A 139,960-nucleotide genomic window follows, 5' to 3' on the forward strand; every position below is an offset into this window, starting at 1 on the left:
GTCAGTCAGTAGGTAGTCTGTCAGTAGGTAGTCTGTCAGTAGGTAGTCTGTCAGTAGGTAGTCTGTCAGTAGGTAGTCTGTCAGTCAGTAGGTAGTCTGTCAGTAGGTAGTCTGTCAGTCAGTAGGTAGTCTGTCAGTCAGTAGGTAGTCTGTCAGTCAGTAGGTAGTCTGTCAGTAGGTAGTCTGTCAGTAGGTAGTCTGTCTGTCAGTAGGTAGTCTGTCAGTAGGTAGTCTGTCAGTAGGTAGTCTGTCAGTCAACTGTTACTTAAATCATTAAAAGTATGTAGATACTAACATTATAAAGTATTTGTCTACAGAACTCGATCTCTGTTCATTGTCTGATGATACGTTTATATACGTTGATAGGATTGTTCAATTCTTGTGACCCGAATGTTCACGAATTCTGAACAACAAGTGTTGGTGTGGTAGGTTCCGAATAGCTTGTGTTTGTCTTCTAAATGTTTCTGTAATTGATCAGACAGTTGTTGCGCTCCTCTCTCATTCTGGCCGAACTCAATGTTATTAATCTTTTATCATTATTTTATTATAACATCTGTATAATTTCGTGATACCTCCCGATACGGCGACATCCAGAGGCTGAAATTTAGCGTCAGTAATTTGTGTCTTAATTAGATCTGTCCTGCTGAGATACCTCGCCTCGAGCTGATTTACTGGATACTGTCGCCGAAATCACGAAACACGACATTGATCAGCATTGTATGCCTGTACGCAAGGACTGGTGATTACAATATCTTCTCTATACAATCACCATACAATTAACAGATACCGAGTATAAATAGATCTTTGTCGACTGTTTGTTTCACTCCCAATGTCACCACTATCCGGAAACTCGGTAATAACCGTGTTCTATTTTAGAAAAAACGATGTTTTCCTTACAGCCCAAATGATAATGATTCCTAATACAAAGCCGTTACCGTAAGATGGCGGAGAATAAAAAGTATCACTGTTAAAATCAGGAATGTAAACCAGCCCAAACTAAATCAATCAGAGTGGTATTGACAAAGCGAGTATTCAACAGACTTTAAAGAAATTGTATAACCATATTCAATCATCTCTCAGTTTAGTCTAAAACATGAAATGATTACCACTAATATTTGTATGTTTGTAATGTGTACCTTTGTATGTTTATAGTACCTTTGTATGTCTACATAATCATTATTTTAGAATAGATGGTGATAGGCTGACTGAGACCAACACTTGACCAGGGAGATCCACTGTTTTTTTTTTGTTTTTTTTTGTTTTGTATTTTCCCCAGTGACTCCCATTATATATCTCTTGCCGTTCCCAGACTCAGTAGAGTGGTTATATAGACTAAGAAAGCTTCGCTCCTAAATACGTTATGATTTTTCTCTTAGCACGTGAAAACCCAATTTGTCAAATTGTTTCCCGGAGAATACATTTTGTCATAAACACTCGACGTTTCGCATCAGATTCTGCCAAATTCTGTTGGTTTGTAAATTAACTTACCGCTATTATAACTATTTCTGTAGATATGGCCACGTTTTTCTTAAAACACAATAATAGAACTCGTATTGCCATAAAACTATGTGGTTTTGTCCTGGACTAATTTTCACGGAGACTCCGTGGACGCGTACGAGTTACTACAGAAAATACGTGTAATGTACTTAAGTCAGATCGAGTGAACCCAATCTCCGATGACCATTCTCACAACTAACGATGTAGATATCACTATACTGCCGTCTGAACAGTTAAACTGAAAATTTTACTGACAGTGTGTGGCCATTGTCATCTGAACCAACATGTTGTTATTATGTCAGAGTTTAAACGAGGCGTAATTAATGCCCAGAGAGGCGATATACGGAGGCTTTATAACTCGTGAAAAAAAATCAGAAACGGGAAGCGGAAATTTCTCTAAAGTCGGAAAAATACAGACAAAGCACGAGTAATTATACGCTTCTTAATTACTACTGTGCACTATGTGTTGACATTTGTTTTTTACAGTGACGTAAATAATTTGCATTACGTCAGATTCGTAAATACATGTACCCATTCATGTAAATATCAATATGTTAACTTGATTCCAAAACATTTTGTACCCGCCAAAGTGATCTCCAAAGGCAATTTAACATCAATGTGGACTTGGACGTGTTTGACGCGCATAAGTAAGACTGGTAGTTCCGAGGTTGTATATCCTATTCGCGGAACATTAAATTACTAACGCTTGAAGCAGAAGACGCTTTCTGTTCCGGAACACATGTCTTAATATTCTTGTACTATCTTATTGGCCTCCGTGTAACTTTCCCTTTTAATGTTTTTGTTTCTTTGAGTTTGATTTTTGATACAGGTTCTATTGATATGTCGATACTTTCTGAACTGTTTTAATGGTTTGTCTTATTGCGCAGGGAAGTAGACTATTTCCCTAAGGGGTGATTGCGAAGACTGTAAAACGTTCAAGTCAATGTTTGATATTTATACAGCTGTAAAAAGGTAATGAAATGAATCATTGAAACTTGATGATATTTTTCAAAAAAATGTATGAAGATACATTTATGTAGTATAAATGTGACCTTTTGAGATAGATTCGTGTATTTTTCCTGAAAACAAATTAATGCAATGACTGCGCAACATATTGGGAGCAATAGTTTGCCGATCAATCACTGCTAATTAGCAAAGTAGGTCCAGGCCCCACCATATGATTGAATGGCAAGACACTGAATATTGGCTGGAACACTTGAGCGTGACATCATCGGTCAGATTGGACGCTGTTGACTTATGTTGTTGGCTATTGGAAGGTGATGGGCTCAAACACAATTTTACATGTTATCGCGTCTGTGTAACCAAATTCATTAATTAAGGTCCTTCACATCACTGGCGAAACAGCTGTATGATGTAGCATCACTGAAAAGTTCTAGAAGGACGAAACAGCTGTGTGATGTAGCATCACTGAAGAGTTCTAGAAGGACGAAACAGCTGTATGATGTAACATCACTGACGTGTCCTAGAAGGACGAAACAGCTGTATGATGCAGCATCACTGACAAGTCAGGCAAATCTCATGTCTGTTAAAAGATGTATATATTTTGATGTCCATCAAGTGTCTAAATACAGAGAAAAACTTCATTTGATCTTTAAATAACGTAAGATACTAAGTTTGAAATGACCTGCAGTATAACAATGTATAGATTTTGATAAAAACATGTCTATTATGATATAAAACATATAAAAGACATTTTAGAGGCCATTAATACGTTATACAGAAAATACTGTTCAGACGTCTCTGACTTTTTGTGTTTTTTCTCTAATCAGGAGACTTAACAATCTACTTTAGCAGTCTATAAGTCTCATTTATCAGTAGTAACGTGCCAGCTTCCACCACTTTGATCATACCATGGATCACTTCCTGAAGATTAGATTTTTGAAGTAATTTCTTCAGATATAGTTGAAACCACGACATGTTATGCCATCGTGCAGGCTCTGGTTCACCTAAAATAAATCTTAAGTATGACGCTAGTCTTCCTAACACTTGGATTTGAAAATAAATATTGGCTTTCTTTACAAAACGCTATATATGGAAACAAACTCAATAAAGAATATAGCACCATGTCAATGGAATCTGGATTTAAACATTAATATAAAGGAAGATTTACACGGAGACCCGGAAAGGAACAAGGAGAATACGACCAAGTTTCCAGAAGAGTAAGAGTCTTCTACTGTTCGACACCACGTCCATTTTAGTCAAGTAATGTCACGTTCCTAAATGAGAAGAGAGGCACTACCAGGCATGTTTCTAGAGATTTCCTTTATGTCCTCTCTGTTCTTGTTTTTGTTCATATATTATATCTAATTTAATTAAGCGTGTTCGGTTTTATTTGTGCTACTGGAAATTAATAAATACAAACATTGAATGTAGCCCGCCGAGAAAGTCCTGTTTCCTTGAGATTCTCTACTGAATACTTGAAGAGGTACTTGTCACTTGTGTTTGCTGACGACGCTATGTGTCCAATTACAAGTGGACTTGTCTGTAATACAGAATACCCCGAACTGTAAATACGGGAAATTACTTGTCGCTATAATCAAATAATGTCATTATTCTGCTGGAGAATTCGGGACATGAACGGATTAATGGTAGGTTCTGACAATCATTGGCATATCCTTATAACTTAATAATACGCTTTACTGTAATGGCACTTATCTCCACGACCTATATACATATGTCTGTATCTGAAGTAGGACAGCACCGAGACCCTATATACATATCTCTGTATCTAAAGTGGGACAGCACCGAGGCCCTATATACATATGTCTGTATCTGAAGTAGGACAGCACCGAGGCCCTATATACATATGTCTGTATCTGAAGTAGGACAGCACCAAGGCCCTATATAGATATCTCTGTATCTAAAGTAGGACAGCACCGAGGCCCTATATACATATGTCTGTATCTGAAGTAGGACAGCACCAAGGCCCTATATAGATATGTCTGTATCTGGAGTAGGACAGCACCGAGACCCTATATACATATGTCTGTATCTGAAGTAGGACAGCACCAAGGCCCTATATAGATATGTCTGTATCTGGAGTAGGACAGCACCGAGACCCTATATACATATGTCTGTATCTGAAGAAGGACAGCACCGAGACCCTATATACATATGTCTGTATGTCTGTATCTGATGTAGGACAGCACCGAGGCCCTATATACATATCTCTGTATCTAAAGTAGGACAGCACCGAGGTCCTATATACATATCTCTGTATCTAAAGTAGGACAGCACCGAGGCCCTATATACATATCTCTGTATCTAAAGTAGGACAGCACCGAGGCCCTATATACATATGTCTGTATCTAAAGTAGGACAACTTTTCACACTTGTAGAGGTTTATTATACCTGTGTGTTGATGTAGGATTAGCACCGAGTCCCTATATGTGTGTTGTATCTAAAGTAGGACAGAGGCCCTATTATACCTGTGTGTCTGATGTAGAGGTTTATATACCTGTGTTTATTATACCTGTGTGTGTTGATGTAGAGGTTTATTATACCTGTGTGTTGATGTAGAGGTTTATTATACCTGTGTGTACTGATGTAGAGGTTTATTATACCTGTGTGTGTTGATGTAGAGGTTTATTATACCTGTGTGTGTTGATGTAGAGGTTTATTATACCTGTGTGTACTGATGTAGAGGTTTATTATACCTGTGTGTGTTGATGTAGAGGTTTATTATACCTGTGTGTGTTGATGTAGAGGTTTATTATACCTGTGTGTGTTGATGTAGAGGTTTATTATACCTGTGTGTGTTGATGTAGAGGTTTATTATAGATGTGTGTTTTGATGTAGAGGTTTATTATACCTGTGTGTGTTGATGTAGAGGTTTATTATACCTGTGTGTGTTGATGTAGAGGTTTATTATACCTGTGTGTGTTGATGTAGAGGTTTATTATACCTGTGTGTGTTGATGTAGAGGTTTATTATACCTGTGTGTGTTGATGTAGAGGTTTATTATACCTGTGTGTTGATGTAGAGGTTTATTATACCTGTGTGTGTTGATGTAGAGGTTTATTATATCTGTGTGTGTTGATGTAGAGGTTTATTATACCTGTGTGTGTTGATGTAGAGGTTGATTATACCTGTGTGTACTGATGTAGAGGTTTATTATACCTGTGTGTACTGATGTAGAGGTTTATTATACCTGTGTACTGATGTAGAGGTTTATTATACCTGTGTGTGTTGATGTAGAGGTTTATTATACCTGTGTGTGTTGATGTAGAGGTTTATTATACCTGTGTGTTGATGTAGAGGTTTATTATACCTGTGTGTGTTGATGTAGAGGTTGATTATACCTGTGTGTTGATGTAGAGGTTTATTATACCTGTGTGTGTTGATGTAGAGGTTTATTATACCTGTGTGTGTTGATGTAGAGGTTTATTATACCTGTGTGTGTTGATGTAGAGGTTTATTATACCTGTGTGTGTTGATGTAGAGGTTTATTATACCTGTGTGTGTTGATGTAGAGGTTTATTATACCTGTGTGTTGATGTAGAGGTTTATTATACCTGTGTGTTGATGTAGAGGTTTATTATACCTGTGTGTGTTGATGTAGAGGTTTATTATACCTGTGTGTGTTGATGTAGAGGTTTATTATACCTGTGTGTGTTGATGTAGAGGTTTATTATACCTGTGTGTGTTGATGTAGAGGTTTATTATACCTGTGTGTTGATGTAGAGGTTTATTATACCTGTGTGTGTTGATGTAGAGGTTTATTATACCTGTGTGTTGATGTAGAGGTTTATTATACCTGTGTGTGTTGATGTAGAGGTTTATTATACCTGTTTATTATACCTGTGTGTTGTGTAGAGGTTTATTATACCTGTGTGTGTTGATGTAGAGGTTTATTATACCTGTGTGTGTTGATGTAGAGGTTGATTATACCTGTGTGTGTTGATGTAGAGGTTTATTATACCTGTGTCTGTTGATGTAGAGGTTTATTATACCTGTGGGTGTTGATGTAGAGGTTTATTATACCTGTGTGTGTTGATGTAGAGGTTTATTATATCTGTGTGTGTTGATGTAGAGGTTTATTATACCTGTGTGTGTTGATGTAGAGGTTTATTATACCTGTGTGTGTTGATGTAGAGGTTTATTATACCTGTGTGTGTTGATGTAGATGTTTATTATACCTGTGTGTGTTGATGTAGAGGTTTATTATACCTGTGTGTGTTGATGTAGAGGTTTATTATACCTGTGTGTTGATGTAGAGGTTTATTATACCTGTGTGTGTTGATGTAGAGGTTTATTATACCTGTGTGTTGATGTAGAGGTTTATTATACCTGTGTGTGTTGATGTAGAGGTGTGTGTTGATGTAGAGGTTTATTATACCTGTGTGTGTTGATGTAGAGGTTTATTATACCTGTGTGTTGATGTAGAGGTTTATTATACCTGTGTGTTGATGTAGAGGTTTATTATACCTGTGTGTTGATGTAGAGGTTTATTATACCTGTGTTGATGTAGAGGTTTATTATACCTGTGTGTGTTGATGTAGAGGTTTATTATACCTGTGTGTGTTGATGTAGAGGTTTATTATATCTGTGTGTGTTGATGTAGAGGTTTATTATACCTGTGTGTGTTGATGTACCTGTGTGTGTTGATGTAGAGGTTTATTATACCTGTGTGTGTTGATGTGTTTATTATACCTGTGTGTGTTGATGTAGAGGAGGTTTATTATACCTGTGTGTGTTGATGTAGAGGTTTATTATACCTGTGTGTGTTGATGTAGAGGTTTATTATACCTGTGTGTGTTGATGTAGAGGTTTATTATACCTGTGTGTTGATGTAGAGGTTTATTATACCTGTGTGTGTTGATGTAGAGGTTTATTATACCTGTGTGTACTGATGTAGAGGTTTATTATACCTGTGTGTGTTGATGTAGAGGTTTATTATACCTGTGTGTGTTGATGTAGAGGTTTATTATACCTGTGTGTTGATGTAGAGGTTTATTATACCTGTGTGTGTTGATGTAGAGGTTTATTATACCTGTGTGTGTACTGATGTAGAGGTTTATTATACCTGTGTGTGTTGATGTAGAGGTTTATTATACCTGTGTGTTGATGTAGAGGTTTATTATACCTGTGTGTGTTGATGTAGAGGTTTATTATACCTGTGTGTGTTGATGTAGAGGTTTATTATACCTGTGTGTTTTGATGTAGAGGTTTATTATACCTGTGTGTCTTGATGTAGAGGTTTATTATACCTGTGTGTGTTGATGTAGAGGTTTATTATACCTGTGTGTGTTGATGTAGAGGTTTATTATACCTGTGTGTACTGATGTAGAGGTTTATTATACCTGTGTGTGTTGATGTAGAGGTTTATTATACCTGTGTGTGTTGATGTAGAGGTTTATTATACCTGTGTGTTGATGTAGAGGTTTATTATACCTGTGTGTTGATGTAGAGGTTTATTATACCTGTGTGTGTTGATGTAGAGGTTTATTATACCTGTGTGTTGATGTAGAGGTTTATTATACCTGTGTGTTGATGTAGAGGTTTATTATACCTGTGTGTACTGATGTAGAGGTTTATTATACCTGTGTGTTGATGTAGAGGTTTATTATACCTGTGTGTGTTGATGTAGAGGTTTATTATACCTGTGTGTGTTGATGTAGAGGTTTATTATACCTGTGTGTGTTGATGTAGAGGTTTATTATACCTGTGTGTTGATGTAGAGGTTTATTATACCTGTGTGTTGATGTAGAGGTTTATTATACCTGTGTGTTGATGTAGAGGTTTATTATACCTGTGTGTGTTGATGTAGAGGTTTATTATACCTGTGTGTGTTGATGTAGAGGTTTATTATACCTGTGTGTGTTGATGTAGAGGTTTATTATACCTGTGTGTTGATGTAGAGGTTTATTATACCTGTGTGTTGATGTAGAGGTTTATTATACCTGTGTGTGTTGATGTAGAGGTTTATTATACCTGTGTGTACTGATGTAGAGGTTTATTATACCTGTGTGTGTTGATGTAGAGGTTTATTATACCTGTTTGTGTTGATGTAGAGGTTGATTATACCTGTATGTTGATGTAGAGGTTTATTATACCTGTGTGTGTTGATGTAGAGGTTTATTATACCTGTGTGTGTTGATGTAGAGGTTTATTATACCTGTGTGTGTTGATGTAGAGGTTTATTATACCTGTGTGTGTTGATGTAGAGGTTTATTATACCTGTGTGTTGATGTAGAGGTTTATTATACCTGTGTGTTGATGTAGAGGTTTATTTGATGTAGAGGTTTATTATACCTGTGTGTGTTGATGTAGAGGTTTATTATACCTGTGTGTGTTGATGTAGAGGTTTATTATACCTGTGTGTTGATGTAGAGGTTTATTATACCTGATGTAGAGGTTTATTATACCTGTGTGTTGATGTAGAGGTTTATTATACCTGTGTGTGTTGATGTAGAGGTTTATTATACCTGTGTGTACTGATGTAGAGGTTTATTATACCTGTGTGTGTTGATGTAGAGGTTTATTATACCTGTGTGTTGATGTAGAGGTTTATTATACCTGTGTGTTGATGTAGAGGTTTATTATACCTGTGTGTTGATGTAGAGGTTTATTATACCTGTGTGTTGATGTAGAGGTGTGTGTTGATGTAGAGGTTTATTATACCTGTGTGTACTGATGTAGAGGTTTATTATACCTGTGTGTTGATGTAGAGGTTTATTATACCTGTGTGTTGATGTAGAGGTTTATTATACCTGTGTGTACTGATGTAGAGGTTTATTATACCTGTGTGTTGATGTAGAGGTTTATTATACCTGTGTGTGTTGATGTAGAGGTTTATTATACCTGTGTGTTGATGTAGAGGTTTATTATACCTGTGTGTTGATGTAGAGGTTTATTATACCTGTGTGTTGATGTAGAGGTTTATTATACCTGTGTGTGTTGATGTAGAGGTTTATTATACCAGTGTGTGTTGATGTAGAGGTTTATTATACCTGTGTGTTGATGTAGAGGTTTATTATACCTGTGTGTTGATGCAGAGGTTTATTATACCTGTGTGTTGATGTAGAGGTTTATTATACCTGTGTGTTGATGTAGAGGTTTATTATACCTGTGTGTTGATGTAGAGGTTTATTATACCTGTGTGTTGATGTAGAGGTTTATTATACCTGTGTGTTGATGTAGAGGTTTATTATACCTGTGTGTTGATGTAGAGGTTTATTATACCTGTGTGTTGATGTAGAGGTTTATTATACCTGTGTGTTGATGTAGAGGTTTATTATACCTGTGTGTTGATGTAGAGGTTTATTATACCTGTGTGTTGATGTAGAGGTTTATTATACCTGTGTGTTGATGTAGAGGTTTATTATACCTGTGTGTACTGATGTAGAGGTTTATTATACCTGTGTGTACTGATGTAGAGGTTTATTATACCTGTGTGTACTGATGTAGAGGTTTATTATACCTGTGTGTGTTGATGTAGAGGTTTATTATACCTGTGTGTGTTGATGTAGAGGTTTATTATACCTGTGTGTTGATGTAGAGGTTTATTATACCTGTGTGTGTTGATGTAGAGGTTTATTATACCTGTGTGTTGATGTAGAGGTTTATTATACCTGTGTGTGTTGATGTAGAGGTTTATTATACCTGTATACTGATGTAGAGGTTTATTATACCTGTGTGTTGATGTAGAGGTTTATTATACCTGTGTGTGTTGATGTAGAGGTTTATTATACCTGTGTGTACTGATGTAGAGGTTTATTATACCTGTGTGTGTACTGATGTAGAGGTTTATTATACCTGTGTGTTGATGTAGAGGTTTATTATACCTGTGTGTACTGATGTAGAGGTTTATTATACCTGTGTGTTGATGTAGAGGTTTATTATACCTGTGTGTTGATGTAGAGGTTTATTATACCTGTGTGTGTTGATGTAGAGGTTTATTATACCTGTGTGTGTTGATGTAGAGGTTTATTATACCTGTGTGTACTGATGTAGAGGTTTATTATACCTGTGTGTTGATGTAGAGGTTTATTATACCTGTGTGTACTGATGTAGAGGTTTATTATACCTGTGTGTGTTGATGTAGAGGTTTATTATACCTGTGTGTTGATGTAGAGGTTTATTATACCTGTGTGTTGATGTAGAGGTTTATTATACCTGTGTGTTGATGTAGAGGTTTATTATACCTGTGTGTTGATGTAGAGGTTTATTATACCTGTGTGTTGATGTAGAGGTTTATTATACCTGTGTGTTGATGTAGAGGTTTATTATACCTGTGTGTGGTGATGTAGAGGTTTATTATACCTGTGTGTTGATGTAGAGGTTTATTATACCTGTGTGTTGATGTAGAGGTTTATTATACCTGTGTGTTGATGTAGAGGTTTATTATACCTGTGTGTTGATGTAGAGGTTTATTATACCTGTGTGTGTTGATGTAAAGGTTTATTATACCTGTGTGTACTGATGTAGAGGTTTATTATACCTGTGTGTTGATGTAGAGGTTTATTATACCTGTGTGTTGATGTAGAGGTTGATTATACCTGTGTGTTGATGTAGAGGTTTATTATACCTGTGTGTAGAGGTTGATTATACCTGTGTGTACTGATGTAGAGGTTTATTATACCTGTGTGTACTGATGTAGAGGTTTATTATACCTGTGTGTGTTGATGTAGAGGTATATTATACCTATGTGTGTTGATGTAGAGGTTTATTATACCTGTGTGTGTTGATGTAGAGGTTTATTATACCTGTGTGTGTTGATGTAGAGGTTTATTATACCTGTGTGTGTTGATGTAGAGGTTTATTATACCTGTGTGTGTTGATGTAGAGGTTTATTATACCTGTGTGTTGATGTAGAGGTTTATTATACCTGTGTGTTGATGTAGATGTTGATTATACCTGTGTGTACTGATGTAGAGGTTTATTATACCTGTGTGTACTGATGTAGAGGTTTATTATACCTGTGTGTGTTGATGTAGAGGTTTATTATACCTCTGTACTGATGTAGAGGTTTATTATACCTGTGTGTGTTAATGTAGAGGTTTATTATACCTCTGTACTGATGTAGAGGTTTATTATACCTGTGTATGTTGATGTAGAGGTTTATTATACATGTGTGTACTGATTTAGAGGTTTATTATACCTGTGTGTGTTGATGTAGAGGTTTATTATACCTGTGTGTGTGTCCCACTTCAGTATGTTTTTTCTCTAAGTCAGTAATGTAACACATTTTACCTTTAGCATACGTGCCTCATGTGGTGACTGTTACAGCATAGTATCCAAAAGGCTAGTGACATACCAGATCGCAGAGGTCAGGCAATCCTGTATAACAGAAAAAATAAAGGAAATTATATTTCTAGTCCGAGACTCATTTCCATGTCATTTTATTCTGCTTTTTATTGAGCAATCGTTTCTCTTTGACATTCCTGTTGGAGAAAACGCGCTACATTTTCTGTAAGTGCGGCCTATATCATACTCTATTCACCACCAAAGCACCTAGTACGCATGTACCAAGCTGATCTAGGTCACCCCCTGCTAGGTAATTGATAGTTATGTCAGTCATTTGACATATTCAGGATAAATGAATATTTCTTAAAATAATCAGATCAGGGTTGAAAATATTTTAATGCTATAACGAGAAGTGATTTTTGTTTTCAGAAACAAAAACCAGTTTCCATTGTATGCTGTGTGTTTTCCCGTTGTTTCCATTTTCGTCGTCTTTGGTCCTGTATGTTAAGGGCTATGGTTTATTCTCCTACGTGACGAACAGTTCCTGTTTAGTGTGTGGTGTCACATCGTCTATAGATTTGTTCTCCATCATTACTGTGTCAAGCGTGATGTTTTCCCGTCCTTACAAGAAAACCTCGATTCCGTCATTGAACACAAATTAACTATTCAGACTCCAATCTCCGACTAGTATTGCCCTCCTTCATTGTCCCGGAGAACTCGTTTTCCCATCCATGTTGATCTAATGTGCGCCATTTTCATCTTCTATGATCATCATTACACTTAATCTACTATCACAGTCAGCAGTTTTTACTTACACAATTTAATACAAGTACCCGTTGTTGCTCGGAAGCAATCCATTACCTGTTTTGGTACATGTGTTATAGTTTTTTGACAATTACTAAACATAAGAGCGCTGGAGCAGCTCAGTGTATTTCATCAGAAGATAAATTCTTTGTATTATATTACATTTTCTGTGTATTATGTAATACTATCTATGTATGATGTAACACTGTCTTTGTATGATGTAACACTGTCTTTGTATGATGTAACACTGTCTATGTATGATGTAACACTGTCTATGTATGATGTAACACTGTCTATGTATGATGTAACACTGTCTATGTATGATGTAACACTGTCTATGTATGATGTAACACTGTCTTTGTATGATGTAATCCTGTCTATGTATAATGTAACACTGTCTTTGTATGATGTAACACTGTCTTTGTATGATGTAATCCTGTCTATGTATGATGTAACACTGTCTTTGTATGATGTAACACTGTCTATGTATGATGTAACACTGTCTATGTATGATGTAACACTGTCTATGTATGATGTAACACTGTCTTTGTATGATGTAACACTGTCTTTGTATGATGTAACGCTGTCTTTGTATGATGTAACGCTGTCTTTGTATGATGTAACACTGTCTTTGTATGATGTAACACTGTCTTTGTATGATGTAACACTGTCTTTGTATAATGTAACACTGTCTTTGTATGATGTAATCCTGTCTATGTATAATGTAACACTGTCTTTGTATGATGTAACACTGTCTATGTATGATGTAACACTGTCTATATATGATGTAACACTGTCTTTGTATAATGTAACACTGTCTATGTATGATGTGATACTGTCTTTGTATAATGTAACACTGTCTATGTATAATGTAACACTGTCTATGTATGATGTAACACTGTCTTTGTATGATGTAACACTGTCTTTGTATGATGTAACACTGTCTTTGTATGATGTAACACTGTCAATGTATGATTTAACACTGTCTTTGTATGATGTAATACTGTCTTTGTATGATTTAACACTGTCTTTGTATGATGTAACACTGTCTTTGTATGATGTAACACTGTCTATGTATGATGTAACACTGTCTTTGTATGATGTAACACTGTCTCTGTATGATGTAATCCTGTCTATGTATGATGTAACACTGTCTTTGTATGATGTAACACTGTCTATGTATGATGTAACACTGTCTCTGTATGATGTAATCCTGTCTATGTATGATGTAACACTGTCTTTGTATGATGTAACACTGTCTATGTATGATGTAACACTGTCTTTGTATGATGTAACACTGTCTTTGTATGATGTAACACTGTCTTTGTATGATGTAACACTGTCTTTGTATGATGTAACACTGTCTTTGTATGATGTAACACTGTCTTTGTATGATGTAACACTGTCTATGTATGATGTAACACTGTCTTTGTATGATGTAACACTGTCTATGTATGATGTAACACTGTCTTTGTATGATGTAACACTGTCTTTGTATGATGTAACACTGTCTCTGTATGATGTAACACTGTCTATGTATGATGTAACACTGTCTTTGTATGATGTAACACTGTCTTTGTATGATGTAACACTGTCTTTGTATGATGTAACACTGTCTTTGTATGATGTAACACTGTCTTTGTATGATGTAACACTGTCTATGTATGATGTAACACTGTCTTTGTATGATGTAACACTGTCTATGTATGATGTAACACTGTCTATGTATGATGTAACACTGTCTATGTATGATGTAACACTGTCTTTGTATGATGTAACACTGTCTCTGTATGATGTAACACTGTCTATGTATGATGTAACACTGTCTTTGTATGATGTAACACTGTCTTTGTATAATGTAACACTGTCTTTGTATGATGTAACACTGTCTTTGTATGATGTAACACTGTCTATGTATGATGTAACACTGTCTTTGTATGATGTAACACTGTCTATGTATGATGTAACACTGACTTTGTATGATGTAATCCTGTCTATGTATGATGTAATACTGTCTTTGTATGATGTAACACTGTCTATGTATAATGTAACACTGTCTTTGTATGATGTAACACTGTCTTTGTATGATGTAACACTGTCTCTGTATGATGTAACACTGTCTATGTATGATGTAACACTGTCTTTGTATGATGTAACACTGTCTTTGTATAATGTAACACTGTCTTTGTATGATGTAACACTGTCTTTGTATGATGTAACACTGTCTATGTATGATGTAACACTGTCTTTGTATGATGTAACACTGTCTATGTATGACGTAACACGGTCTTTGTATTCGTTATTTTAGTAACTTGCTGTAAATAACCCGTTATTGATGGAATATTCGAGTGGAATTACTGTCCTTTAACTTCAAATTCAACATATATTTTTATCAAATCCTACCTCTTTTAACTAATATTGTTTGATCTATTGTATACTGTCATCTACGGAAGTTTTTTGAAGTTATATTTTATCTCATAATTACGATTTAACAAGCAATTACGACTTATTTACGAGATAACGAAGTCTGAATTACGACTTATTTACGAGATAACGAAGTCTGAATTACGACATGAAATCTCGTAATTACGAGATGAGAAGAATTCGAGTAGCACTAATTAAAACTGCTTGCTTACTTTTATCACAAGTTTGCTAATGCGTGTAAATATCGTAGAAAATGGACATTTCTACGTCAGACATGTAGTAATGTCGGCACGATATCTATATTGGTTTAAACAATATTTCATTCAGTATTCATCATTATAACATAAACATATAATACGCATGGGATGGGAAAACAACCCCAGAGCTTAAATTAATTCCTTTCCCGAAACTGTACATTGTATCTAGTATTACGTCACAATGCCCTGTGTGTGTGACGTCATTTCATTAAAAAAGTCTGACGTAACAATTATTGATATTTCATCTGTCAAATACCACAAAATATAACATGTTTCTCATCACAGACACACAAGGCAATGTCATGGTAAAATGATTTGATGAAAAGTATTGAACTCGTTTCACAAACTTCATGGACGCTTGTCCTGTAATCATCTATTAATGTGTTATTTGTTGGATATGTTGTTCTACGTTGATGACGTAATTGTGTATTACTTGTGCTGTGACACTGTTCTATCTTACAAACATACAGACAGCTCATTCCAACTGTTATTACTTAGTAGAATTACAGCCTTATCTTCTGTACGGTTTGTCTTCTTTGAGGCTGAAGATCCGTCAAATGCAACTTGATAAATGTTTGATAAACCAATGTCACGTTTATCGTATGTTTTGTTGCCTGAAGCCCAGCAGATAATGTCTAAAACGTTGTTATATAGCCTCGGAGATGTTCTCTGTAACTGTCTTCTTCGTCGTCAACAATCAGATTAAAAGTGAGACAGACAATAGTATTGTCTTTTAGAGGATTTTAACACCAGTGACGTTTCTTGAGATAAGGGAAGAGAAAGTTGTCTGACTGACGAATAAAATCTAACAGGATACTGAGAGATTGGCAGTAACTGTTGTGTAGACAATCTCTTAACTCATGCAATCGAGCGGATTGAGTTTAAATATGATCCTCACAAAGATAACACGTACCGACCATTTTGTAACATATTAACTCCGTGAAATTTATTATTTTTGTTGACGGTTCCGTTAGGGCGTCTGTCTAGAGGGGTACGGACGGGAAACAAAACAGAGGATTGAAGAGTTATCGAGAAAAAGTATCCTGTGTACTAGTAGATTCAGGAAGTCAGCTAAGTATCTTTAAGATAAGATGTCCACGTGATCATGTTCAAAGCGCGTGAAATCGTACCTCATCGGTAGCGCCCCGTGATGCTGACGTCACTGTCATTGTTCCTATGAAACGTTCTCAATATATCGATTTTTCATCCACATATTCAATGTACCAGTGAAACGATTCGTCTTTCTAGGACTCGTCACTGATGTTACATCATACAACTGTTTCGTCCTTTTAGGATTGGTCAGTGATACTACAGCATACCGCTGTTTCGTCCTTCTAGGACTCGTCATAGATGTTACATCACACAGCTGTTTCGTTCTTCTATGATATGTCAGTGATGGTACATCATACAGCTGTTTCGTCCTTCTAGGACTCATAAGTTATGTTACATGACACAGCTGGTTCGTCCCTCTAGGACTCGTCATTGATGTTACATCATACAGCTGTTTCGTTCTTCTAGGACTCTTCAGTGATGCTACATCATACAGCTGTTTTGTCCTTCTAGGACACGTCATTGATGTTACATCATACAGCTGTTTCGTTCTTCTAGGACTCTTCAGTGATGCTACATCATACAGTTGTTTCGTCCTTCTAGGACTTGTCAGTTATGCTACATCATACAGTTGTTTCGTCCTTCTAGGACTTGTCAGTGATGCTACATCATACAGTTGTTTCGTCCTTCTAGGACTTGTCAGTGATGCTACATCATACAGTTGTTTCGTCCTTCTAGGACTTGTCAGTGATGCTACATCATACAGTTGTTTCGTCCTTCTAGGACTTGTCAGTGATGCTACATCATACAGTTGTTTCGTCTTTCTATGACTCAAAGCAGAATGTTTTCTTCCTACTCCTTATTGTTGTGATGATATTGACAACCATTTCGATATTTCTTCGTGTTTGTATAACGAAAATATCAAACTAATTATCATTTTATTGACCTTTTCTTTGCAGGTTGGGATGTAGAGAATGGAAACCCGGAGGGACTCCAGCCGGAGTTTCTTATATCACTCACGGCGCCTAAACTGTGTGCTAAGTTGTTTAAGGGAAAATATCATTACCTTGGAGGTCGCTTCGTGCCCAAGACCCTAGAGAAAAACTACGGTTTGTGTTTACCCGCATATCCTGGGACAGAATGTGTGGTGGAGCTCAAAACTCAAACACCACATGAGCAAAAAGCAGATGAAAAGGACAAAGATAAAGAGAATCATCAAGCCTAAGAAGCTGACGTCAGTGAAGACGTCATGAGGACGTTTTTCGTGCTTGAATGACCTACTGTGTATAAATGAACATAGGCTTCCATCAATTCGGTTTATATGGCTAATGTAAACCGGAACGTCTGTCCGCTTCACGTCCAGATCCTGGCCTCCTATCACTACTACGTAATCATGACGTCATAATTATATAATTATGTGAAAAGTGTGATATCAAACAGTGTTGATATTTAAAATGTCAGAAATTGCTAATGAAGGAGAGGTTCTACACTGGTTTTAATGAGAACCTGGACGCTGATAGCCATTACCTACTTATACACAGACTACACTGATTACAATAATCTCCTATTCATGACGTACATATATTCTTTCACTGATGTTGAAGACGTATTAATATATATATATATATATCACAGTGACTTACAGATGCACTGAGTTTGATGACGTAACTATACATATATTACGATGACGTATTGAGGCACTTATTTTGATGACATAATCATACATATATTACAATGACGTATTGAGGCACTTATTTTGATGACATAATCATACATATATTACAATGACGTATTGAGGCACTTATTTTGATGACGTAACTATACATATATTACAATGACGTATTGAGGCACTTATTTTGATGACGTAACAATTCATATATTACAATGACGTATTGAGGCACTTATTTTGATGACGTAACTATACATATATTACAATGACGTATTGAGGCACTTATTTTGATGACGTAACTATACATATATTACAATGACGTATTGAGGCACTTATTTTGATGACGTAACTATACATATATTACAATGACGTATTGAGGCACTTATTTTGATGACGTAATCATACATATATTACAATGACGTATTGAGGCACTTATTTTGATGACGTAATCATACATATATAAGAGTGACGTATTGAGGCACTTATTTTGATGACGTAACTATACATATGTTACAATGACGTATGGAGGCACTTATTTTGGTGACGTAATCATACATATATTACAATGACGTATTGAGGCACTTATTTTGATGACGTAATCATACATATATTACAGTGACGTATTGAGGCACTTATTTTGATGACCTAACTATACATATATTACAATGACGTATTGAGGCACTTATTTTGATGACGTAACTATACATATATTACAATGACGTATTGAGGCACTTATTTTGATGACGTAACTATACATATATTACAATGACGTATTGAGACACTTATTTTGATGACGTAATCATACATATATTACAATGACGTATTGAGGCACTTATTTTGATGACGTAATCATACATATATTACAATGACGTATTGAGGCACTTATTTTGATGACGTATCCACTTAATGATTGTAACTCACTTTGTACATCTTGGTTTATATGTTATTACACCATGTTACCTTGGGTTGTCTAGGGGACGATATTTTACATTTAATGTACCACCATCATCAGACAGGTCACTGGTCCGTCATCAGATAGGTCAGAGGTCCGTCATCAGATAGGTCAGAGGTCCGTCATCAGATAGGTCAGAGGTCCGACATCAGATAGGTCACTGGTCCGACATCAGATAGGTCAGAGGTCCGTCATCAGATAGGTCAGAGGTCCGTCATCAGATAGGTCAGAGGTCCGTCATCAGATAGGTCAGAGGTCCGACATCAGATAGGTCACTGGTCCGACATCAGATAGGTCAGAGGTCCGTCATCAGACAGGTCAGAGGTCCGACATCAGATAGGTCACTGGTCCGTCATCAGATAGGTCAGAGGTCCGTCATCAGATAGGTCAGAGGTCCGTCATCAGATAGGTCAGAGGTCCGTCATCAGACAGGTCACTGGTCCGTCATCAGATAGGTCAGAGGTCCGTCATCAGATAGGTCAGAGGTCCGTCATCAGATAGGTCACTGGTCCGACATCAGATAGGTCAGAGGTCCGTCATCAGACAGGTCAGAGGTCCGGTTGGCATTGCTATCTCCTGAGAATAGTTGGTAAGGTGTTTTCCAATTTTCAAATGTAGTTTATGATTACGTCCTAGTTGTGCCCCTTTGATTTTTTTTTTTTTTTTTTCAGAAACGAAAAATAGCTAACAGGCAGTTATCTTGTTACCTGAATATGAAATTGGTTATCAGTTTATCTTGAGGACAAGACAATGATGGGCGCCCGGATCATTCTGGAATTTTTTGTTAACATGATCGGTGAATAATTATCAGTTAATTAGTTAAACAAATGTTTTTGATAAAGCGATGAATAATGATAGAAAATACCTTTATACCTTGCGTTTACGTGGATACTAGAAAACTAGAAATTAAAACCTACCCGGAAAGTATTGGGTTTTTTAAAGACACATTACGAAGACTACACGACATATTTAAGTGGTTTAACATTGCTGTATACAAGTTGACAATCCCAGAAACGCTAAATAAATCTAACACAGTTACACGTGAACAATGCTCGTCTTTTTCTTTTCGTTGGAGTGGCTTTTTATTTTATTTGTCTGTATATATATTGATCGTAAATAGATATCAATGTTGAATTATTCCCAGGTGGGACGGTCCGTTTCTAAGACGGTATAAATAAGTTACCCAGTCTCACTAAACTGACTATTATAATGGGTTTTTAATGTCTCATGTTCGTGGTATACGGAAATAAGTAGACTTTAAATCGATATGATGATCTGTATGTTTTGTGTTGAGTCTATTTTGTCAGTAACTACTGTCCTGCGCCAAAGTTGTGTAACGTAGACAGGGGAGAACACGGACTAATTGTAATGTTTTGTGTTGAGTCTATTTTGTCAGTAACTACTGTCCTGCGCCAAAGTTGTGTAACGTAGACAGGGGAGAACACGGACTAATTGTAATTATCGCGTCTGTTTTAAGGCAACTTGCTTGGTTATGTAATACAGAAGGAATTAATTTGATGACATGTTTTGTCAGGATATTCAATATTGTTTACAGAGAACATTGTTGATGTTAACGAAAAGTGCCAATGTGTAGAGCGGGAAAAAAAAACATCGAAATTGGATACAGGTATTACTCTGAAAACAAGTTTTTTTTCTTTGAAATAAGTCCCTTAAGTTTTACCAAAATCTTCAGCAAAAACAAGTGTTTTCGATAACGTCATTAAACAGAATATGGAGCATTTCGTTTTCAAAGTGTGTGTGTTTTTCTATCAGTTTTATTCCACGCTATAAAATGTTGGAATAGCTGAAACTAATCCTGACAGTACATGGCAGATATTTATGGTTGATGACTTAAAGGTGTCGCCACTGACCTACTCTTGTATAACGGAACTTTTCGACCATTTCTAGTGTAAATATCATTGTGGCAAAGGCGTCTTGATCGAATACTGCTTTATACAGCGGAATCTTGTGCCGTTAGCTTTCCACGAAATCGATTTAATTTTTTTTAAAAAAAAAATAGCTAACAGGCAGTTATCTTGTTACCTGAATATGAAATTGGTTATCAGTTTATCTTGAGGACAAGACAATGATGGGCGCCCGGATCATTCTGGAAATTTTTGTTAACATGATCGGTGAATAATTATCAGTTAATTAGTTAAACAAATGTTTTTGATAAAGCGATGAATAATGATAGAAAATACCTTTATACCTTGCGTTTAATTCAACTGAAAACTAGAAATTAAAACCTACCCGGAAAGTATTGGGTTTTTTAAAGACACATTACGAAGACTACACGACATATTTAAGTGGTTTAACATTGCTGTATACAAGTTGACAATCCCAGAAACGCTAAATAAATCTAACACAGTTACACGTGAACAATGCTCGTCTTTTTCTTTTCGTTGGAGTGGCTTTTTATTTTATTTGTCTGTATATATATTGATCGTAAATGGATATCAATGTTGAATTATTGCCAGGTGGGACGGTCCGTTTCTAAGACGGTATAAATAAGTTACCCAGTCTCACTAAACTGACTATTATAATGGGTTTTTAATGTCTCATGTTCGTGGTATACGGAAATAAGTAGACTTTAAATCGATATGATGATCTGTATGTTTTGTGTTGAGTCTATTTTGTCAGTAACTACTGTCCTGCGCCAAAGTTGTGTAACGTAGACAGGGGAGAACACGGACTAATTGTAATGTTTTGTGTTGAGTCTATTTTGTCAGTAACTACTGTCCTGCGCCAAAGTTGTGTAACGTAGACAGGGGAGAACAGACTAATTGTAATTATCGCGTCTGTTTTAAGGCAACTTGCTTGGTTATGTAATACAGAAGGAATTAATTTGATGACATGTTTTGTCAGGATATTCAATATTGTTTACAGAGAACATTGTTGATGTTAACGAAAAGTGCCAATGTGTAGAGCGGGAAAAAACATCGAAATTGGATACAGGTATTACTCTGAAAACAAGTTTTTTTTTCTTTGAAATAAGTCCCTTAAGTTTTACCAAAATCTTCAGCAAAAACAAGTGTTTTCGATAACGTCATTAAACAGAATATGGAGCATTTCGTTTTCAAAGTGTGTGTGTTTTTCTATCAGTTTTATTCCACGCTATAAAATGTTGGAATAGCTGAAACTAATCCTGACAGTACATGGCAGATATTTATGGTTGATGACTTAAAGACTCGCCACTGACCTACTCTTGTATAACGGAACTTCTCTAAGGCGACCATTTCTAGTGTAAATATCATTGTGGCAAAGGCGTCTTCCTCGAATACTGCTTTATACAGCGGAATCTCTCTAGTCTGGATTCGTTAGCTTTCCACGAAATCGATTCCGATAATTACAATTTTTTAAAAAAAAAATTCTAAACTTTATTCATTTTACAACAATTGCGAGGGGTGTTATTGTGGGAGGAAACTGGAGTACCCGGTTCGTTACCACTGCGCCACCCGACCACCCAATTTATTTGAGAAGTCCGTAAGGTGATAAATAAATTACTTTTATTGGTAATTCAACTGCAAGGGCTTCCTTTAGAAGATTTAAAAGGCACACAAGTGAATAATAGCAACTGTTCATAATTTAGAGTAAGATACAGCAGAGCCAAACTGTGAATTAAACTACATCATACAGCTGTTTGGTCTTTCTCGGGCTTGTCATTGATGCTAAGGGCCTAAATTTATGAAGCCAAGGAGGCGGAAAAAACAAAATTGATCAAAAGTAGATTTAAAATCTAGACGTGAGGTTGCAGAAGCCCCATAGTTAAGTAAATAGACTTATACTGGATAGTACTGGGTAATTTTATTACGTCAGAATATTGGGGACTAGCCTTTCCGGATTAACGAGATTCCGCCATTTGGGCACGTTATGTCCGCACACTGTGGATATGTAGTAGATATTCAGCTTCTGTCGGTTGACATCAAAATAAAATCAGTCTCAATAAAAACGTGTGTTCTATTGTCTGTTTAAATCTGTTCACAGAAACAAACTCCGGTCATCGTCATGCGCATGCGTAGTGTGATACTGAGTAACTAGCTATTAGCTTCATTTTACAACAGTTACTCAAAACGTTACTCAAAACGTTACTCAAACGTACCATTAGTCCACAGAGTAGAGCGTGAGAGGTCTGACTGTTGGAGAAAGCTGGAGGACCATGGGAAAACACACTTCGTCAGGCAGACAGCCCCATATCTTTTCATATCCGTTCGTGAGTTCGAACCCCTGTCGCCTAGTTGAAAGCAAAGGCGTTACCATTGCGATAAATGACCATCCTAGGAATGACGAAAGAAAAAGACACAACATTTTCTTCATCCGTTTATTTAATTATGATTCTGGGAATTTTCTTTCTGTGTTTTTTAAACTGAACTCTAAGTCAGAGGACCACTGATAACCGATACAAGCCAGTCACCATAACACGCGAGCGGTATAAGTCAGGGGCCGCAACTCATGTTGTACACGCTATATGTAACACTATTATACACACCATTATTCCTGGAGTATTTTACAGTTCTCGTGTCCTGATACAGAAGGCATTTTGTTTTCCTAAGGAGACACTAGCCAATGGTATTCGAACAAGATATATGTGTCTGATTTTTTTTCCTTTTAAATCGTCTTTAATCGGTGAGGACCTCTGGATCATTCTTCAATCACGGAACCTGATAGGATTCCGGTCTAGTATTTAGTTTGAAATTTAGGACTGGCGCTAGACACCTCTATAATGATCGGGGTTTGGTTACGTTCGGTCAAAACAAATTAGCATATCTATATCTTGTACTTGTACAAAGGGCAGGAAATACATAAACATCTACGGGTTTTTATTATAAAACGCACGTAGTTTATGACAGACATACACGACATACAATTGTTAATATAAATTCAGAGTCAGACATAGTGCACTCGAGGACCCCTTTTCTGTCTCCTTAGACACCTAACTCGGCTGCAATGAATCCTTCGATGTCCATTTAAAGAGTTCTAGATCTCGGAATAAAGGATAAATATTACAATAATAATCAACAATGATATTTGTTATGTTAGCTTGTGTTTCATCTTTTGTGCGCTCTATCGGTAGCGTTTCCCTTAACTATGCTTCAGAATAGTTCACGACCGTTACATATCAATTTGTGTCGTACATCGCCTTCTCTAGTCATGTAAATACTGACATGTCATAAAAATATTTATTAAAAAAAAAAAAAAAAAAACAATCCAACGAGAGCAAAATTTAAACTAACGTAAAATTAGCATATGCTTTGAAATTACAACAAAAATACCACGAAAGAGATAGGAAATCTTATTACCACATCACACTTGTCATACAGTTCGTGCAGGCGGGGCATAATATTCAATTAGTTCGCCAGTTCGACAGAATTTCCTGATGATTCCTCCAAGCTGTAGGACAAGAGTGATGATTCCTCCAAGCTGTAGGACAAGAGTGGTGATTCCTCCAAGCTGTAGGACAAGAGTGATGATTCCTCCAAGCTGTAGGACAAGAGTGATGATTCCTCCAAGCTGTAGGACAATAGTGATGATTCCTCCAAGCTGTAGGACAAGGGTGATGATTCCTCCAAGCTGTAGGACAAGAGTGATGATTCCTCCAAGCTGTAGGACAAGAGTGATGATTCCTCCAAGCTGTAGGACAAGAGTGATGATTCCTCCAAGCTGTAGGACAAGAGTGATGTATGATTCCTCAAAGTTGGACAAGAGTGATGATTCCTCCAAGCTGTAGGACAATTCCTCCAAGTGATGATTCCTCCAAGCTGTAGGACAAGAGTGATGATTCCTCCAAGCTGTAGAACAAGAGTGATGATTCCTCCAAGCTGTAGGACAAGAGTGATGATTCCTCCAAGCTGTAGGACAAGGGTGATGATTCCTCCAAGCTGTAGGACAAGAGTGATGATTCCTCCAAGCTGTAGGACAAGAGTGATGATTCCTCCAAGCTGTAGGACAAGGGTGATGATTCCTCCAAGCTGTAGGACAAGAGTGATGATTCCTCCAAGCTGTAGGACAAGAGTGATGATTCCTCCAAGCTGTAGGAAAATGGTGATTATTCCAAGCTGTAGAACAATAGTGATGATTCCTCCAAGCTGTAGGACAAGGGTGATGATTCCTCAAAGTTGTAGAACAAGAGTGATGATTCCTCCAAGCTGTAGAACAAGAGTGATGATTCCTCCAAGCTGTAGGACAATAGTGATGATTCCTCCAAGCTGTAGGACAAGAGTGATGATTCCTCCAAGCTGTAGGACAAGGGTGATGATTCCTCCAAGCTGTAGGACAATAGTGATGATTCCTCCAAGCTGTAGGACAAGAGTGATGATTCCTCCAAGCTGTAGGACAAGGGTGATGATTCCTCCAAGCTGTATGACAAGAGTGATGATTCCTCCAAGCTGTAGGACAAGGGTGAAGATTCCTCCAAGCTGTATGACAAAGGTGATGATTCCTCCAAGCTGTAGGACAAGAGTGATGATTCCTCCAAGCTGTATGACAAGGGTGATGATTCCTCCAAGCTGTAGGCCAAGAGTGATGATTCCTCCAAGCTGTAGAACAAGAGTGATGATTCCTCCAAGCTGTAGGACAAGAGTGATGATTCCTCCAAGCTGTAGGACAAGAGTGATGATTCCTCCAAGCTGTAGGACAAGAGTGATGATTCCTCCAAGCTGTAGAACAAGAGTGATGATTCCTCCAAGCTGTAGGACAAGAGTGATGATTCCTCCAAGCTGTAGGACAAGAGTGATGATTCCTCCAAGCTATAGGACAATAGTGATGATTCCTCCAAGCTGTAGGACAAGAGTGATGATTCCTCCAAGCTGTAGGACAAGAGTGGTGATTCCTCCAAGCTGTAGGACAATAGTGATGATTCCTCCAAGCTGTAGGACAAGAGTGATGATTCCTCCAAGCTGTAGAACAAGGGTGATGATTCCTCCAAGCTGTAGGACAAGAGTGATGATTCCTCCAAGCTGTAGGACAAGAGTGATGATTCCTCCAAGCTGTAGGACAAGAGTGATGATTCCTCCAAGCTGTAGGACAAGAGTGATGATTCCTCCAAGCTGTAGGACAAGAGTGATGATTCCTCCAAGCTGTATGACAAGGGTGATGATTCCTCCAAGCTGTAGGACAAGGGTGATGATTCCTCAAAGTTGTAGGACAAGAGTGATGATTCCTCCAAGCTGTAGGAAAATTATGATTATTCCAAGCTGTAGGACAAGGGTGATTATTCCAAGCGGTAGGACAGGAATGATGGTTCCGCCAAGCTGTAGGACAAGGGTGATTATTCCAAGCTGTAGGACAGGAATGATGGTTCCGCCAAGCTGTAGGACAAGGGTGATTATTCCAAGCTTTAGGACAAGAATGATGATCAAACCCATGTTAGATTTCCATCTATGGATATAAATATCTCTCTTTCCCAACACTATGTTGTCTACATGCCGCACTTCATTCAAGAGCTTGTTTACCAATAGCGCGGTTTCCGTACGTTGACCGCTGACAGATTCCCAACACAGGTTTGGTGGGATACAGGCTGATAAAGGTAGGCATAGCGTCGTCAGACTAATCTCGGGAACACAGGTTTGGTGGGATACAGGCTGATAAAGGTAGGCATAGCGTCGTCAGACTAATCTCGGGAACACAGGTTTGGTGGGATACAGGCTGATAAAGGTAGGCATAACGTCGTCAGACTAATCTCGGGAACACAGGTTTGGTGGGATACATGCTGATAAAGGTAGCCGTCGTCAGACTAATCTCGGGAACACAGGTTTGGTGGGATACAGGCTGATAAAGGTAGCCGTCGTCAGACTAATCTCGGGAACACAGGTTTGGTGGGATACATGCTGATAAAGGTAGCCGTCGTCAGACTAATCTCGGGAACACAGGTTTGGTGGGATACAGGCTGATAAAGGTAGCCGTCGTCAGACTAATCTCGGGAACACAGGTTTGGTGGGATACAGGCTGATAAAGGTAGCCGTCGTCAGACTAATCTCGGGAACACAGGTTTGGTGGAATACAGGCTGATAAAGGTAGCCGTCGTCAGACTAATCTCGGGAACACAGGTTTGGCGGGATACATGCTGATAAAGGTAGCCGTCGTCAGACTAATCTCGGGAACACAGGTTTGGTGGAATACAGACTGATAAAGGTAGCCGTCGTCAGACTAATCTCGGGAACACAGGTTTGGTGGGATACATGCTGATAAAGGTAGCCGTCGTCAGACTAATCTCGGGAACACAGGTTTGGTGTTATACAGAATGATAAAGGTAGCCGTCGTCAGACTAATCTCGGGAACACAGGTTTGGTGGAATACAGGCTGATAAAGGTAGCCGTCGTCAGACTAATCTCGGGAACACAGGTTTGGTGGGATACAGGCTGATAAAGGTAGCCGTCGTCAGACTTATCTCGGGAACACAGGTTTGGTGGGATACAGACTGATAAATGTAGCCGTCGTCAGACTTATCTCGGGAACACAGGTTTGGTGGGATACAGGCTGATAAAGGTAGGCATAGCGTCGTCAGACTAATCTCGGGAACACAGGTTTGGTGGAATACAGGCTGATAAAGGTAGCCGTCGTCAGACTTATCTCGGGAACACAGGTTTGGTGGGATACAGACTGATAAAGGTAGGCATAGCGTCGTCAGACTAATCTCGGGAACACAGGTTTGGTGGAATACAGGCTGATAAAGGTAGCTGTCGTCAGACTTATCTCGGGAACACAGGTTTGGTGGAATACAGACTGATAAAGGTAGCCGTCGTCAGACTAATCTCGGGAACACAGGTTTGGTGGGATACAGGCTGATAAAGGTAGCCGTCGTCAGACTAATCTCGGGAACACAGGTTTGGTGGGATACAGGCTGATAAAGGTAGCCGTCGTCAGACTAATCTCGGGAACACAGGTTTGGTGGAATACAGGCTGATAAAGGTAGCTGTCGTCAGACTTATCTCGGGAACACAGGTTTGGTGGAATACAGACTGATAAAGGTAGCTGTCGTCAGACTAATCTCGGGAACACAGGTTTGGTGGGATACAGGCTGATAAAGGTAGCCGTCGTCAGACTTTTCTTGTCTTTGTTTTCATATCAAGATCTCGTCTGTTTGCAATAAGGGAGAGCAGATAGTGAAAAAGTCGCGTTCGGACTGCGAAATATTAATAAACAATGCTCATGGTAAGTACAACACCATATTTTCTTGAAGTACACGCTGTTTACAAGTGACAACCAAATCTGGGCAAATTTGTCTCACCTGTAATGGGGATGCCACAAGCATAAGCCGTGCATGTCAACAGACACAAATATTGTGCCAGTTTGTCTAATCAACCTACAGGCGTAGTAGCCAACAGATAGCCGCCATGCCTAGATTGTTCTTTCATGTTTTTTTCTAGACCGGAAGTTACTGATATTAATGAAAAATATAAGAAAAATACAAGTTTCCATATCATAGTGAGTTAGAACCATATTTGTGAGCCATCATAGTGGGACGATGGCCGGAGAGTGGGCATTAGGATACAGAATTCAACTGCAAGGATCCCGCTCACTCACTCCCTAAAACAAAACAATCCACCCCAGCCTCAGTAGCAATACCAGGCAAATACTCCCAATAAGACAGCAGTTAAGTTTCATCGGTCAAAGGAAACTCCACTGATCTTCTGGATATTATTTTTATTTATAGTAACAATGATTCCGATCTTTGATCTTTAGACCCTGAAAACAATCCCAAACATGAGATTAGCAGTGTGTAGAGTTTGATCAATCCAAGAGACATACGTTATTGTCCGGAAATTGTGATACGCAATGATGGACGGGGATTTACAATATTCCGTGGTGATAACTGAAATAACAAGATATAAACGGCCTGTGTTATAGACATACAGCTCCCAATCTCCCTCTTCTTTAACCCCCCGACCCACATCCTCATCTTTCTATACTTCCTTTGTCTAAGGATCACTAGAGATAAAATAATTTTTCATGGTTTTTTTCGTTGGTAAAAGCGAAGAGAATGCATTATCTACAGAAGCCATGAAACGGACTACATGTATACAAATATTTTCTCCAGCAACCTGCATCTTAATTTACTTTCTCGAAATAGTGGAAAATAGAACACCTCATCCCAACCATACCCCCTTCCAAAACAACACACGTATCTTAAGAAAAACACAGATCAACTTAAAAAATAGAAAAAAAACAAGAACAGGTCAGTCTGGTCGGAGTAACGGTGGTTGTGGACGGTAGACTGACCAATCAGATTCGTCCATAGGAGGATTAGTACTAGAACAGGTCAGTCTGGTCGGAGTAACGGTGGTTGTGGACGGTAGACTGACCAATCAGATTCGTCCATAGGAGGATTAGTACTAGAACAGGTCAGTCTGGTCGGAGTAACGGTGGTTGTGGACGGTAAACTGACCAATCAGATTCGTCCATAGGAGGATTAGTACTAGAACAGGACAGTCTGGTCGGAGTAACGGTGGTTGTGGACGGTAAACTGACCAATCAAATTCGTCCATAGGAGGATTAGTACTAGAACAGGTCAGTCTGGTCGGAGTAACAGTGGTTTTGGACGGTAGACTGACCACGTAATTCGTCTATAGGGGGATAAGTACTAGACCAGGTCAGTCTGGTCGGAGTAACAGTGGTTTTGGACGGTAGACTGACCACGTAATTCGTCTATAGGGGGATTAGTACTTTCCGTGTTGATAAATGAATTAAAACAATTAGCTTAATTTCGTTCATTTCTCACCCGAAACTCTGATTGGAAAATCGTATGAAGTATATGCACGGTGCTGTAATGTAATTGCTTCTATTAATTCAATAGGCATATCTCATCAAGGGATATCTACTTCACTTGTTTATTATCGTGCGCGTGCTTCTGTGACATGCGTATAGGATCACCTTTACGCGTGTCACAGAAGCACGCGCACGATAAATAGACATTTGATTATTAAATATTGTATGTAGGTTTCTCGTTTACCTACATCATGTTTAAAGATTGTGTAAAATCTATTGATATTTATCTCGTGTGAAAATACAAAAATAGTGAAAAAGACGGAAAAATGACAGAGTCGTTTACGTCACAAACGATTTTTTTCTTCGTCTATTTTCTTTTCGTAAACATCTTATTAGAAAAAAAAACAAACAAACAAACAAACAAAACAAAATAAAAAAAGAATTATTGTCAGTCCTCTAATCTCTAAATCTGACCAACAGATAACCGGTTTATGATTATACATAAAATGTTCATTTCATCGGGACATGATTATTAAGACAAACCACTTAAGTTGGTTTAATTGTTTAATTTAATTTAATACACAAACACAGTAGTTTATTGATAAATCGCTTGGTTTTAAATTCGTGTATTTCAATCAAACATTCATTCTCTGTACAATGTATTCTGACCCATTATCAACAAGCAGACCGGATATTGAAAAGCTTGTGGACTTTTAATGGGTCTCATGTTAGTATTTCTATAGAATCAAATATATCAAAATACAGCATTCAGGCTGTTAAATGTACCCATTTATTAAATGAAGATAGAAATTAATTTAAACAAATGACTGCAAATAATGTTTGCTCGCTGTTTAGATGAGATTTGTATGTATACCGTATAATTCCTTTGTGTATAGATTAATTGATTTGTTTTGTTTTGTGATTCCCCGCGGTGTAGTTGTTTCAATATATTCTCACCTACTGTACTGACACTATATATTCGTTATACAGAAATTGTTGGTTATATTCTCATTTACTGTCAACGACAGCGTGGGAAATTCAGTTCAATAAAAACGAAAATGAATAGATACTACACAATAAATAAAAAAAAACATGATAAAATAGATAAACAAAACAGAAATAAGAAGTCGAATACCATAATAATGAATATCTATAAGCATTGAACTTGTTTGCATTCATGGGTTTGAGTATGACAACTTGAATCAGACAAATTCACCATAAAGCGTCCGTTTCATGGAATTTGCTTTTGTCCCGTACCCTTGAAATAAAAGAATCAGAATAGGTTATGTATTCCATATATTGTATATATATTGTATATATATTGTATATATATATATTGTATATATATTGTATATATATATGTATATATATATTGTATATATATATATGGTGTATATATTGTATACATATTATATATATATATATATTGTATATATATATATATGTGTATATATATATATTGTATATATATTGTATATATATATATTGTATATATATATATATTGTATATATATTGTATATATATTGTATATATATATATATTGTATATATTGTATATATATATTGTATATATTGTATATATATATTGTATATATATGTATATATATTGTATATATATATATATATATATATATATTGTATATATTGTGTATATATTGTATATATATATTGTATATATATTGTATATGATATATATTATATTGTATATATATTGTATATATATTGTATATATATATTGTATATATTGTATATATATATATATTGTATATATTGTATATATATTGTATATATTGTATATATTGTATATATATATATATGGTATATATTTATATATATTGTATATATATTGTATATATATATATATTGTATATATTGTATATATATATATATATATATTGTATATATATATTGTATATATATATATATATATATATATTGTGTATATATTATATATATATTGTGTATATTGTATATATATTTCAGTCATTGATATCAATGTCGGATTTTACATAAACAACTTAATGTTATACTCTATATAAATTTTGATTCTATTTCTGTTGGACACGGACACAAGTCTAAAAGCTAATTCAACAATGCTCTGAATAAAATTTGAAGTTGTCAGTTTCAATTAGACATTGACCTGTTCTCCGTCAAATGAAATCAAAGTTGGAACCTTGTTGGATCCAAACATTTCGATATAGTCTGTTACAGTTATATACTCACTATATACTACTGCTATACTGTTTACGGGATAAGTTACACATTTATAATAATAATATGAACATTTTTCTGACATCATAAATATACTCATTCCTTGTTTTCGTACGTCAATATTCACAATTTTATCAAATATTCAGCATAAATCTTTTAACTGACACCTTTTTCAACACAATATTCTATCTAGGAAGTAGTAGGAAAATATGGGTCCGCGGAGACTCCAACTTGTTAACTTCCGATCTCCAGCCGGACACACTGCATAGCTTCATTTAAGGTAAAATAGTGGAGTCTTGTAACCTGTTTTTCACATACGATACCAGGAAAAACAGTAACGTAATAGATTGTATATACGTAATTATCCATTGTATGTGTACACAATGTAACATTATATGGCACTAGTCTTTGGTCCGCATCCATATGTATTGGAAAATAAGGTTTGAAAACTAATCCTATTACTTAGACATGATAAAATCAACATGTCTCGGGGATAATGCATTATGTCATACCTTTGTATATGTGCCGGTTATTCCCGAGGGGCTCCGATTTGTCGCCTTCTCTACCAAAGTGATAGAACACATTCGTCAGCCGTGATATTAAGCGGAGCATGGTTGTACTATATGTCACTATTATCCGTAAATAATGGCTGCGGGATTGTATAACTTGTACTTTAGTCCGCGAGCTAGACTAGGCGTCTATTTCACGTACAACAGAATCTACCTGTTTGTGGTTTCGACATTTCCTTACCAATATACATTTGATTACAATGATTTTTGTTCTCTGTCGTGGCCGGAATATCAATTACAAATTACACAACCAGTATGTTTACTTCATTCAAAGCCAATGGTAGACAGATGTTTGGTACATAAATTACTGCTGACACTTATCAAATACAATATTTTACAAAAAATAATTCCCTTCCATCGAAATCTTTTACGTTATCGGATATTTGAAATACTGGAGTGATAAGCATGCTTATTTTCAACGGAAGTTCTGATAAGGGCGATAACTCTCACTCATTATTTGTCATGTCATAATTGTTAAGTGAAATACTCATATCCTATACTAGTTTGGTTTCCTTTTATATCGCCAACACTGACAATATATAACTAACCAGAAAGAAACAGCGTTAAAGTGTACCCTGAGAGGTCAGCTATGTTGACCTTAAAAATAGTTCTGCACATAAAATACACATTGCCGAAAACGCGAATGCCGTAGAATGTTCCGTTACTGAAAAATTGTGACTTTTCTGAAAAACACACCATTGGCTGAGAGGCGTTGACCTCGTTTTCGGGCATTCAAACCTGTGATGTCATAAGTTCAACGCTTTTGCTGATGCAGCCATATTGGCATTACTGTGCTACATGTGATTGTGATCTATTTTGGGATTTTCCCGGGTAATTTCTTTGTTTATTTACGTGAAAGTACTTCACATCTTCGCAATATTTAAGGTTGTGAACGAGGGGTTGGTGAATTAGCGCTTAAATCCGCTAAAATGGCTTCCTATCGAGGAGGGAAGCGGTGTGCAGCGTGCGGTTGTCCTAACGGTCCCGGGAATTTTCGCACCGAAGAAAATCCGTCACGGGTATTTTCGTCCTGAGAATTTTCGAACTACTATTATACAGTAGTACTATATAATAGGTTATGTGTAGAGATGTCATCTAAACAGTGTGTTCCCATTTCGCCTTAGTTACATATTTTGGTATAAAACAGGTGGAAATGTGCTAAGGCGAAATGGGAATTGGGCTAAGGCAAAGTGGGAATTTAGGAAAAGTGTGGAAAGATAAACAAACCAATTATCTGCAGCAGTTGTTGATTTTACAATAACTCATACTACAGTTAAATCTTAATCATGATTGACCAAAGGCCTCATAGATTTAAGATATATATAATATATAAAATATATATGAAGAAATAAAAATAACTACATGTTGTATTGGAACTTGTACATTTTAATACTAAATCAATTAAATATATTTAAATAAATATTGGTTTTATTTCTCTTTTTTTTATAATTCAAAGAAGGAACAAATCTTATTTTAAAAACCTAGTTTTTCATTGAAACGTATGTTTATAAGCAACTGATATTTTCACTTATAGTTTTAGATAGTTTTTCTTGGGGATATATGCATACAAAAATATTCATAGTAGATTTTTACAGACTGAATGATCTGTTCACCCTAGAAGTAACAGCATGGACTAACTCCTCATCTCAGCTTACGTATAAGAATCCTGTTCACCCTAGCAGTAACAGCATGGACTAACTCCTCATCTCAGCTTACGTATAAGAATCCTGTTCACCCTAGCAGTAACAGCATGGACTAACTCCTCATCTCAGCTTACGTATAGTAACAGCATGGACTAAATCCTGTTCACCCTAGCAGTAACAGCATGGAATAACTCAGCATCACTCTCAGCTTTAAGAATCCTGTTCACCCTAGCAGTAACAGCATGGACTAACTCCTCATCTCAGCTTACGTATAAGAATCCTGTTCACCCTAGCAGTAACAGCATGGATCCTGTTCACCCTAGCAGTAACAGCATGGACTAACTCCTCATCTCAGCTTACGTATAAGAATCCTGTTCACCCTAGCAGTAACAGCATGGACTAACTCCTCATCTCAGCTTACGTATAAGAATCCTGTTCACCCTAAGTAACAGCATGGACTAACTCCTCATCTCAGCTTACGTATAAGAATCCTGTTCACCCTAGCAGTAACAGCATGGACTAACTCCTCATCTCAGCTTACGTATAAGAATCCTGTTCACCCTAGCAGTAACAGCATGGACTAACTCCTCATCTCAGCTTACGTATAAGAATACCCTAGCAGTAACATATAACAGCATGGACTAACTCCTCATCTCACCCTTAACACATGGACTAACTCCTCATCTCAGCTTAGTAATCCTGTTCACCCTAGCAGTAACAGCATGGACTTACTCCTCATCTCAGCTTACGTATAAGAATCCTGTTCACCCTAGCAGTAACAGCATGGACTAACTCCTCATCTCAGCTTACGTAAAAGAATCCTGTTCACCCTAGCAGTAACAGCATGGACTAACTCCTCATCTCAGCTTACGTATAAGAATCCTGTTCACCCTAGCAGTAACAGCATGGACTAACTCCTCATCTCAGCTTACGTATAAGAATCCTGTTCACCCCTAGCAGTAACAGCATGGAGCTAACTCCTCATCTCAGCTTACGTATAAGAATCCTGTTCACCCTAGCAGTAACAGCATGGACTAACTCCTCATCTCAGCTTACGTATAAGAATCCTGTTCACCCTAGCAGTAACAGCATGGCTTCATATCAGCTTACCCTACAGTAACAATGGAATCATCTGTTAATCTAACTCCTCATCTCAGCTTACGTATAAGAATCCTGTTCACCCTAGCAGTAACAGCATGGACTAACTCCTCATCTCAGCTTACGTATAAGAATCCTGTTCACCCTAGCAGTAACAGCATGGACTAACTCCTCATCTCAGCTTACGTATAAGAATCCTGTTCACCCTAGCAGTAACAGCTTGGAATAACACTAGACTTACAGAGATTCAGCTTGGAATTACTCCTCATCTCAGCTTACATGTTATCTATAAAAGACCTTTAACAGTATGCTAAAGTATCAGTTTCACAATCAACATGGCAGGAGTTATGCTACATGTAGACTTTTTAGAGACTAACAGGGGTGGTAGACATCTTGTATGGAATGGCTTTATATATCGCCATAACAACAAGAGGGACACATGGATATCATGGAAGTGTACCGAGAAAAACTGCAAAGCTACATTATGCACTCGAGATGACATACCCACAAAGATAGGCCAGGTTCACAATAATCTTCCAGACCGAGCAGCAGTAGGATGCAAGAAGATTATGAACAACGTACGAACGAGAATTAAAACCGAACTTCATCCACTACCAGCCTATGATGAAGAAATATCCAAACTCCGAACTACGCCATGGGATGCTCAGAGTATAGAGATTGCCTCTAAACTTCCAACGTTTGATGCCAAGAAGTCGTCATTCTATGGTAGCAGAAAGAAGACACTACCGCCAATTCCGAACACCAGACCAGAGGTACAACTTGAAGGTAAATTTACCTAGACCACCAGTGGAGAACAGGTTCTACAAGCAAATGATGGAAACAACGACAAAATACTGACGAGAACCTAGTACATCTATGCTCTGCCGAGATCGTCTACTGCGATGGAACCTTTTATACAGCCCCAGTATCTTCAACTTCTTCTTTTGGTCGTTACGGGGCGGTATGTTTGTATTTCTGAGCGGAATATGCGTTCAGTAGTTCAATAGTTTACTAAAAGATTGAGTATGCGAGAGAAACATCTCGCATGCCTAAGATCTACGAGTGTTTGTGGAGAAGGAAAACATTTCGAAAAAAAATCCCATTGTAATTTATCGCTTGTCTCGTAACAATATCTGCTGTCGTGAACACCCAGTGATAGTATTAATCTATGAACTGTGATCTTTTCTCTTCAATTGACAAACCATTAATTCTCAAACACCCTCTCTAAAATGCCAACACCCAACTGACAGCTAGCAGTTACTCCTATTACGCTGAGGAAAAATTATCACAATGTGTTATCTGTAGCGGTAAAAATAATATTAACCTAAAAAAAATTAAAAAGCAACCAATTTTTGAAGGAGTTTAATTTTCTTAAATAAGAGATATGAGATGATCGGATTATTATCATACAGCTGGCTGGCTCGGATTCCAAATTTAGGAGATCGATAGTAATCCTAGAAATTAGGTGTCATGCGTGATTTTTCTGGACAAGCAAAAACGATTTCTTAATAGCATTTTAATTCTATTTTATTGTTTTATCCAGTGTAGAAGAATTATATTGGCGAATCCATCAACATGGCTCTATCAGGGTCACGTGATGTAGCCTGTCTGCAGTCTAAACCACACCACAACGAGGCTATGGTGTTGTCAACGTAAGACTGAAACTGAACTTAGCCACAATATGATAACAAAATAACGAATCTACACGAAAATACTTTGTTTAAAATATATTTTTGTATAATTTATACCGTTGATGTACAAAGATACTATTTTTTTTGTATAGATTACAAAATTTAAAAAAAAAATACAACAACTGCGAGACAAGCTATCAGCTTATATTAATCACTCTTGTTGTCTCGGTTACAAGTGCGCGAGGGTCTTACTGGGGGAGGAAAGTACAGTACTCAGAGAAAACGTGGTCGGGCAGGTGAGCACATTCCTTCCATGTCCGTTTCGGGAATCGAACCCCGGGCGCCCACAATAAAACACACCACTAGTGGTTAGAACTAGTGATACATGAAGTCAGTTCTGTATTCGATAAACCTAGAAAATATTTTTAATGCCAATGCAGATATCTTCCTTGTTTTCATGTCCCATCTACCATTCTTAATAAGATGCATAAGTCTCACGTCTGTGTTGGTATTGGTTCAAACGACAACTAAGGATGCAACACGGATAATGGAGAAGTCATAGTCTTCCGGATGTAAACGACATCTTCGGAACTCTTCATAATCTACCTATAAAACTGATCGACAACTATATTTTCAACCTTTTTACGAGCTTCAAGTCGTGGAAATTTTCTGCAAAACAATGTTTACGCACGAACAAATGACAATGGACAAACATCGACAAAATGCACAAAGTTATTTTTGAAACGTCGTATCAAATTCACATCACCCCGGACACAGAACAACGTTTCAGCAGATCTGTTTCCTTTCTTAGTGACAACTCTAGATTTATTTCCAGTTACCGCTGTGAAAAAGACTTTCTTGAAACATTGAATGTTAGAATGATGTCGACATATATTGATTTATTCTCTTAAAATGTTATCAAACGTTTCTTCCATTTTAAGTTTCGTCGAAAGATAGCATTTTAAAAATTTGTTGACTTTTTCTGACAAACGTTATCTATAAAAACACAATGACTCGATATATATTTTTTAAAAGCATGTACTTCAACGTGGCGTTGCTGATAGCGAATACATAACGAAAAAACATTAGTTCAGATTTCTGGTGCAGAATGGAAAGTTTCCTATACAAGGCTCCAGACATCCATGGATGTAAGATTATATACTACTGAATGTTTGTTCTCAAGATTTATTGGTTTGAAAACAATTCACACTTTCCCCGTATATCATCTCCTCAGGGAGACTGTTCCGCGTGTGTTCGCTGTCTTTAATCTGGAAGCTTTTTTCTCGGCCAAATTCTTGTCTGTTCATTCTCGGATGTCCGCTACCGCTTTGTCTTCCCTTCTTTTCGCTACGGTAGCAGTTGATATGTCATAGGTTTTATGTGGGACATTAAACATGTCAATGTTATCTCAACTAATTCTTCAGTATGGAATCCCAATAGTTAGGACAGGAGAAGTCTTGGGTTGGTTGTTCTCTGTTGTCCACTCTCTATTTGTTAAAGAGGTCTTACTTTCGATTGACTTCAAACTTGACAGGCAAATTCTAATAAAACACGAAGTGGAGTTTGATAATACAATGGACAAACGACTTTTCGTCTAATTAACGGAATGATCAACGGACCGTGACGTAAAAATAAAACGTACCCTTTTTTATGTGATTGCTGATTGTAATAACCTGGATAAATTGTTTTTGTTGACAAGGAGTGTTTACCACGCATGTTGTAGTCTCACTATTCACGGACTGTTTTCCCTTGTGAATGTGTTGAAATATGAATATAAAAGTATCGTTATTACTGTTTGTATCAGATCAATTTTTATACAAATTGGATATCTGGATTACTAGGGGGTACGCCATGTTTTCATTAAAAAATCCCTTTCCCTGGTGTATCTGATTTTAAAAATCTTCTTCATTTGTATGGATCAGACGAGATGACCACTCGGACAACTGTAAAACCGGATCTATACAAGAAATTAACAACGATTTTTGTACGTTTAATATGCTTTAAAGTATTCAATCTTTGTTTCACTAATGAAATCATTTCTGGAATTAAAATTCATCTGAAGGTTTTCTGTAAATAGTAACCGTGAACTACACGTCGAGTGCACGAGCTCTTAATGTAATAGGAAACTGGGGTACCCGAGGAAAACCCACGTGGTCGGGAAAGTGACTCATAACCGTTTCACGTCCGCTCGGGGAATTGAACCCTGGATGTCTAGGTACACGCCGAGTGTGTTACCACTGCATCACCGCTCATAAAGCATCGATAAATAGTATTGTAGACAGACCAGTACAGGTTTAAGTGGGGAAGCGTAGATAGAGTGGTGGCAGCACCTGTATTCCCTCAGGGGGAGGCTGTAGTGTGGATAACTGGACGTATAGCATGTGATCCCCGTAAGAACTTAGGAGACGGTAGTATATGTTATTTATTTGTTTAGTATATTTTCTCGTGAGTTAAGTACAGTGTTGCGATAGACACGTGACAGGATAACCAATCATCGTTTAATTAATTACCTGTCTAAAAAATTATAAACTCTTTTTGGCTACCAGCTTGATATTTTGAATTATTTCCAATTCTCTACCCTACACATGTATCTTTTGAGATTATCATGAAAGATTCCATTGAAATAATGCCAATATAATTGATTGATTACAGTGTCCAGTAAATTGTTTATATTTTTGTTTTGTAGAGTTGTTATCACATTTTTTGTTTGTTTTTCTATAAAAATGGGAGGAAAACAGAACATTTGACGTTTTTGGTAGTGCAATAAATTTCCAAAAGAGGTCGAAGGGAGATAACTCCATTTTCTTTTAACCACTTTTTCTACGTATCGTTAAAATTGTACACAGTTTTCATATGAGAGACAAAAATCCATTTATCTTTTATTTTTATCAAATAAAAACATTAACATTATAACAATTGACAGATTACAATTAAAACCTCACGGGTCTGCAAATTGCTGTGATTTTAAACAGCAGGAACTTACCGACATGCCAACAGAATCTTATCCAAAGTGAAATTCAATAAAATTTTGGCCGGAATAAAATAAAAGAAAGTACAATGAGTATCAGACTAGGTGTTCCGGAAGAGTACGCGTCTTCTACTTCATCGACGACACCCATCATATACAATGAAAAAAAAAGTCCATTCAAGTAAACAACGCCATGTTCCAAAATGTAAGGAAGGTAAACAACACCGGAGCCACCATGTACAGGTTATTTCAGCGCTAAAAAGGCACTATCCACTATAAATTGTTATCAATCGAGAGAAAAACCACATCAAATCACAATGAATACAGTTTTTTATACATTAAAATAATGATACAACAGATACAAGTGAATGAGGGAATGTCACATTAATTAAACTTTTGGCTGGGTGTTATGTACCTTAACATATTTCTAAAACCTATGACGAGTGCGTCTGCTGATAGTATGTAGTTCTTAGGAGCAATTAGTTTATATCGATAACAAAATCCAGATTTAAGTCGGTAATATTGAAAATAGTGTACATGTTTCTATATTATAATGAGGACATATATAGAAAAGAGTCGTAAACATTTTCACAAAGATTTCCGAAATTCATTCTCGAATTATCAGTCATATTATCAATAAAAGATTGTATGAACTATATTTAGTTTCCACCTCCCAAAGCTGTAAAACCTATTGTTGATTCGCCAGTTTTGTTTATTCCAGGTGGACCGTTAAAAACAACCATAGGTAGTGAGAGATCGGAAATAGGAAGTATTAATTGTTTTCCTCGTCAGTAACAAATGTACTTTTCTCTTCTTCTTATGTCTGATAACTTTTCTAACCATGATTCAATGTGTTGTCCTCGGGAAAAAATCCGACCCTCGCAGGCTCTTTAATAAAATTGATTTTCTAGCCTTATGGTTAAGTCGACCTTCAGCAGCCCTATGATTAAGCTGGCCTTTCCTGCTTTTTGATAAAGTTGACCTATCAAGCTATTTGATAAAACTAACTTTCCAGGCCCCACTCGTATAAAACATCTCATTTTGAGATTTCTTCAAGTCGAGATTTTCCTCAGCTGATATCTCCTCAAAAACGGCTTGTATAACATTTTCTCAAGGAACAGGAGGAAGGCATCGGCTAGGATGTCCTGAAATTCCTTGAGGAATTTTCATACAAGATATTTTCAAGGAGATATTAGCTGAGGAAAATGTGGGCTTGCGGAAATCTCAAGTTGACATGTTTTATACAAGTGGGGCCAGTTCCTAGATAAATTCGGCCTTTCCAGCCCCATGATAAAGTTGACTTTTCCTGCCCTATGATAGAGTTGACTTTCCCTGCCCTATGATAGAGATGACCTTCTCAGTCCTGTGATAAACCCGACCTTGCCAGCTATGCAATAAAGCTGATAAAGTTTACCTTAGCTCTGTGGTAAGTGCGGTTTTATGTACATGTATCGTTTTTTATGATTTATATATACCATTACGACTATAGGACAAACCTTCACGTCAAACCGTACGTAGGCAAGACATAGATCTAGTACAGGACATGGATTAACTTCTCTCACCAGCTCTAGATAACTTAATAGGACAACTACATTTAACAAAAACACGACAATAATTTAATTTAATAAACAAAACCGATTTTTGTCTGTTGTTTGTTTACTTCTATATTTTATATTACACTGCGGAAAGGATAAAACACACCAGTTCACGTAAACAGTAAACAACTGGTAGAACACACGTAAACAACATTGTGTTTTCGTGACGGATGGTTAATAGGTTACTGCATATTTCGTGTCAAGACTTTGTAAGCCTTATGTACGACCCTTAAAACATTCTACAGGAAAACTTGAACAACCATGTGGCTGAATCTCTACAGGCCACACACGGGTTCTTATAACAATAATACGCTAAACTTTGAAGTGGTCTGTGATATGAATGGGACGCTTAAAGTGGAAAGATTGTACAAAAGACACACAAGATAATAACACATTTTAATACACATTTTGTAGAGTTTAATACAGTAGAGACAAACACTGAATTAGAATGACAAACACAGAGATAGAACAGAAACGAAAGAAAGGACAAATCTGACAGAAACAATCACAATGTATGAGATAGAGAGAACACATAGCCGGTGCCTTATGATATAAACTGTATTTTGGCGAGGGCGAAGATAGACAAAAGTGGCGAGTCCCTGACCATTTTTGTCTTTCTGTCCTGATCCCGGAGCTTACATTTTCAGACACTGACAATACAGCAATATACAATATGTAGAAGCTAGAGTGATGGTAAATAATTATCTATATATAACAAATTCTAGTCAGAATATCCCTGACAGAACTGATAAAAATAACATGTTGATTAAAGCCGCATATTTATTGATAAGAACGTGAGCTGAGCATGCTTTCAAAATGACAGAATTCCACAGATAAGACATCTACATGGCTGTTAATGTTCTGAATGACGTCTCCAAAATCATTTTGAAACATTTATGTAATATTTCTACTCCTAGCTGTCCAGGTTACTGGCGAGGTTATCACGTACAGTTTAGGATTGTCGCAAAGTCTTGGTCACCATGACAATGAAAATGACGTCCTCGGCAATCCCCTCAGGCTAGTTCAGGGCTACATCACAGACGTGTTGTTTAGAGTGCAATTATGGAACCTTAACATTTTTAATTTCTGTTCTTGATATTAAATCTTATATTATGCAGATCAAAACAGCCGAAGTTCCAATTGTAGGAAGTCACGTTCTTTAGTTATTTGTTAATATCAGACTATTCAAACTTGTTGTATATTTCTAACAATATCACATGCACATTACACACAGCAATAAAATCTCTTAATTTTGGAAAAACATCTTAGAGGTATTTAAATTATTTTTAAATACACAGTGTAACTATTAAGTCTTATAATCACTGAATGACTAGATGTTCTGTTTGGTTTCTCGTCAGAACTCGACACACGTTTCGGAAATTTTTATAAAGGCTTCTAGACTGCTTAGTAAACTGGAGGATAACAAAACGAGGGGACTAGCTCGTCTATAATTCTTCTTATCATATCCAAGTTTTAGTTCTATCCGCTGGTTTTTCTTTAACCAAGTTTGACTGGTATAGAAGAAATTGGTAAGTACCTGGGCACGTGGGAGTGTATATCGTGAAAGTGAGTGTGTTTAACCTTATTGTCAAGTTTACAACCAGCAAAACCTACCCCCTCATATACCAAGACGCTAAATCATACAAGTTTAGAAATTTCTCCCGAATTTATACATAAATTTTTTAAAATGAAGAAATTGTTTCTGATTTTAAATACGCTCTACTATAAAAATACTAGAGAGAAATATGGACATGACATATTCTCCCTTGAGGCAGTACGGATATAGAAATATCTCCCTAACACATTTGCTGAAGTGTGAATAGATCCCAGCATTTCATAAACTGGCATGGACCTATAGGGTTTTGTTCTAATTGTGTTAAAATGAAGGAATAAACTTATTTAGCCGACTGCTAATCAAACAGAGGAAGAAACAAATTGAAGTATAAAAAAAATCCGTAGGTTTCTGGAAAAGGGTTAAGTTTGGAATTGATTTGATTAAGTAGATATATGAAGAAAGAATAATGTTCAGTAGAATGGTTTTTTTTCCCACGACTTGTCATTATCCGTTCCCTAAATATATTGATATTTTTCATTCTTACTAGGAATTCTTCTAGTTGGCTATAGAATATATCTGACAATCTTAAAACAATCACTAAACACGGGTTATCGTCCTATCAGCCTTAGAACATAACTGGGGCCAGATGGGTATTACAATTACAATTAAGATTGAATTCCTTCAGTACTTCCGTCCCTACACGTATATCTTGACGATGATAAGTTTGGACAGAGCCCTCACTACATTTGGACATTATGTTTTGTGCCTAAACTGCGATGTTCGGACGTGGACAGGTCAATTTATCACATTCCTATTGTTTCTGTTGACAGTTACGCGTTGTAGCCCACAGGGTTGTCTTTGTATAGGAATAAACACGTCAGAGGTATGCCACAGGGTTCACTAATATCTCCCCAATTATTTCAGTATACCATGCCACTGTTAAAGTTACACATTAAGACGTAAACGTTTCTATCGTCACGAGAATATAAACACGGTCCGTCACCATGGTTACTATGGCAAAGTACAATAAATGAGATAAAACTAGTACTGAAATATGAAGGCAGATATTGCCATTTTATGGAAATTATTTCTCAGAAATACAACTTTCCTTTTTCAGTGAATGTAAACTCGTCATACATTCTAAAAAAAGTATTTACTGAATACTTTATATATGCGATTTATTGCAAATGCTGGGAGAAAAATAGAATAGAATAATATATAGATAAATAAACATATAAAAACAAAAACAAAAAATGTCAATTTTTACTTATTATTTTCAATTCAAATATAATATTTGTTCTTATTCTCATTATCATAGCTTGATATTGGTTATAGATGTAAAAATAATACAAACATGATATTTTCTATTTCTCCCAGACGTTCACACTGGAAGATGCTAGATATTTGAATGTTTTGTCGATGAAGAACTGCATCGGTAAATTGTGCGTTACGCATGAACTGTGTGACGCAACTGATGACGTTATTGTATTATGTCATAGTAATGGTCACTCCGCGTAAAGTGATGACGCAATTCCATTGTTCGATAGTGACGTTTGCAGAATAGAAGTGCAAGGTAGCTGCTTCTTTCTAGTCGCAGCCGAAAGAAACAAATAACTTACCTCTGACTAAACGGAATAAGCCGGTTAATCGTAAAGAAAATGTCACGTGATAACGATCACTGTCGTCACCCACAGCAGGACGTAATGGCCACAATCCGGCTACGATAGATTTCGTTTTCAATAAAAGAACAAAATAATAAATAGAATCTAGTTCACGTGATACCTTACAAAAGTAAACAATACTTAGTTAACATATCAACATCTGGTTTCTATTTCTACCGGGATTTATTAATAAGATCGTGACGTCGCTGAAGACAGGATTACGGGACGTAAATAAATAAATAAAATAGTTAAATAAATAAATAAATAGACGTTGTTAGCTTCAGAGTAGATTTGTCACGAGAAAAATCTGATGACAGACATTTCCTCCAAATTTCCTGTGATAACATCTGATTCGTTATAGTGTATTACAATCACGCCAGAATTAAATAGTTTATTCAAACTTGTTTAATTCCAAACATTAAACAAGTATTTTTAGTACTGATATCAATCCGTGTCATTTGAAAGCTTGATTTATAAATGTACAAATTGAGTCGCATGTAAAAGCTTAGTCTTCAATGTTATAATAACCGTCAACTAATATGAATGTATACATATCGTTAGTGGGGAGATTAGTAGACTGCAGTTATCAGGACATGAATGCAATGAAGAGGGTGCTTTTATATATCATATCACCTGCTCGAAACGAATCATTTTTTGTCATGAATATATCACCAGCGCATAAAATAGTAACATCGGGGTTATATATGGAGCTGTTAGATCGTGTTTTATATACTACTAGAGCTGTGGAAACAGTAAGTAGACATTTAATGTCTACCACGGCATATAACATCACCTTATTAAATGATTTGATGTATAACGTGATGTAAATATATACTGTGATGTAAATATATATTGTGACGTAAATATATACTGTGACGTAAATATATACTGTGATGTAAATATATATTGTGACGTAAATATATATTGTGATGTAAATATATACTATGACGTAAATATATATTGTGACGTAAATATATGTGATGTAAATATATATGACGTAAATATATATTGTGACGTAAATATATACTGTGATGTAAATATATATTGTGACGTATACTGTGATGTATATATAATATATATTGTGACGTAAATATAATACGTAAATATATACTATGACGTAAATATATATTGTAAATATATACTGTGATGTAAATATATGACGTAAATATATATATAGACTGTGATGTAAATATATATTGTGATGTAAATATATATTGTGACGTAAACATATATTGTGATGTAAATATATACTATGACGTAAATATATACTGTGATGTAAATGTATACTGTGATGTAAATGTATACTGTGATGTAAATGTATACTGTGATGTAAATATATATTGTGACGTAAATATATACTGTGATGTAAATGTATACTGTGATGTAAATGTATACTGTGATGTAAATATATATTGTGACGTAAATATATACTGTGATGTAAATGTATATTGTGACGTAAATATATACTGTGATGTAAATATATATTGTGACGTAAATATATACTGTGATGTAAATGTATACTGTGATGTAAATGTATACTGTGATGTAAATATATATTGTGACGTAAATATATACTGTGATGTAAATATATATTGTGACGTAAATATATACTGTGATGTAAATGTATACTGTGATGTAAATGTATACTGTGATGTAAATATATATTGTGACGTAAAGATATACTATGACGTAAATGTATACTGTGATTGTTTTTGTGTCAACTTCATGACATGAAAAAGAACTTCACGAGGACACAATGATCGACAAAAATCAAATAAAATCAAATAGTTTATTTGAATTTCGCCGTCAGTAAAACAATTATAAAACATCAGAAATAATTAGAGGTTACTTTAAACAAATCATCAGGACGCTAGACGGAGCCACAATCGATAGCAGTGATGCTCAGTCTACAAACAAATTCCACTACTCCTTTTCAACTGTATTGCTTAAATCATTTGGTTCCATAATGTAAATTCCATTATTTTAAGAATTTTTTCGAGTCCCATTTAAATAGTTTGAGTGCAGGACTCGGGAGTTGCATGTAGATTTGTCACTACACATTACAAATTATCACCGTTTAAGAGCCGGTTAGACAGCGCTGCGGTCGCCACAGTTTGTCTCCTGGGTCACGTGGCTAATTAATTATGTAAATATCTCCTCCGAGGTACTCCTATCCATTAACAGGTGTGAATGAAGTTAACGACATCGAGTTAACACACACGTAATGTCCTTCATGTTATTAATATCCCGGTGGGATGTGGTTGAAGCAAAGCCACATATGAATAATGTAATACAAAGAATGTACGGTCTATATGTTTAATCCTTGTTCCACCATGTAATCTTTGAATACCTGAGTAAAAACTCAGATCTGATATAAGTCTTCTTTGCGCACGCTCAACTTCAGCAATGGAAGATTGTACAAAAGACACATTAGTGAATAACACATTTCATATCAAATTTAGTATAAGATACACTAAGACTAAATGATAGATTAAATCGCATCATACAACTGTTTTGTCCTTCTAAGAATCGTCAGCGATGTTACATCATACAGCTGTTTCGTCCTTCTAGGACTCGTCAGCGATGTTACATCATAGAACTGTTTTGTCCTTATAGGACTCGTTCGTGAAGATAGAAAATTATTTGTTGCTGGAAAATTTCGCTCCTTCTATCTTTTTTTCACAAAAGTAATACATTTGGGATTATGTAAGAGCGGGCAGACCTTTGTTTCAGTGATAATAGGATGATATATGCGTGAGTGAAAGACAGTGACCTCCATTGTAGATATCGTGAAGTAAACTCGCCGGCAGGTCATGCCATGTTCTATTAAAAAACGTAATATATTTGAGAACTGATATATTTTATATTTCATTTTGGGTTAAAACTTTAATCATTTGCACATGCGACTTTTTCTGTTTTGAGTATCAGTAAAGATAATTAGATATAAAAGTTGTTTCAGAAGCTGTCCTCAGAAATGGTCACTTTTCTGAAATAACTTTCACAAGAAATCAAACGGTTGTGTAGACAATGTAAGGTTTGTACTGAAATCGAAAGTGATATCTCTTGTAGTATTCCTCGTAGGTAACGTAAATGACAATGATAATGTCAAACTAACGACATATAATATCTTTTCTTAAAAAACGTAACAAAAACTGGGTTTGACAACAGCGCAAGTATTACCTTCTAACTAACTACATGTAATACACAGGACTGACGGACTCGATTATCCGAAATATGTGTAGTTAGCCTTGCTGCCCCTGCCTTGGGCCCCGTTTGGCTGTGCCTACTGAACGAGAGACACTGACCATAAGGAATCAGAGACTGGGCTGGCCCCGAAGTGTGAGCATTAACTGGCGCTGGCAGCCAAGAACTTTATTGTGTCGTGGAATAATTCGGCCATTTTGTACCATCAGAAACAATTAATGTTAACATAACCATGATGAGGATTTTAATACTAGTTACAACAGGTAAATATTTTCCCTAGATTTTGTTCTATTTTTACACATTATTTTTGTAATTTATTGATTTATACATTTTTTTTTTTCAGAAAACATTTTTATAATTTAATTCGTCTCACACTTTATGCATTTTTCTCTATCTCTGTTTTGTATATTTCTACCCCCACTATTTTATCCATTGTTTTCCCCCAGTGTCTACCTTTCTCCGACATCACTGTCTACTTGTCTCAGATATTTACTGTCATCATCTTACATTTATCCGATTGTAAACTCCCGTAAACAATTCCCGTAAGGCTGGTTTGATTACTTTTTCTTTACATAAATATTTATCAAAGAGCTAGACCGCGCACGAATGATGTAATAAATACCATAGTAATTTTAGTTTTTGTTACATTTTGTTTATTTTCACGATTCATTGTTTCTGAGATCTATTCTATTTGAATAACGGAATGTTTCTCTATTTTTTAAAAACCTTTCGTTATGTCTCTCATGAGTTTTTATTTGATATGCGAAATCCCTTTTTGTGAAGGGTCTGTACTTTTGTTACGAAGATACTGTCATGCGTACAACATCAAAATCTGGTCGTTTGAGAGCATGTGCGATGTGTTTTAGACTTCCTCACTGTCCCGATCACATTCCTACCTAACGTTCTGCTTGCTGTCGTAATTCAAATAACGATGTTTTTATAAAAAAAAAAGTAGCCTTCAAATCCATTACACACTAAGGTAATGGTTTCCGATATTAATATCACGACCCGCGTGACGTCATCGCGAACAAAATATTTCAACGACAGGTAAATTATGGGATATAACATAAAAGCACTCTGCCCCACTTTCTGTTTTTGTACAAGGAAGAGAATTTAACACAAACCTGTCATATTTTTATAAGCCCTATAAAGGTAACATAACTAAATCTGTTTTTCACCATGTTGTCTCTAAGCTTCTTTCAATAGATGGGTTGATTAATGTTTCCACGTTTAGTTCAAATTATGTTTACGTGAGATATCCACCATTTCTTTACTGCGAGCTTTTGGTAAATCCACGAAAATTTAAGTCACCAAAAAAGCCTTGACAGTATATACAAAAACGACCGTGACGTTTATACATTAGAATAAATTGATGGTTTTGATTAAAGGTATTGACCGCTGGCATTTAAGGAAGGTTTGAACTAAGTTAGAGAGGGTGATGAAACTACAGATTTCGTTGCTGATAAAAACTGTTTTCTTCTATGTAGAGTCAGTAGGGTTTCAGAGAATATTTAGTTTAAGTTGGTTATCTTCAGGACACAATTCTGATGTCGATACAGTATACTCTCACTTTAAGCAACAAACAACGATGATAGTTGTTAGTAATCCATATATATATATACATCCTGATGTTTCAATTCTATTTTGACCTCCTCAATGATGAGTAGTTGACAAATATCTACATTTTTTGTTTTTTGTTTTTTTTTTGTTTTTTTTTTCTTGTTTTTGTTTGTTTTTTTTCATATCTACATTTAAATTGTCACTTCCGGTTTGCCTATGTTGATTTCCGGTATATGTTTGTATCATCACTGCAGTTATTTTATTCTACGTTTGATGTAATCTTTCGTCTTATATCATTGCTTTGTTTCGCTTTATTCCTTGTATTCTCTTAATACGTATTGGACTTGACAGTGTGAGATGTCTTGGATCCTTAGACTAAGGCGACAATACATTTTCTATATACCTAACCTTAATTATTCTCATTTCAAAACTCTTCTCTTAGATTTCGGTTAAAGTTATAAACAATGTGTGAACAGTATTATCATTTTCATCACGAAAAAACCTAAATCAAGAAAAAATTAACGATCGTCTGACAGTCTATGTACTGATGTGAAATCTCATATGTATGGATAAAAACAGGTACTGCAAAAATTATATTTTCGAGGATTCAATTTTCGTGGTTTCACAAAAAATCAGTATTTGGTGTACATTATATTTCGTGGATAAATATACTGTAAATCATTTAGATTGCGTAAATACTTTATTTCGCAAACTTTCCTCTTCAAAAATATTGGCGAATACTTGATTTTCGATAGGTGATCTAAAGATGTCTTTATATTCGCGAATGATGTGTTATTAGATGTATTGACTCTGACATCGGTAACCCTATCAGTAGAGATGGCATCAACAATTATTTGTGTATAAACAATAGCGAGGCATTTGAATTCACCATTGACTCCAATCGCTTATTAACGCAAAAACGAATCCCACGTGAAATGTAAGTGATGTACAGAAGCTCAATAAATGTCTTAAAGCTATCGGTTCGTGGACATATAAATTCGTGGAAGAAGATTATCCATGACATCAATGAAAATAATTCCTCGACAAAAATGAATGACTTCACAGTATGTCAGTTTATTTACGATATTAGATGATATTCTTTGTCTGATATAGAATGATTTCGTTAATCTTTATTATTTAAGTAGATTTGTTTATTAATACTTTCTTTTTTATTTTTTCCACAGTGCTGTGTGTTCACTATGGTAAGTACAAATACGGTTTTAATAACGAAGCTGTTTATCCACATGTATTGATGACGTGCACATATTCATTACACCTGTATTGATGACGTGTATATATTCATTACACATGTATTGATGACGTGTACATATTCAGTACACATGTATTGATAACGTGACTATCTAATACACATACATGTTATAATGACATTTTTCACAATAATAGCAAACTACTAACAGAAGTTAATATATGCATGTTGATATAAAATATGTTTGACGTCACATTTACGTAATACGGACAAAGGTCTGTGACGTTATTTGAATCTAAAGAAGATACTTTACATACAAACAGGGGATTGCTCTACATGTAGCTAAGGCTAAAAATATGTTAGTTTCGGGATAGAAATCATGGGAAGAGACTTTGCCTTTTGTCCCACGTCAGCTCACGTGACCTGTCAGTGAGGACATACCCATTATACTTGGTGATATAGACGGACTGTCGACATGGAACCGTGCCGCGGGGTAGCAATTTGTACATACATCACCACAGACGGAAAGTCACTTCAACAAGTCAAAACAGTCATTTTGGCCTGCATATAATATATTATCACAGACGACGAACTATCAAAGTAGAAAACCGGACCAATTTGGTTGACCACTTACTACACGATATGTCCAGTTTGGACATGTGTCGTTGGGACAGATTTGTTGTACTGCACTATAAATAGAGAAGACCATGTACAGGTCATTTTACTCCGAACATTTAGCATGTTAACACTTAAGTGTCTGATGAGTAGTAATGGTAACAGACATACTACTGACTTTGTCCCATTGTATACAGAAGGAAGTCTGTAAAACTGGTATCAAATGCTTTATACTTTATATCCAGGATGAATACATGTTAAACACTAGAAAGCCCATTCTTTGTGTAACATGACGGAGAGGATGGCATACTACTATACCATGATAGTTCAGTGTGATGACACTATAAAAACACCATTGAGTGACGTCATTGACTTTGGAAATTGTAATCAACCAAAATTGTAATCATGACGTCATCACTGTTTGGTTATGCATTCATACCAGGTTGTTTCTTCACTGAATCCCAGTTTTCTTTTAGAAGAACTTCATTTCTTTAATTTAACCTAGATTTCCTATTCAGACTTTACCAATAAAACAATTTCAGGGCTCGACGATTCAGTGTTGGAAATGTTGCCAGTTTGCCAATATTACATTGATATTAAGCGGGATTATATCTGATATAATAAACCGCTTGTAATTTTGAACTACCCCTCGTTATCCATGACAGTTGCCCTAGATACGCCCTGTAAATAATAGTTTGAACCTATGTTGCCCTGATGCTATCAAGTTAGGATGATAATTTTGTTTACGTGTTGCTATCCTGTCTTAGTTTTTGTTTGTTTTTGCTTCACCGACATTATTAATGAGTTGGTGGGCGAAACATGATGGATCAATGTAAAACAAATATATCCCAATAGTTATTATACCTAAACAATAACGAAACAGTCTATACCAATGTAGGTGTTGTTAGAGGCACATCGGATATATACTAAACAGATTTCTAGCTTGGTTGGTTGGGTTGTTAGTTAATAGGTTTTTCGTCTCCTTGACTCCTTCCTGTTCGGGTATCGTCTCACCGACGAACGTCAGTGTTCTTGCGACGTGACGGGGCGACCTGTATCCCCCTCATTGGGATGGAACTGTCTGTAGCTGTGATCATTTGATTATACTAGTGTTAGAAAATGACTCCAGGGCCTAATATTTCTTTATCCTAACTCTAGATTTATAGCAAGATGAAAAGATTTATATCTTTATATGGAAAACCAATCAGATATACTATAACATGAATATCTAAACCAACCGCACACACTGTTTAGGTAAATTTATATTTAACCATTCAGAAACAATGTAACATGAACGTTTTAAACCAACCACACACACTGTTTATGTAAATTTATATTTAACCATTCAGAAACAATGTAACATGAACGTTTTAAACCAACCGCACACACTGTTTATGTAAATTTATATTTAACCACTCAGAAACAATGTAACATGAACGTTTTAAACCAACCGCACACACTGTTTATGTAAATTTATATTTAACCATTCAGAAACAATGTAACATGAACGTTTTAAACCAACCGCACACACTGTTTATGTAAATTTATATTTAACCACTCAGAAACAATGTAACATGAACGTTTTAAACCAACCGCACACACTGTTTATGTAAATTTATATTTAACCACTCAGAAACAATGTAACATGAACGTTTTAAACCAACCGCACACAATGTTTATGTAAATTTATATTTAACCACTCAGAAACAATGTAACATGAACGTTTTAAACCAACCGCACACACTGTTTATGTAAATTTATATTTAACCATTCAGAAACAATGTAACATGAACGTTTTAAACCAACCGCACACACTGTTTAGGTAAATTTATATTTAACCATTCAGAAACAATGTAACATGAACGTTTTAAACCAACCGCACACACTGTTTATGTAAATTTATATTTAACCACTCAGAAACAATGTAACATGAACGTTTTAAACCAACCGCACACACTGTTTATGTAAAATTATATCTAACCATTCAGAAACAATGTAACATGAACGTTTTAAACCAACCGCACACACTGTTTATGTAAATTTATATTTAACCATTCAGAAACAATGTAACATGAACGTTTTAAACCAACCGCACACACTGTTTAATCAATTTTTAAACCAATCAGAAGCAATGTTTTACAAATTATAATACATTAGATATTTGTAACACGTAAACATGGTATAAAGTTATGTTGGCTGGTATGATTAGCATCTTCATTTTATATCTACATATTACGATATTTTATCTTTTAAACAGAGATTTTTAATGATCAATCCAATTTTAAAGAAGCACCAATGTGAAACAAACTGAAAAGTAAAAGACAAAATAAATCCAGAATTTTATTGTTTGACCATTTCTTACGACGATCCAAGAAAAATTAGACCAGGTGTACTGAATGAGAAGCGACTTCAATTAAGTTTAAATATTTGTTTATATACTTTAAGAGACATAGGGTAAACCAGTTACGTATGTTCCTTATTGTAAAAATAGAATTTTTAATCCCCGATTATGAGGCAAAATAAAAGAGAAATTTATGGTGTTTTCTGTTTTCATGATAAGGAAGTTGAGAAAGGAAATGAATGTACAACAGATTTGCTGTCAGTTTACGTGGGGGTATTCAATATTTGTTAAGCATAATTCAGTGGGTTTGAGTACTAAAAGTTATTTATAGTATAATTAATGGGGTTCATAACTGTTCCGTTTGACCTCCTAATGAGTCAACAATACAACTGGTGTTTACAACAGATAGAGTAGATTCATGACATATTGAGTAATATCCGATGTAGCCTATCTGACCGTAACACGCTCCCGGCCCTCACGTTTTCTCCAGATAGATGTCTTTGTCAGCTACAAGTCTTGTCCAGGATGTCCCCTCTTTGTGACGGAAGATATTTTTTATGTCTTTGACGAGTCATGGGTGCTTAAAAACATCACGTCAAGTTATGAATGATGTGGTAACCATAACGATGAGACGTTAACATTGTCAGGACTAAATACTTGGCATTTTGTTTGACAATATAAAGCAGAACAATTTGGTACGCCACGTTCGGCAGTTACAAAATATCTATATCATTCTTCACAATCTTGCAAAATATATGTATAACCCTTTATGAAATATCTGTATAAAACATAATGAAATATCTGTACAATGCTTTATAAAATATCTATATAATCTTTTATAAATTATTTATATAGTTCTTGATAAATCTATATAATATTTTATAAAATATTTATATAAGTCTGTATAGAACACGTGTATTTATAGAATGCTTTATAAATTGTCACCAAACCCTAACGTCAGTTCAACTCGCTTTCTCTGTATTATTTACGTTATTCAAACCCGTTTGAAAGTTAGGATACTTCAATAAGAGATTTCACCATTAAACGTAAAGAAAAATAGTCAAAATATGACACGTTCATCGCCAGTTCACCTATACGCTAATACATTACATTATATCCTCGTACTTTTTCCCATTTTCCTGATATCTAATTCTTAAGAAACGACTCAGTGTAATATTGGGCGAATAAAAATGCTCTGTAATGGATAAAACACTATTAAATAATGGCATAACATTTGGTCAAAATAATCGTTCTAGCTACGAATTTGTTTATTAAACATGAATATATTTGTTAATTTAGAAACACATAAATGAAACATTTTTGAGTTTCGCTTACTGAGTAAATGTACGAGCGACAAAGTCGAAAGATGGGAAACAAGAAATGAAAGCTGATCTGGGTTAATGACTGTCATTCCTCATGTCAGAACGACAGCCCGTCATAATTAGTGTGAGTCGAGCATTCATTATTTTAATTGTTTACAGTATAAATACACAAGCTTAATGTAGCGTTATTTGTCCGCGTTTAATTAGTTGTGCTTATTATGATGATGACGTCATTAAGTTGAGAATCGTAGTTTTTATAATCTCGTTATTTGATGACAGATGAAATGTCCTTATACATTATGATATTGTGCATATTGTCCCCAAAAGTAAGGAACATCACACATTCAAACAAACCCTACATTTGTCTGTTCATGACTTACTCATGTGGTGAAGAGAAAAAAAACAGAAAAAGTTTGAACTGACCGCCATCTTGATTTGGCAAAGTGAAACGGAGCTGCAAATTGCTTTGAAACATAGCATATGAATAATACTTTTTGTTGTTTTTTTTTAAACATATTAATTGATATATACTAAGTGTCAATATACCTCCATTTTATAGAATGCGAAAAATGACTTAAGTATAAAAATAAAATAAAAAACCCATCAAGACAAAATTGTTTTGCAAATAAATTGAAATAAAAAATCTCTGCCAAAATATCAATAACCGATACGGTATATATCTATCCCACGGTTTTTCTCTGTTTTAGGGGAAGGTATTGCTTTTTGATTCCAGGAGTGACTAGAATCACAACGACATCACACTCTTTTTTGTTTACTGAACAAAAGTAACAAAACTGATGATTAAGTGAAAGAGGATTTATAGTAACTGTGATTACAGGTTACAGAAATTTATCAATTCACTTAGTCGAATGAGTATTTGTTACAGTTGCTGATAACATTGAACTAGTAGGTAACTGATGTTCGGATATGAGGGAGAACATGTAGACAGTCATAACAATCTATATATTGTTTTCAATAGATAAAGTTAACACTCTTGATATAAAAATGAAACCGAAAATTCCGAGTCTCTGATTTCTTAAAATTTGCTAAACCAATGACCACAATATATGATAAAATCCGTCTTTAAGGTTGGGTTGTTCTATCGAGACCTTAGATCCACACCTTAAACAGCTAACTTGTCATACTCTGTGTTATCAATCAATTCTACGTCACATGACAGTAGAGCAGTGCATGTCGGGACATTGTACGACAGAGTGTCACATATCTGTCACTTACATCAATAATTTGGCATTTTTCTCCACACCTCTGACCAGTGATTTGTAGTCCGGTGTAGGCTGCGAGGATTCGGGCTGACCATTTAGCGATATCATCCCTTTGGGGATACATAACCGGAACCGAAACATGATTTCTAAAAATAGTCCATCTTAGTGTCGACGACTCCTTAACCTATAACACAATGATAACGTAAAAAATGCTTGATTTTTGTCAACAGTTGTTCAGCTGATGAGATCGTATCATTAAAATACATTTCCGTTAAACTCTATAGTTTCTGTTGTTCGATATTTCGTTGAAAAAATGTTAATTCATTTTTGTCTTCGTGTTTGGTAATACATCCGTTTCAATTACGAAACTCGTGTTAGAAATCAGTATAATTTTCGCATATGTATTGTTGTCAACATTTGCACCTTTAACGTTACTGAGTTCGACCAATAAAACATAAGTCGTCGATCAATTCTGCAAACTACTTAAAAACAAGGAAGATTGAACACATTATCACATTTCACGATGTGAGTGCAATAACAACTACACACATCAATTATAATTGTTTGAAACAATATACAGAAGTGACAATCAGCGCATTTATATTTTCGCGCAATGCTTTCAGCGCGAAAAACTCTCAAATAAGGTAGCCGCTAAATGCAACAGATATGACGTCATCGCCTGGAACAGATTGATAAACCTTTGTTGTCAGTATATCTGTAGTTTGTTTGTATCATGTGTGTGAATACCTATATACCTACTTTTATTACATAATGTCAGTATATCTGTGGTTTTTTTGTATCATCTGTGTGAATACCTATATACCTACTTTTCTCACATAATGTCCTTTGGTATATCTGTAGTTTTTTTTTGTATCATCTGTGTGAACACCTATGTATTTTATAACATAATGTCAGTATATTTCGTTTTAAAACGACACAGTCTGATTTGTTTAACTCTTTTTAATTAAGAATTTTTCGGACAATTTAGCAACAGTTTGTAGACAATAGTTAAAAACAATGGATTGGACATATGCAATTTATAAACCCCTGAGTGGTGAGTAGAATTCATCGCCAGATGACAGGACGTTGATCATCTGACTGAAAAAAAAACATCGTGTACGACACTGCTATAGTGGACACATGTCTCATTCGTCCGCCTGGTACGACCACTGACCGTTAAAATTGGCGGTGACCAATAACAGCCACTGACCACGAAACTGACCGCACCTTAATTATTAACGGCCCCACTACTTACACAACTTCTATATAACACCACCGTAAGAGAATCGTGGTGTTGTATATGGTTACTTTGTTCATACTGTCAGTCTCATTAATATCTGTAACCCTCGGTGACAAGTATTTGAGTTCTCCCCACGTGACAGAAGTGACATCACAATGGCTTTGTCGTATACGGAAGTTATATTTCACACATCAAAACTGATGGTTCCTTTCATGGTCTGAACGTCTCCGTGTCTTCTGTTTTTTTGTGTAAATTTCGGTAAATTTGTCACTTTGTGATGATATAATGCGTTAACATCGTGTCGTGAATATTGGTATCACAATATCATTGTTTCATTCATTCTATCTGAGGTTAACGATGTATCCAGCTTTCACGCCATGCTACATCATACATCCAGCCGGTGACGCCAAGGGCGAGACAGTTGTAAAATATAGCATCTTTCACGCCATGCTACATCATACAGTTGTTTCGTTCTTCTAGGACCCGCCGGTGACGCCAAGGGCGAGACAGCTGTAAAATATAGCATCACTGACGAGTCCTAGAAGGACGAAACAGCTGTATGGTGTAGCATCACTGACGAGTCCTAGAAGGACGAAACAGCTGTATGATGCAGCATCACTGACGAGTCCTAGAAGGACGAAACAGTTGCATGATGCAGCATCACTGACGAGTCCTAGAAGGACGAAACAGCTGTATGATGTAGCATCACTGACGAGTCCTAAAAGGACGAAACAGCTGTATGATGTAGCATCACTGACGAGTCCTAGAAGGACGAAACAGTTGTATGATGTAGCATCACTGACGAGTCCTAGAAGGACGAAACAGTTGCATGATGCAGTTTTATTCAATGTTTGGCTCTGATGTATATAAATTTATATCAAAAAGTGTTGTTCACTTGTATCACGGCTCATTTCATCATTTAGATAAAGACATATGAAATTATAATTCATTGTCAGTCAAATTCGGATTCATCGTTAATGGAATTTTGACCTGGTTGTCCGTTTATGTGGATTTCTGGACAGATTCCAAGACATAAGATCCACTGATAATGTATATAACTTTCCAGAACTGTCTCCGAGGATAGGGAGTCGCTATGAGACTGATAGCTATATCAGGATGGAAATCTGAAGCCTCGGCCAACACGTTTGATTTACGACACAAAAAGTCCTAGCAGGACAAACATTCATCAGATGTGTTAGATGTATGACTTTATTGACAAAATAACGACCCCAATCACTACAAGGTTGTCGTAATTATCTCTCAGCTTAACCCATACACCGAGAGGTGAATACTTCGATGTGCATACCGTCAAATGTCTCATAAAAATCACCTTATGCGTCTGTATTTTCAAACTGTGAAGAAAAATATGCCTTCTTTTGATATGATAAATACTTCTTAAAGCCGAACACACATTGTTCAGCCTTACACACACTCTGTTCAGCCTTACACACACTCTGTACTGCCTTACACACACTCTGTTCAGCCTTACACACACTCTGTTCAGCCTTACACACGCTAAGTTTGTTTTTGTATTTATTTCTCGAAATAATCCAGTTTGTAAAAACCCGTTTCGTTCTTAAAACATCTTATTCCTACCTAGATATCCTATCGGAAGTGAAATATCTCCCATCAAACAATATGCTTACCCACACTTCCCTCTAAACCTGCCTTTATACTTACCATTTCCTTCTACCCACGTGATCGGGACCAACTTAACCACAGTAATATACTTGACCGTTGTTAATACAGTAATTGTTCACATAAACGTTGTCTATATAATGAAGAGGTTTTATTTTCCACTTTTCGTTATGTTCGAGGATGGAACAAAAAATTATGAAGAAGAAAGTTATGTCCGATTTTACGACATCCTAGGAAAACAACATTAATATATCATAAAGCTTGTTTGTAAAATGTCAGAAAATCATATTACCAAAATAGCTTTACAATACTGGGCTTAAACCGTTAACAGGATGAACGGAGCATACATAACATTACACGATTATTATAAGTAAAATTCCTTATCTTCGTCTTCTTAAACTTCAAAACATAGAAAGTTCATTAAAAGAACTTCATTATCTCGAAAAATGAATACATTTTGATCATATGATCTTCGTCAATTTCACAAAACTGGAAAAAAGTTGGCATAGGATGTCAAGTATTTATATATATAATGACTATTAATCAACATTCATTGTGTATGACAAATTCTTCGTACAGCCAATCATACCGACATTAATCTCAGAATGTCGATGAGACGATACAATTCTTTTATTCTTCGTGTTCCATTTCGGGAGTCTCCTTGTAAATCGTTCTTTTGTTCATATCCTGCCAAAGTTTTGTTCAAACTGAGTTAGGATTATGATTATGTTGGTATGTTGCTATTTTCTTGTTGTTTTTTTTTCAGCACATAATCGATTGTTTTTTTATAAATCAAGTATCTATGTATATTGTGGACAGGTAAACTGTTCATAATTTTTTCTTTCCTAAAATTCAGTCTTTATATTTACATCCTGTCTGGTTGTGGTTAACAACATGTTTTATATCACTGTAGGTGTTGGTGTACTTCAAACATCACATAAATGTAAACAATTTGTCTCACTTTAAATATATTTACAATTACAGTACGTTCACAGGAATCGACAGGAACAACGAAGTCTAAGGTAGCATGGTCAGCTAGTCTCCAAAACATTGGACCAGGTACGTAATCACCCCTTCAATCGAGACCTCGTCCTTGATAGGGTTACATGACAAAGTCGACATACCATTAAAGTTAATTGTGTAAGGGTAAAATAGAACTTACACTATACTGTCACACACACCTCGACGTTCTACCATTTAACAATGTGAGGATAACAAGAGTGAATTTAACGTTTTATTACATTTATTGTCTATTATTTACAATGTTTCTTAATTCTGTTTTTATCACATTGATTGAATTTTGTTTTCTTTTTAATCTCAGCAGATTTTGTTTTTTTTTATTAATGTAACTTTTAATACGTTTCTAATATTTCAGCAAATCACTAATACACACCGCTCATTCAGCGTCTAGTCGTTTGAATGTGTGAAAATACTGTTCCTTCTTCTTATCAAATTAATACATTTGTAGTGAAGACATACGCCACTGAGTGTCTAGTGTTAAAGACATTGAGAGGAAATCGATTACCATTATATTGAGTATATACAATGCGAATGATCGAAATGGACATTCAATATAGTTTTCGATTCACATATTATGTAATCGTGAACGAATTCGAAAAAAAATGAGCATACCATTTAAATAACTGTATGTATCAATACCATTTGAAAGGAATTAGTATCCATGTCACCAGTACAATATATGCATCAGTGCTCGTTAAAATCGCCCTCAATATATTAAAAAGAAATGAACGACAATATGTAACAAGTGACGTTATCAAGCTTGACGTCATTTTGAATATTACGTCACATGTTACAGGTGTTCCTATTCAACACTGGGGTAATTCAGTGTCGTCACCTGGTAAGACATATATTAGCGGAGGTTATATGTAGCAGATGCAGTGGAAAGCTTAAATATATAGCGAGCATCTTTCACAAGTTTCCATCTGATATAAGTTTAATGAAACACACGTATTAATTCGTCATTTTACCGATCATATTGGCTGGTTAAATGAAAAAATCGTGAATAATTTCATTAATATCTTATAAATGTGAATCGAATGTATGATATTCTTTATCATAGATTTAGAGGTTGTCGCTGGTTTTCTAGAAACGAGTTTTTTATAAGACTGATATAGAATCAATGTAATGTTGAAAATAACAGTTGAGTGCTAAACTGTCTTCTACCACAATACGGTGTTTTATTCCATACTAAGACCGTGGTGTGAACGTGCTGCAGAAATGTATGACACGTGTATATCCTACTAGTGGTACATGACCTTCCGGTCTTTGGATTGGTCAAGGAGTTGAATGTCGGCCAAAAGGTTACTTCACGACCTCACATAAATCTAAACGTGCGGATTGTTATTGTGATAATCTGATTTCTTAGCAATATTTCCTACAAATTAACAGCTTTTAACATGACCTCCTCTTTTATTATGTGTTATGATCTGTATTGAATTACAATATTTCCATGTTATTCTGAAATTGTCAGTTTTGGATATTTATTAGCGACATTTGTCAACCACGCATCGAATCTTCACCGTAAGATGCGAACCCATACTTATTGTGGTAGAAACAGATCACTCAAACTCGTGATTGTTGTCGATGGTATTCATCTCACTCTCCGTTTGTTTTTGTTCCGAAATATACAAAAACCGTCGCTACACATTGGTTAGTTTGTAACTTTTGAAAAACTAAAAAAAAGCTCGAGTGAAAGAAATACAATAGACAACAATCAGCCATTGTTTAACCTCTATCTACATAATTATTTTGAAATCAAATTTATGATAAGTTGGAGTCAATCAGTTCAGATGTTTATATATCAATTTGCGCTTCCCCAAATGATATTAGCTTTAAGCAGATAAGTACAGGGATTATCATATCCACGTGTTGTTATTTCAGCATGTTTATATATAGACAAGTGCGTTAGAAAAAAATTGTTTACTCGGAATTATTTATTTATCAAGCATGGAATGGATGTGCACGTGTTTGTACTCGTTATAGTCTTTATCTACTTGTAAAACAAACATTATCTCCACATTACATTTAAGGAGTAAAAACTATTTGTTATGAATTATTTACTTACTTTCGGACAGCAAAGAGATTTCAGTAAAACAAAAACCTTACAAATCGTATGTATTTTGGTACTTAATAATGCACGTACTATTTTTTTCAGATTTTAAAAGTTAATCTTGATACTTTGATTTTTACTTTCACCTTCTTTTGAAAACTTAACAAAAGTTCATTATGAATGCACGACAATAGTCTAGTGACCTCTATCGCTCCATGGAACTGAATATATCACGTGACCTGTAATATCGTTTATACTGTGAAAACGTATCACGTTATCAGATTTCAAGGTTTTGATATTTCTGTATATAAAAGTGATAAATACAATGACATATATTTCTAACAGAAAGACAATCCTAAGTCTGTTTAATTCAAGATTAAGTTTTAATGATAGTACTATGCTCATTGTTACTGATAATCACAAGTTCATAATTTATGAAAAGTCTTTTCTAAATAAACTAATACTAATTATACATTTCTCCACATTTCGCTTTCTGTATCAACATATTGTATGCTATCTGTTTTTACCACTTTGCTCCTTAGTGGCTCCAAAAGAAGGAATCTTGTTATTGTTAAATACTGCATGCTGATGCTTTACAATTTCATTGCTTACATCTAACTCCCAAGTGCTAAAATATATCATATACGGGTACGTTAGGAAATCAGTCAAAGACAGTGTCGTCGGACGGAAAAACCCTCCCTGTTATAGTTCCGGCTACCGATTTACCTGGCAAAAAAATGGCAGACACTACAGGAGCAGCAGTGACAACTATATCACCCCTCCAAAGGGCCATCTATCAGTTACTGAAGGCAGCAAGGAAGGAGAAAATGTTGCCTTCTCAAAATAGTACTCTGAAGGCCGCAACATCAACCGGAAATGACATCACAAACACAGCGACTTCTAAACAACAAATTGAATCTGAAAAAGTTTCCGGACTGAATCTTCCAGGTAGGATTGAGTTAAATATGTCATGCTTTACAACTTATTTCACAAAGAAATACAAGCGAACAACGTATAAGATGAATGAAGTGTTTGTCGAAAACAAAGCATTTTTAGTGGCGGCCATGTTTTATATTATTAGTCAGTATCATTAAGTAGTTAAACAGTGAGAGTGTAAGTCTATTTTAATCAGCATACTTGTAAAATCAAGTGAATATCCACAATAAATAAGATTTTTATTGTTAGAACAACATTTTTCGTGACATAAGTAGATTTAAAACAGATGTTATTTTGAAGTAATAGCCACTATTACCTTTCATCTAAAGTATATATACAGCAGTATGCCTCGTGTAGGCAGCCACAGATATCAAAGTTTATTTACAAGGCATACGAGGAAGGAAAGAACATAAAATGACCTTAATAAGTAAGAAATGGAGAGAGAGAGAGAGAGAGAGAGAGAGAGAGAGAGAGAGAGAGAGAGAGAGAGAGAGAGAGAGAGAGAGAGAGAGAGAGAGAGAGATCAATACGCAATGTTTTCACTCACTGGCGAATCCAGTAGTAAGAGGGGATATTTAGGAAATGCCACTCGGTAACGGAAAGAAGTTACGTTAAATATATCAAGATGTAATTAAAATACGTTTAAGTTAATATAGACCTCCTGGATTCGCCTCTGCTGATGTGGATATATATAGGTATATAGTTTATATAGGTATATAGTTTATATAGGTATATATAGTTTATATAGGTATATATCTAGTTTATATAGGTATATAGTTTATATAGGTATATATAGGTATATAGTTTATATAGGTGTATAGTTTATATAGGTGTATAGTTTATATAGGTATATAGCTTATATAGGTATATAGTTGATATAGGTATATAGTTTATATAGGTATATATCTAGTTAGGTATATATATAGGTATATATATAGTTTATATATATATAGTTTATATAGGTATATAGTTTATATAGGTATATAGTTTATATAGGTATATAGTTTATATAGGTATATATCTAGTTTATATAGGTATATAGTTTATATAGATATATATATAGTTTATATAGGTATATATATGTATATAGTTTATATAGGTATATAGTTTATATAGGTATATATAGTTTATATAGGTATGTATATAGTTTATATAGGTATATAGTTTATATAGGTATATATCTAGTTTATATAGGTATATAGTTTATATAGGTATATAGTTTATATAGGTATATAGTTTATATAGGTATATAGTTTATATAGGTATATAGTTTATATAGGTATATAGTTTATATAGGTATATATAGTTTATATAGGTATATAGTATATATATAGGTATATAGTTTATATAGGTATATATCTAGTTTATATAGGTATATAGTTTATATAGGTATATAGTTTATATAGGTATATAGTTTATATAGGTATGTATCTAGTTTATAAAGGTATATAGTTTATATAGGTATATATCTAGTTTATATAGGTATATAGTTTATATAGGTATATAGTTTATATAGGTATATAGTTTATATAGGTATATATCTAGTTTATATAGGTATATAGTTTATATAGGTATATAGTTTATATAGGTATATAGTTTATAAAGGTATATAGTTTATATAGGTATATAGTTTATATAGATATATATCTAGTTTATATAGGTTTATATGTATCTAGTTTATATAGGTATATAGTTTATATAGGTATATAGTTTATATATAGGTATATAGTATTATATAGGTATATAGTTTATATAGGTATATAGGTATATAGGTATATATCTAGTTTATATAGGTATATAGTTTATATAGGTATCTAGTTTATATAGGTATATAGTTGATAAAGGTATATATCTAGTTTATATAGGTATGTATCTAGTTTATATAGGTATATAGTTTATATAAGTATATAGTTATACATAGGTATATAGTTTATATAAGTATATAGTTTACATAGGTATATAGTTTATATAGGTATATAGTTTATATAGGTATCTAGTTTATATAGGTATATAGTTTATATAGGTATATAGTTTATATAGGTTTATATGTTTATATAGTTTATATAGGGTTTATATATATATAGTTTATATAGGTATATAGTTTATATAGGTATATAGTTTATATAGGTATATAGTTTATATAGGTATATAGTTTATATATAGTATATATATAGTTTATATAGGTATATAGTTTATATAGGTATATAGTTTACATAGGTATATATATATAGTTTACATAGGTATATTATATAGGTATATAGTTTATATAGGTATATATCTAGTTTATATAGGTATATAGTTTATATAGGTATATAGTTTATATAGGTATATATCTAGTTTATATAGGTATATAGTTTATATAGGTATATAGTTTATATAGGTATATAGTTATAGGTATATAGGTTTATATATATATAGTTTATATAGGTATATAGTTATATACTAGTTTATATAGGTATATAGTTTATATAGGTATATAGTTTATATAGTATATAGTTTATATAGGTATATAGTTTATATAGGTATATAGTTTATATAGGTATATAGTTTATATAGGTATATAGTTTATATAGGTATATAGTTTATATAGATATATATCTAGTTTATATAGGTATGTATCTAGTTTATATAGGTATATATATAGTTTATATAGGTTTATATATATAGTTTATATAGTTTATATAGGTATTAGTTTATATAGGTATAGTTTATATAGGTATATAGTTTATATATATATAGTTTATATAGGTATATAGTTTATATAGGTATATATAGTTTATATAGGTATATAGTATATAGTTTACATATATAGGTATTTAGTTTATATATATAGTTTATATAGGTATATAGTTTATATAGTTATATAGTTTATATAGGTGTATAGTTTATATAGGTATATAGTTTATATAGGTATATAGTTTATATAGGTATATATATATAGGTATATATCTAGTTTATATAGGTATGTATCTAGTTTATATAGTTATATAGTTTATATAGGTTTATAGTTTATATTGGTATGTATATAGTTTATATAGGTATATAGTTTATACAGGTATATATCTAGTTTATATAGGTATATAGTTTATATAGGTGTATAGTTTATATTGGTATATAGTTTATATAGGTATCTAGTTTATATAGTATATAGTTTATATAGGTATCTAGTTTATATAGGTATATATCTAGTTTATATAGGTATATAGTTTATATAAGTATATAGTTTATATAGGTATATAGTTTATATAGGTATATATCTAGTTGATATAGGTATATATGTAGCAGTGTATATAGGTATGAAGCTGAATCTATTGTCTATATATATACGAACAGGTGTGTTTATACCAAAACTACCAGAGCCAAGGAAAAGACAATTTGAAAATCTCCTCGGATCAAGACGTCGAACGATCACTGCTCAAGAAGGTGTGAACGTAGAAATGATTTACTAAAATAGTCTCCATATTAGAACAATAATGATTGATCCCATCACTTCTCTATCCGTAAACAGCAGCTTTACAGTAAACCATACACCTTTCTATTTTACTATTATGATGGCGGATTTAACTGTCGTTTAGTTGTCTTTGTTGGAGTGAACAGAACAGAAGTCCTGCTATTACATATATTATATAAGATCTGATGGCCTGCTTCTTAAAGTTAATAAATCGGTCCTGTAATAATGTTTATTTTTCCAAACAATTAAAAATTCTGTATTGAAAAAAAAAACAACAAAACAAATCTATTACCACTGTTCACATTATAGGAAAATTAATACTACCGTCGAATCATTGGCTGTTAATGATCAATATCCATCTATGAATATATGATTCCATCCACAGCCAGTATATTCCGAAATAACAGAAAAGGTACTACATTCCTCACACAACGTACCACCAAGGCCACGCCCCCTTATATTCCCCGCATTCAAACTTCTCGTACACTTCCTCCTCCCCCTCCATTCAAGTTATCTGAGCAACAAACAACAGAGTTTGTCGGAGGTAAGACAATCAGACCTAAAAGTAGAGTGTAGGACTGCACACGTTTAGAGGTAGTTCACTCATCAATGTGATTTAGATGTAGTTAACAATTTATTAATTCATAATAAATTACATTCTGAATGAATAGAAAAATGTCACTAGTAGTTGATACACTGTTTAGATAGTTCTTGTGTTTAAGTCGTCGATCATTCAGTTTAAACATCACCTGTCTTTGAACTTTAAATCATTAAGTTTAAGAGGTACCTGTCTTTGAACTTTAACTCATTAAGTTTAGGAGGTACCTGTCTTTGAACCCTAATACATTAAGTTTAGGAGGTACCTGTCTTTGAACTCTAATACATTAAGTTTAAGAGGTACCTGTCTTTGAACTCTAACTTAGCGAGTTTAGGAGGTACCTGTCTTTGAACTCTAACTCATAAGGTTAAAGCAGTGCCATTCTTAAAGTCCCAATTCATTAAGTTTAGGCAGTACCTGTCTTTGATACCTTACTCATTAAGTTTAGACAGTCCTTGTCATTGAGCTCTAACTTATCAACGTTAGACCGTACCTGTCATCAAGCTCTCACTCATTAAGTTTAGGCAGTACCTGCCATTTCGGCTCTAGCTCAGTCATTTTCGGTATCCCTCAATTTTTTCCGTGGACAATAATAATCGATATATGACCTTGAATAATCTAATATGTTATTCTGTAATGATTGTAGGCCATCGGTTGTATGTTCTCCCTTCCTTTCGTCATTCCACAATGTATCCATCACCAAGATAATTTACACCCTGTCCTCTTTTTTGTTTTTTTGGCATTTCAGTCTCGCCCTCGTTCTGATTCTGTCGGTAGCCCGGGATTCTCACTTTTACTTTAGTGAGTTTATCTGTCTATTTCCGAGTCTTACATAAAACTGTTGTACTACCCTGATAGTGTTACAGAAGGTAACTAAGTCTCTGTCGTGATTATCCCGTTAAATGCTATTGTTGTCGACGCAATCTTACTAGGTGATCCGACTGATTCAGATAGAGATAAAAGCTTTATTGTGATCTCATCTGAAAAAATCCTATTTCTTTTTTGTAGTACGAAGTTTAAATGTTTGTGGTATAGTAATGGCATTATAATCAATGATTTTATTTCTAGATCTTCTGTTTTTTCTTTGCACACGATACTGAGAGACTGTTTTGAAAAACTGTCTAGCGATTCTCTCTTCATATCCTTCTCGTTATTGCTGTAAAGCGAGACAGACCTAATACGTACACTGTAGCATTGTGATTTATATATATATATATATATAATGTACAGGTATAATAATATTCTTTTATTCTTAGCCACAGTAAAACATTAGATCATAACAACTAACCAATTAGAGTAGACAATTAACACCAATCAGCATGTCATTATCAACACTTTATTCTTTATAGATCTTTATCTCGATTCAGCCCAAAATGTATAAGTATGATTTTAGATAATAACATAACAAAAAAATTAACAAAAATAATTTTATTTCCTATTTGCCTTCAATGAATATGTGAAATTTAGACGTAGTATTTATCTGTGGAGGTTGTTAAATAAAGCATACACCTGCGGTCAGTAATAAATGTTTACAATCATACATATAAACACAACGAAGTGGTCCACACGTAGAGGTAAAATGATATATTTCAAGTGTTTAAAATAAGTAATTATATAAAAAGTTTGTGTGTTTAAGAAGCGGGCTAATGTAGAACTAGACTGTGAAATTCAAGTTGTACAGTAAGCAGAGGTGTTGATTTGTGGTGTCTTCTGCCCATCCTACGTAATTGATAAAATTCGACAATTTGGTTTTACATAAATGATAGTTTTCAAACTGAGATTTGTTGACTCACATTAATGTATTGCTTGGTTCGTCCTAAGGTCTGAGTCAGTTAGACATGTTTCTGGGAGTCGATCCTGGTGCCTACTTCCCTCCTCGTAAAACAAGTTACTCGAAATTAGGCAATGAAACACCTCAACAGCCACAACAGACAAACGCAACACCATTCAGTAAAGGTAAAAAATACCATTTAGCGAGTTAACAAGCTTATTCGGCTTTCTGTAATAAGTCTGAGCGCAATGCTTACACAGATACCACACTGGGAGGAATTTATCTGAACGTTAGAAACTTTCTAGTGCGCGCAATATGTTGAAAGGTAAAATAAATAAAAATTGTTTAGCATTACGTTTTATAAAGAGTGCCTAAGGCAGACATGTTTCTGTCTACGCCACAAAAACGATTATTTAATTTCCTATCACAATGTCAGGGCGCTAATTTTTATGATCACCTGAATACATTTTTATAAAAAAGACCATAAACACGATAGCATTATCCTGTTGTGGTGAGGTTTCCAGATAAAATGATGTACCAAGTTTGTGAAAGCGTGTGTTCATCTTTACGTAAAACATTTAAAGCGCGTCAGAACATTATAAATATGAAAATACTATACCAGATTTCATCAGTAACGCATATTGCAATGTAATTGATTGAAAATACGGTAAAGTTCGGGATTTCTATTTATAGAAATCGTACGATGTTATAAACCTAAATCGAAAGGTGCCATTCGTGACATAAATGTCACCAAAAATAACATTGTCTTTGGTTAGTGAGCTCGTTTTGGAAATTAAATGATTTTCGTTTGTACACTTCCGACAATGCCTTAAATTTCATGATAATCCTCCCAGTTTGGTCATGCTTTTTAATTTATGCAAAAGCTTAAAGCTCTTTCGTAATGACGTAAAGACACGTGTATTAATATTACTAAGAGTCAGATTTATCTGTTCTACAGTCTGTACACACTTATACACAATATAACAGACTATTAAATGTTTCCTTACATAAATCGCACACATCCGTATGAATTTTAATATAAACATCCTTAAAACAAGGATTTGTGGGCTTTTTATTGCCAAAATGAAACAGCACAGGCAGGCTTGTTTCCATCCAAATGATAAAATATAGCTTCATTATACACAAAGTTTGGCCCTAATTACCTTCTATGTGTTGACGGGCCGTTCAGACTGTAATAATAATAATAATAATAATAAACAGATTTGGTAAACAGAAACATTCCTGTATCATCGCTACAAGATTATAAATATCAAAACAAAATTCCATTTATACATGTTTCAATGACTGTGACACAGATATGTTTACATATATTTACATTTCAAAGTAAATTAAAAAAAAAAAAAAAAACACCAACCATATCATTAAACACCAATATGATATCCATATCGATATCCCAGCTATGTAAAAACTCTGATAATATGATAAACACACACCAACCAGTTTAAAAACGATATTATCGATTTCATTTATCACCAATTTATAGATTATATCAATCTATGTTTAGATACATTGATAAAAAAACGGACAATATCGACCCTTACCCACCGTTCTGTTTTATTTAAAATTTGTATTGTCTTAGTAAAGGCATTGCAGATATCACAGATCGTGTTGCTGATCTTGAATAACGATGTCTTTTTATTACCATTAATATTGAAGTGCTTCATTGCCTCATGCATTTGCTTAAGGTGGGCAGTTATTAGGTGTACATACCTGAACACAGTTATAACAATATACCAATGTATTTGATTTTTCATATATCGAATGAATTAGAAAGTGCCATGCGTGTTACAATAAAAGGAAAAATGTAGCGTTATGTAAATGATGATGTTATACATACTGTCCGATGAGGCAATAAGATTAGGAATTGTCATCAACTGTGTTCTATGTGCTTGTTTATACCTCAACATTGTTCATGCATTTAACTTGCATAATTTGAAAACGGAAAATTTTATGAAAATTTGTCATATATATTGTGATGGGTATCGCGGCAAACCTTATTTTCTTTGATAAGATGGCATGCTATTTAGACCGATGACTATCAGAGACATATGTAGCGATCTGGTTTAGATAGACGACTTACAATAGACGCATGCGCACACGTGTATATATAGGACAATGTTAATTAAGTATCTGTAATCTTTATATTGATATCGATTCATTTTTTAAAGATGTGTTCACTACTTGTTTTAGAATAATTGTAAGAGGTTGTAATATTGAACATCAGAATTATTATGTCAGGTTGTTACATTGGACATAAGAATTAGTACATCAGGTTGTTACATTGGACATAAGAATTAGTACATCAGGTTGTTACATTGGACATAAGAATTAGTACATCAGGTTGTTACATTGAATATAAGAATTATTATGTCAGGTTGTTACATTGAATATAGGAATTAGTACATCAGGTTGGTATATTGGACATAAGAAGTATAATAACCGGTTGTGATTTTTTGATGTTGTTAATTTTGTTTCTATTTTGACTACAACAGCAGCGCGTTGGTTTTACCAACATTATAATAACTCACTTAATAACTATCTTTTCTATACAAACAGTGTGTTCGGCCGTATCAACATACTTTATCTTTTTATATCACTGCGTGAGGAAAACATGAAAAATGACACATTTTAGAAAATGATTAAAATCAAAATGTTTATTTAACGTAACAAAATCTACCATACCCGAATGGCTCGAATCACCGATGTGTCGCGATTAAATTTGTATCACCAAATTTGGAGTAGCTACAACGTTTTTGTACTTATCAATATGTCAGTGTCATCCGTTTTCAGGGAGATCTTCAGTTTCACAGAAAAGTACACCAACAGAAAAACCCCGTTCAGCGGCTGAGGTGAAAGCTACCACCACCACTACTACTACCACTACTACCACACCGAAACCGACAACCACCACCACCCGCGGTATGTACATCAAACTTGTTAAACAATTTATAAACCTCCTACATCATTAGTCTATTATACCTTTCTGTATAGCATGGTATGTTTATTGTACGTTGCGACATAATTGCAATATAAAATGGTATCACAGACTTATTTACACGTTTTCTTGTCAAAGCAGAAGAATACAAAATACTTGTTCTGACATTTGGACAACACACAAAGTAGAGAGTAAATGTTCTAAAATGTTTGTTTTATAATTGATATTATTATGATCGTTTTTTACAAATCAAATGTGTTGTAATGCTTCCTTCCCATAATTGCTGAACACGTTGTGCTTGCTAAAAATGTGATATCAAAGTTAAGCATGCATTTTATATAAATGTCAATATATATTCTTGTATCAGTATATTGTATAATAGTTCAATATTGTATTTATACTTTTGTATTTCATTATTATATCTATTATTAGATTTATCTTATAGTATCTTATAATCACAGTATACCGAAAAGCTTTCTCCCGAAATCAAGTCAAACCTTAATCCCTCTTCTAGGGTAAACATTCACATACCAAAAACCACCATAGACGGCAACAGTGTCTCGTCAACACATGGTTTCAAAACATTAAAAGGTGGGTCAGTAGCCAGATCTTATAATAACAGTATGTTTCACATTCCTGACACGTTCATGTGATGTTTCGTTACCTAGCTACGACAACAACTACCAGGCCAACAACAACAACAACTGCAACTACAACAACGACACCAGGTACGAGTCGCCATTGGTAACCTAGACGATCACGTGGTCATTTTTTTAAACCTGGAAACATCAATCCGGAAAAATGTTACAGTGAAATAAATGAATTCACATATACTTCGCATAACGTTATTGTCAGCATTTTGATATCTCTTAATAATGTTTACACTACAGGCTAGTATCATAAGACTTGACTCGGACTGGAAACATGTGGCTTACAAATAATTTGAAATATTCTAAAACCATTTTTGATATTTGCGACATTTTCATTGAAAACAAGAGAGTTTTGGTATAAGTCTTTCTGTAGGATTAGGAAGTTTTAGAGTATGGAGTATATGTGTATTCATACTTAAACCAACTGTATCAGACATTCCACCCTATTACAAGGTTTTCCAATCCACCCCTTCAAGTACCCCACTGGGTTTGCATGGGATACTGAGATCACCTGTGGTTCTAATTACATGTGTGCCCTTTAAACCACCCTTAGAAACAACATGTTATTTTCAGTCATGAATATGGCATTGGAAAAAGGGCGATAACTCAGCCAGACCACTACAATTATCTTAACCTGATTGTACTTGTATTAATGATTTTAGTCCCAGTTAGTATTATATCTTTCCCACTCTAATTTTAACATTTTGTGGTAGCAGTCTTCTTGTCCTGATCTAAACTCATTGCTTAACTGACACCAACTCGCTGATCATGTCCACTGTACTAACGAGAAAAGAATATGATAAGTAGTATGTTTTCAAATGGATTCATGTGTCACTGTTGGACTGAATTATTTGAAGTCTGAGCTTAAATAGAATATATTTATTCCCACTTATAGCGAGCGTAGCTCGTGCGGTCCAGCAGGGTCGCATGAGAATCAGTTATGAAGTTGTAATACGGAAGTTGAATCCGCAGTATTACTTTGCGCCAATGGCGGATAACACAATGTGGCATATATCAGCATTAAGTCTCGTTTACCAACATACTTGATCACATTATGTGTGTAGACAACAAGTGTCTGGCTAAATGTAACTTGTTTCATACCCAGCAAACCAATAGATTGTAGAGATTGTCCGAAAAGATAAACTAGGAAAGACAAAATATAAGGAACTAGTTAGGAACACAATAAATACATTACTCAAGTTCCTTAAACGTTATGTTAAATAATTATTGTTGCCAAATATTTTGTCATTTTTTTATGAAATACATGAGTGATAATAGAATGCTCACTTTAAATGACTTTACAGTAATTTATATTACATAACAAAATATGGAATCATGTCTTCAATTCAGGTTTTAATTTTAGCCAGTTTTTATGATATAACGTTGATTCCTAAATGTAATGACAATAAGACCTTTATATGATTCAACACATCTTACTAAGTTAGTGTCGATGCTGTAAGTGATTTCTGTATTTGTTTTTGTCCACCAGCTATCAAAGCTGTTGTTTTTATTTTACAATGAACATGCCTTGTATCTCCACTGTTTCTAAACATACCACATTCCAGAACTTGCTTTAACAAGAAACTATTAATGGTGTGAAAACATCTTTACCATGATTTTATCAACGCTTTCTGGCAGTATTTGTCTTATACGTTAAGAAATAAAGTTGTAGCTAAAACACTTCTGTAGAATTAATACTGTGTCGATGTCTGATACGTTGTGAATGGTATATTCAGCATTTCCTGTTTTGCATGACCTAAATAATCATGGGTAGTTTTAACACATTAGATGGAGATTGGTAAGTTTGAACCAATCCGTTGTTTAATTGTAAACTAACATGTTTTATTGGTTCTAATTTCTGATTTACAGACGTTTGGTTGTGAAGTATTTTGAAATATTAACTCCAATAATAGTGTTTTTGTCATAATGCTATTATATACATTGGTATTCTGATGGTGTAGATGGCAGTAGGTCATCTCTAATATCTATCAAACTGTAGTGATACTCTTTGTAGCCAAAACCCTCACCTTTTAATACTTTGACATCAGTCCATTGTTACAAAATAACTGTCACCGATCGTTTATAAATGTCTGCTAAACTACGGTATCGTGAAACAGTTTTTTTCGGATTTTGTTTTTTTGTCCCGATGGAAGTTTACAATGTCACCGCGTCATTTTGTTGACAGCTTTGCTGTGAGACGTCAGTAGTATCTAGTACCTGTAACTGACCTTTGTTTTTGCGCAATAATGAATTCAGCAAGATTTGTCTGATTGTCATTCACTGGAACAAGAAAAAGAACAATACATTAACTGATATGGTATGAAAAATACCATGACGTCTTGAACCTTTCCTCACTTGAAAATGAAATTCATACGACGATAAATCCTGTTCAGAAAAAAACCACAACAAGCGGACTTAAAGTACAAATATTTCATATATATCTGATATTTTTTTTATTTATATAGGGAAATCGATTTTCGAGTTTTTGTTATCATAACTTCTATTCCATTTTCTTTATTTTATTTTTCAGTATACTTCATCTGTTATGAATTATAATGTAGAGTTTTTACTTCTTTCCAGCTCCCGAGCCATTAGCCATGGTACACTCTTCATTGTCTGTGCCACAAACTCTCCTGGATCGACTGCGGTCACAAGGCGCCGCCTTAATCGGTGTGTCCTGTAAACACGTGTGAATTACGTAGTGTTTAGAATGATTTGAAAACAATGACAACAAATGCCACTGAAGAGGACATTAATGATACATCATTGTTAGATAAGGCAGTCTGAATTTGCAGTGATGGAACGTAATGTTATTCGATGTTAAATGTTTGTCGCGCTGCTCGTGCCAGCAAAGCAATACGATTGTCGTTAAATATCCGCATCGTCGTATATGTATTCTTAATACAATTCATATAAATATCTAAAAACTGGTATAGGGTGTTACATCACAGATTTTATCGATTATATCAAATGTCGTGTAAAGGTCTCCGTAGTGACTATATAACAGTTTAAGGACATTTTCTTTGGTACACTTAATCAATTTGTGTGCCACAAAGCGTAGGGAATAGGCGGGATATTGAGTTCCGCTATAGTGATTCCAAATCTTAATTCCTGACCAGGTCTAAAGATGATATTCTATGTAGGTTTCATCGTCACAAAATCGCGCGCACGCGAAAAAATCATTTTACCATTTCAACGCCAAGACGGAATGTGGACTTCTAACTGATTAACATGGTCACATTAAAAATGCCGCTTTCCCTAACAGTTCTGGGTTGCATGAATGTAAGTATTTTGGCTTACCAGGCTTTTAAGTATTTAACCAGAAAAGCATAGATGCCTATTAATATACTCTTAACACTTAGAATTTAACAACTCTTTTCTCAGTAGATACTAATGCAATCCAAGATATTTAAACTTTCCAAGTTATATTTTTTTCTTCCTATTATTTTTTCAAAGACGTCACATTCTCAAAAAAAAAAAAAAAAAAAAAACCAAACATATTTATCATTCGCTTCAATATTTCTGAACATTTCGTAAATATTTCAGATTCAAAACCGACTTCGACGTCTACAACGAAAGATGTTCAACAAGACAACACCCTGTCCACAAGTAAGTCTTCCTACTCAGTTTTTCTAATGATAAGCACAAAAGAGACTTTAGTTCCTCGTGTTCTTCCAGGAATTACGGTAATACACAGTAACAGGACACCTTAGCTCTTTTAGAGATTAAGACTTAAAAATAGGATTTCAGTCCTTTTACTAAACACTACCAGTATATCTTCATTAGATAATAAGCACAATTTTTTGAACCCATGTCCAGAAATACAACACCAGCTGATGTTTACTGTTTGTCTTTCCTTCACTGTGTTTGGTTACGCCTTCTACTTCTTAAGGTGATGTGTTTAAGTTAGATGTGTTGATAAAAAATCAACTTTATAAAGCCACTTTTATACTTTTAAGATGTTGGTTATATGCATCATAAATATTTCTGTACAGAAACATGTGGTTTGTAATGGTATAATGTCACATAATTCACGATCAGCCGCAAATGTACATATTTTGCTTTATTTTACATATATATTGTATGATGCCGATTTGGGTGAGACAAAAAAGACTGTGTAAAGAGGAAATGTTTGTCAAAATATTTAAACCATATATGATATACATAGATTAGTTCGTGCTCCTTAATTGGCACTACCTGTATTTTGTGTTACATAAGATTCATGGTTTGGACATGTAAGACCAAGTTGATTTGGAATAATGTTATTTTATAGGCATAACACTACGTCAAACTGAAGGCTCCCGTCAGTGACCACAAACAAACTATTGAAAACTACCGTGTCTTTTGAATTATTGGTAGAATTAAGATTTTTGAGTTTTTAAAGCAAATTTATAGAAGTCGCTTATTCAGTTCATATGAACATCTTCTAAGATATGTTTAAGATTTTTAATCAATTAAAAAACACAAACAATAATTCTTTGGTTCAAGGGCATTCGTATAACATATCTGAATGAAGATGTGAATACCAAGATATTTCCCTATAACATTGATGTACATAGTTCTATCTATCTGTATTTAGTATGGGTAAATAAGATACCTCGTTCTATTTATTTTTGATTAATAGATATTCCTCTCATTGTGATTTTTTCCACTCTAATAAGGCGTCCTTTCCGATATATATTACAGCTATTGAATTAAAATCCTTTTAACAATTCCAGGTGCTGCTTCGGAAAGCAAAACAACCAGTTTTATGACAAAACAAAAGTCGACCCTGTCGCCTCAATGGCCGCCAGTTACCATGCAGAGCGAGTGGCCGACACTTGCACCGATTTTGGATCATCCGGATGGGGCGGCTTTAAACCAAGCAGGCGCCCGGGACAGCTGGATGAACATATTACAGTCAAGGCCAACACAAGCGGGCATGCTAGCACCGTCCCCAACAAGGGAGACATTCGGATCTCTTTTTGATCCTTCGGGAACAATGCCACCAATAGTGGATAATTCCAATATGTTCCCTTCAATGATAGGAAGACCGACTCAAAGTTTCTTCGATCAATTGATCAATAGTCCGACGGCATATCCTGTAGGTAATGTACTCGGGTCATCATTTGACCCCACTATCCAACCAAGACTTGGAACGACAACAGTTAACCCTGGTCAGACCGGATCTACCATCACACGTAGAGCTATTAAATCTACAAAGCCATCACCGACCAAAGCATCCCCTTCTACGCTTGGGGAACAACATAAAGCTAGAATACAGAAAGCCACTTCACAAAGAGTTACGAAGATGCCTGAGGTTACAAAAAATATGCCTGGTATCCCTGTCAGGTTAACGTCAATGGATCGGATGTCTACTGTAGAAACAAACGAAATGTTTCCTTCGTCAGCGTTTACATCGAGTCCTGGTGTAAACACGCTGTTCCGGGCTGCAACAAGTCCTGAACCGTCTGTTGCAGCTGATACATCGATGACCTTTCAATCAACTAGAGGGTTCGGAATCAGTAAGGTTATGCCAACAGTCGCCTCGACTGTGTCCTCAGATATGCAGGAAAGATCGTACTTTCCTACTAACATGTCGGGGTCTACTGCCCACGTGAGCATGGCTCCCACTTTCTCTACAACAATAGACAGGAGACATCTACAGGAACAGAAAGAGGCTATGGAAGAATTAGAGAAGCGACAAACGATGGCAGCAAACAATCTCAAAACTCAGCAAGAAATGTTGCGGCAGATTAAGGAGATGCTAGCCGCACTTACCACCTTTTTTGAAAGAGGAATTGTTAATCGAATCATGGCGGTTGCAAAATCTACTTCTATTGCTCCACAACCACCATCAACACTGGGTGAATCGCAAGGACCAACATCATCTCCACATGTAACTATTTCTGGTAGACAAACACGTAGGGATACACGTCAGCCTGATGTTACGAATCCAGTAGAGATACATGTAACATCAACACCAGCTGTAGTTACAACAACACGGCCGACAACTACAACACAGGCTCCCACTACTTCAACAACTACTCCTACTACAACTACCACAACCCCTACTACTACTACCGAAACCACCACTACACCGAACCCTACCACCACATCTACAGTTGCGCCACCTACACCACAAGACTTCCCGATGGACGCAGTTATACAGGGTTCTGGCAGTCTCTTCCAGCAGTTACAAGGCATAACACAGGGACAGAACTACTCTGTCGTAATGGACCAACCGCAAAGTCTTAACTCCAATGCTCCGTCGCTTACAGAGCTCGCCTTGGGAGACACAATTATGAGAATTAACAGCCAAGTTGAGAATAATCAGGGATCTAGATCTCAACCATCACTGTCAACTACAGATACTTTAACCCCGCAAAGTCTGGAATATAAACCTATGTCTCCTCAGATGGGTACGTTTCCTATGACACTAATCGGCTTAGAATAATGACGACATAACTCTATTGTTAAGTATCAAGCCCGGTATACGCCGAGCTAGTATCGGTCCCCTACGGACAGATGTTAATCATATCTCTGAAAGATATATTATACAAATATAATGCTATGATAACAGTATTACAATAGCATTCAATAATTCAGATACGTATATGTAAGTTTCATTTTCGCCTGAAATGCTTTATGTTTAATTCTGATACATCACTGATTTGATATCCGTTTAAGTTTGACACAAACCTAATTAACAGTCCTGATCAATGCATTATATTTTCATTAGTAAGACTATTCAAAACGACAGAATTAATACGGCTTTAGTTCATGATTTCAGCAAATTACACACTAGAAGTCGTATATACCGCGTATCTATACATTCCTACAATATACATATGTGATGAACACGCATTCTCCGTGTCTGTTTGGCGGTTGAGTGGATTCATTCTCCGTGTCTGTTTGGCGGTTGAGTGGATTCATTCTCCATGTCTGTTTGGCGGTTGAGTGGATTCATTCTCCGTGTCTGTTTGGCGGTTGAGTGGATTCATTCTCCGTGTCTGTTTGGCGGTTGAGTGGATTCATTCTCCGTGTCTGTTTGGCGGTTGAGTGGATTCATTCTCCGTGTCTGTTTGGCGGTTGAGTGGATTCATTCTCCGTGTCTGTTTGGCGGTTGAGTGGATTCATTCTCCGTGTCTGTTTGATACCCGGCAATATATATACATACCCTGTATCAACTTGAATCTTGTCGTCGTAGGTGAACCAATATGCTCATCTTTCTGTACCGCAGATGCATGCGATAATGCCTTGGGTCAGTAGATCAGGCCATGTTAACAACAACAATTGGAACAGAATTGGAATGTTATCGTCCCTTCGTTTAAGAATTCATTTTACTGTTTTCTCATTTGTCATCGATGAAACTTTTCATTTTATATTTCCACTTATGAACCTTGTCATATTTGATATTTTTTATCGACTGAACTATGTATGTGAAAACTCGTCACATCTAAATTGCCACTTTTCTGGAGTGCAGCAATATATGCGGCATTGCGATAATGCGAGGGATTTTACTTGGTAACTTTGACATAGAAAAGATTTGACCAGGTTCTAATTTCTCGGATAGGTCTCATGTATGCAACAATTGAAGAGTACTTGTCAGATAGTCATATACATAACCATTATGATGTTATAACATCTCATAATAAAATATGTAAAACAGCTATCAAATACTTTCTATTAAACTATAACTTCTCTTTAATCCAGAATATAACTAGTCTTAAGAATCTTAAGCTAATTTGCTTCGTCATTCCACTTAACAAAATCTCACTATTTCCCTCCCGAAATGGAAACTTTTTATGATAGAAAAGAAATATAATATGTGAATCGATATTCAATGTAAGAACACAAAAAGAAATCGGATGATCTTCAAAGATTCCAGACAACAGAAAGTAAGCTTTTCTGAATTTGCTTCCAAAGGAGAATTTTTCAGTACACGCTAATAGAAACTGAAAACTAAGTTAAGTATAATTCAAACCAGGAAATTCGACTTCAAACATTTAAACAGGGATATATATATCTATACATATATATATAATGAATATAAAAAAACAAAATCTATCTGATGTCAGCATTTTCATAACACGAACGGAAATTCTTTTAACAGAACAAAATTCACAAAATGGCAATCAACAAGGAACCACAGCTTCTCTTAGGGCACAACATCAACGTCTTTCTGCATTACTTACAAAACTGGGTTTGTCAACAAATACCCAAACCTCCTCACATGGGAAGAGTAACGGCTCTTCCGCGCAAGCTGATTCTGCGAAATTTCTAGCACTGCGTATGTATAAAACTTGTGTCCTATATGGACGGGTTGTGTTGTTTTTGTACTCTGTGCGTTTAGACAAATAAAATATGTATACAACGTGTTTGTTTTTGTAAAAGTGTACATTTCTTTTTTTTGTTACGATAATAATGAAACCATGAAAGAGTGCGCGTACAATTAATGTGATAAATTTTGCCTTTACAGCTAGCGGAGTACCCGATATATTTTTTAAAAGAAATTCTTATTAAAATTTGAATATGCCAATCTTAAATGACCTTTTTAACCAGATATCCATACCTTAATGCGACATTTTCTAGATTTCGAATCAATAATCATCATATACAGGTAAGTTAACAAATATATAGAAAAAAGCGTTGAAAGGTAGCGTTGCCGTCTAAATATGCATTTGAAATTTTTTATCTATATATATCTTTATGATTGAGTAAAGATGACAGTACTCCAATGTACAACCGTTAGTATTCAATGTGTGTTGGTTCTCATAAAATGTGTGTTTAATGCTTACTGTGATATGATTGTGTTTTAAACGACAGTTCAGCATTCTTATAATAATTCCTCGTTCTTAAAGTTTACGGATATCTATAACTATACATTTCATAAACCTTACTTCCAACTGCAAATTCATGACTGCCTTTCTTTTATTCTATTTGTTTGTCAAACATTATAGCAAAATGCCGCGCACGGTAGCGACGCGCCCCATGTAAAACAAAACCGATAAGATATCTAAAAAATATAACCAAAGTTAAGTTGACCACTTCCTATTTAAGTGTGTTTTTGTTTTAGAAACATTAGGATTGTAAAATTCGTCTGGGATGATTTCACAATTTTATTGTGAAAGGAATGACTCCTAATGAGTTAAATATTCAAAATGTCAATTTTCTACAAGACAACTTAAGAGAAACAAATCCTTAATTGTTTAGAATAATCTTTAAACAGTGGATAAATCATCAACACTTCGTCATTAACAATTCACTTAGTTTTCGACCTTTGCTTCAGTCAAATACACCTATATATGTGTTCACACCGTAACATTTGTACTTATTTTATTTAAACAGTAGCTGCGCCCCAACAAGCAACAGTAAACCAGGCACCACAAGTGCAAGATAGAGGTATGTGAAATCGTCTACTTTGACATCAATGCCGATGTTTTATTAACGTATACACCTTGTACAACTGCAATATTTAACACACGTATTTCCGCCTGTATCAAAGGATATCTATGCCAGTCTCTCTTTTGTTCATATTTTGCCCCGTTTCAGTTGTTTGCAGTCTTAATGAATGTTGTACGAAATTTTTATACGAAATATACAAAATCGGTATTTTCGTGTTGTATATTTTGGTCTGGTAGATGTAATAGTAGATTTTTGCCAACATTAAACCACATTTTATCGTTAGCAGATGATAAATAATTGTCTAAAATACTGTGTTATAAAGGTACTGATACAAGTGCTATGGCCAAATTAGAGAAAATTATGACAGGTTTACCCAATGGTAAGTGGTTTTACAAAGGAGACATGAGAGTTATGCCAATCATCTGCCTTTTATAGGTGCGCGTGCTTCAGTGATATATGTAGTACACATGATAACATCCATTGTGTTTATCACATGACACTTACTTGAATACTATTACCGGAGTGAAATGCGTTCACGTCGCATGGCTTCTTTTTTCATTCACTGTAACGAATGAATCTATTCCCACCTTAAGTATGCTTAATGTCTACAGAAGGTAAAAATGATGACATTTCCAAATTAGTATGTATTATGCTACACAGAGAGATATGTTACACAGAGAAATATGTTTCACAAAGATGTGTTACACACAGAGATATGTCATGCAGAGGGATATGTTACACAGAGAAAGGTGTTATACAGAGAGATATGCTACACGGGAAATATGTTACACAGAGAGGTATCTAACACATTGAAATAAGTTACACACAGATAGATATGTTACACACAGAAATATGTAACCCACAGAGATATGCTTAACAAGGATATACATTTGTATATTACACATGGAGATATGTTAAATTGGGAGATATATTACAAACAGATATATGTTTCGCAGGAGAAATGTTACACAGAGAGAAATGAACTTTTATAATATAAAGTCATACATATACATTACTCGATCTACAATCACACAAAATACATAATTCGACAAATGTTGACGTATTAGCTTTCAATGTGTGTATTTATCATATACATGATCATGATTAGTTTTGATATAGTGAGCATTTTATCTAACATTTCTTGTACTTTTATCATTGTTCGTAAATTGTTACATACGACAAACAAAACACAAAAAAATCTCCCGGTTTCTTAACAGATTATGAATCTATTATTATATAGATTATAACATTTCTTTCGTCTAATTAATTAACACTTTTATCGTGAATGTTTATATCAAACGGTACGTAAACAAATGATAAGCGTTCTTGTTACACGGATTTTTTTATCGCTTGTATGTTACGGCATAAATTTCCACAGCAAACATTTATGTTAATGTTGTGTAACATTGTATGAGTAAATATGATATTTAACATGGGACATTAAAACATCTCAATAATGAAGCATGTTATTGACATGCATAACCTAGCAACTTTATTGCATGAATATTTAAAGATGATCACCTGAGAAATAAAACTATGAAAAATGATATAATTATGATTAAACCTTTCAAATGCTCTCTCTGTGTACTGAAAGTGTACATTCCTAGTTGCCTATATGTCTTGTCTATATTATTCTATCTTTTTCCTATTCTATATCTTTCTCTCTTGCTTTATGTTATGGTTGAGGTTATGCTGAGATGCTCTATTGATATTCGGAGGTCTGCAAATTCAGTTATTATTTTGGGCATTACTCTGGACTATACTTTATTTGTGAACATAGCCAGTATTTTTGTTCACAGTTATTCTATGTGTATTGATATACACCAAGAACAATGAATTGTGTTTCTGAGATTTTACAAATTATTTGTGTTTATTTTCACTGTTAAATGTGCCTATTTTGTACCTGACGTTGTGATTTTTCCAATTCTTATTTTTGATCTGATGACGTTATGTAATAATGTATTGATGGTAATTCAATACCAAGTGATTCTGTATTAAGCTGTCACTGTTAATCCTCTGTTAACTCGTGGTAAATGTTTATACAGCGGGATCACTATCATCTTTCGGTAACAACGCTCAAATACCCATGGTTCCCCCAACAAGGCCGACAACCCCACCAACACAGCAACAGGCTGGAGGAGGTTTCCAGTCCTTCCTTCGTATGTATCGGAATTAGCCTGGGCAACACGAAAGAGTTGTTATGTAAACACTACACTAGATCTGATATTGTCTTATATCTTGTATGGTAGCCATACTATATATTTACTTTGGTTAGGTAAAGCTCTAGACTCTTCCACCGCCTCATGAATAGTTGTAAATCTGTATTGTTTGAATTAATTTAGATTGTTTTTGTTGGTGAATTGTTTTGGCAGTCATACTATGTTTTTGTTAAAAAGTAAGTAGTTTTAATGATGATGATTTTAATTTATTTTTTAGATTTGTTTTATTACTTTTGACGTCTTATAAGTTGTAAGTTGTTAACGTCATGTTCTGAGATTATTTTTGTGTATTGATTTCACTGTCAATCTATTGCCTCTTAATGGATAATTCGCATATTTGTCGTTTAACAGAAAGCCTTTCCCCAGTGCAACGTCAACAGCTAAAAGGAATTTTGAGTATGTATTTAGTAAAAACTGCGGATGTGTGAAACAATTCTTCGATTATTTTAAAAACCTTAACTCAATCTCAAATTCGAAAAAGCTATGGCAGATAATGAAAAGAAGACTTTTACATGAATACCCCTAAAAATAAAGGGTGAAAAAATTACCAAGATACAATATTGTAATTATTTTGTTACCTTCTGTGTTATTTATGGCGTATCGTAGACAGTGTACAACATCGATAACGTTCTGATACATAATCTGGAAAGTTATAACATCTAACATCTAGTCATTTTTAACTTTAGAAAAATAAAATGACAATAATCTGCATTTATAATTAGGTCTATGTTTTGACACTACGATTTGTGATTTTATTTTTTCTATTCAATGTTAGTAATAGAAGGTTAAATTGTAAAACTGTTATTTTTAGACGGAGGTGAACCGACCCCGCCCACCACTACTACTACACCAGCACCTCTTACGGAGCAAGAACAATTCAACCAGATGATGACACGACTTTTAGGTATCGTGTTTACTTTTATATACACTCGGAATCAAAATGCAAAACCTGGATTTTCTTGGTAAAAAAAATCGATTAGATAAGGAAGGGTCAGTTCAGCTAATGTTCACTCATGTTTCCCGTACCCAGTTTGAAATATTTGAAAGAGAAAAGAATGGTATGTATCATAAAAAATCACGCTAGAGTTTCCAATTATATAGAGTATGCATCATGTGTGGAAATATTATTAACGTTTGACCATATCTGACATTGTGGTGTTGAGTTCAGCATGTACTCCTCTGACGTTTTGACTGGAAGTAAGGCATAATTTAACATAAAACCAATTTCTTCCTAATATCATTGACTCTTGTCTTTTTATATATTTGGTAATCTACTGTTGTACCTATAAGCTGAAAACAGGTTTTATTGACGACATAAGTCGGTTAATGGCGTCAACAATTTTAACATTTTTCTGGTTGGTAAGGTTCTCCTCTTTCAGTATAACTCTTAGTTAATTGCTATATGATCGTCAAATAAAAGATTAGAATCATTTTGGAACATTTTCACATTGTATTGTTACTATGCAGCTTAAATATGCTAAATCAAATCTCATGATTTCTTTTACTTGCCAAGTAGGATACCCGTATTTTATAACGAAAGACTAAAGTCTCTTTCAAAAATGTTGTCACAAAAAGAATATCCATTATTCAGGAAAAATAAAATATTGCATTATCATGTGTTTCACATATTCTCTCGGGTTTACCAGTAACGGGTAATGGAGCAACATATTGATTTTTGGCTTTTTATAATCTTTTTGTAGACAAGCTTTTTAAGAAATCATTATCAGAAAAGAGTTAAATACTTTATTTTTGGTTCTTTTAAATGAAGTATATCCTTAGGAAAGGATTATAAAGTGAATATTAATCTCCAATAATACTTTTCGTATGATTTATTTTCATTTTCATCAGTACAATGGCGGCCCTTTATTCCTGTATGCGAATGTAGTGTGATATAATTGTTACATCAGTGTTTTGTTTCTATCAAATTTTAAAGCTTTAGAGATGATGATGTTTGTTTACATAATTTTAGTGATACTTTTGTGTACTTTTGCTTTGATTCTATCTTGAATGGAGCTACATGGATATATGAATTGTTTCTTTTGTTTACACATTGTATAACTTATACACACAGTTGTCTGCTTTTGTTGATAATCGCCCTTTTCCTTGCCGACCGAAGGGATACATTATGTAGTCACCTGCTGTACCACATGGGTTTTCTCCGTGAACTACGGTGTCCTCCCACAGCTAAACCCCTCATGTGCTTCCTTCCGGGCCAACAAGAGTGATTTCCTTTTTTTCTGATTTGTCATGGAATTGTTGTGAAAATTAGTTATGTTTGTAGTATTTTGTAATGTTGTATTGCTTTTTGGATAGTTTTTTTTAATCTGTACATATCTTAATGATAATCACGAGTTTTAATTGATTTGCAGCAAGCGGTGGTCAAGGCGGCGGTAATCAGATGCAGGCCATGATAGGTAAGGTGGTCCCTAGCATGATGTCATCAGTATCACATCAGGTTCCTTTTCAATTGATCAACTCATTTGAATTTTTTCCCTTTACATTGCTGTCTTTATTCTTTTGTTGTTGTTATGTTCACTTTGGATAAACAAGTGTCTTCATATTTTAGACTCTATCATGGGAGGCGGAGGAGGAGGTGGAATGGGCGGTGGAGCAGGAGGCGGAATGGGAGGTAATGTTTAACACTTATGTAACCGTGGGTGGATAGACTACCAAAACCCCTTCTTTGGTTGGAAAATGATTTAATTGTCTGAAGAAGACCTAAAATTAAAAATACAATTATAAATACACATTCACTCACACACCTTGCACACTGCGGTAAATTATGAGGAATGTATTTATAGTTTGAAGATTAAAATATATTAATGTGACTTATATTAATTAAGCTTACCAGGGACGCCGGCTTTGGTGCTCTCGCTTCAGATTTGACAGGTTAGCCTACGTGTTGACTGTCTGAGTGATGCTGTGCGAGTGTGGTGGCTCTTGGTGGGAGTTGGCGGTGACTGGACAGAGGACGTGAAGTCCGTGCTCGACGTGCACATACATACATTCTTTCATACTTGCTTTACGCGCGATGATTTAAAATGATGTATTCTATCACCTGGCTACACTTATATATGTTAGGAGCTCTACTGGTTCAATGTGGAATGTTTGTATTTTCGCAGATAAATGTTTATAATAACTTATGTTTTTACCTGTAGTATAAGAGACTGTAAGAGTTATCACGACAATGTTTGGTGAGATTTATCACATTGTGCTCAACACTTAATTCTTGTAATATATATTTATATTTGTGATGAATTGACATCTTACATCGTATATTTTCATTAGGAAGAGAAAAAGAACAAGGTCAGTTATATTTATTGGCGCATTGCTGCGACACGCTAGCTTATCAGAGGATATAATAAAAGAAATGGCTTTATTTCAAGCAGAAAATGTGGATCACATACGATGATAAGGCGTAACGTATCGTCCATAGATGTAGGCTCCAGGATGTATTTTTTCTAGCTCTTCACATAATCACTTTCCAAAATATTTGTCAATTAAAGATAAAACACAATGAGAAAAAAAGTTCAGTCGAAAATATTGGACATCTATATATAACACACATATCAAGGGTTCTATAATGATCCCTGTACTTCTTCGTCTGATCATCTAATGACGAAGTCGCTGTTAACTTACATTATAGGGGATATATATGATTAACTCAATTCGATTATACTGTTAGCTTGTGGAGACAATATTGATAATACACCAGAAAACAAATTGTCCATAATCGGTTGTGTGATCCACAAGGTGGAACAGCTATACTAACTGTATATCGTCACCGGTTTTTGCCTTTATTAATGATCAGCTGCTGAAATTTTGTTTATGAGACTTTTATATGACAATACTAAATTATTGAAACAGGAAAATATTGCCGTGTAAATATTGATAAACGTATGTATTTACCTCACTGAAGTGTCCTTCGTTGTTCACTGTCGTTTAAAGATGCATCATATCATAAATGTTAATTAAATACATCAGACAGCAGGACTCCTTAATTTAATGATTCATCTGTAACTAGTGCTGGGTTATAATATTCGGCATTGTTCGTCAATGCTACACGGCAATCCTTTTTTAGCTTTAAAGTTCAGGAAATAACAACGTTGACAAAACGGTGTGGAAATGATAAAGATAATAATGAATACTACAGTTTATTTATACGGACTGGCATTTAATCGGAATGTTTTTTACAACTGTAATTTTGGTAAGACCGTAAAGGTGACGTTAAATTACAGTTCACAGATCAGTCGTTGTTAAAACGATTTATTTCATGTTACGCAAAATCAGGACTTGGTATCACTATTGAGTTTCAGAAGGACGAATTAGCTTTATACCGAGGTTTATTTCATTATTCGACTCTATTCTTTCCAGTTCCAGATTCGTATTAAAAAGTGTTATTCACTTGTGTGTTTTTTGTATAAGCTTATACCAGATGGTAATAATCAAACTATCTGTAACATTGACGTGAATTAATTTAAGCAGCATTGCGATGTCAAACTTTTGTTTGCTGTTTCTGTTAGTAATGGATATTCTGGGACAAATGGCACAGGCGAACATGGCAGAAAAGATAGGTAACAAAAAGTCACAGTCTAATATACAATTTCTTCATTAATATTGATATTTTATTAAATGACCAAATGTTTAAACGTAAACTCACTTAGTGTACTGAAATATATTTTAAATCTTTCAATTATTCGTTCGATTACATTTTTGTTAAAAGATAGTAACATTCAATTTACTGAAAGTTATTTGCGGTTAAGTACACGATTTTGTGTATTGGTGATAAAAAACTTCGTTTTGAAAGTAATAAGTACCTTTGATTTACAATGGTTTGACATTTTTCCTGATTTATGTAAACAATCTCTTGATGTCGAGGTCACTGTCTATTACTACTAGTTACAGGTGAAGGTCGCCTTATGAGTGGAGAACTTGGTCCAATGGACCGTCGGCTCCTTCGTAGGTTTCTTCAGCACTGTTAGATAAATTATTTGTATAGCATACTATGTGTAACGGTCTAACTCTACAGTAACATCTATCAGATTTATATGTCAAACATGGCATGTTTTAGTAACATACTTACATTTAACATACTTACTTAAATTTTTGAAACTTGAAATTTTATTCGTTAATTACTAAATGATTATGAATACGTATTTTCTATTTTTTCCCCTCATGAAACATAATCACGATATTGTTTATCGGGTACATCTTCCATTAAGTATCGTCCGCAATATATGTTTGTCGTAGTCTGTGAATGAAGCGATGCATTCTGTACCCAAGGTAATATTTATATCAACACTTTTAGATCTATTGAGGAAAACCGTTAATTAGGCTGACGTTGGTATGGGGTATATTGAGTCCTCTGTATTTATTGACAGCTTGCATACGTGACGTTCTTCTGAATTATTAAATATAAGAATATTACGAAATGGATTCAATTATAGGGAAAGCACATCTTCATCTTCCTGTTGGATTTTTTTCTAAGTAGTATTCTAGTTTCCTAAAATGTAAACGGACGAGTAGTGGAAGAATGAAACAGCTGTATGATGAAGTTTTACTCATTATTTGTCTTGTTTCTGTGATGATTTTATTCAGTTAGAGTTATCTCCCTTCATGTAACGTTTTGTATGCGTCTACTTTTGTAACATCACCACCTACCCAATTAATGTAATTAACGATGATTTACTGATGTGTAAATGAAACTAGTGTTTTCTATATATGAAATCACACCTTTATAAGTGAATAAATATACATGTCTTATGTATTTTGCAGGTTGATAAAGCACCAAAAACTATCTCATAACCCCAAATACTTTAACGAAATAAAATCCACACATTTCTAACACTCAAGTTATATTAAAAGTTTCTGTTTACTTGTTTAAATGTATACTATTGAGCACAGTTTGTTATATAATACAGTGTATATCATTACTTCATGTTATATTTTTGCGGTTCAGATTTGTTTATGCAATGCACTCTGTCTAAACCAGATTCTGTGTAAGATATCGGCCTAAGCCGGTCAAATAGTTTACTCTCTACAATCCGGAAGTATCTACAAACCGGTTGAATTATTCAGTCCCAAAGGTGTCCGGTTTAAATAGATTCCATTGTATTATAAACACTTGGATCTGGGAGGGCTTTTTATGCTAGGCACACTGTCAACTACATCTTATATATCAGATCCGTAAATATCAATTTCGGTAATATCTTAACATTATATAATGTATAATTTAACACATTGAGGTAAAAAGAGGGCAATATGGTGACACATAACGTATTCAGTTATAATTACATGTATGATTTAGTAGCAAGGTGACCTATTATTACTGGTGACAATTAACAATTATTTGATAGTGTATTTAATACAATATAACTACTGATTCACTTACAAGTTTACTACCACTATATGTCAACATTGTGAAATAATACAACACACTCATTACAAAGATTACAGGGACCGTTGGGGTCTGGAACTCACCGGTCAGGAATTGCTTTTTCTGTTCTTCATTTTTGGGCTTTTAAAACTTCCACGTATTCAAAACTGATTAAAAATATATAATTTCTTTAAATAGTGGCTTCTCTGGCAAACTCATAAGACGAGTACATTAAATATGTTTCCGATATTTAAATGACTTTTTGCAATATCCTATATCAGAAAATGAAATGAAATTTATATCTAATTTATATTTTCATATCAACGAAATTAAATATTGATAAATGTTTTTGTCGAGTTCATAAAAAGGGGTTCAGCTGAAAATATTTCGAAAAGATAAGCTACAGGAAAAATGGGTCATCGTCTGTTTCATCGACTCCTACTGAATCTGTCGTGTTAATTTTAGTCCATTTCAGTAACCTATTCTGTACAATGATAGCCAGGTTGACCAATAAAGAATAAATTGGTTCAGTTAGATAACAAGGTTATTCATATTATAATGATTGTCTTATCACGAGATTGAATTTTGACCTATCGTTTCAAGAAAGTACAAAAGATCTTATGAAAGAGATACTATTAACATTGTACAATATAATGGTATGTATAATAGATATATATATATATTTATATAACTATTAAGCCACTAATGTCTCATATATCTTCCTTATGTTTACAACGATAGTAAGAAGAACTTATATTACAAATTATAAGATTTTCTTCTAACGATTGCGATGAAGTGAAGAATGATAATAACTTTAAGAATGTTACAGTTTAAGAATACTATAATTACAACATCGCACTTGACCTGGTGAAAAACCATAAAATGAATATGTAGTCTAATCAGATGCACATCAAAAAATTGTTTTTTCTGTTTGTTTTTGTAACTGGAAAGGTTTGCTTTAAATATTTCTCTTTGAAATAATTGGGTATGAATTAAAAGAATTCGCGCTATCGTCTTTTCCATTTTTTATGTTATCTACTAACATATTTTATAGGTCAAATGAGACGTGGAAACAGACGTGGTGGTCCGATGAGAAACGGCGGAGGTCCTAATGGTAAGTGAGGCTTCACTGTCGTAGCTCCGAAATAAATTACATATCACATATACCTGAGTGATGAACGTAATATCATCCTTTTGTATATTAAAACAAGCAAAATGACGAGGGGAAAAAACTTGGCTGACATAGAACACAATCAAGACGACTGAGACGAATCGTTAGAGGAGAATAGTATTAACTCCTATGATATGACATACTATATCAATAATACTTTCTTTGTTCTTGTTGGTATCTAAACACAACCGAAATGAGGTTTGTTCACGCGAAAGCAGACAAGACAAAAACACAAAAAGGCAGAAAAACATCTACATATATAAATACAGTGTTTCAATTAAAGGTGGACCAAGGAGAGGTGGTCCTGGACCAAATGGCGGTAAAGGTCAGTTCAAGCTGCTGTGTGTGCTTAGTGCATGGAGTTATTATCGTAAAACATGTTTTTTTGATAAAGTTGTTCGGCTTGGAGATCAAAGTTCTAATGTCTCATATATATAACAATTATCGGCCAAACATTGTTTGTTGTCTTAAAGAGAATATATGAATGGAGAAGCAAGGACAGCAGGTTCTGGTATAGTGGTTAAAGATGGTAATTGTAATCCTATATATGCAACGTAATTCTGCTGTTTGTACTAATGGTTGGTCATATGATATCAAACGAAACATATTCTAAACATAATTACAAAATATATAAAACTAAACAAACATACTAATATTATGGCATAATCTACTTATTGTAAATGAGTTTGTATTAACGGTGTGGTTTGTATATTGTGTTAAACATGACCTCTGCCACTCACCTGACGGAGCATGCGTCTTTGGCTCATTTGTTTAGAGCCGGACTTTTATCACACCAGAGACCGGGTTACTAGTCCTGCTCGGGACACTTTAACTCTACAGGAATCTGTATATTCTAATTTCTTTCACAACGACTTACAACATTACTATTAATGAATGGCATAACTACATAATGCCGGCTTATGTAATTGAGTGATAATTCATATATGCCTTTTTGTTAGACTATGAGTGAAGATAATTAAATCCCGGCATCCGGAAGTGGATGTCCTATTGTAATCAGGGTGTCCTCCCGTCTGACCGTCGGAATTTTCATCAAAATCTAGAATGCAAATATTTCTAAAATTGCACATGGGGATAAAAAGTGACGTTGGGCCATGTTGTAGGGGTATAAAACTGTCTTAGATATCCGTACATACAAGGACTCTACAGATGTTATAGATAGAACTTTATGAAATATGCTCTATTTTTGGTGTTAGTGCTTATATAGGAAACATATTGTCACTTTGGCAGTTGCACCAGATAAGCGTTGCTTTTCATACATCATACTAGTTAACACTGTTGAATGCAAAACCTCTCAACCTTGCAGTCATAAGGTAGTTATTTCACACGTTTGCAGCGACAATGTCCGGTGTGTTCCACGATAACTGTCCAATGATACTAGAGATCCTTATATACCTACGGATTGGAATAAAAACTCACAGCATGTGTAACGAAAAACTATTTACTTAAAATAAGCTACCCATGGTTTTCTTACTTAGATGAGTTGTCTTTCCCTTAGGAGGAAGACGTGGTCCTAATGGAGGACGGAGAGGACCCGGAGGACCAAATAGACAAGGCAGAAGAGGACCTGGACGTAGAGGTAATGAATCCTTTAAAAATAGATCACGTGATAGACTGCGCTTTATACATGATTTTCTGTCTTCTATTCTCTCCTAGTAGTCGAACACTGCCGCTGCATTTCTGTTTAGAATATAAGAAATTGAATGATAGTCCATATGTGTTTCAGAGATCTTACTTTTCATCTGAATTTATGATTAAACAAAATAATACACACAGGCACGACATCTTTGTCGACATGCATTATTATAAATATTTACTATTTGTTTTCGAAATCACATAAAAACTATCTGCGTCCTCACGCGACATCACGACAAATCCTTTTTAGAGATTGGGTTTTTTCATTTGCACTCGAAAAGACACAAAAAAAGATTATGTAGATTTTTACTTACTTATTTTATTTCAATGATTCCCTAGATTGTCGTGAATATTTAAATGTTTACTCAACGATTGCTTGTATTGCTAGAAGGATACGATTTTAGTATCGTTAGTTTGCAATTGTAACGGAAAATACAAATGATTTTGCAGTTAACTAGTTGGGTAATATTGTCCACTTATATCTTATACAAAGCAATCGTCGCTATATATAAAGATCTTCAGTGATTCTTGAATTCGTAAGGTGATATGGAACGAGTCTTAAAAAACGTTGAATTTTGTTTTCCTGTCGACCAAACATTCCAACTTTGAGACCAGTTTCATAAAAACTAATACAGAATAAAGAAATATTAATTACCGTTATTGCATTACCCATAAAAGGTAAGTTTAAGATAAGAACAAATTCGAACAGCGCAGCATTTCGATGAGTCATTTTCAATCGATGAGCCATTGTCGTTGTCCACATGCCTACTATACAATTGATTTCTGACCTATGTATAACACTAGTTGATGCATTGTACAAATATTATATTGCAAAGATGGGAGTTAATACGTCTGTAGCAACCAAAATGCTACAAAACCAATTTCAAGAAACTTCAAGAGATCACAACGACAAATAACGTGTTATTACCAGAGTTGTGTTGTTGCATAAAGTTATCAGTCACAGTCACATCAACACGTAATGCATGTATAGTTTCACAGTGCTATCACGTTACTTGTATTAGGTCCATTGAATCGTAGGCGAAGTGAGTATACCATGCTCTCATCTCCTTTAGTTATTCTCTGATTTATCAAGTAACAGACCTTTAATGTTGCATGGTACACAACCTATACTAGATTGTCAGATATCTCGTAACAAACCCTTACTGTGGCATGGCACACTATCTATAATAGATTTTCAGATATCTCGTAACAAACCCTTACTGTGGCATGGTACACCACCTATGATAAATCTACAGACATATTTCGTAACAGGCCGTAATGTGGCATTATCAAAATCTAAGATAAATGCGGTTTTTAAATGACGAAATGAAACAATCACACTTTTAGATTCAATCACTAGAAAATTAAATACATTGAATTATGTTTACCTAGCATCCTGTTAACATTTTTCTCACATTAGCATCACAAAACCACTATTGTAAATATATCGCTAAGAAGAAATTGACAAATTGTACTGAAGAAACACATACTTCGGTGTAAATATAAAACAGACGATTTCATTACTTAACTATACAACAGGTGTTTGTGTATATCCTTTCTCTTGGATATGATGAAAAAGACAATCGACAGATTTTTTACAGTATATTGATTAAGAAATCGTCAATAAAATAGCACCTTTCTGATTTATATATGCTTAAACACCAGGTAGACCCCTTAATCCTATGCAAATGAGGCGAAGTAAGTAGCAACTGATCAATACAACAATATATCTTGGCTTTAGTTAGTTAGCACTTTACCTATATATAAACGTTCATATGACTGATATACAATTGACATATCCAGGCTTTATTATAAAGGAAATAATATTTGTTAGTGTTGTTGTGTATACGCTATCTAAGCATGAATCTGCTTTCAGATTCCAGTTATGAGCCACATTAACAATTACTGCGTTATAGAAATATACTAATATTGCAGAAAATCATATTTCTATCTACGATTGTTGATCGACGTAGAGATGAGACGCATACTAACACTGGGAATATTGAGTAGTTTTCATCATCTGTACAAGTCCTGTAATACTCTGAGCATGCGTGCATGTATTGTTTGTTTACTTATCAAAAACTGAAAACATAGAACGCCAAGTTCACTGATGTTAGTAATACTCCATTGTGCAAATGTGTATGCTTTAATGGTGAAGGCTATCATAAAACATTCTTTTTTGCCAGTTGAGTTACAAGAAATTGTATGACAATAGACAAAATATATAGAATAATAATTCCCAGAAAAGATATGCAATCGGAATGATCATTAGAACAATATATTTTATTTTTCATCAAGGCAAAGATTGTCATTGAGGTAAGGGAGACAACTCTGAAATTTCAAGACAGTTTCGTTGGTTTGCTGGTATTTAATGTTGATGGAGATTTGATGACACGGCTCTTTTTGATATTTTATTCATACGATTTAAACTATATGATAACTGTTTTTTCAAACACGATGACTCTTTACTAGCTTTACTTATTGTTGTACAGATATGATGATGCAAAGACAGATGAGGGACCGCATGCTTAGAGGTACAGTTGTTTTGTGAACAATTAACAATTATTTTGTTATGCATCTCTAAGATAAAGGAGTTCATAAAAGATGAAATAAACTAATTTCAATTTTAATTTCAATTATTTATAAACTGAATCTGTCTAGAAATATCTGAAATTTTATATAACTGGTTAGACTTCATAAATATATAGTATTTTATACGATGACTATACCTTGCAGCCCGTGGATTGGAGGTTCCAGAACCAGGAGAGAGACCCGGGTTAGGAGAAGGAGGTATATTGTTATTTCTGTCTTAGCTTGATTCTTACAAGTAATGGTAGTATGTTTATGAAGTGATTAATGAAATTTTAAATAGAAACATCTTCTTGCGCCTTAACGACATAATTTTTTTATGGTGACACAAACTACCTCGGAAACAAGCAGCCCGCAAAAAATTGGCAAATAAGACTTTATAAAAAAATGTTTATTTCTTACATTAGTAAACCAGCTTTTGCTTGATTTAAAAGCAAATATGTCGCTTCATATTGTGTTGGTTTTGGGGTATATTCATTTATATTCAATTGAGTTTGTCTACAAAATATTGCGAAATTGTTCAACATGTACATAACAATATAATTACATTCCTCTACATGGGTTGTGTTAGATACCTTTTCTGAAGATCTTTCCAATAGTGCTCTAGACATGTTTACATCGGGTGTTAACATAAAAATGGTCACCGTCTTTCTAAAAACAGTACGTCGCCTCTTTAGAAAGTGTGTAATATCTAAAATATGACACCTTTTTGTGAAAAATGTTCATTACCACTTTCAAAGGTTTTGATAATACATAATCTTTTTTTTCAAATCTTACATTGTAGATAATTTGTCTTCTCTTGTTTTGTTTCAGGACTTGGATCAATGATGATGATGAGTATGTATTGAAAACTTGAAATAATGAGGACACATATAATGTTCTAATAAATTACTGATCAATGATAAACCTGTGTCGAAAGAAAGCATCATCTAGTTGCAATGCTGATAGCTTTAGTGTTCTATGGTCTGTAAAATATGCATTTGTGATATTTGTTCGATTTCAGAAGAAAAAAAAACCAACATTGTGATTGGAAATTTTTAATATGTGTTAATGTGCTTCATCCGTTTTACATTTGTGTTTCATTTTCATTGTGTTGTAGTTGTTAAAATCCCAGAATGTGTTGGTCAGAAACATACTTTTCCGTATGTGTTTTAATGATTAAATCCAACTTTTGCTATTGTGACACTAATTATATATGGTTTTGTTTTTGTGAATTTCTTAAAACCGATCTATACCATGCAATGTCATTAATGACTTATGAAGGTGCCAGTATATAAATGCCAAGAATAACCTTACGATTAAAAATGAAATGATGAAAAATATGTGACGATATCTACCAGCTATGTTGTTAATCTTTAATTATTATCAATTGATAAAAAATATCCAGACAATGAAACGAACTATCTGACCAACTCATGAATATCCCGTTACTGTCCTGGTGTTTTTAAATATCGTTCTTTACTAAATGTTTAGAACCATGCCGATACACATCCTCTTAGTCCAATCCACATATCCCCTTAGTCCAGTCCACGAATTCATTTTTTGTAGTTTATGAGGGAATGCAAACGAGAATGGTATTAAAATTATAATAAAGGTTTGCAGTTGAAATTTGTTCACAAAACAAAACTCACAAACTTCTCGAAGAGATAGTTCAAATATGCTAAGGAAACGATCATTTTATATTTTAGAAACTTAATGTTGTATGACAACCATAGAAATTACAATCTGTTTGCATTTTTCTCAAAAATAAACTATTTCAGAATATACCTCACAATGAGCGGATAACTCCCATACATTAAGGGGAATACCCCTGAATCGTTATCATGGTCCTACTCTTCACTGTTTTAATATTATGTTGATGTGCTCAGGTCTACTGTCTGGAATGGGACAGAACGAGGGTACCGGTAAGTGAACAATAATGTTCCGAAATTTCTCAGGTTTCTTTTACTGATTACTGTTCGGAACTCCTCGGTATTCTGAATTGTTATAAAGTCTATATCGCTGTTGCGGAATTTTTCCCCCAATTTTCCAATATGTGAAAATTACTCTTCTTTAAACGTTAATCGTTTCCGGAATACCGTGGAAGATCTTGATAAGGTGTCTATTAACACCCAACAGACGAAGGGTCAGCACTGTTTATGTAAAATATTGTAAAATAGTTTAGATACAGCATGTCTATAACAAAATAACAGCTAAAATTTTGTTATAACATATTTCTCTGCAATTGATACATGTTAGCACCATTCAGAAACATTCCTCTTTCTACATTGTACGACGCATGAATAATTTCACTCCTCTATATATATAATTCACCTGCATGTTTGTATCTATCTGTCATCACAAGTGTACTGCATGAATTGCACCGCTGTTGTTATTATCTACATCGTATATTGTAGCACCACATATTCAATATGTTTTATGGACCATCAAAAGTTTAATGTAAAGATATTAAAACTGTTCATAACTGTTCTCAGAATCGATGTAAACTGTTAAGAGTTATATAAACAAAATCTGAATCACATGCTCTTATTCTCATTGTCCCTGTTTTAGATATTGCCGAGTAAAGCTTTCAGTTTTTTATGTTTTGTCCTAGATTTTGTCGAGTTCGAATAATGACTTTTTCCTAGTTGGCCTTTTTGTGTTCTTGCTAATTCTATGTAAGTACTAAACCATTTTAGATAAAGTCTACTGCAGGCAGGTAATTGTTCTTCGTTTGTATCGATGATAGATAAGTATGGTTGCCTTATCCCTTTTTACACTGTAATGCAGTCATTTAAACTAAATACGTTATTTTTTTTATCCTTTAAGGAAAAAATATATTTGTGGCTTATGGAGATTTTCAAGAATACCGAATTGTTTATAGTCAATTTGAAATTTGTTTCATAACAAAAATCGATGATTCAGTGTTTAAGCAAAATATGCCTAGCATTCGCTAAAATTAACAGATTTAATCTTTAAGTTTGACTAATTTTTACGTGACGAACAGTAACAGATTTAGATTCCATCTTTAGTCTTTAGAACCCTAACCGCACATTAAAAAGATTGATTTCCATCGTAATATCGGGTTTCATTAGGGTCGACTATAAAATTTGGCTTAAAAACTGTAGACATATTTCATCATAAAAAGTATGCCGCACATTTAATCTTTGTTTTTCATTTTTAACATGTGTAATACCAGACTCGATTCGGTTATATTTCTTGTGAATGTTTCATAAATTCCCTTTCATAATCATCTATATGTACTTGTACAATGTGTTTGAGAAAGTGTGTTAATATGCTTGACTTTGACAATTTGAGAATGTTGCCCATTAATCATTCACAAAACGATGTTTATTCTTCCTTCAAATTATGCTAAATCTTTATTTTCAGTACGTCGAAAAATCATAGTTAACATTTCCATATCCATTGTGTTATGTAACTCAGATATACCACCATGCTTGAGGACAAATTGTTTTTGATAAACAGGTAACATGATGGGGGGTGGAGGCGGAATGGGTGACATGATGGGCGCACTTGGAGGAATGGGCGGTATGGGCGGCCTAAATGCACTTTTTGGCGGCGGAGGGGGAGCTGGCGGCGGTATGAATATGGCAAACATGTTTTCTCAAATGATGGGTGGGTCTGGAGGGGGTTCCGGCGGTAGTGGAGGTAACCAGCCCACATCGTCTCCTGCTGAAGGTAGGCTACATCTCATTTGGTTATAATCTTTGTGATTTTAATGTAAGGCTGGTGAAGATAGATGTGTTAGGTACAATGTCATTTGGAATAATTGAATAATTCTTAAAATTTTGCTACGCAAAACTGAATAACAGCAACTAGTGTCACTATTGCGGTACAAAACATGTTTTACCTTTCCTGTTAAGTACCACAAATCTTCTCTTTATTAGGAAATCCCGCAGAAGGATCTGGCTCAGGTCAGGGAGGAGGTATGTATATCTGAACGTGTGATTAAGGAGTGTGTATCTGCTCTCTATAGACTGACCGAAGTTTATAGCATTTCAAGGAAGGGTTCATTTTACTGACATTATACATAACATTATTCATAAAAGATAATAGAGTATCAAGGAGTTCAAATTCACTTTTACGACATAAAGAATGTTACAGAATGTCGCCACATTTTCTCTTGTAATTTTTTCGGTAATATGACGTAAAGTTAAGAGATTGCATGATATAAAAAAAATGTTATCACATCAATTCGTAAGCTTAGAATTCATCTTGACACTTTCGTAATATTTTGTTTTCAATGATCACTGAAGTGTGAGGTAAAGCAAGGACATGTAATGTAGCTGGATGACTATGGACGGAGTAGAATATTATTGTGATTTATAACTGATCGAAATACATTAACCATTACCTGTGAGATATTCCTTTTGTTCGTCTACAGATATGATGTCCGCCCTGATGGGAATGGGAGGCGGTGGAGGAGGAATGGGAGGTAACTCATGATTTCAATATGTACATGTACTATTATTATTTCAATACACGGACATAAAGCGGTGGTATAAGACTAAAACAACCAACTGTATGCTAGAAATACTAGAAACATGGCATTGCTTATAACGTTGAATACTCCTGTCTGCTGCTGATTCGGACAATATCTACCCAGTACGTTAAGGTCCGTTTCATATACCACTGTCTAATATAACGTAGTTATAATATTATTAATGTTCAACTAACGGTTAGATCAGTCAATAAATGGTGAAATGTTAAACACTCTAATGCTTTGTGATTTACACGAGATTTCTGATATTTTTCGACCGGTGTATGAGTCGCTATACTGATGTGCTCGCAGTGCTGGAACTACCTATCGCCTAGGTAGTGAATGCATTATAACTGGAACACCCATGTATTCTAAGGGTTAATTAGCTAATAGTGTGAACACGTCTTTCAGGACTTTTCGGGTCTATGTTAGGAGGCGGAGGTGGAGGTAAGAAAATGATCGTAATCTACCCGTAATTATCCTGTAATCTACCTGTATTTACCTGTAATCATCCGTTTATTTACCTGTGATATACTCTTGTAATCTACCTTTATCACTTGTAATGATGCGGATCGGAAAATTAAGAGTACACTTAAATACATTTAAATACAAGTGGTTAACTGAAGAATGCATCTGATTTATAGAGACAATGAATCAGTATAGCATATACCAAAATAATGAACTGGCGCTTCATACGTACATGTCAATTGTTTGCCATTAAAACTGGCCAAACGATAAACTGATACTCATTAATGCTACGAAATTATGCAAGGATTTATGATAAATAATACATGATTTACGGTATCACGTAATTTTATTGTTTTATTCTATCAAATATCATTTCATAACAACACATTTCAAGTGACAAATAATATTTTACCCTGAGATGTCAGTTACAGTCCGTCTCTGGGACCATAATAAGGTGTTTGTGTAAAGTAAGCATTCATATAGTATATGGTATCTTCTTACTTTTTAACAGCTAAAAAATTAAAAAAAAAAAAAAAAAACCAAGCGAACCAAAAAACAGAATTTAGCAAACGTCTACGATAAAGAAATAAGTTTTGGTAATCACCAGCACGTCGTGAGAACAAAATTTATAAAAACAATTTTTTTTCATTAAAATAAAAATAAAAATTCTACCGGAAGTGATTGAAAACGTTACCTTGCCATTTGAAACTAGAAAATAATAACAGCAAACATCGTATCAGACGCAAACACCAACTTGATGATTTTTACAGGTACAGGAGAGGCTGGAGGTGTGTATAGGTGTAGTATTAGTGTCAGCTATCCATTCGTGTGCTAACAACTTTTCCTGTTAACTATCTTAAGATTTTTGTCGTAATATTGTATGATGTATGAACGAAAGGAAAACAACATATGTTATTTCTCTGACATTTAGTGCATGGCATGAGTCTAAAGCTGTTTACACTTAGTACATGCACATTTTGAATTTAAATTCTGATGATGCCTGGCACAACGTTATTGCAATACGTTATGTAAAGTACTCTAATATAAAAAAAAAACATCATGACATTAATCTAAAGGCCAGATATGTTCGTGCAAACGTCAAAGATCGATGTGTTTCGAAAAAAATCATTAATATGAAACGAGAATGTGTATCATTGAAGGTCAAGATTCATAGTCAACATGATGATGAAATCTTTTATCTATTTACTTGTAGATATCTAGCTGTGTTGTTGCCCTAAACTCATCTTACGATAACGTGAATACAACCACCGACCATTAATGTCGCTATAACTGATTTAAAAATCTCACTGAACTCAGGCTCATCTCACTTTTTCATGTATCAGGATTATCTCACTTTATCATTAATTAGGTTTATCATATATCAGGTTTATCTCACTTTATCATATATCAGGTTTATCACACTTTATCATATATCAGGGTTATCTCCCATTATCATATATATGGATTATCTCACTTTATCATTTATCAGGTTTATCTCACTTTATCATATATCAGGTTTATCTCACTTTATCATAGATCAGGTTTATCTCACTTTATCATATATCATGTTTATCTCACTTTATCATAGATCAGGTTTATCTCACTTTATCATATATCAGGTTTATCGACATAGAAGAATGTCGATTGATTACTTTTATTTTTGTTATAATTCAAAATAAGCAGCAATTTAACAAACAATAGCGGTACCTGATTTTTTGCTTTTTTATAACATCAGATCCAACATTTTATCTTCTAACAGCACTACATGTTATAGAACGTTAATCGAGTCTACATAAAAAAATGTCACGTGGTCTTGGTGACAGCTAGAAACATAGCGAGGTATTCGCAGCAAAAAGGGGTTCTGATATTTCTAGAATATTTTTTTTATTTCTAATTTCTTGAGGTAAGACTTTTGAGGGATTAGAATGTAATTAACTTCAGTGATCAAAAGTTTGGAATGTAAGTTCTGTAGTGTGTCCTGCTTAGAACATAATTAATCATGTGATTTATCCTTGTGTCGTGGCATGCCTTGTATCATACCTATCCCTTGTAGATCACTTTGAAAGCTCATTGAGACTTCGTATCATAATTAGTGTTTAAGTTGGCGCAGTTATCATTTTGTCTACATAGAGCTGAAAACATGCAGTGCGAACGCTGTTTTTTTCTGAATTTTTATGCACTGTCTAGGATCAATCATAATTATCATTAAGCTTTAAAGCAGTCACACAATTTAATCTAATTGACTGGATATTTTGGAAAATATGCAAAGCCTTGTGCTCTAGTAGATGCATCACAGTGTTGCATTAATTCTAGTTATATGTTATAGTCTGTAGTAATGCCATAGTAATGTCATATTCATCTATTATCACATTAGCGTGTAGTAATGATATGATTTAATTATTTTCTGTTAGAGGCACCGATGGGAGGAATGGGCGGCGGTTTGGGAGGTATGAAAAAAACATATTTATGTTACATCTACATGCCTATATATTTATCTATATATCATTACAAACGTATCATATATCACCGAAGTATTTATTTATATATATATTATATTATATTATTAAAAAAAGAGATAAAAACGCTGCTCAAGCAGATTGTGTTAGTGCTTACAACGTTTTCCTATGTTTTCTGCTGTGTCATATATATGATTATAGGACAGGTTATGATATTTCATAAATTAAGAACAAATTTGTTTTGGCACAAAACATTAACGATATTGTGTGGTTTATAATCAAGTTTTTATCAAGTATCAAAAATGTAAAATCACATTAGAGTAATACAGAGTTGGCCATTTTAGTGACATTTACCGTAAACATTATCAACAGATGTCCGTGTATCTAAACGTTACGAAACGATGTAGGATATATAAATGACATATAAGAGAGAGAGAGAGAGAGAGAGAGAGAGAGAGAGAGAGAGAGAGAGAGAGAGAGAGAGAGAGAGAGAGAGAGAGAGGGGGGGGATGGAGAGAGAGAGAGGGTACTATTCAAACAAAAATTGTAAACAAAAACAAATTCAAATACAAAGTATACAAAAATAAAATAAGATAAAGAGATATACGAAAATAAGACAATCTACAAAATGAAATCCAAAGGCATGCTCTCCCCTGAAACCTTCACATATCCCTTTGATATGTTAAGCGTGATAACTACAGTGTTCTTTGCCACAGTCAAATCATCATGATATTACTTCTATTATTACTTTTTTTCAATTTTCAGATTCGAATTTACTTGTTTAATTCACAATTTATCTAAAGTTTGTTCATTGTAGGGTTTGGAGGCGGCGGAAGTGAGTATATAACTTTCTCTCAAAACCATAATTCTGACTGTAGCAACTTTATCAAAACGTCAAAATGCTGTCATGTATTTATCTGTATACCTTGTATTTGAAGGTAATTAGAATACATATCTAAATATATCTAATCGTTAGTTTGGAGCCTAGTAAGTACCATTTACAGGTCAGCTATCTGATATCAGTTATAAGAGTATGGTATTGCAGTTATTAGATTTTGTACTACATATATATGGACTAATAACATACTAAAACTTTCACATGTAATCAATACTTACACATGGCAAACATAGCTATCATTATCATATTAAACACACGTCTAACCTTACATGAGCATGATAAGATCCATCAAACATCATCTTACCATCATCATGACCTGATCATACTAGTTATAATTTGTGAAATCTAGAATTCATGATATTAAATAATAGATTAACACGTCTCTCGCCATGAATCCGACTCAACATAACTCATCAAGCCGGGAATTAAATTTTAAAGTAGAATGGTTTCATGGGATTCAGAACTTCATGCGGTAAAGCTGTATTTCCGACGGATTTACACAAATATGAAGCATTTAAAAACAGTTTCAAGACCATGATTTATTTATATTTATATTTACAAACAAACAGGATAAAACACATAGAACAGTGCATGCATCGATACATATATTATCTAGTATTCTTATCATGTGTACTCGGAGATACTCTACATAATTTGTATACTTAACACTTGTATCATGGCATCCTGGTTGGTATGGTTTTACGACATGTTAACACCATATTGACTATTAGAATGTTACAGTGACTAAAATATGAGCATATCCTATTGGCATTTATCATAGTTAAGTTAAGAACTACCAATATTAGTTTGGTTGGATATTGTCAGCAATGAACACTGACTTGCACAAACACTAATGGACGCTAATTTTAAACAGAACCGGGAAAACGTAGTATGAAGGTCATTTTTGAGGGTTCGCCTTGTAGTACCTAATGGCTTCCTCACTAAACAACATATGGAGGGGGATGTCTTGCAAAAGGAAAAAACCACTTCAGCACAGACTGACCCTTTTCGTATATTTTAAGGAGAAACATAAACCAAGCAGGCAGGGGTTCACGATGAGAATACAATGGCCGTCGCGCCATCTGTATATAGGGATATACTAATGACATGATAATATACGATACATCATCAACAAATCACGTGATAATGTAATGATGTTGGAATCTAAAGGAGGTATCAGCATATCATTGCGTATCAAATCTGATAGGCAATTTACTAATATCCAGAAAGGTAAAACATTTCCCTGTTGATAAAAGTCCTTCATTAAAGTGTTATATACCTTGCATGCATCTAGATGTATCCTGTGATTTTATAGGTTTATAAATATAACGCAACATTTACCTGATTGTATGACTGAATAGTAGCTGCGAGCAGTCGTCATAGACCGGAAATGCTGCTAACAAAGCGAGATATAACAAAAGAGTTACAAATGTTATATCAATCTTTCGAAAGTCGCTGGAAACGGGACAGTGTTAATCTTGTGGTATATTTGTGATTGTGAATATATTTCGTGACGTCAATAGACAACAAGTCACTAGATATGATACAGTATCTAATTTCTATTTTGCGATGTCAGTAGACACAAAGTTACTAGATATGATACAGTATCTAATTACTATTTTGCGATGTCAGTAGACACAAAGTTACTAGATATGATACAGTATCTAATTTCTATTTTGCGATGTCAGTAGACACCAAGTCACTAGATATAATACAGTATCTAATTACTATTTTGCGATGTCAGTAGACACAAAGTCACTAGATATAATACAGTATCTAATTACTATTCTGCGATGTCAGTAGAAACAAAGTCACTAGATATGATACAGTATCTAATTACTATTTTGCGATGTCAGTAAACACGAGGAAGTGTCATATTACTATTTTGCAAAATCACTAGATACGGATGAGTGTCATATTCATCTTTATGCAAAGTCACTAAATGCGAGAGAATGTGTGATATTACGCTTTTGAAAACGTTATTAGAAAAGAAGCAGTGTGATGATAATTTTGTTGCAAAATTTCTAGATAAGATAGTGTAATTAGATAGGAGAAAGTGCCATATTACTTTATTCATAAAACTGCTAGATAGCAGTTAAATCGGATAGTGTTGACTTATGTTTTAATTCTAATGACGAAACTAAATTCTGAATAAATTAAAAGTATTAAAACATGTATAAACAAAACGACTTTTGTATTGCAAGACCTTTAAGACAAGACCGCCTTACTACAAATACATAACTTCTAGACATGGGATGTAGGTGTGGTGTGTACTGGTGATAGCAACGCTTACAAATATTAACGAGGTGGTTGCGTTTCAGAACTACTCACTATAATAGTGATATGTTGATAGCATAAATACTTACAAAATTATGAAACAAGAGGAGGGAACTTCTGTAGTGCTTACATACTTAATAGATACGGTAAAATTGTGTACCATTAATCAGCAATTAACTAGCAATAATCACATTAACCAGTATTCAACTGTTGTTTGTACTCATAAATCTAATGGAAATGAATAAATAGGCAATGATTTAACGTTGATGATTTGGATTTGAAGATCCGTTTGGAATGTTAGGCCTGGGACTTCGCAAGAAGAGATCAACAGATTCAGCTTATTCACATAGCAGACAGAAACGTGCCGTGTCAACTACAGGTGAATACCACTTAAATAAAAGTTGACAATTTTATCATGATAGAGAGTAGATACAGCACAACGGTTTTAATAGTCCATATATATATATATATATTGTTAATATGTGCAACGTTTTTGTAAATACCTCATTAATATGTATGATATATCTGGACAAAAACATAAAGTTAAACATCATTAACATGTAAAGTATGTTGGTTTATATCGTCATCGCAAACTGTTAATTCATGAGAAATACTGATGGATTTTAAGTACAGACGTTAAAATCAATTTTGTTAATACATATCTACATTATCAGTAGGTCCAGTATATATATATATATATATATATATATATACAAAATAAAGGCTATTATCATTGCTATATAAATCTTTAGAAATCCTTAGTTTAGAAATAAACTATACAGGTAACAATGGGTGATATGTTCAAAATATAATTAGATATTGGTTTCATCAATGCATACACAAATACAAAAATTTCTTGAATGCACAAGTATAAATAACACATACACTAAAGAGGCATATTTCGTTGATATGCATACTAGTACAACATACCAGATTGTTCGCGCACGATACGTCATCTAATGGACTCATTGATAAAACAAACGATGAAACGGAGAACAGAAATATCAGCAATGATCTGGTGTGCTGTTTAAGGAACAGTTTTGCTCATCAGTGTGCCTTTATTACAACAAATCATACGATATATAACGATGGACTGACTGACTTCTATGACATCTGTCGGTATTATTGACAAATTATACAATTTTACAACAGTATGGTAGTGTGTATAATCATCTTCACAACATCTTGTAATTGACTGTTATTTCGGTTCTTTTAATTTTGTTAGGTTTTTTTCCGGTGGTTAAAATTTCGCGGACTAACGTCAAACGGATGTATGCTTTGATGACGTCATGAAATTGACTACTGCCTCCTTCATAAAATTGATGTTTAAAATATCGAATTTTCGCGGTTTTATCCATCATAAAAAAGTAGCGAAAAACAAAGACCATAAAACCAACTCCTTTCACACTAAATATTTAATTCCAATTAATACACAGGTTTTCTTCCACAGTATATAATATATTATGGTAGAAATATGTACAGCCAACTTGAATATTGATGTTTAAAATTTATTGGTGGTTTTAACTTAAGACGACTTAATATTAAAGTCCTTGTAATCAATAGAACGATTCATTTCAGTAAAATACAGCCTTCATATGTTGTAACGGTATTAATAGATTTGGATGACTGTAATAATTAAATGAAATACACGTAACCCTTACATATACCATGCGAACATTCATTAAATGCGAATTGAAACTCAATCTCTAATGTAATTGATAAAGGAGTTATGTTATAGAAACAAAATGAAATCAGCATGACTTAATCCCAGACATTAGGCACGGAAAACTAATTTTTACAATATAAGGTAATTTTGAATATACATTTCAGGTTCCGTCCTCAAGCTATGAACTACATAATACTTTGTTGTCAGCAATAATTTTATTCCTTTTTATTTATGTTTGACAATTTCTTGCTCTTATTATAAAAATTTCTTCGTCACCTAAACTAAAACAAAAACATAACCTTTATTCCTGAGCAGCTGGCGGATCGAGCCCGGACATGATGCAGATGCTAACGACCTTCATGGGACAAAACAATATATCAGCAGAAATCATGTTGCAGCTGTTACTTCAAGTGTCACAAGAACCGACAAACACTCCACCTACAATGTCGCCCTCTAGTCATCAGATCTGGCCAACCAACAAACCAGCTGTTCAGCCTGCACCTACACCTAGTATACTACCGGCTCCTGTTCCAACTGCTTTTCCAGTTCCTGTACATACTGCCTTCCCAGCTCCTGTACCAACTGCCTTTCCAGTTCATAATCCACCTACGCCTTTCCCCCAACAGCCTGCACCTACTCCTTTTAATGTCCCAAAACTACCTCAAACAACAGGATTCAACACTCATTTAACTCCAACACAGAGTTCCGGCCTTAGTGGTATGGATGCCATGTTCGCCCTCGGTGGTCTAGGGGGAGGATTCAACAGTGGGCAGACGGCGGGGAGTACTAGTGGACTAAATACTGGTATGGGTTCAATGGCTGCTACTCTAGGATCGATGGGTGCACTTGGCGGTTCTATGGGTGCTTTAAGTGGTGATCTTGCAGCTCTCAGCGCTCTTGGATTAACAGGAATGGGAGGAACTTCTGGTGGATTTTCGTCCACTATGGGTACATCAAGTGGAATGGCCGGTCTTGGATCGCTAGCTTCTGCAACTAAACCAGCACAAAGCGCAGCGAATCCATTGGCAAGTGAGTATTGGTGTTGTGATATAATATTGATTTTGCCTTCAAACACTGCACCATTAAAAAAATGTAGACTATTAGTAGTCGGAATACTTACTAGTTTTACTTTTCTGTATATTTAGTCTCTGCATTGATGGGGAGCGCTGTAAACAGGGTACCAGCGAGTCTTGACGATACTGCTGCCATGGCGAAACTGACGCCATCACAGATGATAACAAAAAGTGAGTTTGTGTCATGTTGTTACATGTATATTTGCGTTTTGTGTAATGAACTCTTAAGTAAATTAATAAACTTCAGCTTCAGAAGTTGGAAGTGGAAATGGAATGCAGCATCAGACACTGAATCAGCTGATCAATAGCTAATTAATGAAAATACAGACGTTGATATTTAGTATTGTTTGGATATGAAATCACCACTTTCATTGACCAAGAGGTTCGTTTGACATTTGACGATAACAACGCAGGTGATATAGACATGTCAACAGACTCTTAAATCTAATTCAAAATTGATGAAACGAGGGAACAGATATGGACCGAAGACAATCAGCGACCTAAGCATACAAAGAGGTTGACCAGGTGTTCCGAAAGAAAAAAAAACGTAACGGTCAACGTCGTAATAAAAATACTTATCTTTTGTCGACAAAAAATGACCATTTATTTTTATTTGTACAGATTTCACTTTTTACTTATAATTGTCCACTGTCTTGTCCGATAAATCGTTATTTGAGCAGAATAAATATTTCTGTTATTTTCTGTTTCAGTGGCACAATATCAACAGATGGGTAAATATTGTTTACTATTGAATCCCTTTTTGTATCTGTATGATAATACACTCCAAGATACTTGGTGATAACTTCTAAGATTTTCTAAATGTTTACAAAATTAAAACAATCTATAACAGACGCAATGCTGTATTTATGCATTGGCAACTTCTTGTTGTGGGAGGTGTGGGCTTTAAAGGGTGAATAAATATTACCGAATATTTACAAATAATTTTATTATTTCTTTATTTAAAACAGGTCTTACAAGAGATATACTAGGTAAGTCGAAATCAATATAAAACAGTACGTAAAATATTGCTTTCTTTTTGAGAAATGAGTATATTCATTTGCAAATTAAAAAAAAGCTAAGTCGAAGTAGTCAATCACAGAGTTTTTGTCTTTAAATAATGTTAAAAGACTTTTAGTTTGGCTAGTTAAACAAACCACATAATGATATCAATATGTCATTACTGTTTCTCTGATTGTAGCTGATATAATGGACGTACCAGCTCACATGCGTGGCCGTACAGGTATGTATCATTTTAACTTGTCCATACAATAATGCATCTCGAATATTCAGGTACAATAAACTCGGTTAAATGGATATAAATAACAACATTGATTAATTTATCGTTTTCGTTGGGAATTTTTTAATTGAAAACAGGTCAGTAAAAGTTATCAGTTATCAAACTGACACAATAACATGCATTACCGCATAAAAAACATTGTTCTTGAAAATATAATAACATTTTATGGACACACAACCATTAAGTACACGTACGATGTTAAAGTGTTAGCTTATAATTACATGTCCTTACTTGCTCATCGATTACAATATGTTTATCAGAACTAAAAGATATTATTGGATGCTGCCTGTATAATCCTTCATGTGGAACAGCCATCGACGTTTCCATGTAAACATTACTAGTGTAGAATGGTTATTTGCTGCTCGTCAATCATAGTACATTGAATCTTTATTCTTCCTGGCTGTTTTATATCGTGACATTTGTAGATAAACATTCTATGATACAATTTTCCTGATGCAGTAAATATATTTTATCTCTGTTAGGAGATCCTATCATCCTGCCCCCAAAGGTTGAGGGTAAGTATCGCAACATATGTCTATTACTGGTATATATCGTGTCGGTAATGTATTGATTAGCATTGTCCGATGATTCAGTGTAGATTCACAGTTCTCGTCTCACATCTCTAACTGCCATTTTCTTTTCTCAATTCTCAAGTTTACGTTGTCTCATGATTATCTAGATAACCAGAGAATGCAATAGCCCTCAAATTTTATGTCACTTTCTGACTGTATCATTTCCTGGTCATAAGATTATCCAATTGATCACATTTACCAAAAGCTAGTAACGTTATAATATGTTAACGCATGTAAGTTCTCATTGTCCATAACATTATCTATATTACATATCAATATTCCGTTTTACAGCCAAAGCTGTCATGCTACGATCACGTGAGTATAACAAACTATTTGTAAATCAATAACCTTATCATGATGAAAAGTGCACAAATTATTTGAACAAGTTCGAATTACGAAACAGGAGTTTCTTGTCCACGTGATTTTTGACGGGGAGTTCTTGCTTCTCGAGCCAAAAAAGCGACATTAACACTTAAGGAATTAGGAAACAGTTGTATTCTTGTTTGACACTAACGTCTCTCATCGTGTTAAAAAGCACTATCCATTTATGTGTATTTTATAAAATCTTCGAGATAACAAGTGCTAGAAACTTTTGGTGGAATTTTAGTCGTCGAGGTTTGACATAACCTGCATGACACGTTTGAATTTATTAAAAAAATGGCACGATTGAGAATGCGCATGCATGTTGAATTCCTCATATAATTCCTGATATAAGAAAATTGCTAAATCTATTAATTGTGTCCGCATCTAAATTTTGACAATTTTACGATAATGTTGGAGCTTCCTCAGTCGCCTCCTTATAAAATCACTGACGAGTCATAAAAGGACAAACAGCTGTACGAAGCATCTAACTTCATTATGTGGCTATACAGAATATCAAAATTTGCCACGCAATTGCGTGTCTTTTGTTCATTCACTGATTACAATGTAGCTCAAACGATTCAAATCCCCTTTTGGCCAAAATTGACTTGGGCACACTGACTTGTGAAGTTTGATCAATATTCCTCTAAGAAAGCAGTCACGAGATTGTTGACAAGGATTATTTGTTAAGTAACGATGACCTTGCACTCTTCCATTGACCTGAGACTCGACATTGTTCTCGATATTATCGTCCTTTATAGGAATTTGAATATTGTTAAAACCCCACAAGAAATAAAGCCGCTTCAGTGCAGAATTTTCTGCTAAAAATGCTCATGACCTTGCCCTTACAAATCTGAAACACAGTTAATTGAGCAAAAATACTTAATCATAATCTAGAGAAGTTTAATCAAAACCACGTGCCTTTAAGTTGTGAAAGCGATTGTTTAAAAATATCGATAGTTGTCTTTATTTTACAGACCTGAAACAAATAAATAAAGTTTGATTGATATACCTCAAGTAAAGACGCCCACGAGTGTAACAGAAAAAAGTGTCATGTCACGTTCGGGAATATCCTTATATCTCCTCCTCGATATCCATACATAGTTCTAAATAATTGCAACAAAGCTGTAACTCATTACAAGTCCAAGATGGGCTTGATTTTTGTAAAGCTTCACAACTGTAAATGTAGCAGATTCGGTTGTTGAAATATTATGACTCAGTTACACATATGTTATAGCAACAATATTACAAATCCTTTATATACATTATTAAATACAAATTTCCTTTATATTATTGTTGCAGTCGGGAGAACGCCAGACCAAATAGGTAAGCAGTGACATCAATATCTAAGTTATATGCTGTCTGAATTGTCAACCTATCATGATATTTGAATTATCAGCTGTAATTTATTCCAAATATTGAAAACTGTATGCCAATGTCAATGAACGTCGGAATGGTATTTTTCAGAAATATTCTTTTTTCTGTGCGTTATGGAGCTCATCAATGCTCGTTGGTATGACATGTGGTTACGTTGCATTACTATATTTAATTTAAAACTTACATAAAGAGAGTCGGTGATGAAGCAGAAGACGCTTTCCTTTCCGGAATATGTGGTTTTGCCCTCTTTATGTAAATTTTCAGATACCTGCTTGTAAATCTATCTTTTGTGCATACTTTATCATAGTTCCAACGAAACTGAGTTTGGATTCAGATGTTGTTTACATTTTCTATTACATTTTCGTAATTTTGCTATTTTATTGATTGTAACTGATAAGATAAAATCCTAGTAATACAGACATTGTGAATACTGTTTCAGCTGATGTATTAGGAGATATGGTAGCAGCAGCGAGTAAGTATAACATGTGTATAAATAAGGTTATGTTAATTATAAAAATGTTTAATGTTTTGCAAAAAAAATGTCATAATGTGTTTTAATTTTGGATATTGGTCATATGACATTAATGTGAGGGAAAATATGCCTGATGTAATGACTCGGAATTATGTCCTAATAACGTTTGAATCTTCAAGGCTTTTACTCCGAAAACGACAAGCATTTAAAGATATTTAAAAATGTTGAGGCATGACATATGAAATACAACAACGGATATAAATTTGGACTGTTAAGGTGTTTGAATATCTCTTAATGTGTACAATGACATGAAAATTGATATGACCTGGACGTCTTTAAATTATACTTCAAACAGACAAAAGGGACATCTGCAACATTCATTTACTCAATTAGAATTTTGGAATATCATTCGACAATAAATCTCAGAAAGTTGGACTAAATGTTTGCATATCAACTTATTGGTCATCTGCGCAAATATCTGTTAAATTCATTTTGTCAATAGATGTTCTAATTGATATATGTTTATTTATAGCGTCACCATCAGCCATGAGGATGAAAGGTGAGTAGCCGTAATATGTATATCACACCGTGATGCATGGACAGTAAAATTACAAGAAATCCGTTTTTATTACTAATGATATTATCTGATGAAATGTTATTGTTTGTTTTATGAATGAACTTTGATATTTTCGTATTTTTATAATAAATGAATACACCTGTAATGTTCCGACATTTCGACAAGTTTAGTTTCCCATTTGGCTGTATTTTATTATATATTTAAAATAGTATTCACCTGTGTAACTCTTTACAAATTTTTGACATGCTTCTTATACTATTTTGTTGAATCTTTTAGAACTGAAATAAGAAAATCGTTCAAAACTACAATAATTTCATTTCTATTGACACCATACTTGTTCCTGTTTCAGCCGCAATGCAATCCGCTGTGATGTTAGGCCATAGAGGTAAGTTACATGAAACCGTAATGTTAAATGGTTTTCTTACAACGAATTTTCAGTATGAGCTAACGAACTACAGCATTACCTATGAGTTTTGATGAGTATAATATATTGGATTATTGCAATATCACAATACTACTTTCCGCATACATTAATCTATGTGATTACATATTTATTTAAACATTTGCCATTCAATTGATCACACTGACATTTTTCTTTTCTTTCATAGGTTGAATGAGTTCCAGATAGCTGGACTAGTCTATAAACATTTAAATGGAAATTGTCGACAATATTCATGACGAAGCAGGTGAACGAGACTGGGGTATGCCCACACCGACACTGCCGACTGAGTGCCAATCATCTTAATCGACGTGTGGATTGTCTCCCTTCATCACGATTTGGATCTAGTTAGATATTTTATATCTAGCTATATTCATATACGGTTCGGAATAATAGATCATTTCCTTTTCATCATTTGAACATTATGAAATGAAACCTGATTAATATATGTTTGTTGAAGTGCCTCTGTTTATCAGAACAGTTTATTTCATTTTGACTTAGAGCTATGACGATTTATGTCGCGTCACAAAAGGATATTTTCGGATATTTTATAGAAATTGTATACTATCTAGAATAAGTTCCTGTTGTACATGTTATCACGTCAATGAAGTGGTATAACAGATACAGGTATTAAGGAATGAATAACATAAAGAGGGTGAATATCAATGTTAAATGTATATTTCTGTGAAATCTGATTTGTGATGAAATGATTAATATTAGTTTTTGAAGAATGAATGAACGTGTTTGACATGACACAAACCACACAAATAAACAAAGCTATTGTCAGTCAATTATTCGATTTATTAAAATGCATATTGTCATAATCATATAAGTGGTGACGAACGGATTTATAGAGTTATTGTTTTCGAAACTAAGTGTAACTAACAACATGTTTATCAAGCCTACTAAATAAATGTAATAAGATTAAGCACGGACATTGAAATTGATGCACGATTTAAAGCAGTGACTTCGTATACATTATTCTATAATGTAGATTATCATGACAACACAATGCTTTGTCTATTTCACTGAACCTGTTTTCACAATGAACACTAATATTTTATACAGTAATAAAACAGTTTTACATATTTTGTATAGTTATGTTCTCTTAAGCACTTTGCAACGTGTCCTTAATGGACACTCCTGTTGCACCTAATATAGATATGCTTAAAATAATAATTTTGATTTTCATTACAATGAGCATGGAATATGTAAGCTTAATAACATGACTATGTCTCTCTTTCCTTTCTAATGAATTAGGACCCACTGTTCTGGTTCTATGTCATGTTCTTCAAAGATTACTTGTCCAGGCCATAACATTTCAACTGACGAAAATATCTATTTGGACCGTAAAACATAATTAAAACATCCACATGTGGTGTGCAGTGCAGAAAAATGAGATCCCTGTTACTTGCACATCTACGTGCTTATGACATTCTTGCCGTACGCATGAGAGAACGTCACAATCAGCCGTCAAACTTGTAAGAGCTGACCAAAGCTACTGAATAGAACAACGTGTCTCCTAGAACTACCGACCTGTTTAATCAGGCTGACCAAAGCTACTGAATAGAACAACGTCTCTCCTAGAACTACCGACCTGTTTAATCAGGCTGACCAAAGCTACTGGATAGAACAATGTGTCTCCTAGAACTACCGACCTGTTTAATCAGGCTGACCAAAGCTACTGGATAGAACATCTCTCCTAGAACTACCGACCTGTGTAATCAGGCTGACCACAGCTGATGAATAGAACAACGATGGCGTTGTGATGTTCATTACCTCGCAATCATTAGTCTGTCACGCCAAATTGATGGGTATGTATTCAAAAGTTACGATATGTTCCTCAGAGAGACATCTCTCAAGCATGATAGCAACCGCACGTATATATATACCAACATATATCAGAAATATATCGTTTTCCATTAGCCGTGCATCCTCAAAAAGTGATGCCCACTAAGGCATGACTAATTGTTACTCCATGCATAGAAATTCAGTCGTGTAATCTCTCTAGGCATTTGTAAAATGAATAAATATATAAAACACCTTTGATATGGTAATATATGATTATTATCTTTTGCGATACCAAATCTCAATATATCCAAATAGTGAAAATAAGGCCACGCCTGGCTGGTTTTCAATAAAAGACCATACCATTGATTGGAATATTTATGGCATATTTATAGATGGTGGGGCTACTGGGAACTCTGTGTTTGATATACACTGTACAGGGATGGGTTTGATATCCCTACATCTACATATCTACCCAAGAGGAGTTAGTCATGAAGATAATACTGTATAACTTATATATAAGTGTTTTATGAGTGTGTATTTACTATTATGTAAACTCAACATTATATTATAGGTAGTGTGAATAGGTACGATATAAAAAAAATGCGTTATTGTATTGTCGTTACCGGGTATGGGTATGCTCCACAGTTATAGTAATCATTGTTATCAATGATATCACATGTGACATTGGTCTCAACTTTAACGTCGAATAGCACCAAATGTTTTATAATTAGTTATTCGTACATGTTTGATAAGGATTCACAAAGTAAATGATTCATCAATCCAAATATAAACTAGTGTTAAGACTAGTAGATTAGTAAAAATAAAGGCATGACCAATATCACAGAGCATTACCATGACTCATATCACAAAACATTCACCTGATCCTCATCACAGAATCTTTCCATGACCCATATAACAGATAATTTCTATGACCTTTCACAGAACCTGTCCATGACCTTTCACAGAACCTTTCTATGACCTTTCACAGAACCTTTCTATGACCTTTCACAGAACCTTTCTATGACCTTTTCACACAACCTTTCTATGACCCATATCACATAACCTTTCTATGACCCATATCACATAACCTTTCTATGACCCATATCACATAACCTTTCTATGACCCATATCACATAACCTTTCTATGACCTTTTCACACAACCTTTCTATGACCCTTAACAGAACCTTTCTATGACCCATATCACATAACCTTTCTATGACCCATATCACATAACCTTTCTATGACCCATATCACATAACCTTTCTATGACCCATATCACATAACCTTTCTATGACCCATATCACATACCCTTTCTATGACCCTTAGCAGAACCTTTCTATGACCCATATCACATAACCTTTCTATGACCCATATCACATAACCTTTCTATGACCCATATCACATAACCTTTCTATGACCCATATCACATAACCTTTCTATGACCCATATCACATAACCTTTCTATGACCCATATCACATAACCTTTCTATGACCCTTAACAGAACCTTTCTATGACCCTTTTCACATAACCTTTCTATGACCCATATCACATAACCTTTCTATGACCCATATCACATAACCTTTCTATGACCCATATCACATAACCTTTCTATGACCCATATCACATAACCTTTCTATGACCCATATCACATAACCTTTCTATGACCCATATCACATAACCTTTCTATGACCCATATCACATAACCTTTCTATGACCCATATCACATAACCTTTCTATGACCCTTAACAGAACCTTTCTATGACCCTTTTCACATAACCTTTCTATGACCCATATCACATAACCTTTCTATGACCCATATCACATAACCTTTCTATGACCCATATCACATAACCTTTCTATGACCCATATCACATAACCTTTCTATGACCTTTTCACACAACCTTTCTATGACCCTTAACAGAACCTTTCTATGACCCATATCACATAACCTTTCTATGACCCATATCACATAACCTTTCTATGACCCATATCACATAACCTTTCTATGACCCATATCACATAACCTTTCTATGACCCACCTTTCTATGACCCATATCACATAACCTTTCTATGACCCATATCACATAACCTTTATATGACCCATATCACATAACCTTTCTATGACCCATATCACATAACCTTTCTATGACCCATATCACATAACCTTTCTATGACCCTTAACATAACCTTTCTATGACCCATATCACATAACCTTTCTATGACCCATATCACATAACCTTTCTATGACCTTTTCACAAAACCTTTCTATGACCCTTAACAGAACCTTTCTATGACCTATATCACATAACCTTTCTATGACCCATATCACATAACCTTTATATGACCCATATCACATAACCTTTCTATGACCCATATCACATAACCTTTCTATGACCCTTTTCACATAACCTTTCTATGACCCTTTTCACATAACCTTTCTATGACCCATATCACATAACCTTTCTATGACCCATATCACATAACCTTTCTATGACCCATATCACATAACCTTAATATGACCCTTAACATAACCTTTCTATGACCCATATCACATAACCTTTCTATGACCCATATCACATAACCTTTCTATGACCCATATCACATAACCTTTCTATGACCCATATCACACAACCTTTCTATGACCCATATCACATAACCTTTCTATGACCCATATCACATAACCTTTCTATGACCCATATCACATAACCTTTCTATGACCCATATCACATAACCTTTCTATGACCTTTTCACACAACCTTTCTATGACCCTTAATAGAACCTTTCTATGACCTATATCACATAACCTTTCTATGACCCATATCACATAACCTTTCTATGACCCATATCACATAACCTTTCTATGACCCATATCACATAACCTTTCTATAACCCATATCACATAACCTTACTATGACCCTTAACAGAACCTTTCTATGACCCATATCACACAACCTTTCTATGACCCATATCACATAACCTTTCTATGAACCATATCACATAACCTTTCTATGACCTTTTCACACAACCTTTCTATGGCCCTTAACAGAACCTTTCTATGACCCATATCACATAACCTTTCTATGACCCATATCACATAACCTTTCTATGACCCATATCACACAACCTTTCTATGACCCATATCACATAACCTTTCTATGACCCATATCACATAACCTTTCTATGACCCATATCACATAACCTTTCTATGACCTTTTCACACAACCTTTCTATGACCCTTAACAGAACCTTTCTATGACCTATATCACATAACCTTTCTATGACCCATATCACATAACCTTTCTATGACCCATATCACATAACCTTTCTATGACCCATATCACATAACCTTTCTATGACCCATATCACATAACCTTTCTATGACCCTTAACATAACCTTTCTATGACCTTTTCACACAACCTTTCTATGACCCTTAACAGAACCTTTCTATGACCCATATCACATAACCTTTCTATGACCCATATCACATAACCTTTCTATGACCCATATCACATAACCTTTCTATGACCCATATCACATAACCTTTCTATGACCTTTTCACACAACCTTTCTATGACCCTTAACAGAACCTTTCTATGACCCATATCACATAACCTTTCTATGACCCATATCACATAACCTTTCTATGACCTAAAATAGATGATCACGTTAGTTCATAAAAACTTCTGTTCTGATAAGCTCTCTTCAACGCATGTTCAGAATTAGACGTTGTAGAATCAATGTCTGTACCGGTGTTGTTGTATAGATTTATATGTATGGTTGGAAGAACTTTACAAAAATAACAACTGAAAGTTATGACTGTTTTATAAACTGGTAGTTTAAATTACCATGGAATCCTCCCATGACGTCATCACGCTCACGTGACATCCGCAGGAACAGACACCTTCTCCTACTAAAATAAATGTAATCATAACTTATATCATAGACGATGTATTTTACTCTAATGTAATGCAGGCTGTAAATGCTATAGTCGGGGAATAATCCGTAAGTGTTCAAATATATCAAACTTGATACAGGGAAAGCTGGCGATTCCACAGATGACTGGAGGCAGATACACAATTACACATTTAACCGGAGGCAGACAAAGATCAAATAGTTGACTAGAGGCAAATATCTACATATGTAAAAGTTTGTGTACACCTTGTGTAACATGTATACATATGTAAAAGTTTGTGTACACCTTGTGTAACATATATACATATGTGAAAGTTTGTGTACACCTTGTGTAACATATATACATATGTGAAAGTTTGTGTATCATATAACGTATGTAAAAGTTTGTGTACACCTTGTGTAACATATATACATATGTGAAAGTTTGTGTATCATATAACGTATGTAAAAGTTTGTGTACACCTTGTTATCAGTTCTCTTGTTCCAATCAGGTCCATAACAGATTGTATCAGTTCTCGTGTTCTAACCAGGTCTATAACAGATTGTATCAGTTCTCGTGTTCCAATCAGGTCTATAACAGATTGTATCAGTTCTCGTGTTCTAACCAGGTCTATAACAGATTGTATCAGTTCTCTTGTTCCAATCAGGTCCATAACAGATTGTATCAGTTCTCGTGTTCCAATCAGGTTTATAACAGTTTGTATCAGTTCTCGTGTTCTAACCAGGTCTATAACAGATTGTATCAGTTCTCGTGTTCCAATCAGATCTATAACAGATTGTATCAGTTCTCGTGTTCCAATCAGGTCTATAACAGATTGTATCAGTTCTCGTGTTCTAACCAGGCCTATAACAGATTGTATCAGTTCTCGTGTTCTAACCAGGCCTATAACATATTGTATCAGTTCTCGTGTTCTAACCAGGTCTATAACAGATTGTATCAGTTCTCGTGTTCTAACCAGGTCTATAACAGATTGTATCAGTTCTCGTGTTCTAACCAGGCCTATAACAGATTGTATCAGTTCTCGTGTTCCAATCAGGCCTATAACAGATTGTATCAGTTCTCGTGTTCTAACCAGGTCTATAACAGATTGTATCAGTTCTCGTGTTCCAATCAGATCTATAACAGATTGTATCAGTTCTTCTGTTCCAATCAGGTCCATAACAGATTGTATCAGTTCTCGTGTTCTAACCAGGTCTATAACAGATTGTATCAGTTCTCGTGTTCTAACCAGGTCTATAACAGATTGTATCAGTTCTCGTGTTCTAACCAGGCCTATTACAGATTGTATCAGTTCTCGTGTTCTAACCAGGTCTTTAACATATTGTATCAGTACTCGTGTTCCAATCATGCCTATAACAGCTTGCTTCAGTACTCGTGTTCCAATCAGGTCTATAACAGCTTGCTTCAGTACTCGTGTTCCAATCAGGTCTATAACAGCTTGCTTCAGTACTCGTGTTCCAATCAGGTCTATAACAGCTTGCTTCAGTACTCGTGTTCCAATCAGGTCTATAACAGCTTGCTTCAGTACTCGTGTTCCAATCAGGTCTATAACAGCCTGTTTCAGTACTCGTGTTCCAATCAGGTCTGTAACAGCTTGCTTCAGTACCCGTGTTCCAATTAGGTCTATAACAGCCTGCTTCAGTACTCGTGTTCCAATCAGGTCTTCTTTCAGTACTCGTGTTCCAATCAGGTCTATAACAGATTGTATCAGTTCTCGTGTTCTAACCAGGTCTATAACAGATTGTATCAGTTCTCGTGTTCCAATCAGATCTATAACAGATTGTATCAGTTCTCGTGTTCCAATCAGGTCTATAACAGATTGTATCAGTTCTCGTGTTCAAACCAGGTCTATAACAGATTGTATCAGTTCTCGTGTTCAATCAGGTCTATAACAGATTGTTCTCGTGTTCCAATCAGTTCTCGTGTTAATCAGGTCTATAACAGATTGTATCAGTTCTCGTGTTCCAATCAGGTCTATAACAGATTGTATCAGTTCTCGTGTTCCAATCAGTTCTATAACAGATTGTATCAGTTCTCGTGTTCCAATCAGGTCCATAACAGATTGTATCAGTTCTCGTGTTCTAACCAGGTCTATAACAGATTGTATCAGTTCTCGTGTTCCAATCAGGTCTATAACAGATTGTATCAGTTCTCGTGTTCTAACCAGGACTATAACAGATTGTATCAGTTCTCGTGTTCTAACCAGGCCTATAACAGATTGTATCAGTTCTCGTGTTCTAACCAGGCCTATGACAGATTGTATCAGTTCTCGTGTTCTAACCATGCCTATAACAGATTGTATCAGTTCTCTTGTTCTAACTAGGCCTTTAACAGATTGTATCAGTTCTCGTGTTCTAACCAGGCCTATAACAGATTGTATCAGTTCTCGTGTTCTAACCAGGTCTATAACAGATTGTATCAGTTCTCGTGTTCCAATCAGATCTATAACAGATTGTATCAGTTCTCGTGTTCCAATCAGGTCTATAACAGATTGTATCAGTTCTCGTGTTCTAACCAGGTCTTTAACAGATTGTATCAGTTCTCGTGTTCTAACCAGGTCTATAACAGATTGTATCAGTTCTCGTGTTCCAATCAGGTCTATAACAGATTGTATCAGTTCTCGTGTTCCAATCAGGTCCATAACAGATTCTATCAGTTCTCGTGTTCCAATCAGGTTTATAACAGTTTCAGTTCTCGTGTTCCAATCAGGCTTAACAGTATCACTCGTGTTCCAATCAGGTCTATAACAGCTTGCTTCAGTACTCGTGTTCCAATCAGGTCTATAACAGCTTGCTTCAGTACTCGTGTTCCAATCAGGTCTATAACAGCCTGCTTCAGTACTCGTGTTCCAATCAGGTCTTCTTTCAGTACTCGTGTTCCAATCAGGTCTATAACAGCTTCCTTCAGTACTCGTGTTCCAATCAGGTCTGTAACAGCTTGCTTCAGTACTCGTGTTCCAATCAGGTCTATAACAGCCTGCTTCAGTACTCGTGTTCCAATCAGGTCTATAACAGATTGTATCAGTTCTCTTGTTCCAATCAGGTCCATAACAGATTGTATCAGTTCTCGTGTTCCAATCAGGTTTATAACAGTTTGTATCCTATAACAGTGTCTCAGTTCTCGTGTTCCAATCAGGTCTATAACAGATTGTATCAGTACTCGTGTTCCAATCAGGTCTATAACAGATTGTATCAGTTCTCGTGTTCCAATCAGGTCTATAACAGATTGTATCAGTTCTCGTGTTCCAATCAGGTCCATAACAGATTGTATCAGTTCTCGTGTTCCAATCAGGTCCATAACAGATTGTATCAGTTCTCGTGTTCCAATCAGGTTTATAACAGTTTGTATCAGTTCTCGTGTTCTAACCAGGTCTATAACAGATTGTATCAGTTCTCGTGTTCCAATCAGATCTATAACAGATTGTATCAGTTCTCTTGTTCCAATCAGGTCCATAACAGATTGTATCAGTTCTCGTGTTCTAACCAGGCCTATAACAGATTGTATCAGTTCTCGTGTTCTAACCAGGCCTATAACAGATTGTAACCAGGTCTATAACAGATTGTATCAGTTCTCGTGTTCTAACCAGGTCTATAACAGATTGTATCCGTTCTCGTGTTCTAACCAGGTCTATAACAGATTGTATCAGTTCTCTTGTTCCAATCAGGTCCATAACAGATTGTATCAGTTCTCGTGTTCTAACCAGGTCTATAACAGATTGTATCAGTTCTCGTGTTCCAATCAGATCTATAACAGATTGTATCAGTTCTCGTGTTCTAAACAGGCCTATAACAGATTGTATCAGTTCTCGTGTTCTAACCAGGTCTTATAACAGATTGTATCAGTTCTCGTGTTCCAATCAGGTCTATAACAGATTGTATCAGTTCTCGTGTTCTAACCAGGCCTATAACAGATTGTATCAGTTCTCGTGTTCTAACCAGGCCTATAACAGATTGTATCAGTTCTCGTGTTCCAATCAGGTCTATAACAGCTTGCTTCAGTACTCGTGTTCCAATCAGGTCTATAACAGCTTGCTTCAGTACTCGTGTTCCAATCAGGTCTATAACAGCTTGCTTCAGTACTCGTGTTCCAATCAGGTCTATAACAGCCTGATTCAGTACTCGTGTTCCAATCAGGTCTTCTTTCAGTACTCGTGTTCCAATCAGGTCTATAACAGCCTGCTTCAGTTCTCGTGTTCTAACCAGGCCTATAACAGATTGTATCAGTTCTCGTGTTCCAATCAGGTCTATAACAGATTGTATCAGTACTCGTGTTCCAATCAGGTCAATAACAGATTGTATAACAGATTGTATCAGTTCTCGTGTTCCAATCAGGTCTATAACAGATTGTATCAGTTCTCGTGTTCCAATCAGGTCTATAACAGATTGTATCAGTTCTCGTGTAACCAGGTCTATAACAGATTGTATCAGGTGTTATAACAGTCTTATTGTATCAGTTCTCGTGTTCCAACCAGGTCTATAACAGTTCTCGTGTTCCAATCAGGTCTATAACAGATTGTATCAATCAGGTCTATATTGTATCAGTTCTCGTGTTCTAACCAGGTCTTTAACAGATTGTATCAGTTCTCGTGTTCCAATCAGGTCTATAACAGATTGTATCAGTTCTCGTGTTCCAACCAGGTCTATAACAGATCCAACCAGGTCTATCAGTATCAGTTCTCGTGTTCCAATCAGGTCTATAACAGATTGTATCAGTTCTCTTGTTCCAATCAGGCCTATAACAGATTGTATCAGTTCTCGTGTTCCAATCAGGTCTATAATCAGTTCGTGTTCTAACCAGGTCTATAACAGATTGTATCAGTTCTCGTGTTCTAACCAGGTCTATAACAGATTGTATCAGTTCTCGTGTTCCAATCAGATCTATAACAGATTGTATCTGTTCTCTTGTTCCAATCAGGCCCATAACAGATTGTATCAGTTCTCGTGTTCTAACCAGGTCTATCAATCAGGTCTATAACAGATTGTATCAGTTCGTGTTCAATCAGGTCTATAACAGTTGTATCAGTTCAGGTCTCTATAACAGATTGTATCAGTACTCGTGTTCCAATCAGGTCTATAACAGATTGTATCAGTTCCCTTGTTCCAATCAGGTCCATAACAGATTGTATCAGTTCTCGTGTTCCAATCAGGTCCATAACAGATTGTATCAGTTCTCGTGTTCTAACCAGGCCTATAACAGATTGTACAGTGTTCCAATCAGGTCTATAACAGATTGTATCAGTTCTCGTGTTCTAACCAGGTCTATAACAGATTGTATCAGTTCTCGTGTTCTAACCATGTCTATAACAGATTGTATCAGTTCTCGTGTTCCAATCAGATCTATAACAGATTGTATCACTTCTCTTGTTCCAATCAGGTCCATAACAGATTGTATCAGTTCTCGTGTTCTAACCAGGTCTATAACAGATTGTATCAGTTCTCGTGTTCCAATCAGGTCTATAACAGATTGTATCAGTTCTCGTGTTCTAACCAGGTCTATAACAGATTGTATCAGTTCTCGTGTTCCAATCAGGTCTATAACAGATTGTATCAGTTCTCGTGTTCCAATCAGGTCTATAACAGATTGTTTCAGTTCTCGTGTTCCAATGTAACAGCTTGCTTCAGTTCTCTTGTTCCAATCAGGTCTATAACAGATTGTATCAGTTCTCGTGTTCCAATCAGGTCTATAACACAGATTGTATCAGTTCTCGTGTTCCAATCAGGTCAGTACTCGTGTTAACAGGTCTATAACAGATTGTTCAGTTCTCGTGTTCTAACCAGGTCTATAACAGATTGTATCAGTTCTCGTGTTCCAATCAGATCTATAACAGATTGTATCAGTTCTCTTGTTCCAATCAGGTCCATAACAGATTGTATCAGTTCTCGTGTTCTAACCAGGTCTATAACAGATTGTATCAGTTCTCGTGTTCTAACCAGGTCTATAACAGATTGTATCAGTTCTCGTGTTCTAACCAGGCCTATAACAGATTGTATCAGTTCTCGTGTTCTAACCAGGTCTATAACAGATTGTATCAGTTCTCGTGTTCTAACCAGGTCTATAACAGATTGTATCAGTTCTCGTGTTCTAACCAGGTCTATAACAGATTGTATCAGTTCTCGTGTTCTAACCAGGTCTATAACAGATTGTATCAGTTCTCGTGTTCTAACCAGGTCTATAACAGATTGTATCAGTTCTCGTGTTCTAACCAGGCCTATAACAGATTGTATCAGTTCTCGTGTTCTAACCAGGTCTATAACAGATTGTATCAGTTCTCGTGTTCTAACCAGGTCTATAACAGATTGTATCAGTTCTCGTGTTCTAACCAGGTCTATAACAGATTGTATCAGTTCTCGTGTTCTAACCAGGCCTATAACAGATTGTATCAGTTCTCGTGTTCTAACCAGGTCTAGAACAGATTGTATCAGTTCTCGTGTTCCAATCAGGTCTATAACAACTTGCTTCAGTACTCGTGTTCCAATCAGGTCTATAACAGCTTGCTTCAGTACTCGTGTTCCAATCAGGTCTATAACAGCTTCCTTCAGTACTCGTGTTCCAATCAGGTCTGTAACAGCTTGCTTCAGTACTCGTGTTCCAATCAGGTCTATAACAGCTTGTTCCAATCAGTTCTCGTGTTCCAATCAGGTCTATTCTTCAATAACCAGGTCTATACACAGTACTCGTGTTCCAATCAGGTCTATAACAGCTTCCTTCAGTACTCGTGTTCCAATCAGGTCTGTAACAGCTGGCTTCAGTACTCGTGTTCCAATCAGGTCTGTAACAGCTGGCTTCAGTACTCGTGTTCCAATCAGGTCTATAACAGCCTGCTTCAGTACTCGTGTTCCAATCAGGTCTATAACTGCCTGCTTCAGTACTCGTGTTCCAATCAGGTCTATAACAGATTGTATCAGTTCTCTTGTTCCAATCAGGTCCAATCAGGTCCATAACAGATTGTATCAGTTCTCGTGTTCTAACCAGGTCTATAACAGATTGTATCAGTTCTCGTGTTCTAACCAGGTCTATAACAGATTGTATCAGTTCTCGTGTTCCAATCAGGTCTATAACAGCCTGTTTCAGTACTCGTGTTCCAATCAGGTCTATAACAGATTGTATCAGTTCTCTTGTTCCAATCAGGTCCATAACAGATTGTATCAGTTCTCGTGTTCCAATCAGGTCTATAACAGATTGTATCAGTTCTCGTGTTCTAACCAGGTCTATAACAGATTGTATCAGTTCTCGTGTTCTAACCAGGTCTATAACAGATTGTATCAGTTCTCGTGTTCTAACCAGGTCTATAACAGATTGTATCAGTTCTCGTGTTCTAACCAGGTCTATAACAGATTGTATCAGTTCTCGTGTTCTAACCAGGTCTATAACAGATTGTATCAGTTCTCGTGTTCCAATCAGATCTATAACAGATTGTATCAGTTCTCGTGTTCTAACCAGGTCTATAACAGATTGTATCAGTTCTCGTGTTCCAATCAGATCTATAACAGATTGTATCAGTTCTCTTGTTTGTATCAGTTCTCGTGTTCCAATCAGGTCTATAACAGATTGTATCAGTTCTCGTGTTCCAATCAGATCTATAACAGATTGTATCAGTTCTATAACAGATTGTATCAGTTCTCGTGTTCTAACCAGGTCTATAACAGATTGTATCAGTTCTCGTGTTCCAATCAGATCTATAACAGATTGTATCAGTTCTCGTGTTCCAATCAGGTCTATAACAGATTGTATCAGTTCTCGTGTTCTAACCAGGTCTATAACAGATTGTATCAGGTCTATAACAGATTGTTCTCGTGTTCTAACCAGGTCTATAACACATTGTATTGTATCAGTTCTCGTGTTCTAACCAGGTCTATAACAGATTGTATCAGTTCTCGTGTTCTAACCAGGCCTATAACAGATTGTATCAGTTCTCGTGTTCTAACCAGGCCTATAACAGATTGTATCAGTTCTCGTGTTCTAACCAGGCCTATAACAGATTGTATCAGTTCTCGTGTTCTAACCAGGTCTATAACAGATTGTATCAGTTCTCGTGTTCTAACCAGGTCTATAACAGATTGTATCAGTTCTCGTGTTCTAACCAGGCCTATAACAGATTGTATCAGTTCTCGTGTTCTAACCAGGCCTATAACAGATTGTATCAGTTCTCGTGTTCTAACCAGGCCTATAACAGATTGTAATGTGGTACACTCTGCTAGGTGTTATCTGCTAGGTTACATGTGGTACACTCTGCTAGGTTATGTTAGGTACACTCTGCTAGGTGTTATACGTGGTACACTCTGCTAGGTTACATGTGGTACACTCTGCTAGGTGTTATACGTGGTACACTCTGCTAGGTTACATGTGGTACACTCTGCTAGGTGTTATACGTGGTACACTCTGCTAGGTTACATGTGGTACACTCTGCTAGGTGTTATACGTGGTACACTCTGCTAGGTTACATATGATACACTCTGCTAGGTGTTATACGTGGTACACTCTGCTAGGTTACATATGATACACTCTGCTAGGTGTTATACGTGGTACACTCTGCTAGGTTACATATGATACACTCTGCTAGGTGTTATACGTGGTACACTCTGCTAGGTGTTATACGTGGTACACTCTGCTAGGTTACATATGATACACTCTGCTAGGTGTTATACGTGGTACACTCTGCTAGGTGTTATACGTGGTACACTCTGCTAGGTGTTATACGTGGTACACTCTGCTAGGTTACATGTGGTACACTCTGCTAGGTTACATGTGGTACACTCTGCTAGGTGTTATACGTGGTACACTCTGCTAGGTTACATGTGGTACACTCTGCTAGGTTACATGTGGTACACTCTGCTAGGTGTTATACGTGGTACACTCTGCTAGGTTACATGTGGTACACTCTGCTAGGTTACATGTGGTACACTCTGCTAGGTGTTATACGTGGTACACTCTGCTAGGTGTTATACGTGGTACACTCTGCTAGGTTACATGTGGTACACTCTGCTAGGTGTTATACGTGGTACACTCTGCTAGGTGTTATACGTGGTACACTCTGCTAGGTTACATGTGGTACACTCTGCTAGGTTACATGTGGTACACTCTGCTAGGTGTTATACGTGGTACACTCTGCTAGGTTACATGTGGTACACTCTGCTACAGAATCTTTGTCTCTGTGGGTCCTCGTAACACACTTGCAATATTTTAACATATTCATTTTCAAATTGCTGCCTTTTAGTTTTGGTTTGCCCACCAACATAAGGAATATTTAATCTCAAGGTATGACACTTCCCGCTAAACTACATTAGTGTTGTGGCTAGCTTAGTAATTAACAAAAGGTACATATCACAGTTATGGTATAACTCGCTATACGGCCAAGGGTCCAATTCTAGTCTGAAGATTGTATAATTATTGTGGCATACACTAATTGATGACGTTTTATGGTACATTAATGTATCTTTTAGAAATGTTTTCGTCAGTGAACCGTGAAATAAATGCTAAGTGCGATTGACCCTGGCACCAACCGGTTTTGTTCCAACACAGTTCTTTTAACAATAGGTGTACAACATAACTGTACGTACGTGTAGTCAGAATTGTAACATATATACATTGTGTAACATGCAATTTGTCGTTGAATGTTAAAAACCTGACATCCAATTCATCATGAGGTATTAAGTATGTATACCGCACTCGCCTCTCAACTAGCCGTCCGCGGTTCGATTCCCGGAACGGACGTCAAAAGGTATGGCGTCACCTGCCCGACCACGTGGGTTTTCTCCGGGAACTCCGGTTTCCTCCCACAGTTAGACCTTAGCGCGCTTCTAACTCGGACAACAAGAATGATGAATACAAGCTGATAGCTGGATTCGGAATTGTTGAAAAATAAATAAAGTTCATATTTTTGCCGAATCTGCTCATCTGATATTTGAAATTTTGTGATTTACTTAATAAGGCCTTTAGCATCACATATAAATCCTTGAAGGACGAAAGCGTCGTATGATGTGACTGATTTTGTTGACTTATATAGTGCTATTCTTTGTGTATTTCTTACGTAATTCATTCAGGAGCTTTTGTGTTTATTAAGAAATCCTGCGCATCAACAAAATTGTCGGCAATGACAAACCTAACCACGAACATATCAACGATTTGGCCAGTTTTATTGGCTTATAGAAGTCATATCCCATTATTCCTTAAATATATTCACTATTTACTTACATTAGTGTTGTGGCTAGCGTAGTAATTAACAAAAGGTACATATCACAGTTATGGTATAACTCGCTATACGGCCAAGGGTCCAATTCTAGTCTGAAGATTGTATAATTATTGTGGCATAAACTAATTGATGACGTTTTATGGTACATTAATGTATCTTTTAGAAATGTTTTCGTCAGTGAACCGTGAAATAAATGCTAAGTGCGATTGACCCTGGCACCAACCGGTTTTGTTCCAACACAGTTCTTTTAACAATAGGTGTACAACATAACTGTACGTACGTGTAGTCAGAATTGTAACATATATACATTGTGTAACATGCAATTTGTCGTTGAATGTTAAAAACCTGACATCCAATTCATCATGAGGTATTAAGTATGTATACCGCACTCGCCTCTCAACTAGCCGTCCGCGGTTCGATTCCCGGAACGGACGTCAAAAGGTATGGCGTCACCTGCCCGACCACGTGGGTTTTCTCCGGGAACTCCGGTTTCCTCCCACAGTTAGACCTTAGCGCGCTTCTAACTCGGACAACAAGAATGATGAATACAAGCTGATAGCTGGATTCGGAATTGTTGAAAAATAAATAAAGTTCATATTTTTGCCGAATCTGCTCATCTGATATTTGAAATTTTGTGATTTACTTAATAAGGCCTTTAGCATCACATATAAATCCTTGAAGGACGAAAGCGTCGTATGATGTGACTGATTTTGTTGACTTATATAGTGCTATTCTTTGTGTATTTCTTACGTAATTCATTCAGGAGCTTTTGTGTTTATTAAGAAATCCTGCGCATCAACAAAATTGTCGGCAATGACAAACCTAACCACGAACATATCAACGATTTGGCCAGTTTTATTGGCTTATAGAAGTCATATCCCATTATTCCTTAAATATATTCACTATTTACTTACAGGTAGCTGGAGAAACGGCATCAACACTTGATATATTTCTTTGCCAAATCTCTTCCAATACCTAAATGATGGTGGGTGACACGAACGTTTTGTTTTGCTTATTTTTATATTATACAAGATAATTTTTCTCCCTCTACAATCTTGTTTTTTTAATTCTTATATATTTATAATTAAGGCGTGTCTCAATCAACGAATTCAGTTTTCAGGTAAACAAAACGCCCTTTGGAAAAAAAGGATTAACAGGCATTCTGTAAAGACTTTTCTATAAGTATCAAATCGAGGCTTTACTCTGGCTATAGGGATATACTTCCGGTATCCTTATGAGATCTTCTTCCGGTTTGTTTAAGGTGGCACATATGGATATGAAGGGAACTTTATACATTGTGATATCAACTATACATGAATTTCAGGAAGTACTCAATGTTTTACGAGCGTAATTTCTCATGAGATCAGCAATTAAAATTTCTTTTTCAATTTTTTGTGTTGTTTGTTCTGTGTTTCTATAGGTGTTCTGCTGTGTGGCGTATTTCGATGCACCAGCTGCACTCAGGTATACTTTCAGGAGTACCCATTACTCCGGAACTACCATGCTGTACCTGGCTCTGACTCTCTCACTCGATGACACCGACCCTTCAGGATTGTATCATTTCCTGTGTCATGACGCAAGACTGTTATTTCATCTCCTACGTCAATGTCACCTCCATGTGTATACGTCATCGTTATTGGTATGGTCAGCAAGCCCAGAGTTCGGCGGCTGTCTGGTTCATTGGTACATAGTATTCAATTTGTTGTGATAGAAAATAAGATTTAGAACATTAGATACAAAACACCGAAAGTTGTCTAGTACACTGCCGACACTTAGTGATTCAAGCATATCTCAAAATCAACTGAAATATGAAACCATGACAATGTAGTCAAAAGAAAGAATAAAACAATTTAGAACGATACCGCGAACATTAAATTAATTAAAATAACTTTATCTAATCTATCCACCAAACGGAATTAAATATAATCATCGTTTCCATAGATATTCAGGAACAATTTCATTAATTGATTAAGTGCTAACAAAATTAAGCAGAACAGTCAGTAATTGTATGTTAAATATTTATATACAAATTGGTCTTTGTCATGACTGACATAAGAATATAAATAATCCTTGTGTGTAATGATAAATTCTTCCACGTGATTTCATGACGTCACTACTGTTGGTGTAACGGTGTATTTCCGGGATAATAATAGTCACTTATCACTTTAATAGAAAAATGATTTTAGATATACTGTACTTGGCTGTTTAGCTGTGTGTGTGTTACCCGCTATGTTGACTGTAGTACTGTACACTGATATATATATTTTATTGTGAGAGGCACTGGTCACCTATCTAATTGATACAGATACTGTCGGTGATACACGCTGGTGTTACTTTGAATGCTGTAGTAATACATGTGTTACTTATTTCCAGTGGGAGAACATAAATGTCCACTAGGGTGGCACCGGTTTGAATCCTCCTGTTATTTATTTGCAAACGTCTCCCTGACGTGGACTGAATCAAGTGTGAGTATTCAGTGTCTTAATGTGTGAGACCTATCAGCACAACATACCGCGCATTTATGTGCTTAACAAAAATGAGCCAAATCAACATAAGTATATTAGTGTCACCACCACGTGCATGCTTTTTCAGGCTTCTTGCCATCTCGTCACACTTTTGTATTGGTGTTCATAGGATTATAGTACATTCAAAAAGGTCCTGTCGATTCCGTACCATCTCGTCACACTAGTTTTACTATAGTCTATGAAAAAAGCCAAGAAAAAACACAACACAAAAAAAAAAAAAAAAAAAAAAAAAAAAACACAAAAAAAAAAAAAAAAAAAAAAACCCTCCCCCCTACCAAATAAAAAATGCGATTCTATTGAAATTAAAAAGACAAATGATTGAAACAATTTCATTATATAACAGGAAAGTGTAAGGGAAAATGAAGTTTGAGGCAGACGGTTATTTCTTGTGTCCTCCTGAATAATCACTCCACTGAGATTGTTCCTTATCTCCTTACAGGGTAACTCCAAAATCAGCAAATAGCCCCCATATACAGTCGATACACAGTTCCTGTAGTTATTGTATTATAGAAATGGCGGCTATTAACATTTCAAAAGACATGTCGTAACGTGGCATCAGTGTTTCTGTCGTTAGATTGTACAACATATAGATTTTTATCAAAATATTCCTAAAATATATAAGAAATATACAGGTGTATACAAAACAATACTTTTCAAGGACGAATACGTGGAGCGTGTAGGTGTAAGCATCCTACGTTCGGTACAATACTTTTGGTTATCGATCAATACATGTTTTAAAATTATTTTCTTTATAAAATACAAATATAACACTAGAATGTTGAATAATTAAGTTTAATGTTGTTTAAAATTAATGAAGACATAAAAATGAACTCAAGATATCGGATCTATACTTTATCTCTTAAAATCTTAATTATGTAAAAAATAAAAAAACACAAAAATATCTATACAGTATTGATCAATACACACTGACACATTAGACAATATAATGTGGATAAATTACTGACACATTAGACACTAATATAGTGTGGATAAATAACATCGACACATTAGACACTAATATAGTGTAGATAAATAAACACTGACACATTAGACACTAATATAGTGTGGATAAATAACGCTGACACATTAGACACTAATATAGTGTGGATAAATAACACTGACACATTAGACACTAATATAGTGTGGATAAATAATACTGACACATTAGACACTAATATAGTGTGGATAAATAATACTGACACATTAGACACTAATATAGTGTGGATAAATAACGCTGACACATTAGACACTAATATAGTGTAGATAAATAACGCTGACACATTAGACACTAATATAGTGTGGATAAATAACGCTGACACATTAGACACTAATATAGTGTAGATAAATAACGCTGACACATTAGACACTAATATAGTGTAGATAAATAACACTGACACATTAGACATTAATTTAGTGTAGATAAATAAACGCTTACTGTTACAGCTTTGTCTCTGATTGTGACTGTTACAGCTTTGTTTATTATTGTGACTGTTACAGCGTTGTCTCTGATTGTGACTGTTACAGCTTTGTCTCTGATTGTCACTGTTACAGCGTTGTCTCTGATTGTGACTGTTACAGCTTTGTCTCTGATTGTGACTGTTACAGCCTTGTCTCTGATTGTGACTGTTACAGCGTTGTCTCTGATTGTGACTGTTACAGCTTTGTCTCTGATTGTGACTGTTACAGCGTTGTCTCTGATTGTGACTGTTACAGCGTTGTCTCTGATTGTGACTGTTACAGCTTTGTCTCTGATTGTGACTGTTACAGCTTTGTCTCTGATTGTGACTGTTACAGCGTTGTCTCTGATTGTGACTGTTACAACATTGTCTCTGATTGTGACTGTTACAGCTTTGTCTCTGATTGTGACTGTTACAGCTTTGTCTCTGATTGTGACTTATTGTGACTGTTACAGCGTTGTCTCTGATTGTGACTGTTACAGCTTTGTCTCTGATTGTGACTGTTATTGTGACTGTTACAGCTTTGTCTCTGATTGTGACTGTTACAGATTTGTCTCTGATTGTGACTGTTACAGCGTTGTCTCTGATTGTGACTGTTACAGCTTTGTCTTTGATTGTGACTGTTATTGTGACTGTTACAGCGTTGTCTCTGATTGTGACTGTTACAGCTTTGTCTCTGATTGTGACTGTTACAGATTTGTCTCTGATTGTGACTGTTACAGCCTTGTCTCTGATTGTGACTGTTACAGCGTTGTCTCTGATTGTGACTGTTACAGCTTTGTCTTTGATTGTGACTGTTATTGTGACTGTTACAGCGTTGTCTCTGATTGTGACTGTTACAGCTTTGTCTCTGATTGTAACTGTTACAGATTTGTCTCTGATTGTGACTGTTACAGATTTGTCTCTGATTGTGACTGTTATTGTGACTGTTACAGCTTTGTCTCTGATTGTGACTGTTACAGATTTGTCTCTGATTGTGACTGTTACAGCTTTGTCTCTGATTGTGACTGTTACAGATTTGTCTCTGATTGTGACTGTTATTGTGACTGTTACAGCTTTGTCTCTGATTGTGACTGTTACAGATTTGTCTCTGATTGTGACTGTTACAGATTTGTCTCTGATTGTGACTGTTACAGCTTTGTCTCTGATTGTGACTGTTACAGATTTGTCTCTGATTGTGACTGTTATTGTGACTGTTACAGCGTTGTCTCTGATTGTGACTGTTACAGCTTTGTCTCTGATTGTGACTGTTACAGCTTTGTCTCTGATTGTGACTGTTACAGCTTTGTCTCTGATTGTGACTGTTACAGCTTTGTCTCTGATTGTGACTGTTACAGATTTGTCTCTGATTGTGACTGTTATTGTGACTGTTACAGCTTTGTCTCTGATTGTGACTGTTACAGATTTGTCTCTGATTGTGACTGTTACAGATTTGTCTCTGATTGTGACTGTTACAGCTTTGTCTCTGATTGTGACTGTTACAGATTTGTCTCTGATTGTGACTGTTACAGATTTGTCTCTGATTGTGACTGTTATTGTGACTGTTACAGCTTTGTCTCTGATTGTGACTGTTATTGTGACTGTTACAGCTTTGTCTCTGATTGTGACTGTTATTGTGACTGTTACAGCTTTGTCTCTGATTGTGACTGTTACAGCTTTGTCTCTGATTGTGATCGTGACAGCTTTGTCTCCGATTGTGACTGTTACAGCGTTGTCTCTGATTGTGACTGTTACAACATTGTCTCTGATTGTGACTGTTACAGCGTTGTCTCTGATTGTGACTGTTACAGCGTTGTCTCTGATTGTGACTGTTACAGCTTTGTCTCTGATTGTGACTGTTACAGCTTTGCCTCTGATTGTGACTGTTATTGTGACTGTTACAGCTTTTTCTCTGATTGTGACTGTTACAGATTTGTCTCTGATTGTGACTGTTACAACATTGTCTCTGATTGTGACTGTTACAGCGTTGTCTCTGATTGTGACTGTTACAGCGTTGTCTCTGATTGTGACTGTTGCAGCTTTGTCTCTGATTGTGACTGTTACAGCTTTGTCTCTGATTGTGACTGTTACAGATTTGTCTCTGATTGTGACTGTTACAGCTTTGTCTCTGATTGTGACTGTTACAGCTTTGTCTCTGATTGTGACTGTTATTGTGACTGTTACAGCGTTGTCTCTGATTGTGACTGTTACAACATTGTCTCTGATTGTGACTGTTACAGCGTTGTCTCTGATTGTGACTGTTACAGCTTTGTCTCTGATTGTGACTGTTACAGCTTTGTCTCTGATTGTGACTGTTACAGCTTTGTCTCTGATTGTGACTGTTACAGCTTTGTCTCTGATTGTGACTGTTACAGCTTTGTCTCTGATTGTGACTGTTACAGATTTGTCTCTGATTTTAATTGTTTCGATACTTTATTGTTGTAGAATTTCTGTAAGTTGTTTGGTGCCCGACTGGTCTCAGTGGAAAGCGAACGTGAGGACAAGATGCTTCGTGCTCACGGCTATACTATACCACGTATGTAGTAGAAATATCACCGTATCATATCAAACAAATAATATTCAATACACAATATCATTGAATGTTAGTTTCAAACCAAAATATATACAGAGGAAAGATTTCAATGACTCATTCAAAAGTACAAGGATAATAAGACCAGGTGTTTCGAAAGCGTCGTTTTCTTCATCGACGACACCCGCCATGTATAATTTGGTCAATGAAAGTAAATAATGCAAAAATTCTTAAAATTAATTTATTGAAGGACAGCATCAGCAAAAGTATATTCGCGAGGGGGTTTTCGCGAATGATGCTTCTCGCGAATAAACACGAAAAATAATCCTTCGCTAATAATTAGTGATTTACAGTAACTGTGTTTAATTCGTTTCCCATTACACATTCATTTTGCTTACATTTTATCCTCGAATAATAAATTTTAAATTTGAGAAATTACCCATCTATTGGAGGTTTGTAAATGGTCTTATATGACTAAGCTTAATATGATATAGACCTGCCCTAACGGTTTAGACTGTGATATTCACATGTAACATTTGCGACACTGATAATAAGTGTCCTATGGAATGGCGGATGGCAGTGATTTACACCTAGTACATGAGTCTAACTCAGACGGACCCAGGACGGAAACTACGATAAATGGTACATTTATTTCCATCGAAGATGTGTAAACAAATCGGTGTCAGGAAAATCATTCTCACATATCTAAGGTCTCACATAAACTTACTCTACTCAAAAATACGTAGCGACATTGCTTAGAATCAGACATGATTAAATTAAACTGACTTGCTTTGAACATCACATTGCTGGTTATAGGGTTGATCTACGTACAGTCAATGATAGTCATAATAAAGCCCCAAACACAACTGACTAGGACTAACCAGCTGTATGATGTAATTAAATTCATACTTTTGCTTAAATCATATTGAGACGTTCTACTGTATGCTGTACATATTTTATACTGTCACCAAGTATCATGATTCTATCCTAAATTAAATCCGACCGTCCCAAATACACACGGTACAGACATGCCGAATATCGATGTCCTCGGGACAACAAACCCGACAGTCCAAATACACACGGTACAGACATGCCGAATATCCATGGCCTCGGGACAACAAACCCGACAGTCCAAATACACACGGTACAGACATGCCGAATATCGATGACCTCGGGACAACAAACCCGACAGTCCAAATACACACGGTACAGACATGCCGAATATTGATGGCCTCGCGAAAACAAACTGGCAAGTCCAAATACACACGGTACAGACATGCCGAATATCGGTGGCCTCGCGAAAACAAAATAGTGAAATCTAATATAATTAGGGCAAACTATGAACAAAAGAGCGGTTAACACGGAGAATGTACATAGCGAGTACTTGATCACATATAAGCTGTATTTTGATGAGGGTGTAGAAAGTGGAGAGCCTCTGGCGAGCCTTCTTTTATCTTTCTGTTCCAAACCAAACTGCAGCTTGTCTTTTAAGACACGGACCATATATTCCATTTATCCAGCAAAATTGATGAATAATAAGACCTTCCAAGTTTCAATGGTTTTGTTGATCAAATTTTGTTTACCTGACGATGACGTTACGTGAAATTCTGACAGACGACGTACGCCAAAATAATTGCTCCTTGCAGAATCTAAGTTTTAAAATTTAACGGTACGAGAGTGATTACTTTTTAAGTTTCGTACATTAACTTGTTCATTGTTACATATAAAATCACTTATTCACACATTTCTTTATATTGTTAAACATAATTTTAAGTAAATGCAGAAAATAGTTCCTTCGAATAACGCACAGCAAAAATATATGACAACTACAAGAAAATACCAATATGTCCACGTAATCCAAACTCAGATTCAATAAAACTAGAACAAAATATGAACAAAAGATAGTTTAACACAGAAACTCTTGAGAAAGTGCAAGTAGAATAAAACCAGGTGAAAGATTCGATGAATATATATGTTACACTACCAAAACCGGCTTAACATAAACGTTAGGACACCTTCCTGAGTACCCCATAATAAGTATACTTTTACTAATCCAGGACGAATTATTACTTGGAACATGTACAACATCCTTTCATATAACAATTTTTTTCGGTTAAAAGTGTCTTTATTCGCTACATAAATGATTATTCTTATTCTCCGGTATTCGCATAATTTGTCAATTTTCGTTTTGGATATATCTTGTTACATTTAGAATTTCTCTCAGATACTCCATAGGTCATCACCTTTCGTTTCCAAGTATTTCTCGAATCGATACGAATGTAACCCTCCCGGTACCGAATGATATGTGTACCGTCGTTTCTATCACTTTTTCTGTTTAATACAAGTTTTACGCTTCCTGGTAACCAATATTATTCCCACTTTCGTTTCTCGGGTTAATACAAAGGTTTCCCTCTCGGGTACCCCATTAAGTGTCTACTTCCGTTTTAGTTTCTCGTTATTCTAGACCGATTGGGATTTCCAGTCTGGTGGATAACAGATAAATAGCCTTCTACTATAACATCTGGTCGTTGGTAAGGTAAGTTGTATTATATTTTTGGCTATAAACCAGATTTGTGTTACTGTTAGGTACCTCATAGGTCATCTCCTTTCGTTTCTAAGTATTTCTCCAATCAATACGAATGTAATCCCCCCGGAACCGAATGATATGTTTACCTTTGTTTCTATCACGTGTTCTGATTAATACTATTTGTACCAGCCAGATAACCCATATTATTTTTACTTTCATTGCTAAGACTTCCTCGGTTTAATACAAAGGTTACCCTCTCGGGTACCCCATTAAGTGTCTACTTTCGTGTTAGTTTCTCGTTATTCTAGACCGATTGGGATTTCCAGTCTGGTGGATAACAGATAAATAGCCTTCTACTATAACATCTGGTCGTTGGTAAGGTAAGTTGTATTATATTGTCGGCTATAAACCAGATTCGTGTTACACTTTTGACATTAAGGCGTACACTTAAGGTTGTACGTTTTGTGAAACTGGATGTGTGCATCAAACCGGAAACAGGTTAGTCGTGGATAAGTGTTAAGGAATGGCGTTATATTGCTTTATCTCGACATTGTTATTATTTAACGTTTCATTGAATTGAAAGGAGTTGATCTCAAATCACTAGACAGGATAAGCTAAAACCATATTTGAGATGTGAAAATACTTTGATAACCTTGAATCAAGCACTTTTCATGGATTAAACACGCGTTATCATAGACCGGAAGTAGGTAGGGCTGACAAAATTTACGAACATTGAAACTAATCACGAAACCGAATTCGGAAATGGCTACCTCGAAAGTCAGCTATGAAAGTTAAGAAATATGCTACACACCAAATAAATTAGCACAGCTTATCAATCTTACCACATTTTACTTAATTGAAACAGCGAAACTCATTAAACGCGGTTACTTATCTTGTAAAAGAAGGTTAGACTTTGAAAAAAGGAAAATATTTGCACAAAGTTTAAAACAGATGATGATAAAA

General features: G+C 35.1%; 2 protein-coding genes across 2 annotated transcripts in view; both read left to right on the forward strand.

The window, feature by feature from the left end:
* Nucleotides 1-20,698, forward strand: part of LOC132556324 (NAD(P)H-hydrate epimerase-like) — a 113,995-nt gene extending 93,297 nt beyond the window's left edge. Inside the window, exon 6 of the mRNA XM_060220708.1 lies at nt 17,201-20,698. Coding sequence (XP_060076691.1) covers nt 17,201-17,466 — 266 coding nt within the window. The 3' untranslated portion in view covers nt 17,467-20,698. The remainder of the gene's footprint in view (nt 1-17,200) is intronic.
* A 14,721-nt stretch (nt 20,699-35,419) lies between these two features.
* On the forward strand, nt 35,420-114,257 carry LOC132556333 (mucin-5AC-like). Its single transcript, XM_060220717.1, has 49 exons — nt 35,420-35,870; nt 59,829-59,903; nt 60,661-60,702; nt 62,572-62,862; nt 66,184-66,273; nt 66,687-66,845; nt 71,482-71,610; nt 72,295-72,354; nt 74,857-74,946; nt 75,823-75,885; nt 76,995-78,677; nt 80,372-80,548; nt 81,607-81,660; nt 81,986-82,042; nt 83,709-83,822; nt 84,234-84,278; nt 84,694-84,786; nt 86,252-86,296; nt 86,449-86,511; nt 88,406-88,456; nt 88,782-88,841; nt 91,313-91,372; nt 91,713-91,754; nt 92,946-93,026; nt 94,105-94,125; nt 95,575-95,616; nt 95,819-95,872; nt 96,485-96,508; nt 97,540-97,575; nt 99,137-99,349; nt 99,559-99,597; nt 100,056-100,106; nt 100,563-100,598; nt 101,390-101,407; nt 103,031-103,066; nt 103,893-103,910; nt 106,534-106,629; nt 108,229-108,945; nt 109,062-109,160; nt 109,700-109,720; nt 109,958-109,978; nt 110,188-110,229; nt 110,769-110,801; nt 111,150-111,173; nt 112,521-112,544; nt 113,035-113,067; nt 113,600-113,626; nt 113,994-114,029; nt 114,253-114,257. Exons 1-49 carry the CDS (start codon nt 35,420-35,422, stop codon nt 114,255-114,257), a joined length of 5,841 nt encoding a protein of 1,946 aa, XP_060076700.1.
* The last annotated feature ends 25,703 nt before the right edge of the window (nt 114,258-139,960 follow it).

This window comes from Ylistrum balloti, unplaced genomic scaffold (assembly GCF_031769215.1).
Source record: "Ylistrum balloti isolate Yb309-2 unplaced genomic scaffold, AGI_CSIRO_Ybal_v1 Utg370560, whole genome shotgun sequence".
Taxonomy (NCBI): Eukaryota; Metazoa; Mollusca; class Bivalvia; order Pectinida; family Pectinidae; genus Ylistrum; species Ylistrum balloti.

Coding starts and splice junctions, on each gene's coding strand:
- LOC132556333 (XM_060220717.1), top strand. CDS start 35,420: ATGGCAGGAGTTATGCTACATGTAGACTTTTTAGAGACTAACAGGGGT. Junction 99,350..99,558: donor CACATCGTCTCCTGCTGAAG/GTAGGCTACATC, acceptor TCTCTTTATTAG/GAAATCCCGCAGAAGGATCT. Junction 110,230..110,768: donor TCACATGCGTGGCCGTACAG/GTATGTATCATT, acceptor TATCTCTGTTAG/GAGATCCTATCATCCTGCCC.